Source organism: Anarhichas minor, unplaced genomic scaffold, assembly GCF_050575085.1.
Source record: "Anarhichas minor isolate MPS153535 unplaced genomic scaffold, ASM5057508v1 ptg000003l, whole genome shotgun sequence".
NCBI classification, from domain to species: Eukaryota; Metazoa; Chordata; class Actinopteri; order Perciformes; family Anarhichadidae; genus Anarhichas; species Anarhichas minor.
The window spans coordinates 27,088-171,266 of NW_027466449.1; the positions used below are offsets into that span (position 1 = coordinate 27,088).

Below are 144,179 nucleotides of genomic sequence, written 5' to 3' on the forward strand. Positions count from 1 at the left end.
CGCACATTTGCTGTCAAAAACTAAAAGAAAGGACTTTTGACAGTGGTGTGACATACCTTTTAAACATTTGCATCACATAAGCATGTTTTTGAGTGGCATCATATCTGCCAAAGTCCTTGTCCTTTTCTGTCCTACACACAGACACACACACACACAGTCTGTCAACGCTGTCTGTCAAGGCAGAGAGATGAGTGATCGGCTGATCAGAATGTGATTTGTGAGACGGTCAAAGAGACTGACAGCGATAGAAACAGAGAGATGTCTTAATGTGGTAGAAAGGAACAGCGTGACCTGGGTTTGAACAAGGACATGGACTAAAACTCATTTGTAAAAGAACTAAACTTAGTGACTGAGTGTGTGTGTGTGTGTGTGTGTGTTAAAGGAATACTTAATTCCCCAAATCATCTTGTACATTAATTACTCACCGTGTGGTACCTTGAATTCTTGAAGAAAACCTGCATGCCTCCACGATTAACGAAGAATTAGAAAACAAAGAAATGTCTTGATGAGTTAAAGTAATTATGGGCTGTGTTTAACAAAAGAAAAACATCCGTTTACGACCTCTCACACAACTCCTGCATATTTGCTAAAACCTTACTATTTAAAGTCGAGATGAAATGAAAAATGCCTTTTAGATCACATCTATCATCATGCTATTGTGAAAAAGTTGCACAAGAGGATCAGATGATGAAGAGAAACGTGTTAAAGGGGATCACTGTTTAGGTTTTGCTGATTATATACCCTGTCAAAGACTGTCGGGTTTCCGTCATAGACTGTATATACGAAGTGGACATAGCCATTGTGACATTGTGATGTCACCCATTGGTTTGTGGACTGCTGTTTTGAAGCCCCGAGTTTCGCATTTTGGCCGTCACCATCTTGGTTTCTGGCCATCGCCATCTGGGTTATTTGCAACCAGATGGGACATGAGGGGTTAAGTTCTACCAAACGTTGAATAAGACATTGCAGTCAACCTAACTACTTACAATTAACTTTCATTAACTCAACTAGTGACCTGTCAATCACAAGGTAGCCACGCCCTAAAGCATAGCCTTCTCTGTCGTCTGTTTGACTCTAAATGGATCATCATTTACTAAATGAACATCATGCTGTCTTGAAGAAGACTTGAAACTAGAGATTGAGACCATAAACTCGTGTTTACAATGTTTACTGAGGTAATAAATCAAGTGAGAAGTAGTCATTTTCTCATAGACTTCTATACAATCAGACTTCTTTCAGCAACCAGAGGAGTCGCCCCCTGCTGGTCATTAGAAAGAATGCAAGTTTAAGGCACCTGGTTGCCTCACAGTGTCTGGATATGACACTTTCTCATTGTGCATTTATTGTTAGGATATGGCTAATACCTGCAGGTGATTAGCAAGCTCATGAAAACAAGAATGCACTTTTAAAGGATAAGGATGCAGAGCTCCTCTCTATGTTTTTCATCCGTATCTCGTCTCTCCGTCTCCTCCTTGTGTATGTCTCTGTCTACTCGTGATCTATGGCCTCATTCGCTGTGTTTTTCAGTGTCCAGCCAAATTCATGACAGATGAGAGCGTAACAGAAAGACAGAGCCAGAGAGAGCAGGAGAAAGGAAGGAAATTGGACGGGAAAAATAAATAAATAATGAAAATGAACAAAAGAGAAAAGTTGTGTATTTTATATCCTGGAAACACCTGTGTGTATGTAAGTTCATACTGTAGCTCTTCTATCCACAGAGTGCGTAGCTGCATGTTGTGCACGTGGCAAGTAGCCTTGTTTTCATTGAATTCATATCCACATGTTGAAGTTCTTCTATTAATTCCCACGTGTAGACCATCTTTGTCACGCCAGAACGTGCATACCACAGATTGCATGACTATGTTGCTGGTTGTGTGTGCGTTTGTGCGGCCTGTATGTCTTAAAACTCAGCTGGCTGGCAGAATAAGCCATCCGTCAGCCTATTGTGTAGTAATAGCGCCTCGTATTCTCCCCCATATTACACCGAATGGACAATTACGGCCGGGCCTATAGCCGCGACTAGCTGGCACTGCACGGGCCCCATATGTGGAATGAAACATCAGTCGCAATTACATTTGTGTGTCTTTCTCATCCATCCTCCCCCTGCCTCCCTCACCCCCCACCCACTTCCTCCCACCCCCCTCCCCCTTCTCATCTGCCACGAGGCGAATTAAGAGCCTCTCTATCGTGACCCAAATGAGAGAGCTCTTATTTATTTGCAATAAACTCTCCCCCATTATCTCCCCTGCTTCCCCTCTTCGCTCCACTCTGGAAACATGGCGACAAAAAAAAAATGTAAAAGAGCATCTGAATCCCTCTGGAAGATTATTTTGTCTACAAACGCCGTCCGTTGTTATTAGTTTGAAGACTAAAATTAATGGTTTAAACGGACATTTTTCCACCGTGGTCCCGGTCCTTCTATCTTCTTCCACCACATCCCCGAATTCCCCTCCCTCTCTCCTCCCCGCCTCCCTCCACCGTCCACAGATGGATGTGTTTCCCTCTGCAGCAGCAAATAGGCCAGGAATGAAAATGCCATATTTAATATAAAAAGGTGGTCCTCTCTTACTTACTGTCTCACACACACACACCTGCTCCCTAGCCACCCCAGTAAGACAAAGAGTCTTTGGCTGAGCCTCTCCCATTTCCCGTCCCATTATCTGTTTTCTAAAACTCAATAATTGAACTCTTCCATTGGAATACATCATCCGCCCTACTACCACAAAGCCCCATTGAATAAACTTCTCTCCCTGGCTATTGTGCTTGAGCGTGACATGTATTTTCCTTTTTTTTTCTACTCCCCTCCCTCCCCCATCAGATATGCTGTATTACTAGCATGGTATTTGTCCAGGCAGCAAATGACTGCAATTTGCTGCTATTCAGTGTCCCGTAAGAGGCCTGTGCCTGGTAATGGTAGCATTATAATAGTTATCAGACACAGGCTACTATCATCATGCTATGAATCTGCCATAGGCCATTGTGTCCTACTGTACGTCGGTGTGACACAGAAGGAGGTGTACAATGTGAGGATGAAATGGGCGGATAACTGGCATCTAGTTCAGTGATGTGCTGTTATGAAAGCTGTCTATGGGTAAACCTTTATAAGTAATGTCACATGAGGAACATATACATCTCTACCAGTGGTGTATAGTAACGAAGTAGAAATACTTCGTTGTTTAGACACCGCGGTGTTTAGATTCCCAGTGATGCCCAGGATGCTATATGCTATAGCTAGCGAGCGACTACATTAGTATAATTCCACTCTACGATGACTGATTTCATGATGGAAGCAGAAATGGAAGCACCTGCTACTCCCGCAACAAACTACGGTGGTGACGAAGACCAACACCCGTGGATCGCTAGCGAGTTAGTGAGCTGAGGAAGTGTTGACAGTTGTGCAGCACTAGTTGGCTAACGTTAGCTATAGCTAGCCACCACACCATAGGATTCACAGGAGCCGCGAGAGCGCAGCATCAGGGTTAGCATTAGGGTTAGCATTAGGGGAAATCCTTCCCAGCTGTGCGCAAGCTGTCTGTGAAGCTGAACACACCTCTACCTGCCTCAGCGGCCTGTGAAAGGCTATTTAGCGTCGCAGGACTAGTCTTCAGCCCAAGAAGAGCGAGACTGAATTCTCGCAATTTTGAAAACCAAATTCTTTTGAAGATGAACAGGACATTTTTCAGTTTCAAGTCATGACTGGGTTGTTACTTTCGGTGCTGCTTTAGTATTGATCATGTTTTGATATTTGAGTCATTTTGTGGATGATGGTAGCAGTCGCCCAATTGCAGATTCAGCTTGAGCAAAACCTTTGCCTATTGTGTTCAAATCAGGCCCATAGGAGTTTACAAGGCAGGCGTCCTTTCTCACAACACTGACCTGATGCATCAAGTGGATATTTTTTGCTGAACACAATATTATGCATTTGCCCTCTACATCCTCTAGTCGGAATGAGCATACTTATAAACGCACTGTTACAACTCCTTCATAGGGTCATATTGCTTTTCAGAGAATTATGATGATAAGTTCATAGTTGATGCAAAAGTATACTTATGTACAATATATTATGTTGAACATTGTTGCTCCTGGATGGATCACAGCCAACCCAATTATTTTCAACACAGCTCCATGTCCTTGGTCATGGTGCCACAGCACTTAAAAGAATAAACTTCATAATTCTCAAAATTCTGACGCTTTACTTTTTTATTAACAGCATTTACTTGTACTTTTACTTTCAATACTTAAGTACATTTAATATCAGAAAATTACTTTTGATACTTAAGTACAATAAATATCAGATACTTTAAGACTTTTACTCAAGTAGTATTCTAATAGGTGACTTTTTACTTTTACTGGAGTAGTTTTCCAGTAAGGTATCTTTACTTTTACTCAAGTATGGCTTTTGAGTACTTTATACACCACTGATCTCTACAACAAAAGGCAAAAAGAGGAATTGCAAAGCCAGAAAATCCTCCAGAGAGTTTTCAACCCGTGTCATTTTCCTGTATTGCACGTGCGTTCTGATAAAAATGCTTGCTGCACACGTAGACGACGCCGGTTCTAGGCACGGGCAAGGACGGGCCAATGCCGAGCTTCCTCGGAGAGAGTATTTAGGTGTGGAGTATATCAAACAGAACAAAAGGGCGAGGAAAGATGCCTCCCAAAATGTTCTGCTAGCTATCTACAGACTGCGTAGGCTAAAGGGCGCAAGACTTATTGTCCGATACAATAATTCACTACATGTTAACTGTCCTAAAGAACACTCATATTAACACGAGTCATTTGTGACTACCAACATCTCTTACTGCCCCTCCCCCACCCCATTCAAAGCAGTTCTAGAGCCCACGTGTCAGGATCCCCCAGTTTTCTCATTCTTCCTGCTGATACCTCACTTTTGTCTTTTAAGAAGCTCAGTTTTTAGTTTCGGCGGCTTATAAAAACGTAGCTCTGGGTTCTTTACCCTGTTGGTGGTGCCCCCCCCCTCCCCACACAGCAGCTTTTAGGCATGTTGTTTGCTAGCAGTGACAAAGTGACTTCACACAATACAAAGTCAATGGAGAGGGATGAATTGTTTTCCCCTCCGGTGTGGGCGGGACTTAAATGCGCTCCGTCTCTATAGTTGTAGAGATGTTTCAGCCTTAGAAGACTTGAGCTGCACTAGTATACTAATGTGGCTGTGCAGAAGGACTGTAGGAGTCACCTGATGGAAGCGCATATCTGAAGTACACAGTGACGTGGAAACCAACATACACATTAGTGTCTGATTAATCATGCAGCAGCCATTAAAAGAGCCTGATTTGCTGTTTGAAGGTTGAGAAGTTTAAAAAATAGGGGAAGAGTTTCCACTTTGAAGGTTTCTACACTGCTGCGCCTGCAGCTGCCATTAGAATTCACCCTCACCACCTCCCTGCTCACCCGGTGTGCCCCCTGCCTCTGCAGTGTTATTGATGTCGTACTTCACCTGACTGAGGCAGCTGGTGGTGCGTGCGTGCGTGCGTGCGTGTGCATGTCTTGGGTGGTCAGCGATGTATTTAAGTATTTAACAACTGCCCCAGAAAAACTTGTCTCAGACTCTCAATTTGGTCCAAAATTGTGACTTTATCGCTGCTGTGTGTGTGTGTGTGTGTGTGTGTGTGTGTGTGTGTGTGTGTGTGTGTGTGTGTGTTTGCCTGAGGCAGTTTTATGTCTGCCAATCCGTCTGTCACCAGCAAAACCGCTTCTGGCAAGTTGAGATAAAACACATGGATGCTGATAGACTGGTGATTTTTGAGATTTAAGAGAGTATGCCCGAGTGTGCACAGGTATGATTAAAGCGTTTCAATATTGCCCGCTTTATGGATAATTCCCCGGCGAGTGTTCTACAACCTGGGTGAAATTCGGGGTAACTCTTCCTGTTAATCGTGCAGACAGATGGCGGATGGTGAAAGTGCATGCAGCGGCAGAACACGTGTCTGTTTAATGACCAGTGCAAAGACAACTATCTGTGGAAATGAATTTGTGAAACGATGATTCCTCTCAGCCTCCCCTCTCTTATGTTCCTGTTCTTCTGCACTTGGAAGTTTAAGAGGCAGGTACATTTGGACAGCACTGTTTGATGTCCTTGTTAATACCCAACTTCTCCGATTTCCCCGAAGACATCATTAAAGTTTCATCTTATCTTCGTCATGCAGACACACAGATGGCAGCCGGTAGAGATTTAGACAAAAGGAGTAACCCTCGATGCTTATCTCGATGCTGTTATGGACAATAGAATATTCTTTGCAAGGGAGTCACCGATATTAAGCAAACTTAGTCCTTTTATGTTCTGATATGATTCTTATGTTCTAGTGCAGAAATGTGTCTACCATCTGTAAGTGTCAGTGTGAAAAACTACAAAAAATGTTATTGTAGATTAAGTATTACCTTTGCTCAATTTTTGACAGCTGGAAGAACATATTGTTATTATTCATTTACAAAGTTTCAAGGGATATCCTAGGTAGAAATTTGTGATCGTGAATTCTAAGCAAGACGAAATAGGTTCATAGCTTCATTAAAAGGCCTTAAAGGGACACTTTCATGTTATCATCCATACATTTGGGGGACTTTCAAGAGACAGGAACGGTCAAAAAAGAGGCAGAGATTCCATGACTTTCGGTCCTGAGTATGTGTCACCAAAAAACGCTGGGTCATACACTTTTTTCTGCAACTTTATCTTTAATATATGTAACCTCCCTGCATGGTTAATGCTTTCAAACGCCGTGCCCCTCATTCGTAACACAGGCTTTTAATTAACATGACTAATACTTTACAGCCATGCTAGCAGCTCTGTGAGGCTTTGAGCTAAATGCTAACATCAACATGCTAATATGCTCACAGTGATGGTGCTAACATATGTATGATGATCGGCTTTTAAAGATGTTTACTCTGTCCTTATTTCAACATGTTAGCATGCTAACATTAGCACTAAACACTAAGTACAGCTGAATATGAATGGAATGCCATTAGTTTCGCAAGTATTTGTTTATTTATTCCTCATGACTAGTAAACAGAGCGTAATGTGTAACATTCATAGTGCCTCTTCAATTAGTGGCTCTCAGACCAGCTTTCTTTCCATTTTAATCTGTTACGATTCAGTTCAATTCATTTGTACGCAAGAAAGAAAAATAGGTGATTGAGGAAAAAATTCTTCAACATGCGACAACGGAAAATGATCAATACAGCAGGAGGCCCAGTCTGTTTTCCAGATATTTCAGATTAATTTCAGCGAACAGTTGTGAGCTATTTACTTTTTCTAGATTATGTTTAGTATCTCTTGAATTAAACTGCTTGGTGGCATCAGTGTTCCCTGGTCCACTGGAGAACTGTGGGCAGTACTCAGTGTATCACAAAGAGATGTTTGTCACAGGGTGTAATCTGAACCCATGCGTGTGTGTGTTTACATGTGTTTGAACCTCTGCTTCTCCCCCTCTAGCTAGCCTCGTATGCGACAGCGTGGAGCTATAAGCAGCACGTCCAGAGCTGTTTAACTCTGATAGTCACAGTGGGCTTGTTCCCTTTAATCTCATATTCCAGGCGCAGGACACCTCCGGTAGATCCCGCGTTCACCAGACCTATACGGTTTAAGCTGTTTTGAAGGCGGTGTGCACAGCGGCGCTGGTGTGCAATATTAACCAGACAGGTGTGTGTATGTGTGTTTTATTTCCAGGTCACCCGTGTACCGGTGGAGAGCTGTGAGCAGTACAGCTCCTGTGGAGCCTGCCTGGGATCAGGGGACCCTCACTGTGGCTGGTGTGTGCTCCATAATGTGTAAGTACATGCATACTGTTCACTATGTTGTACTCTTGCAGTAATTTCCATGGTTACATTAAGTACGTGCTTTGCAGTTTATGATAATCAGTTACGGTGACGGACAGAATTATGGAGATTCTATCAATTCCGGCAACGGCCGCTGTCTGTCCGCCTGTCTGTCCGCCTGTCTGTCCGCCTGTCTGTCCATTCACTTGACCGCGATGTCTCAGGAACACCTGGAGAAAAATGTCATTGAATTGGGCACAGACCTCCACTTGGACGATCTGATTATACGTATTAAAAATGATGGAAGAAGAACATAAAAGGAGAGCTTGAGAGGGAAGTTCAAACCTTGCCGATATCTTCACCCTCACTGCTCGAAGTGGTCGTGCTCGTTGTGTTTCTGACATCAGAAGGTTGTGGTGGGAGGGGCTTCAAATGTTGTTTGATAATCTGACAAGCACAAGGTTCGAGTCGTACTGACCCCTTTACACTCCAAGCAGCGTCGATGGATTCTTTCTTTCTTTCTTGGATTCTTGTTCTGGTTCCATTAACCTGTTCTGCTAATTCTGTCTGAGACACTTGTGTCAATGAAATTACCATTTTTAGCAAATTACAGTTATATAACACGTTTAGATTTAGTGGGAAAGGTTCTGCTCCATCAGGGACGTCTCAGAGAATCAGAGATGCAACGAGGATTCTGTTGAGAAACCAAACAGAAACACACTGTACAATGCGGCCCGTTCTCATTTTCAACTCGCCACACATGGTCAGGACTCCTTGGCGCCACTTTTTAACTCACTGACTACACTTTGACATAACTTAGGCTTTAGCAAGATAACTACTTGGTTAGGTTTAAATAAACAGTTGTGTTTTGGGTTATAATGAGTGGTTATTACGTAGGCTACTTAATTTGACGTGACTCAAGTTCAGTACCTTACATAACGAACTTACTTGGGCTCAGTATCATTTAAATTATTACGAGTACCAATTCCAAAAAAGCTATCTGTCAGAGAAAAGGCGATCTCCTGTGTTTCTTGACCCAACTTCCCCCCCCCCGTCCTCCCCTCTACACAGACTTTGTTCTGAATGAGACCTAGCTGGTAAACACACACATAGAATCTTGGTAAAGTCATCGACGCCATAGGGTTGGCATGGACATGTCATCAGGGTAATAGTGAGAAGTGTCAGGTCTTAAAGGCCACCATGTACACCTGAGTTTAAACAATTGGATGCTAGCAGTCAGCTGATGAATGAGCCACCGATGGGGGCGCATGAATGAACAGCCGGTGCCAATCAGCTAATGCAAGCTTGACTTCAGTGCTCTACCTGAGCTAACGCAATGCCCCCTTTGTTTCTCACTCTGCTTTGACTGTTTCTATCTGCCATAATGACAGACAGCCTTTGAATTATTTATAACTCTGCATGAAACCCAGCATCCTGGAGCTGTTCAATAGATACTTCGGTTCAAACAACCTTGAATGTTAACTTTGTGAGTAAGGATTTTTGTTTTAAGTGAGAAGCGGCTGATGCCACCTTTTGTCCAGATAACTTTGCCCATGATACAAAGCAAGATGTTTCTAACCTAAACAATTAGTAAATAGGATCAATGTGGATTTGATAAACTAAAGAAATCAGAATTGAATCTTACCTATGAGGTTTGTGATTGGAGATGTGACCGCGGTATGTCGTCCTCCTCCAGATGTTCGAGGAAGGATCGCTGCGAACGAGCAGAGGAGCCTCAGCGTTTCACCATCAGAGCGGAGCAGTGCGTACGACTCTCCGTCCAACCCGACACCGTCTCCGTCACCATGTCGGAAGTGCAGGTACAGTGTGTTGGCGTATCGGCGAATGTGTGTGTGTGTGTGTGTGTGTGTGTCGTTTGTGTGACGGGGGGTAAGTGGAGGAGAGAAAGATGGACGGGACAAAGTGAGCAAGATAAATGTGAAATTAGATCCAATATAGCTTGTTCTTGAGTCATTCCTGGCAATCTGTCCATCAGTTTGAGTTTGAGCTGAAAAGCCACATCTGAGCCGACGTTTCTGTCTTGCTTACTGCATCACTAATAAAGTAGATTGATTTAAATGTCATGTTGTCCCTCACCTTTCTCCTTTCCTTCCTTCTCCTAGCTGTCACTTCAGACGCAGAATGTTCCCAGTCTGGCTGCCGGAGTGAACTGCTCCTTCGAGGACTATGTAGAGACAGAAGGACGCATCTATGGTGGAAGGATCTTCTGCCTGTCCCCTTCTACAAAAGCCGTGTCCCCCATCACACGAGACCAAGGTAAAAATAAAAATACCCCAAGAAAACCAAAATACAGAGTGTGAGTAATCTGTGGAAATGTAAAATTATGGAGTGAAGTTTCAAGATCTCTAACTTGAACTTTCTCAACTTTGTTCTTTCAAAATATTTTATTACATATTGGTATTTTTCCCAAAGACATTTTTATTTCTTGTCAAGTTTTATTTCATAATGACACTTTTCATAATGTTACAGAGAGTTGTGTTGTTAGCAGTCACCAGCCCCTTGCTTTTCAGCTAATCATGTAAACCCTGTCTCTTTAAAGCTAGCACACGCTAGCCAGTTAGCTCCTGTTAGCTAAACCAACAACAATGTCAAAGTTATTCTGAATGAACCAATTTGAAGGCCACAGCTGTAATTAATCACAGCACAGACACAGTAACTAAACCTTTTTAAACTTTGTTGAGCCTTTTCTAGCCAGTTAGCTTGTTAGCCAGCTAGGTAGGTAGCCTCTGTGGCCATGTTAAGCTAGATAAATGAAAATGACAGCTTTGAGAAGTTCAGTCTGTGTGTTAACTTAAAGCTAATTTACAATAGAACTACTATTATGTTGTTGTTGCTACAGATAACATGTGCTAACTAGCTAACTCTGTTTGTAAATGTGGAGCTTGTTTGTTAAAGAGGCATGTGATTGGCTGAAAGGTGAGAAGGACAGTGACAACACCACTGTCACAAAACAATTTATTTATAAGACTATTTACAATTATCAATCTATTTATCTAATATTGAACATGTTTGGGCTTCAAATATCTATCACAGTAAATAAGTCCTGCTAACAATTGCACTTTCTCGTAAAAAAAAAATACAAAAAACTTAACTGACATTTCAGACGCTTAACAAACTTTTGTTTTGGAGAGAAGATGACTTTAATTCATTGTGGGCTTCTCGGTTGAGCGGTTCTGTTTGATGCTGCACAAATATGAATTGTTTGCTTCATTCAGCCTGTTCGTTGTGTGAAACACGAGTCACTCTGCTCTTTAACAGCATCCATTTCTTTGTGATTCCCATAATAAGAAACTGCTGATTCATAGAACTTACTGCACAAAACCCATAAATGTAGATGGGCAGCTGAACCGCTTCCCCCACCGAGTAACATCTCTACCAAATTCCATTGATTCAGCTCCAGGCTTAACATGTCAGAATCAATGCCTGGGCATGATCCTGGGTTCATGAAACCATATACTTATTGTATATGATAATATTAATTGTATACTACAGAGATATTGGAAGGCTGTTGAAAGAAAAAAAACAATGACTGATAATATGGTGTTTTGTGGCTCTACGTAGGTGACCAACGTGTTATAAAGTTGTATCTGAAGTCGAAGGAGACGGGGAAGAAGTTTGCCAGCGTGGACTTTGTCTTCTACAACTGCAGCGTCCACCAATCGTAAGTGTTTTCTTTCAAATTAAAAAAATGAAGAGTTTGCTGCTGTGTGTGAGTGGAGGGGAATTAGAAGTGGATGAAAGGAGTGAGAAAGATTTTCTCAGCATATGTGCGACACCCAGGAAACAGACTGCAGGCTGGTGGAAAGCATTGATCAATAGAAGGGTGACTGTGGTTCTCTCCCAAAAGCAATAATGCTAAAATATTGGCCTGCAAATAACTCCTATAATGGAGAACCGAGAGAATGGCATGCAACCTTTGCTAATTCATTATTCAATGTATTCAAGCTTTTTACAAATCAATTAGTTAATTAAATCTCAAGCAATAAAGGGACTACCGGTGAGTGAAATAATAAATCGATTCCTAACCATGCAAGACCCAGAAGGGCAGCCAAGCTTGGGAGGCTAAAACATGTCAGTCGTGTTTCTTGGAAATTAATTGTCCCTAATTTTAGTATAGGAATACCGATTGGCTTTTCAGCACTGGTTTGAGAGCAGATTTAGTTTAGTGTTTTGTTTTTGTATATGCATGGCTGAACTTGTTGCTTAAGGAAGAAGAGCAGGGAAGGAGAGACACTGGAGAGACGACGTACACGTTTTTTGAAGAGACTGTTCTAATTTGGTGTAGAAATTTGTCATTAATCAAAGTCGATATTATTTTTTACTTGAGTTGATGCAATATTATTTGCAGTTGTTAGAGCTGAACAATTAATTGTTTTCTATCAAAACTGCAATTTTTAAGATTGCAATGTTCACAGTATGAGACCTTGAAGAGCTGTAGAGGTGATCGTTGTTTTAGTCGTTGGCTGCAAGGACAACACACAGCTGTAGCTAATGGCTAATTAACGTTAATTAGGTGAAGGGAACCGGCTGTTGTCAGTATAATGTAATCTGCTCTCTGCGTGCTGGTGCTGTACAGTTAATACTCCTCAGTAGATGCTTTTTTTCTCTTTTTAAGAAACTTTATTGTGTTTGTGAGTCTATAAGAGAAACGTTAGCTGCAGTGTTGGAGTGCAAGTGAGCAACAGCTGGCAGATGACAGACAGTGGTCCGAATCTTAGCTTTTTAGTCATACTAGTGTTTTAGCATTTCACCTTTAATAAACTTTGAGATAAGAGCTTGAGGAGTCAGGGCTTTAAAGCTGTCTTTCCTTCAAGGCATCTTTTCTGTCACACTAACGTTAGCTTCAGCTCAGCTAGATGTTGCTAAATGCTATCATATGCTAATTTACAAACAAATTACATACAGTATTCAACGTTTACATTTTTTTTTAAATGCACAAAATGAAATTCAAAACATAACTGACTATACTATTAGCTATAATTACTTTTCAAGTCACTATTTACTCAATATGCATCCAAAGCTAGGCTACCTGTAATACACAAACTTCATAGAACGCATAGTAAACCCTCGTGAATATTATATACTCGTGAACAGTTAATCAAGTGATAATAGTTACACATTTATTGAGACATTTTGGCAAATATGTTTAAGAGAAAGGGGCTGATATGCCCAAAAAGTCACTAATTTGTGGCTAGATGCCTAAAAAGTAAGAAAAAAAAGTACTTCAAAGCGTATCTTGTTTAATGATGTAGACAACAAAATGCAGGCCTGGAGTTTAAATGGCAACAAAAGTCATAGAAACATTTTTTTTTTCTAAAATGATTCAACAGTGGTTTAACGATTTTCAGTTGAAGTTACACAAAGAGGGAAGGGGCAGAGAAGAGCGAGAAGTGGAGCAGCAGGGAGATGGGCCTGATAATGAATGAAGAATGTGTTCTTAATTGACCTGCCTTGTTAAATAAAGGTTAAATGAAAATAAATACAATGTCATTTCCTAAATGACTCTTGGCTGCTGCTCTGAAGTCGCTGAGATTCACTGTTACACACACTCTCACTCTCTCCAGTCTCCTCCACCTGGCACGCACTCTCATCTCTCATTTAGGTATCTGCACTTTGTGTCGATACACCTGAAATGAAAATGCATCCGCGGCATACTCGAAAGTGGATTTATCTTACTCTTGCCAAGCGTAGATTGATGACTGCATTACTTCCTCCCCTAATGTTTACATCATTTATAATATCCTAAAATGAGAAAACAATCCATTTTTGCCCCCCCCCCCCCCCCCCCTCCCCTTCTTTCTTTCCTTCTTTCTTTGGAGACCAGATGAACATATCTTCTCTTAAAGAAAATAATTGAAAAAAGGGAAAGTGGAGTCAACATATTTGGACAGAAAAACAGCCAAACAGTACTAGTCTCCAAAAATGTCTTGTGTTCGTATGGTTTCCTGTGTGCATTTTTTTCAATGCATCTGTAACACCCGTCCCATGTAGCTATATAGTATTATGTGAATCTGCTAGGTGTAGTAGTACTATGGGCGGGGTCCTGGGTACAGTTTTAATCGTAATGGCGCGATTACCTGTTCTTATACATGAATATATTTATTCTTACAACTCTTTTTCCTTTATTATGAACACTAAAATAACTGGCGGTGCCTCCAATAGAATTAAGTAAATAAAAGGTCTGTGCCTCCTATTAAGTCCTTTTATCTTGTGTTTTAAGTGTATTTTACCCCTTTTAACCAGCTCTTATCAAAACATGAATGTGATTGACTTTAGCACATCAAATATACTTCCAATGCATTAGAAAAACAGTTTGGCATTTATTACATGCAGTCATCAATATACTGTGCACTCACAGTCCCACACACAATCAGAATAACCCTCGTTGCAGGCCTGAGTCGTGGATTGGGAGCGTAGAGGCCTAAAAACTGTGATGGCCGCTTCACTTGTTCACACAAGCAATAAACAAAAAAAAGACACGTGCACGTTTGTCAGTACTCACGAATCCAAGGCATATTCAGAGGGGAAAGTGAGGGGAAGCTGGGCAATGGACGGCAGGCAGGGTGCAGAAGAAACAGCAGCAACAGTCTACAGCAGCATACGCATACGCGGGAAACAGTTCTCCATAGTGGTCCCAAGGAGCTCTCCCGATCCTCACTTACAGTCGCAAACGTCCATCTCCTCTTATAGATCACAACAGTTCAAACCATCGGATAACTGGTCGTCAGCCATTAAGTTATGAACATTGATCTCTTACAATACTCACTGTTCAGTTATAATTCGCTTCTGCCTCTCTAACACACTGAGCGTGGCCACACACGACTAAGCCCCACCCCTCTACCTGAGAATGGGCTTGGATTGGCTGTTAGTTTCAGGACAAGCCAATTAAACAAAGAAAACAAAGATTGACATATAATACTGCTATACAAGTTAGGTTGTTAGGGGGAACCAAAAATGCTGAATCATGTACATGTATAGATCAATCAAACTATGCTCATTTGCATGAACTGTAACCTTTGAATAAAATAGATTATGAGTCTCTTATGGATATAAAGTTTATCCACCCATATCTATTTGTATCCATACTTTTAACTTTGTTTTTAGAAAACTATTTACATCCTGATGTCTAAATGAATTTTTTAGCCAGGGCTACACATCTAATGAACCATGAATAATAAGAAAGTAGCCCAGCAATGCATTAAATCAACTATATGGACAAGGAACTGAATTTAGACTCTGGTTCCTCTGTGAAGAACACTTCCCGGGCCAAAACACAGTTTATAACTCAAAACCACAGATTATGTCCATGACCTTCAATTCCTGAATCACCAGCGTTACAAGCGACTTGTGATAAGGAGTGTGAAGTGCACTTGTCCTGCTTTGGTTCCCTTTCATGCCACCATCCTTCCCTCTAGACCCCCCGGCCCTCTTTTCCTCTTCTGCCTTCCCACCTTCCTCTTGTCTGCCTATTACTTTCTCCTCTTCCATCCCTCTCTTTGCCCGTCTCTCCCTCCCCCCCCGACCCCGACCCCTCTTTCCCCCTCTCCATCCCCCTCCACCTCCCTTTTCTTGCCCCTCTCTTGTTCATCAAGCCCATTTATTGCCTGCTCTCCGCTCCTGGCCTTGAATATATCTGCATAGTAATAGGCCGTTAATTAGCTCTAGCCGGGGTGCCTGTGTGGAGATCGTCATAATGGAGTGGGCTTGGAGAGAGAGAGCTCACCTGGGCCACTTGTCAGGGCCTCCAGGCCTTGTGCAGTGGCTTTGATTCATTTTGTGAACGTGTGTGTGTGTGTGTGTGTAGTATTCTGTTTGTTCCCTGTGAGCTAGAGAGCGCACAGGATGTGTCAAAGTAAATGCACCGTAGTGGATATTTATGCATATTTTTGTGGATGCACAAAGTGCATTTCTCATTTCTGTGCGTACGTGCGAGCGTGTGTGTGTGTGTGTGTGTGTGTGTGTGTGTGTGTGTGTGTGCGTGTGTGTGCGTATGCTCTGCTCCCCTGATTAACCAGCCCACCTAGCCCTCCTCTCACTCCTGCATAAACAGGCGGGCTGCTGTTTAAGCCTTTGATGTTGGCTCCGCTGGCCCTCACAGGACTCTGCAGGACTGTAAGACTACAGTGCAGTTATCACCGCAGCAGCTGTAACGTAAACCCATATTTTATACACCCCCCCCCCCCCTCCCCGCGCTGTCACCTTTCGCCTCTGAATCTTTGACTCCGCCCTGCAGGAAGCCGTGCGCAGTGGGCCAGCGGTGTTCAGTGGCAGATAATGGAGTTCTCTTCGTGGGCGGGTGAAAGTGCAGCACGGTATCGACACTGATACACAAGCAGAGTAGCCCGCAGGCAAGCGCCGGCGGGTGGGGGGGTGGGGGCTCTTGCGCAATTTCACACAGCCCCTGCTCAAAGGCGGATGCAGCACCTGCATCACCAGCCTCACACGCTCTCACGCAAACAGGTGCACGCACAGTCAGAAGGAGCACACACAGACGGCACAGCAAATACAGCTGCAAGCTAGTTACATACTGTTTTAGAAATTTGCATTTTAAAAAAAACAATTTGAGGTTTGGAATAGTTTAATTGAGCATGCAGGAGGAGGAATAATGCATCTTTAAAGAGAGACAAATGGGAGCTGGAGGGGAAGAGCGGATCAAGGAAGAAAACTCCCGAGCTGGTGAAAAGACGGCCGAGAAGGAGGCATGAGGAGGGAAAGAGAGACGTAAAGCGGAGCATTGTGTTCATTGTGTCAGGAATAATGCGTCCCACTCAGCTAAAAGGTTAGCGCCGCAGCCTCGGGCCACCATGACCATTACAATATGAAAGGGCTCCGAAATCTATGCGGTGACGAGAGGCACTTATGGGAGGGGACCAGCCCACGCTCAGGCCCCCCAGGCAGGGCTCTCACTTCCAGGCAGACCGTCCAGAGACCCATAACTACGTTATATATATATGCATGCTGGCAGCTTTTGGGCTTATCTTGTTGGAACCAGTTCAAGGGTCAACGTTTCTGTGTTCACATGACAATTGGTTTGATTTTTGTGGCAAATGTTGTGTTGGTTTCAATTGTTCAATACGTGTGACCGGCTTTAATTAAACTGGGGGGTTGAGACTTACTGCTGTTGGACGGCGTAACAAGATGCAATCATAATGTATAATGTCTCTAAGTCCCCGGTTGAGTGTCTTAACTTCTCATTTGGTTCCTGTTCTGTATAACTTAACGACGTATGCCTCATTTTATGGCCGCTCACTGTGGAGCTTTATTGGACAAAACACAAAGAGGGCTATTTATAGATCACGCAGCACAGCCGGTCTCATAACACCAAGAACAACTTTATTTATGTAGCACTTTTAAAAAACAGAGTTTACAAAGTGCCAGCTCAGTAGATAACTACTGGATACTTCATTTGGATCGGCACTTCGGCCAGCGTTTAGATCCTTCCTCATTAGGAACATAACTGCAGCTCTACCCGTGACTCCCTCCACATTGACCAGAACGAAACGAGCGCCGTCACGCACGTTTGCGCGGGGCCATTGCTCGCGTATCAGCAGCTTTGTTCCATCGATCCGGCCGCGCCAGGAACAAAAGCTCGGAGAAGAGGAAAAGGCGTTTGACCCGGCTCTGTTGCAAAGGCCTTGTTAAATAGCAGGGCCGGGTGGGGGGGGGGGGGGGGTTATTGACTACATTGCAGCAACGCAGCCACTTACCCGAGCCAGCCGTCCAGGCATTGACAGCTCAACCGTGGGACAGGTCTCCACTGCCCAGGTGACCCAGAGGAACGCTACCATGTCAACACTGGCGACGGCTTGCTTGCATGCGTGTGTGTGTGTGTGTGTGTGTGTGTGTGTGTGTGTGTACAGGTGCGTCTCAGTCTATGTGTGTGATACTGCTGCACACACACACACACATACACACGGCTGTGAATGTGTGGGCACACGTCCCTGCAACAAGAAATTGATGAACCCCGGGGTTAATAGTGAGGAGGAACTGGCTCACCAGCTCTACTAACAAACAGCAGACTGTTAGCATAACCTCAGTCCGCCTTGCTCCCCACGGAAATCCACCGGCATTGATTATAAACCTCCCACTGCAGTTCAGTGGAGTCTCAGCAGCTTATCGCTCAGCTATATGAAGCCCCTGTCACCCTGCCTCTCCAACACAGGCCATTGAGGAGTTAACCCTCTGAAATCTGAATAAACCCGGGGACAGAGGGACAAAGACACAACGCGGATTAGACTGAAATCCAATTTAAAGTGTTTCTGGAGGCAGGGCGGCATTGTGGGCTGAGCATTGTCCTTCAGTTTAGAGGACCCCCCGACCCCCCCGTGATGGCTCATTAATGTGGTGCTTTTGCTCTAGACTTGTCGGAGAACACTTGTCAGTCAAACAGTGAAGGCAATTTCTTTTTCTTTTGCTGTTAAAAAGTTTGAAATTTGTGTTTCCAAGTTAACCCCGTTTAGCAGCTGATTAGAACAGGACAGTATTTGTTAACTGGACACTGGATCACTGGTGTGTTGTGTCTGTCACTAGCTAGAGTTTACCTTGAACCCGAATGCAAACCTAACGTTAAAAAGAGACTTCTTGTAGCTTTAAAACTGAGTCCGGTCTCCTGCGTGAAAGTCTGGTGATTTAAAGGTCCTCCCATCGAACCCCGCCCTCCTCACTGCCTGACTTTATCGCTCCTTAGACTGTGACACTTGTCCCGGCTCACCAGTACGTGGATTACATTCAATCTGATCACGTGGGTTATGTACGATTTATAATGGATTACTTTTCGTTGGTGTTCTGACGAACAGTGTACGAGAACAGCATGTTCAGTTAAATGCACCGTAAAACCATAGCAAACAAAAGAAATGACAAAAACACACACACTGTAGAGTCCCAAATGTTCTGCAGGTTTTTCACTGTTGGCAGCTTCTTCCTTTTACATTACATGCTATTTTAAAGAGTGTAGTTTCTCAAAATTCTCAATTCATGGCTTTAACATTAATAATAAAGAAATACTTCAACATTTTGGGAAATATGCTTGCTGATAACAAATGGATCTTTTGAGCTTTAGGTGCATTTTGTTTTAGCTTTTAACAGAGTCCGGCTGGCTGTTTTTTCTTTATGCTAAGCTAAGCTAACACCCTGCTGGCTGTATAGCTTCATCTTCCGCTTACAGCCATGAGAGTTGTATCGACCTCATCTAACTCTCGGAGAGAAAGAGAAGATTTTCCAAAATGACACAGCAAAGACCTTAAGTATAGAATTGAGCATTAGCTGCGCTGCGATATTAACATAGAGCGCAGTCAGCAGTGCAAAGCAACATTTGCACATAAATGTGTGGAGCGATAGCCGGACGGCGGATAAAGGAGCGTGTGTGGGTTGAGTTGTGGGAGGCCTGCTTGAGCACAGACAGTGACAGCACACAGAGGACTGACGTAACATGTAATTAGAGCTCGCTGTTCTGGAGCCAGTGAAGTGAAATTTGGTTGTTTTTTTTAAGAGCTACTGAAAAAAGACTTCTGTCAGTCTCTGCAATTATTGTTTATTTCACTTTTAACTTGTCGTCACCATTTTTGCAAAAAAACACGTTTTGTGAAAACGTTCACCGCCCGACATCAAGTTGTTTTCTCTGCTGGCTAAGACTTTGAACAAAATGAATTAAGTCACGCTCCCACAGAACATGTTGGCGGGCAAATTCAGAAAAGAATGCGTGTGTACGATTGCTACAATTAATTAATTTCATCACGAAAACGAAGCTTTTCTAAATTGAATCACTCTTGAGTAACTGTTGATTTAACTTCCAATAGTAATTGTTGAGCAAAATCCTAAACTAACCTTTGTGTTTTTGTACAAACATCCCTCGCATTCCTGTTTTTTTCTTGTTTTTTTCTCCGGTAGCCATGATAGCCTTGTTTTTGTGTGATAATCCATGTTGCATATATTCCTTTTGCTCGACTCTGAAGACTCTGAAGACGAAAAAAAACAAGTGTTATATAAAAACGGGCTTATCTTGGTCTGCCAGCTTAGTTCCCTGTAAGCCTCCAAGCATGGAGAATAAGAAGAGAGAAGTGGATCGCTGAGGATTCTCTCCTGGTCTCTCTCTCGTGGCCTCGCTGACAGCTGGAATAAAGTCTTAAAGCCACGGCGACACTCGTCGTTCCAACGCGATTCCTGCAGATTTAGCCGCAACCATTTGATGTCGTGCGAACGCGTCGATGCATGTCCACGCCACGTCTGTCAGTGTGTGATATGAGCTCAGCTCGTAGTAGCAGGCTTCTATCGCTGCGTTTTTTATTTTCCAATTTGCTTCCAAGTGTTCACAAAAAATATTCCTGATAATGTCTTTCTTTGTGTCCTAAATGTTTACATTGACTTTTGTTTTAATTTGTTCTCAGGCATTCAATATGGTTGACATTAAAGAATAATAATGTCCAATACATTTTTTATTCCAGAGAGTAGCTACCCGTTAATCCGACTAGCTAAACTGAATTTAAAAATTAAACTGAATTGAAAAATGAACTTGTCAGTGTCTCTTGTGGGCGAACTTGGTGACGCCGTTTCATCTCTAGCAGCAACACGCTTAAGCCAACATGTCTTACCGAACAAAGAAAAAAGGAAGTGGAAAGTGGAGGAATGGAAATACGATTTAAGCAGATTTAACAAGAATCATTAACCCTCATTGCTTTCTCTCACGTTCTCACTCACTCCAGGTGCCTGTCCTGCGTCAACGGGAACTTCCCCTGCCACTGGTGCAAATATCGCCACATGTGCACACAGGACGCCAGCGACTGCTCCTTCCAGGAGGGACGAGTCAACACCTCGGAGGTGAGGGTGCACACAAACACACACGAGCACCGACGTGCTCGCGCAAACACTCCACACCCAGAGACTAAGAAGCGCTGACATACGAAGCAACACACGATTACCTTTTCGAGTGATCATGGAACAGTGCCAAGGGTGCAGCTGGGACCTGCGCACCATCTGAGTGTGTGTGTGTGTGTGTGTGTGTGTGTGTGTGTGTGTGTGTGTGTGAATGAGTGCTGCTGTGAGTGGCCCAGCGGCAGCTGTTGTACTCCAAGCAGCTCTGGATTTATTCGCTTATAAACAGGTCGGGGTGAATGAGTATGCAAATGGAGGCGCACTCCACCGTCCCCAATGTTTCATCTGCACGAAAAAAACCCTCATCTGTCCAGGAGCCGAGTCACTTCCGATTCTCACCGTCTCTCACGCAAACGCAGAAACTCCCGCCGACAATCACAAGTGAACTTCTGTGTCGTCAGGAAGTCACACTTAAACACCTGAATACCTTCCCCTCAGCTTTGCCTCTATTCCAGGCAGAATAAACTTGAACTCAAGCTATCACAAGTTCTCCCTCTCTCTCTCCTTCTGGGTAGGGAGGCGTGCATATGCATATGTTTATATGTAGATGTATGTGTCCCTGTGGCTGTATGGCTATTTGGATGGATAATTTGGCATATAAAAAGACATAGATATTATTCAATATAGTAACATATGACCATTGCCTTTAAGGGTCCATTCACCACCTTTTTATGTGGATGTCCAATCAGTGTTAGTAAACGTAGTCACCCAATACTTTCCTCAGATTGTGCAATATTGACAGAGACAGCTGAGTTCTGTTGGTCGCAGTGTCTAAAAAATGCCTACATTTAAAATGCCTACATTTCTAGGCAGGGCCTACATGTTCCAGGGTGCATTGCGCCCGAGCTTCCGACACCCTGAGGGTCCCCTTCAGCCATATCCTCTTGCGCGGCCAATGCAGCCTCGGCCTCTCTCCTCTACATTGCTTCGGCCGTATACTCTGCCTCAAATAAAAATACGAATGTATCCTCGTCCATAACATCCTCTGCGCTCATATTGTGGGACGCCATTTTCATTGTCAGAAACGAACCTATTTGCAATGCAAGCAGAGAGCCAGTAGTTCTTCCCCGCATCCGACTCCGTCACTGTCACCTCAAAGACATCGCTTGTATGATGGGTATCTATCAAATATGACAAGGGAGTGAGGTAAATGTATTGTGATGTCTGTGAAAGTGTGCTAATCGGGCAGCAATCTCAGGGCATTGTGTATGTGTGTGTGTGTGTGTGTGTGAGAGGCTAACATCTATCCTCATCTTGTTTGGAGAAACACACCAATTCAGCCTTTTTTGTTATTTCCTATTTTGCCTTCTGATGTACTCTGTCTTTTTTGGTGCAGGCGTCGCCATGGTTACCAAGACATTATAAATGTCAGGGGGGGGGGGTGTTTTGCTGAATTTTGATCGACACACTCACACTCACACATATACCAGTGCCATCACCGCATCCTTACACAGACTATTGTGCAGAGGCTCTCGTGACGGATGCTCGTGTGTGTGATGTTTCTCTCCGTCATGGCACAGGTAGAACATTGTGAAGCAATGCATATGCGCTCTTGAGCCAACAGCGGTAGTTTTGTCATCACACATTTATCTCCTCATAGCCTCGGTTTTGTTCCAATTTGCCAGTTCGTAGCCCCTGCCGAAAGCAATATCGCCCATCTCCGCCGCCTGAAAAAGTTCCCCCCTGTGTCATTAGCAGTAGGTTGCCACAGTGATTGAATTCACACTAGACTGGTTATCTTCCCAGAGGCATTTGTCATATTTCTTCACTTCATATCTGATACAAACCCGTAGCATCTGTGAATCCGTGCCACATCACAAAAAAATACACTTTTTTTTCTTCTTCATCCTGTGTGTAAACTAAAAAAGAAAAAAGGCTAATGCACGTTTTTTTTTTTTTCCCCCTCTTGAAGTGAATTGAATCCTTTGATGTCACTTCCTGGATATGTAAATATGTATATAAATCAGCTGTGTTGTGACAGCGGATAAACAGAGAGGCACATTAGGGGCGACCAGGCAGAAAATTGCCAGACTTGGAGAAACACTTGAGAAGGCCATGAACGGAAATGTGTATGAACTCGAACAAAAGACAGAAACAAACACCGGGACAAACAAACACGGAGACAAACAAATTTGCTCCGCTCTGACGAATCCCAGCGTTGGGCTGGTGGAGCCGACTTGGCCGACACACGGCCCGCGGGTTGGTTCAAATGACTTCATCCAGATTCAGGGAAATGGGAAAAATAAGACAATAATAAAAAAGCAACAGAAATAGTCATAGAAAAAGAAAAGAGGTTTGTTTGCATTTAATTTTCTGTCTACAAGCCTGCATGCTCATTCATTCGCTGATTGCCGTTCGCGCGCTTGTTAATTAAGTCGTTCATTCATCGTGCGTGGTGGCGCTTCTCACTCACAAATGAGTTATTGCCGTACGTGACTGACAGCAGAGACCCAAAATGGCTGCCAAGTAACAACCCCAGATGGGGGCTTTGACCGGAAGTGACTGCTACAACTTCATTAGTCCTCACCTGAGCTGCTGGTTATTGCCTTCACATATTGTTGACATAACTACGAGAAGCGCACACACTTGAAGTCAATTGAACCGCAGGTCTATTTAGTTGTAAACTAATAATTTCAAAAGTTGAATTGCTTGCAGGTAACTCAGCCATCTGAAGCTCAGTCTTAAAGTCAATATTGCATGTGTTTTAAGAACGAGGTAGTCACGGCATGAAGCTGGATGACCCCCCCCCCCCCCCCCCCCCTCACTCACTCATTTCACTGAGACTACTGAGTGAGCACAGTGGTCCTGATGCTGAGGAGCTCAGGAACACACCACAGCGTCGTCTGGCACAATTTGTTTTGCCCACAACACAATGCAATTTCATCCGGCGAAACCCGCCCGCGTGTCAGATTCGTGCAAGCGCACGCGACTGGTAGATTACTTTGCGACGTGAATGATGTATTCATCGAGACTTGAGTGAAGTCACCCGAGTCCGTCAGAAGAAGTGCACATTACGAGCCCGCGCTTGTTCCGCATCTGCCGTTCTGAAGCAGTTTATTTAACCATCGAGGCACTGACCTTTTCAATATGTGAAGCTGCAACTCATCAGCTCTGCGATCTTCTTTTTTTTCCTCTGCTCCCTTACCTAATTTCCTTCTTTCCTTACCTCCCTTCCTCCTCTTCTCAGTCCTCCTCCCTTTCCTTCCCCCTTTCCCCCCATTCATCCCTTATCTCGTGTTCCTCCCCTTCCTCCTCTTTTCCACACTCCCCCCCCTCTTCCCAGAAGCCTGACCTCCTTACGCTCTGTGCAGTACAGTAGGTCCATGATGCATTGCTGCTGCACAGGGGATTGAACCGGCGGCTTTGCAGCCTAGCCTCATTGATAATCATTAGCAGGCTACGTTGGGCTCCGGATGAACAGAAGGTGAATGTAGATATGGGGCATCAGTGTTAGCCTTTCGCGCCGCTAATTAGCGGCTGAATCACCGTGATGGGTGAGTTGCTTAGATAGCCGTATCTTTCTGTCAAGTCACCGCGCTGCTGCAAGAATGCACTTGTGCTCCCGAGGTATCGCCGCTCACAGCGCACCTTCGCCAGCCAGCCGTCTCCTGTCTGATCCCTAACCCAGTGAGCTCTCTCCTCTTGTTCGCCCACTCCCTCATTCCTTCAACAAGTCAATTAGCCGGAGCCTGACAACCCTCTCTCTTTGTCTCTCAGCTAAGGGTGTCACAGTTACATCTGTCTTTCCGTTGCCGCCGGATCACAGGCTGCTACGCGGATCCGAGTTGCCCGGCTCCGAGGCTCCGGGGCCGGGGCTGGCACGGAGCAAGCTTCCCTTCTCCCTCCGGGTCTCTCTGGCTGAGGGGAGGGGGGGGGGGGGGGGCAAGGCTGCCTGCCACTGATCGACACAGCTGTGTATGTGAGTTGGTGTGTGTTTGTGCGCACACGTGTGTGTGTGTGTGTGTGTTAATTATTCAAAGTGTATTAAAGCTTAAAGATGCATCTCCAGATGCCTCTCTGATTGCTGGCGTGTTTAATGGAGAGAGACAGATGAGATGAGAAGGGAGAGGTGGGAGCATCCCCAGTAAAACACAAGGGGAGGAGTGTGGCAGTGGCCTAGTTGTTAAGAGGAAAAGCAAGCTCGCTAATACAACCAGGGGCCTCATTTATGAAACTACAGCATGTGCACACTGCACTTAAAAGAAAAGATAAAATGCCGTCTGCGTTCAACAGTCCACTTTCTATTATGCGGGTTTCGCTTTAACACATTTTTTAGCCAGACTGTAATTTTGCACATCTGACCCTTTCAGATCCACAGTTGCCTCTGAAAGATGCTTCAGAATAACCCGAAAGCTTAAGTTTAATAAACAGAATGTAAATGAAGAGATCCCTGGCTTGATGTGTTATTAACTGTTCTCTCGCTCCGGAGCAAGGCCAGAGGTCACCATACAATGCCTCTAATTAAGCTTGCGTCTGGGAGCTCATTTTTAATTGTCTCATTATTCTAGAAAGGCGGCAGATCGGACTGCGCATTTGTCCAAATGGCCAATTTGTCAACCAGGTTCATATGGATTGAACGTGCTTCTTTTTCTTTCAGTTGGCGTACTTAAATGAGATATTTTTTTAAAGTGTGACAGTAGAGATGATGGGGGATAGAGGAGGACTGAGGAAGACGACTGATGAAGGAAAGGGGAGGAAGATGAAGGCCGATAAGGATAAGAGAAAGACATCAGAGTTGGATGGAGCGACATTACCAGAAGGAGAGCGAGAGAGAGCGAGTGAGTGGATGAAAGGAGGAGTGGGAGGAGGACGCGGGAGATGCTTAACCATTCAGGAGATGAAAGGATACTTGAGGGGTCGTGACACTGCCCGTGCCTCGTGTCTACTCAGCGATTCCATGTCATTTGGTTCGCGCTATCTGCCCTACTTTCCGTCTTCGCTGGAAGCTCGGCAGCTGTTTCATTGCGCGGTGTGTTTGTCTTTGTGTTGCAGAACTTTTGTCTGCCGAGCATGAAAAGGAAATATTCAAATGTCACCGATGGTTAAAGTCACAGAGGATGCTGAGCCCCGTTTCATTCATACATCCTCGTTCATCGCCTTATTCCTGCTTCACATACACACAGCAGGGTAGATTTCACGTCTTTGTGCAACACGCCGCTTCAAGCATCAAGTGAGAACTCTCCACCACGACTTGCATCTCTGGCGTGTTTCTCAGTCCTAACGACGCGTTGTTCCTCGCCCGACCCCACTTCTCCCTCACGCTGCAGGCTTAATAACCCCCCCCCCCCCCCGAAGGCACATGAGTAATCATATGTGGGAAATTAGTTTTGAAAGAGTTTTGATGGTGCTCTCTGTCTCAGTGGATACATTAAATGGCCATCAGACTGTTGAACGGTGCACTGAGGCAGAGGGACGGGGGAATTAACTCGGGTATCACTGCTCTTCACTGCATTGTGCTACGCTAACAGGCTGGAATAACCCTTATTTTAACCCTAAATGCATTCATTAAAGACCGAATGTGTCGGAAAAAGGTTCTTTTTAAAGGGGCATTCCACCAATATTACTCCATAGATATGTCACACGCACTGCTCAGCCTGATCTTTTTTAGAATCCATCAATACTAAATTGTTGAAACACCCTTTTAATATTAATTATGTTGTAGTCCTGCTGGTACCAGTTGATTCTACCTGTATAGAAGCACATTAATGCAGTTCTGACCTTGATACTGAAGGTTCAAAGACATGCTTCTCGGTAGATGATGCGTTCCACGATGTAAAGGCTGTTGAAACATTGCAGCGTTGTACATCATTCTGTGTCATTTTAACCGTGCTTATATAACACTGGGTCTTGTTTGGATCCTGGTTTCAATATGATGACACTTGACTTCTGGCGTTTCGGATAAAAAGATTTTGCCAAGAACTTTGCCAAAACACAATTGTAAAGAAATGGCAAAGTAGTCTGAAAATGTTTGATTAAAGAATGTGTAAAGACCCGACAAAGCATTTGGGTTTGATAACACAATATATAACCACGGACTGATTCCAATCTAAATAAAACATATTCAGGTTCGATACCTGGCCGGAAAGATCAAACATGTCTAAAAGGAAAACCTTTTGAACACAGTCTTGGTTTTTGGAGAGGTAATCACACCCGAGGGCACTCCAGTTCAACCAGTCCAAAGCATAGTAACTGTGACTGCATCATTCAGGCAACATTTGATCGGATAGGTCGAAGGATAGATGGTGTTGTGTGCTGCGCAGATTGCAAAGCTTTGAAGGAGATTCGTGATTCCGGGCTATGTGAATCAAAACGACTGACTTGTCCAGGTTGAGTCAGTTTTGAGTCCACCATCCATACGATACAGGTGAAGACGGGGAATACGACCGTTGTCCCCGCTCTTCACGGAAGCCTGTTTTGCTCCCTGAATCTTTGTTCGAGTGCAGAGAGTGAAAGGTACCAGCAGCCGTTTCTTAGATTCCCCGTGTACGTCGCCATAGTTCCATTTTCTACCGTGTTCTCAGTTTGTCTTTGTGGTTTTGTAAAGACGAGCAGCAGTGTGAATTCCTTTGAGTTCCTGACAGTATCGCGCCCCATGAGACGCAAAGACTAAAGAACGATAAGCCGCTTTGATTTAAAATGATGAGGATAAAACAATCGAGTTTCGCTCAAGTTTTCAAAAGTAGCTAAAATTGTTGTGTGACTTCCGATCGAGCTGTAATGAAGTCAAGGCGTTGTTTATGCCTCATGCATTTATTTAAGTGTCAGAATCTCAAGTTCACAACAGCGTGAACTCTCCTTGTGCGTTTTATCTTTACCGCATATTCCGCCTCGCTCCGTATCCCCCGTAGTAACCGGCTGAGAGGAGTGGGTGGACAAAGGCTTCTAACACAGTTCAAAGTGTCTTTTATTGAACAGAAGAGCTCCTAGTGTGCTGCGATGGGGGTGTTTGCCTGCCTGCCCTCCTTCCACCTGAGACTACGACGGAGGAACTCGGGTCATTTGTGCAAAATAGATGAAACGACGTTCTCCTGTTGCAATGGAGCACAGGGGGGGATGAGTCACGAATCCAGAATAAAACATGAAACGGGTCTCGCAGAGAGAAGCGATCGCTTTCAAAAGTTTTCTCGGCCCCGGTGAATTTGCATGCTAGATATTGCGACGTCTTTTGTTGTGAAGTCGGCTGCGTTGTGTGTTGCTTGAACTTTTCCGACCTAGGACCTTTGGGACCAGGAAGCTCATTATTTTGTCCTTAGATTAATGGAGGAAATAAGCCCAAATACACGGAGGCAGATAACGGGTAAGTCGGTGCATTTATCATGGGCTTTTTTTCTACTGACCTTGAAAGGTTGGCTGATTCTGAGGTGGGTCACAGAGAGCTCTTATTATTCACTGGGTCATGGCTTAAACTGGGTTGCGAGCCTGTTTTTGGGTTCCCACATGACAAGGAGCACTGTGTAATTTTCCCGCCTCGCAAGATGAAACTAAATTCATCAAGTTTTGATCCTGCGGGCTTCAAAAAAAAAAGAGAAGAAATAAAAAGAGAACACGGGACTGAAGTCATCCCGAAGAGCTTCTCGTTATCTGTACCTGTGTCACCCTCGGAAATACACACACTCACAAACGGACGTGTGTAGCTTTAGAGGCTCCTATCGATCCACCAGCTGATGCTTATCGGCTACATCCTCCTCTTTGACCATCCAGACCAGATAGCATCCAGATAGACACACAATCACACTTGGTCATCAGAGATACCGCACGGGGCAATGCTATTCTAATGGAGACATGTGGGATGAAGAGCTCCAGAGAGGCACAGCAGTGGAGGTCCTTTCCCATTAGGCACGCTATCTTTTCCGTTGTTTGATCGCATTCTAGGCGCACATGGCTTGAATTTATGAAATGTATTGATATCTGCATTTTGGTGGCAGGTGATTGGGCTTTGTCAAAGCTCTGATATTGGTCCCGGACCATTGTGCAGTTTTCGGACACATCTGGCGACCCACTGACACAGACGGACACAGTTAGCGACTGGCTGGTGAACAAAGTGAAGTATTCAGCAGCTAAAGAGACAGATGTGTCCCTCAGGAGTCGACACGGACCACAAAAACTCGACAGTTGGCCATCAATTCAACAGTGTGATGATATGTCCTTCTTCACAACTTGTTTTCATTGTCCCCATGTGGCCAACGGAATGAGCTATCGCAGGTTCAAAGACGACACAAACCCTTTCACGGAGCTGCTCGGCGGCAACGTGCTCAGCGCTATTCTACCCTCCTGGCACTTTGACAGTAAAGCCAAGTTCACGGCACGCGACTTACAAAGCCATCAGAGCGCTGTTCTGTTCACGCTACACAACTTGCTGACTCCTAATCTTGAGTCTCGAAGTCACCCGGAGAAATCCAGATGAAGTCTCCAAACTACGTTTTTTTTCACGGTGAACGACATAATTCCCTCCTCGTTTTCATGCAAAACTAAATGTCTGAAGCGTTTAATTGATAAAAATCACAAAAATCGGATTCCGGATCCCCCGATGTTTAATCAATATCTGTACAAGAGAGCCTTTAACTCAATTAGCCTTCGTCATAGGGCTGAAGAGGGCCGATAGGGCTAAAGAGGGCCGATAGCTCCTACAGCGCCACTCATGTTCCTACTAAACCAGTCTGTGAGCCGTACACAATCCACATATCAGACATTATCATTCTGCAGCAGCGAGGCCCACAAGACTATCGTAGCACAACCCGGCTTGCCGTGCTGATGGATATCAGTTTTGTGTCTGGCCTTCTTTTGGCATCTCCTCTTTAGGCTTTTTTTATTTATTTATTTCCCACAAAGAGCTCTGCAGCATTCAGTGCATATATGCACAGCCACGAGGGAGGGTGTCTTATTGTACAGCGTGTGCTCCGGGTATTGCAGAAATAGCTGGAGTTCATGATGCATTGGTTGATAAAGCTCCCTCCGCTCTGACCCGCCTTGTTGTTGTTTCTTATACGGGGTTATACGAGACAGACAGGGAGAGATAAAGAAAAGAGTCGTTAATGCTGAGGGAGATAAATACTCTCAGATGGAAAGACGTGTGTGAATGGGCGGAAAATGTTTGAGGAGATCCATATAGATACAGCCTTATGGCCTGTCTGTGTGTTGATTGATGGAGGGATCTACTGGGATTACCTGCATGACCCACTGCCCGTTATTGTGGTATTCTCTGCTGTGTGTGCGTCTGTGTTACTCTCTGTTAGATTTATTCTCTGAGGGCATAACTATATTAGTGTCTAGAACCGAGACATTGCTCAACAGATGACTCTTCCTCTGTCTCTCCTGGGAGATGTGGTCATCATATCAGGTCCTTTTCTTTCTTCCTCTGTGTGTGTGTGTGTGTGCGTGTAACAGCGCTGGTCGATGGGGGTCTTTCCCCCTCCGTTCTGAAATGGTTCATTGGACTGTAACGCTAATCCGCGGGGACCCTCTACACTGCTCTCACATAGACAAACACACACGGGCTCCCTCATCCATCATACTTGGAGTCTGTCAGCGCCTCAGCGAGTTGGCCTCATGGGTGACGGCCGGCAGCCAATCGGGGCCCCTCGCCTCGTCTCTGACATCACCGTAGTTGTGATTTCTCCATCCTGATAGAAAGTAATTAGAAGCGAGGGGAGAGGATAGTAAACGGATAATACGGTGATATGACGTTTTCATCTCTAACATACATGGCCGTTTTTTGTTGCCAAAGCACCAGGACAATTCAAGTTCCTGAGCATTACACTCCCAACTCCACATATCATCTCGCCAGCCTGCCGTGAATATGAAAAGGCAGTAGAGCGTCCTATAGCCGCGGGCATCATCCCAGCTAAATAAACAGCAGAGCAGGTAGAAGGGCAGAGGGTGGGAGGGAGGATCAGATGAAAGAGGTGAGGGAGAGAGCGTTGAAGAACGGACGAGAGGTATCTGTGGTTGAGTTGTAGGAAATGAACACGACCTCGGATACAACGGTTCCATCTAAAACCTTGTGCTTTTCATTGTTCAGCAGCTTATAGATTGACATCAGCCGAAGGTAACAAGATCCAACATCCGTGAGTCTCCATATCCCCAACCCTGCACGTCCGTAAAGTAATGAAAAACGACATGTCGCACTTGCTTTAGACCGAATGGTTATTAGAGGGGAAAACTCACTTTACTGATTTGAATCAAAAGCTAAGCATCGCTGTTCAAATGTCTGTGTCAGAAATCAGCCCCTATTCACTGTACAGGTCGCTACATTGACTGTCCGAACGAGTGTGTAAATGCATGCGTCGACTGTCTTGCAGCTATATGAAATGAATGACGCGTAATTGGTATATTATTCCAAAGGCTATTGTACTCTTCACAGTGGTTTAAGTAAACAATTTGATAGTATTTCGCAGTTTTGTGCCAAAGGAATTAAAGGCATGTACCATGTATACGCCGGTTGAGTTCAGTGATTGAAAAGCCCGGGCTACTAAATTTAGTTTTCCGGTACATAGTGAACCCTGGCACCGTCGTACCACCTTCTACCACCGTTCTTCCATTGAGAATCTCCAATATTTCCTCTGTGTATGACATGCTGTACGCCTTTATTCACAGCAGGCCGTTTTGAAGAGAGCAGGTGAAGTGCATGCTGGAAACAATAGCTCCGTCCCATTGAACCGTTCCAATAAGCCATGCTCGCGAGCCTGCATGTCCAATAACTGGACCCTGGAGCCGATGCATCATTGTTGTTATCGATCACAGCTGTGCCTCTCCTGCTACAGGGTAACCTGTGAAAAGAGATGCACTCGAGATCTCATTGTGCATATTGGCATTTCCATTCCTCCAATGTGATCAAACTATAGTCACAAATCATAGCAACATGCATATAGTGTACATTTTGTTTCCAGTTTTCTTCTTCAAAATGGCCACCATATAAATAAAAACATTGGGAATATTTCAATCAGCTCCAAAAAAAATAGTATCCCAGAGGCTCCGACACTGACCTGGAGATTTTACGATGGTAGTACGGCAGACGGACTCCTTACCTTCCCTCCTTTGATCACAGTGTCTGTGTGTCTGGCCCCAAGGCTACTGTAAAACATTCCACAGGCTCAGTCTGCACTAGCTCACCGCACACAGCCAGAGGGCAAGATTTAGCTCCGGCTCGGTGTGTGCGTAGCAGTCGGTGTGTGAGGATAGCCGCGCATGTGTTTGGTTTGTGTGTGTGCATATGATGTGCATTTCAGAGCTAGATGTAACATAGTTTGTGTGTGTGTGTGTGTGTCTGTATTGCTCGTCTGGGAAATATTTAGTATATATATATATATATATATATGTGTAATGTCTCCCATGTTGCAGAGCTCCGTCCCCGCCTCGCTCTGTTCGGAACTTGACCTCCTCGACTCTCATCCCCCACTTTAATAAACACGTGTATGGCTCCCAAGACCTCGCCTCATCTCCTCCCCTCCTTCCCTCTCGCTTCGCCTCTCCTCACCCTTCTTTCTTTTATCCGTGTTTATCTCTGCTCGTCCCCGACTTGCGCCGCAGTAAATTTATATCTCAACGAGGCATTTGTGTAGATGGTGTCTGCCGGCAGCAGCAGCTGCTGGGGAAACTCCCAGCGGTCAGAACTGGTTAACGCTCATCCCCGGATAAAATAAAGGTAAAAAAAAACAATGAGAGAGGACGAGATAAAGAGAATGTTAAAAAAAGATCAAGTGAGAGCAAGAAAGAAAGAGGAGAGGAGCGAAAGCGAAGGGATTAGAGGAATCCCCCAGGTAAAAGAGATTGTTGTGTCTCATTGTGTAGAACTGCGCCGCTATCTGATGCAGACTCGGCTCTGACACCTGTCACCACTCCTAATGAAACAGCTCCCACAATCCTCTGCTCCCGTATCTTTTGTCTATACTCACTCCCTCCCTCTGCGTACATGCGTGTGTCCCACTCGTTTCCCTTTATGTGTTTGCGCAAGTCTTTGTACTGTATGTGTGTATATATATATATGTATATATACATATACATATAGGCCCGATGTAAGGAATGCCTTTGTATGTGTTGTGTGTTATCGCGTTCCTCAGAGGAATGTGACGCCATGCTTTTTATCCCGACACTGATGCATCAGTAATAAGGAACAGACCTTAGGGGAGAGAGAGGGTGTGTGTGTGTGTGTGTGTGTGTGTGTGTGTGTGTGTGTGTGTGTGTGTGTGTGTGTGTGTGTGTGTGTGTGTGTGTGTGTGTGTGTGTGTGTGTGTGTGTGTGTGTGTGTGTGTGTGTGTGTGTGTGTGTGTGTGTGAGTTAGCCAGACAGGATTGCCATACCACAGTTGGAGCAGAGGATTGAACCCAGTCTCTCCGACATTAACAACGATGAGCTACTACTTCATCGAGTATCTCTTCGCACACGCACACACACGCTTTCCCTTTTCCTTCCTGGGCTTCTTTAGTCCTGTTTTCCATTTTATTAGAGGCTAGAAGCAGTTCATTAGCAGCCTGTCGCCATCTGTGAATACTTTAAACTTTAACAGTCAGCCTCACTAATTGACAATCTGCTTCACTGGGCTTCACTGGCATTGATTTGATCTCTTCTCTGTCTCTCTTCTCCTCAGTTATTTCCTCCTCCTCCTCCTCCTCTTCCTCCTCTTACACAGCCACATTCACATCATGTAAAAATATGAGCTGCCAACGGGGGGAAAACCTGCTCATCCCGGCCTCCTGCTGATCGTTACAAGTAGCAGTGTTCACATTACACAACAGTGGTCATAAAGTGGACCGAGACAGTTGGCAGACATCTACTTCAAAAAGAAAAGAAAAGAGCCAATCAATATTTGTTGTATTTAGTTTATGGATAGTTTTAAAGGTGTATTAATTAATATTTTCCACACTTTCTGGCCACTTGGGGGCAGCAGAAGAAATCAAAAACGTTGACATGTCACCTAATTGTCGCCTCTCCTCATTTGGGGACCGGCCAGCATATCGAGGTTTTGCCACCGCTTTTTGCTAAACGCATCAAACTGCTGCAGCTATAGAGACGAGGTTGACGAGGTGGAAACCACAACCATGAGCTAAAAGATATCAAAACCTCTGTACAGCCTTGCATTAATTGGCTCATTTGACCCATTGTTAATCAGTATTAATATAGCAGCAAACACCTACCTGCTATGTAAAGATATAGTGGAGTGACGTCTACCTCCCTCTATGTGTGTTGTATGAGCTTCACTGTGCTTTGTTTACACAACCGGACAGGCTGTGTGTGCATTTTAGTACATGTGAGTCTACTGTGCCCAACTGGCCAGCTAATGGCCGCCGCTCTGCATTGCGCTCATACGGCGGTTAGTGCTGATAAAGCCCTCAGGTACCTTAGTTAGCTGCTAGCCACTGGCTCAGCCGTCTACGTGTTGAGAGCCATGTGGATTCAATTGCTATGCTCTGAGTTCTGTTGTCATTATTAATGACATAACAGGACTTATTCGTAAATGACTTCCCCACTTTATCATGTTTTTCCGTGTTACATGCCACCTTAGTGCGCGCTGCAAATATATAGGATTACAGAGGAAAACCACTGTTTAAAATCCCAGTGTGTTTGATTTGTCCACCTTTCACCTCCCCATGTGGCGTCAATGCTACCTGTCTGTGTCGGTGTGCTCTGCGCTGCAGTCATGACGGGAGCAGAGGTGTGTCTCCTGGTGCCATTGTGTCCAAACCTCTCTCTCTCTCTCTCTCTCTCCCTCTCTCTCTCTCTCTCTCTCCCTCTCTCTCTCTCTCTCTCTCTCTCTCTCTCTCTCTCTCTCTCTCCCCTCCACGTCTCCTCTGCCGTTCCCAGGCCCAATCTTTCAAGTCATTACCGATGCTCCATTAGACAGCACCTCTGCACAGAGCAAACTCATATTGAGATCACCCTGCAGATCATGAGGGCTGCTGCTGCGGCTTGACTTTTAGGTATTCACTCCTGATTAAATAGAATGCAGTTCCCACTGATTTATCATTGCAGATATAAACGTTTGCTATCCTAATAGGAAAATTATAGTCCGCTTAATGGCGCTTAAAGTGGAAGACGTCTTCATTTATATATTCTAGTTGGGTATGTGTATGGCCTGTATGATTGTTTAGAGCATCTCCAGAGGAATACCAAACACACATTAGTGGATATGACTTGTTAAGTGGTAATTACAGCCTTTATGATATTGCAAAGGCTTTTTGATCCACTTTCACTGTAGAAAATGTCTTAACTAGTCACCGCCTTTTAGTCAGACTTAATATAAATTAACAAATAATAAGTTTTGTAACTTGGAACAATGAATAATAGGCAAATTACTGACTTAAATCTCTTGAAACAAGTATTTGTTCTTTCTTTTGGAAAGTTAATAAGGGTGGATAGTTGTGATACATTTTATCAATGTAAATGTAACATCTGGAGGTAGCTATTGTAGTATCAATGCCACACACAAATATGTTACAATTAAATCTAGTTTATTGAGCCAGTTGAAATGCATATTAATCCGAGAGCACGAGCAGCGACGTAGCACGGATTCCATCTGACAACTTCCATCTTTTGTTTTACTTCGGGCTGGGAAAAACCCTCAGAGATTTTCAATTACGTCCCTTCAATTAATATGGTGCGAAGCTGCCGTTTCTCGCCAACGTTTTATTGATTGAAGAGCAGCAGGAAGCCGCTGAATGGAAGCGCTGACCCCTCACTCATCTCCCTCTCTAATCCGTTAGACTGTAGCTGTTTCACAGTGCGGCGTGGTAAGAATTAACACCGTCCGTGTTCCTCAGAGACGCCGCCTCAGGCTCTGATTTTTGTCCACGCAGAAAGAATTACAATGTCCTTTAGTGCATTCATTTAGGCAGCAACAAAAAAAAACATATTTAATATCCATAACAGCCTCAATAATGCTGGGAAGGGTTTTTTATTCCAAAATATTGTGTACTCGTTTTTGACAAGTAACTACCACATTCAATATTCAGCGGTTCATAAATAGGACAAGAGTTGATCCTCAAGAGTGTTGATAATTTGGAAGTTTTAGGCTGCCTCCATCATCAAACACGCTCCACCACGAGAACAAAGGGACGCTGGAATGCATCTAGAAGTACGTGGTTAGAAAGAAAAGGATTCAAAGGTGATTGTGCACATAAGGAGTTCTGCAATGCCATTTCTAATACGCAACAAATTGTCAATTAGAATAAATAGACATTCTCTCCACTCAGATCTCCACCCCACTTCGGTTTTCTCTTTTCCCAGACACGTCTCAATTCCTTTATTCATATTTGTCTCATCTCCAGGAGTGTCCTCAGATCCTGCCCTCCACCCAGATCTACATGCCCGCCGGAGTCCTGAGGCCGATCACGCTGCTGGCCCAGAACCTGCCCCAGCCGCAGTCCGGACAGAGGAACTACGAGTGCATCTTCCACATCCAGGGCAGCACGCACAGCGTCCCGGCTCTGAGGTTCAACAGCACCAGCATACAGTGTCAGAAGACAACGGTAAGGCTTGAAAAGAAAAGCACTTGATATATGCGAGTTTAGGTGCTGGCTAAAACACAGCAAAGTTTAATCTGTCAGCAGAAGCTCCATTCGGGACAGCCGCACCGCTCCACCCATTTGTAGGTTAGCCGCAGCGCGAGACAGAGAGACAAGCCGTGATGGACAAAGGCTTGAAACTGAGGCGCACGGCCACGGGGAGCGATTGTCGCCAAGCCACTCTCTTTTCACCCCTGCCTCTTAGCTCTCCGTCAAGCTGTCACCGCTAATAGGGAGCGACCATTTCAGCAATGTTAATTTCCTCAGCTCCAATCAGGGCGTGAGGCAGAGGGAAAGGCAATTTAACGACGCCAATTATGACTTACTTAACGAGACGTATGATTAAAAGGCGAGCCGCAGCGCTCTCGCTCACGGTGATGAGTCCGACGGCAAGTCCTCGGGACTCAGCGATGATTCGCTGGTTGTGAACTCTACCCAGTCAAAGGGAAAGAATGAGTCGGTCTTATGTCGGATTGTGACACGTAAAGTAGTTCTGGGGCACATTATCAAAGTTGATTTTCCAGATCGTAATGATGGCTCCAACAGCTCTTTTGTGTTTTTGGAAAGGTAATTTGTGCATATTCAGTCAGTTGTGATTCTGTAATTGCTCCATGTAGCGAATGTTCTTTTGAGATTTCTGACTTTTTGGGTTGCTATCAGGTTTTTATCAGATTTGTCCTCAGTGACCTGACTACTTGAAAGCGTATTGAATACACGGGGAGCTGCTAAAACAAACAACAACAAAATAACACAATTGCTGCACAGCGAGTTTAACTAATTGCGCACACAATTCTTTTGGAGTTCTAGCTTCATTGACTTTCTCCATTTACCTTCAGCACGGTGAGGTCCTGTCTCAGACGTCCATCACTGACATTAAAACACCAGTGCTTCTAAAAAATATGTATTGTAGATAAACCACACATCGCTTAAATACCACAGCTGTATGTCAGCTGTTTAGTTCAACCTCCGTTGCATTTTTAAGTTATGAAAGCCTCCCGACAACTGTATCGATACACACACACACACACACACACACACACACACACACACACACACACACGTTCATTTCTTCATTCCCCTGTGGACTTGAATGTTTTGTAAAACCCCAGTGTTCTCTCTGCAGGAAGCAGGAAAAACAGTAAACGGGCCTCGACAACAACTTTGCAGCAGCTTATGAAGCTAGACATGGGGGGGGGGGGGGGGGACGTTTGTGCGCGCGAGTAGATCCATGCGGCGCTGTGAACGAGTGAGCCCCCGTCTCTCCACCCTCCCCCCCCCCCATCAGGTGGGACTGTGATAGGATCCAATTAAGGGAGCTGTAGATAAAATGATGATGAATTGCAGCGCCGTGGTAGACTGACAGAAACACACACACACACACACACACACACACACATGCCTGGCAAACCACTAAAACGGAAAAGAAGGAAGCAAAAAGACAAAGAAAGAGAAAGAGCCAAAGAGAGGGGGTGAGGGAATTAGGAGTAGACAATGCAACAAAGGGTGTGATGGAGGAAGTAGAAAGAGGGGAGAGAGAATGGGAAGAATGAAGAGAGGCAGAGGGGAGGAAGGAAAGGATAAGCTCAGCAGGCAGACTTGGGGGAAACAAACAAACGAGGGAGGAAACGGAGGGAGGGAGAACGCAGACTGTAAAAGATGTGCATGTTTGAGAAAGTGACGCTGAAAGAAAAGAAAATCATGATCCGTGCAAAAGTGAAACTGCTGAGATTAACTAGAACCGCAGAGGGCGAGAGGACAGTTGGGACAATGGGGCCATTATTTTCAGATATACCTATTTGGTTGCACAATGCACAAGTTACCAACGAGGCACCCACGTTTCCACCCAACAACTGCTGCTCAAGATGCCCCTGAGCAAGGCACTTGAAAACACATAAATGATGTAAATGATGAAGCCCATGTGTGACAACACAGCTAAAAAGAGAGCTTGAATTCTGCCAGTGTGACATTATTGTCGCATGGAAATGTGGTTTGAGTGCAAATCGATCAGAGAAATCTACGTTGCGTGACCTACTCAGCTTCGACAAAAGATGAAGGCTGACTTGAAATTCAGTGTGACGGATTACACGAATCGAGCAAGTTGTCAAGATGGCTGTGTGAATGTTACACCAGACAGAAAAGATGCACCCCACCAGTTTTACTCATTAAAGGTGCAATGGGGAAGAATTTCATTTAAAACATTCAAACAATGAACCAACGTCATCAACAGAATGTGAAGAGGTTTGCAGCGTTGACGTTATATCAAAGACGTCATGCATTCGGTTTCCAGAGATATCTACTGAAATGAGCATGCTAGCCAGCTAGCCCCTGCCTGTCCTGCATGGTAATACCACTTATTCCGCAAGAGGGGATGGTGAGTCACTGTAGCTTAGAGAACCCCCTCAGTCCAACCAACATGAGAGGACGAAGAAGTAGAGCTGCCCCCGAAGGCTCGTCAATCCAAAGTGGCAGAAAGGAGGAAAATGTTGTATTTTGGTTTCATCCTTGACCCCACCAGGATTTATTTTGTTAGCGGTTAGCTTTAGCAATGAGTATTCAGCCAGCGCATTTGCGGAAGTAAACACTGATGAAAGCAGAGATGCTCTTTTTTCACCAAAATTAGCACGTATATATGCAGTTTCTTTCAAACACAACAAAACCTGCTAAAATAGGCTATCGACTATATCCTCATACAACGGTTCTTACGATGTCCTACGATAAGTTACTTCTCATATTGTGTGCGTTTCCCTACGAAAGCCTGCATCACGTGTCAATTTCTGCTCGTTACATGCATACGGTTTTTTCAAAAGAAACTTCACAGGAAAGTTACACAAGTTGCGTGACAAAAACATCAACATCAACCACTCGTTTCAGACGGGGAACTGGTGGTGACTGCTTTTATACATCTCTTACTTATTTAGTCTCCCTTCAAACGGACAAAACTTGTGGCTGAGATGACAAAAAGCCAAGAAAGGGGCAAAAATGTGCGTGTCCTCCCAGACATCTTGTTTCCAGCACTGCCGATCGGAATTGGTGTCGATAAATTTGTCCCAGGGAGTGAATGTTGATGGTAACCTTTCCCACTAAGGGCAAAAAACTGATGTTAATGGGTGTTAGTGGGGTTTTGGTCAAATGGGATAGGCGCTCCGAGTGAAGCAAAATGGTAAAACCCAGAACAATAAGCTGAAAGATGATAAAACGCTAGCTAGCCCAGATGCAAATGTTTTCATAGCCTTCCCTTTACGAGTAACTAGGTTCTTATCAATAATAATAAGTATGTTTACAGCTAAATGAAAGAGTTAACACACAGGATAAACACACAGGAGATCCTTCTATGATTGAGAGCTTGTGTACTTGCTACCATTGTATTGAGTATTCTCAGTAGGGATCTGTGTGTATATGTATCACAGCTGGCTGTGACTGGGACAGTAGAGTGTAATAAATCACAGATAAAATTAGCCGGCAGTAGATGTACACTCATCCATTCCATCTTACTGTCTCTTTGTGCATTATTTAGCCCCTCGACAAACACTCAAACATTGAACCTGTACACTGAAATACACCAGGGACCCACAGTATGCATGGGCGCACACTGGGGACGTTCACAGGAGAACACACGCTGGCACGCGCGCACACGCCGATAGGATGCCTGCAAGCTGAGTGGCTACCCACTAGTTTGTACACACACACACACACACACACACACACACACACACACATTCTCCCCAGAGGTTTGGAAGCACAACGTGAAGCAGACATATGGAGATTCTCCACATGATCTTCTTCCTAATCGTGTGGAGCAGACGGAGACTGTAGCATCAGCAACAACCAGCAACCTGCTTTACATGATTTATTACACTGACACACGTAGGCTATCAAGCACTGTGTGTGTGTGTTTGTGTGTGTGTGTGCGTGTGTGTGTGCGTGTGTGTCTGCGGGTATGAACTTCCCACTGTAAGTCCGTGCTTCTGGCACCGGTTTTGAGCAGCACAGTACACTGTGGGAGGACGACACGGTGTGTGTTTGCGTGTTCACAGTCCACAAATTGGTCAAGTCGAGACTTTTCCCAAACTTCTCAAATATTATGCATATTGCAGTAATACAGTGTAACACAGGTACAGTACACATGTGCTCTTCTCCTACAAACTACGTTTATATACCATGAATGTCTCTATGACGCCCATTTCTATAATGCATTACATAAAATACGTTATAATCTGCTTATAGCACTGAATAATTATATTTATCAGCACTCCGAACTATCCATAATACTTTATAGCAATAATCTGAACACATTAAGTATTTCAAAGTGACTTATGGGTCAAGTAACATAATGATTGCTCACTGCTATTCAGCAAGGATCACAGTCGATTATAATTCCTATTGTTGTAAAACAATATCATCTTTATATAATGAATTATAATACATATGAAAAAAGCAAAACAATTTCAGTGAGTGATGAGTAATTACAAAGTGTTATTATAATTGACCTTAGAAGTCAATATAAATTGCTTCATAAAGTGTTATGGTTCTTTTTATGAAGCATGATTGGATACTTATGAGTGCTCATAACTATAATTACACAGTGCTATAAGCAGATTGTTTTAAGTATGTTTTTAACACTATACTATAGGCTACTACACCATACACTTAGTTAAGGTGTGGGAAAGATCCTTTTGATTCATTCTTGAACATTAAAATGAGATAACAGGCTTTCTCTAACTTTACCCAAGCACTCTGAGTTACCAAACATAATAATTAAACAAATACAATATGTCTGCGGTGAACACTTTGCAGATATGCTCAATATAAAGGTCTCCTGGCGACATCAGTAAAAAAAATGCAATCAGGGCAGAAAACGTTTCCTACAAACTGCATTTGCTAATGCTAATCAGTGGCACGCACAGTGCACCAAGTATTGATTTCTCCAAATTTGGCACAAACGTCCACCTGGACTCAAGGATGTAAACTGCAACATGGCTGTGAGCTGAGGAAATAAACAGCAGGGCAGCAACTCTAGTTTAATTACCTGAACATTGTTGTTTTTTCATTTAGTGCGAACTAAAATTGTCATTAAACACATGCAAAATAGTTTGAACTGAATGGAATTGAACTGAACTTGTGCGTGTGTGTGTGAGCAGTGCATTTTTAACACACTCAGGTATCCTTCAACATGACTAATTACATGCGGGTGACCTGCACACACATATGTGCACTGTTTTTTCTTACCTTCTCCCCCTCCTCACCAGCCAGCTGCTCTGTTTTGTTAACATCGGCAGTTTTCAGTCCGTGAGACGCTCTCACACACACACACACACACACACACACACGCACACACAGGGGCCATATCTATTCATACAATCCATGGGGACACGCGATCCATGGAGACGATTCATGTTGCGAGAGAATAAACGAGTGCGGGAGCAGATAACGAATGAACCCGAGCCAGGCTGGTGTGTTACTGTAATGAGGCCAGGGACGGCTTTGTGCTCACCTTGTAGTTTTTTTCACACCTCCTCCCCTCCCTCTCCTTTTTTTTTCTGTCTCCCCCTGTCACCTCGCCTTCCTCTCTCCCTTTGTCCCCCCCCCCCCCCCCCTTGTCCCTGTACCTCTCTCCTCCCTCATCGCCTCCTTGTTTATTCTCTTCTTCCTCCCCCTATGCTCTACTCCTTTCTCTCCCTCTTTCTGTCTCCCCTCTTTTCCTCCCATTGCCTCTCCTCTCTTTCCCCTCCTCCAGTCTCCTCTCCCTCTTTCCCAAAACTTCCACTCCTCTCACTTCCCACTTATCTGCTCTCTAGCTGTCCTCCACTTGCATCCACCCAACTTTTATCTACCGTATCCTCCCCTTTTTCCTCCTACCCTTTCCTCTACCTAACTTCCTCTTTTCCTGTCCTCTCCTCTCTCTTCCCTGGGGGGGTGGGGGGGTGGGGGGGGCTTCACTATGAGTTGGCGCAGGTAGATTAATTACATGCAGCGACATGGAGGAGCTGGCCAGAGGCTTCAGTAATGAGTCTGATTACTCATCTCCAGCAGCTCTGGGCGCTCAGGGGAGGGAAGTCAGGACGGCAGGCCAGCAGAGAGGCCGCTCAGGGGGGGGGGAGCAACTTTTACCCACAGGGTTCCACCAATACAGAGTTTTTAACAGCAATGGTGCCACTGCTTTTAGATCAGAGCTCTGCCAAGAGTCAGTGACATGCCGATAGTAGCTGTTCAATGAGAAAAAACGTTTACCCAAGAGAGAGTGTTTGCACCAGAAGCTGTGTGTGTCTTCAATACCTGATCACATGTATGTTCATAGCTGTAATCGATCAAGGTGCAGCAGGCCTAACATCCAAACATCTTCACCAGTACCCCGGGAGGAACGCCTACGGAAGACAGTCCCACGGTGGCTAAAGAGATATACCCAGGGACAAAAGAAAACATAATTAGATGCAGGACATGTGGGGAAACATGAGCACGGATAATAAATCACACAAACAAAAGACAGCAACAGTTTCTCATTAAGCCGAAAAAAGATGATTTAAGGTGCAAAGTGTCCGGATGCTTTCAGCCCGTGAGTCAAAGCAACAGTGAGCTGAAACTGCAAAGGATTTGTAGAATGAAGTAAATATTTTTTTTGGGGGTCAGACATTAGACATAATCTTCGCAAATAAATGCTGATTAGTTACAGTTAGATACCATGTCAGTGTGTTGGTTGAACCCTCTGGAGCTCCAGAGATACAGGAAGAACTGCACTTTCACACACATGGCCAGAGACTTTCTAGAAGTAAACATGTTAAGAAAAGTTTTAAAACAAGCTTTTTAATGTGTATGTCTTGTGTATGTTTACTGTATTGAATGCATTTAAATGCTTTTGTTTCAGCATACCCACTTCTCAATTCAAAGTGTCTCAGTCTGAGTTAGTCCTCACTTGATATTCAAACACAGATCCTTCAAAATGTTGCCATTTGGTAAAGACAGCTTCAAGTAGAGGTGATGGCTTCAGCCCTGTCCCATAATTAGATGTACTTTCATGCCACACTTCATGTTTTCAAAAGGTGACTGTCTAACCGAGACTTCCTTCCATCAAAAAGACTGCAAGCATACTTCCATTGAGAAGACGCATTGTCCGTGTTAACTGAACCCCGAAGTCGTGGCAAAGCGACGTCGGGTGCCACCCGCACTTCTAAATCTCATCAGAGAAGAATTTTCAAATTTCAGAGGTCAGAGTAGAGTATATAACCGGTGCCCGACGAGACCGGTGTGATGCATTATTTAAGTGTCGGCTTAAAGAGACGCTCCCCCGATGTGGCTTTAATACTCTTTAGATGAGGTTCCAGCCAGCGACATGGCTGTAGATGTCAGGCAGGGTGGGGCCACGTTGTAATATCCCAATGTTTGAGGGATCCGTCGAAATGCATGGAATTTCCTACGGACATTCCTGACCCCCAAACGATGAAGCCAATGGACTCTGGTGATCTCTTGACTTTTCCTCTAGCGCCACCATGAGGTTGACATTTTTGGTTTCGAGGGAACTTGTCTCGACTACTATTGGATTGATTGCCTTAAAAGTTTGTGTACTTTCCCCGTTAGGATAAATTGTCATAACTTTTTTGATAATGCAGACTTTACATCAAGCACCGTCATCAGGTTAAAATGTCAGTCTCTCCTGCAAAGCGAATGTCATTCCCATCAGCCTCAGCTGTAGCTTTTTTTGCGGTTGCGTGCTAATTGGTAAATGTTAGCATGCTACCACGCAGAACTAAGACACTGGAAATGTTGTCATTGTGAGAACGTTAGTTTGACTCTTTGTCGTATTAACTTATGTCTCCTTTTTTATAACGACTAAAACAAGATCAAACTGGGATCTTATAAAAAGTTTTACACATCGCTAGTTCAATGTCACACCTCAGTGTAGCGTTGTCTTGTGTGCTCTCCTGAAGTTCTTTCTCCTTCTGCTGCCTCTTCTCTCCTCTCCTCTCCTGACTCCCTTTCCGTGTGTCCTCCTTATTTTTCAGTATAAAACCGGCCCTAAAACCCGTCTTTTAACTCCAAAGTGTCCCCCGGGCGAAGCGAGTCAGTGGGCGATTGCTCAGCGTGACCGGGCAGCGCGGTGTCACAGTGTGGTTTTGGGTCGGCGCTTCAAACTATGTGACAGCATGAATAAAGCATGATGTGGCGAGCAGCAGGGTGGGGGGACTGACGAGAGAACAAGCTCACCCAGTGTCTTGGTGACGGCAAACAAGTCAGAACCCTTAAAGTTTAATGGGAGACACGCCGCAGAGAGGAGTGTGTGTGTGTGTGTGTGTGTGTGTGGAGAGCCTGTGGTTTCACTGGGCCTGGGAGCTGCCGTACACAGGCCTTTAAACAGTGGGGCGTAATGGTGATGCTAATAAAGTCAGCGGCCTACCTCATGTGTGATGGATCAGGGTCACGCTGAACTAGTGGGTAGGGAATAAGCCCGTTCAGCTTTTCCTTTGTGGCAAAAGAGTGTTTTGGTTGAATCCCCGTGCTGCTGACCTCCCAGAATCCTGTGGTTCCAATGGTCTGTGCTCCTGTCAGCTTCTGAACGGTCTCAATAGAGATCCAGACTTCCCACATTCCTTCCTCTGTGGCCGCTTACAATGTCTCCTATTTTTCTTTTGCCCCACTTGTTTGTGCTCTTTTCTTTCTTCTGTTCGCCCCTTTATTTCATGGCCTTCTCCCCGAGGCCTCCTCGAGGCTTGAACTGAACCCATTACTGATCTGAAATAACAGCGCGTCTTTGCTTTGACAGCGGTTAACGTCCATATCAGTAGCATATCTGCTTTGCTGGTATACAGGCAACCCGTTTTAACAGGGCCCACCCTTTTAGACCATCAGCAGCGGCTTTACAGAATCCATGTCTGCAAATCTGTGTTACAGCCTTGCAAAAGAAGCGATAAAGGTTATTGCTGCTGCCATAAAGGTTTTGGTGGTTTCACGCTTTTTTTTTTTGTTACCTGAAAGCCACCGTAGTTCTCCCAGGAGGGCGGAGCAGAACTTTTGGCTTCAATCTGCAACGTCTGTGCTATTTGCCACCGTTAAATCCGACACATTGCGTCTATAACTTGTGTGTGGGAAGACAACAACAGCCCGACTTTATCTACACACATAACAACATCCTCAGGTATGAATATGGGATTCACACGCCGTGATATTTGAGTCATGGTAATAAATCAGAGAAGAGTGGAGGAAAGTTTTGACTGCATTATAAGTGTGTGTCTGTGTGCGTGTGTGTGTGTGTGTGTGTGTGTGTGTGTGTGTGTGTGTGTGTGTGTGTGTGTGTGTGTGTGTGTGTGTGTGTGTGTGTGTGTGTGTGTGTGTGTGTGTGTGTGTGTGTGTGTGTGCGTGCGTGTCTCAGGCCCCATTGCCCATATGGGATGGTCGAGTCCCGTCTATCAAATCCAGTGTGTCAGGGAGCAAATTGGAAATGCCAATTTCACTTTACGCTGCTCCGCATCTTATCTCTCGCTCGCCCTCATCCCACCACTTACCTCATGCGTAAATGAATAAGGTCCTCTCTCACGTCTACCACTGTCTGATTCCCGTCCGCTTTCACCTCTCTGACCGCTTCTCCTCCTCCTCCTCCTCCTGCTTCTTCCTCCTATCTCATCTTCTCTCCCTCCACCCCGCCTCACCTCCTCTCCTCCCTTCCCCCGTCCCTGTCTCCCTTTGCCCATGCCTGTTCAGCTGTAACCCATCTGTTATTTCTCTGTGTGTATTTCTGGGAAAGAAAATGTCTGTTGTGGCGAATAAGGATTTGTGCATGCTCGTCTGCGATGAGCAAGCCGGTGGCGAGTCACTTTGCAAAAGATACGATACCTCATGCAATTCCCATGTGCATCGGATCCATTATCAATTAACGTCTCCTCACACCGACTCTCTGTTTCTCTGTGTGTCTCAGTACGACTACGAGGGCGGTGACATCAGTGACCTACCGGTCGACCTCTCCGTGGTGTGGAATGGAAACTTCGTGATCGACAACCCGTTCAACATTCAAGGTAGAGCTTTTTCTCTCTGTCTCTCTGTCTCTCTCTCTCTCTCTGTCTCTCTGTCTCTGTCTCTCTCTCTCTCTCTGTCTCTCTCTCTCTCTGTCTCTCTGTCTCTGTCTCTCTCTCTCTCTCTGTCTCTCTCTCTCTTTGTCTCTCTCTGTCTCTCTGTCTCTCTCTGTCTCTCTGTCTCTCTCTCTCTTTGTCTCTCTCTGTCTCTCTGTCTCTCTCTGTCTCTCTGTCTCTCATTTCGGTGGAGAAAAAAAAGATAATAATTTGAATCGACCCCGCTTGTTTATCTGTATGTAATGATTTTCTGTGAGGCAACAACGGTTGTGCAGTCCCCCCCCCCCCCTTCATCAGAAATTTGTAATTTCATTTTTGACAGCCATCAGGGAGAGAGGTGAAAGTGTACCATCCGTTTGAAAAACAAAAAACACAATTCTTCTTGTCTCGTGGGATAAAAGAGAGGCAGGAGGGAGTGATTGATGGACGGCAATGATAACAAACAAACATCCAACGAGGAAATTAATAGGGATGGATGTTAGAGGGGAAGATAAACAAATGGCGAAACCAATTGGCAGAAGAAGGGAAGAACGCTGGATGACAGGTTGATAAATGCAGCATGTAATGGGGAGGGGGGGGGGGGGGGGTTTGAATACAGGGATTGATAAAGAAGAACAGAAAGCGACACGGAAGGATGGCATTTATTATTTTTAATCGCTATTTGTGCATGAAGTGGAAAACAATTACCAATTCTAAATTCTTTATCAAGTGTAATACATTGGGTGGTGGAGGCTAATGACTTTAGACGTCCCATTGCACCAGATAATGTGAGTCTTGCTCTCGAGTGTGTCGTACAGTGTTTTGCAAGTCTGGAGTCTGATTAACTAAAACCCTTCCTACTGTATTCTCTCCTGCTTTTCTTCCTGTTCCGTTCACCGTTCGTTTCAGTGCATGTTTTAATCTCTCTTTGTGTTCCATGTGACCTCGTTTTGATGAATGTCAGACGTGCACTTCTCTTTTTATTTTATTTTTTTTTGCAGATTGCTTGGAAATTTGTCGCTTATCGGTCACGGCCCAATTCTCCTCCCTGTGTTGTTTTGTTTGAAATGTGCTCCTTTTTTTGATGTTTTCAGTCTGTCCGTGCTGAAAGATCCCGTCTGAGGATTAAAGTCCTGAGTTTAGCTCGCGCTGAGAAACATTGTAGCGGCCACAACAAAACAAATAATCACATTTATGTGCAATCAAGTAGATGAACTGCACGGTTAATGACTGTTCCCTAATCAGAAAAGCACTCAACTGATCAATACAGCCCTGTATTTATATGGATCAGTACTATATTAGCATCTGTTTTGTGAGTCAAGTAATTCTGTACATTACGGTTTAGACAGAAACATTTATCAAATAAATACATATTATATACTACTGTTAATACTTTGAAAAAGTGTTCCGCTCAATATGTCGTTCCTCCAAACTAAGTAGCACTTTGTCTTTTGAGGAGCCTTTTATAATAAAGTGTCACGACTTCATGAGGTTAAGTTACTGAGGGCGCCTTCATTCTCCATGTGCTCTGTTTGGTTTGGTTCCTTAACGCTGATGTAACGTCAAACAACCGGACAGAGATTGTTTGGGTTCCCAGTCCGCTCCCAAGTAAACTGTAGCAACTACTTGTTGCTGTCAACTTGTCTTCTTCCTGCTCACCATGCGGCGCTGACGATGCATGATGACAATCACGCACACTGTCCAATAAAGTAGTTACCTGTCAGTCCGTACGACTTCATGATCGCTCCTCTTCTGAGCACATAATACCTACAGACATTCATGTTCCCCAGAGGATGAATCCTAATGACTTTGATGACTTTCCCCTGACTTGTAGCGCCATCATCATTTTCTATTAGTCCAACACTTTTGCTCATCTCCAAAATCCTGCATTACCATCAGGCTCAGCTGTACTCGACTGCAAGACATCAGCACTGTTAAGCCCCTGACAATTTTCCAGCAAGGACGGCGGCGCGGACAAGCCAATTTTCTTGTTTTCACTTTTCTCCGCCCAGCCACGTCTAAGTGGTTAGAAAATGTTGGATATGCATGGACAGGCGCAAACCTACCGCAAGGAACCCTCCAGAGAAAAAGTGCACATTATTGTTTCTCCAAATCCTCAAATTTCCTCCCAGCTCACTGTTGATACTTTGGAAATAAACACAGTTCACAGTTAAGGTAAAAACCCCTGAGCTGGTGAGGAATTTAGGGGATTTTGCTCCCTAAATATGGAGAGCTTTTTTTTTTTTGTACATCTCAAAGATCATAGTGTGAAACGTGGCTTAAGGATGCATCTTGGCAGTGCAGATGCTTGTATCTGGATATATCAGGATTAAACTGAACTAAGGGCGTTTGAGTTGTTGTTGTTTTACTGCAGAGTTAGCCAGCAAACTCCTGAAACGAGTGAGTGCTTTGTATGTGACAGCAGTGGTGTTGAGAGTTTGGGAGTGTGAAATCCAATGATCTTAGAGGCGCCGTGTGTGAACTTGACAAGTATGCTCCTGTTGTTCAGACTATGAGCAAGCTATGCTCGCTGTTCCACTTTTCTAGGTAGCAGAGAATTTGTGCGGGCAGCACCCAAAGCCAAAGACCGATTTAGACTGAAGTTTGAATCAACAACCCTATCAAACCCCCCTTAGATGAGTTTTGTGCTAAAGCCTCACAGAATACCTATTAGGATTGACTTCAATACGATGCTTAGTGTTGAAAAAAGCACACATTATAAAACCATCCTCACTCATACAAATCTCATAAAGACTGTCTCCTCCTTTCTTCCCTCTCCATCCCCTATTAATCCCTCTCGCCTCCATCCCCGTCTTTCTCTCTCTGAGTCGGAGCCGTATTATCCGTCTGAGGCACAGCCGCCCGGCGCTGGCCCGGCTTTGCCCCGGTGTAAAGTGGAGATGTTAATGTTAATTAAATCATTCATTTGGTTCAGATTAATTAGCGCCGCAGCTACTTTTAAGCTGAGCCGTGGCTAATCAGATTAGGCCCGAGCGGAGGGCCGTGGTGGGCAGATGGATACGTGAGAAGCTGGCTTTGAAGTCCGGCCGCCTTCTGTCTGCCGATGAGGAGGAGGAGGAGATTCCTCCATGCTCTGTAGCTTTTATTTTTTCATTTTTTTTTTTCACCTCAGTTCGTTTCAAATCTGTTTAACAGGTGTGACAGCAAATAAACCTGCCTGCAGGCTTTGGCATTATAGTATCAACTGAGATTAGAATGATAGAGTTTAACAGATGTACAAATGGTACCAAAAAGAAGAGAAAAAGACACCTGTCCCTTTACCTGCACCTCTCTCTCTCTCTTTGCATGTGACTTTCTCTCCTCTCTCTTGTTTTTACTTGTCATGCAGATTCTTTTGGTCTCGTTTCTCTCAACCTCTCTCCCTCTCTCTCTGGCTCTAATCTGTTTCTCTGATTCTCTCGGCCTCGCGGGGCCTCACCATCAACAATTCATGTTGCTGTTTTGTTAACAAGCGCAGCTAAAATGTACCCTCCACCTCCTCCCCCCTGCCTTTCATCTCCCCCTCGTCTCTCTTCTCAGGTGTTTGAGTTTTGAATATTTATTTATCTAGTAATGTATTCATTTTTTTTTTTTTTACTTTTAATGACTTTTTCCACTCCATAGAGTTGAGAGAATTTTTCTTTTTTTCACACAACAAATTATCAATTCCCTATTGGCGTTAGAAGACATTACCTGTTGAATTAATTTCTATAATATCCCTCTAGGTTGCTTGTTCATTTTTTTCCCCTCTGTTTATCTGTGGAAACAGTTATTTTCTCACTGTCACAGCCTCGTAGTGGTAATAATCACCTACTGTAGGTTTTAGGCGTTTGACATTCATTTATTCTCTCTCTCTCTCTCCCTCTCTCTCTCTCTCTCTCTCTCTCTCAAGCTCACAGACACAAACTCCTGATTACTTTTTTTACTTTTTTTCCCTTGCCACCTTTGCTTTCTTTTAAATTAACAGTTTACAGAACTTTCTGTTCATCAAACAAATATTTCTCAAGCAGTATGCGAAAGGCAGAGTTTCCAAAATAATGCGACTAGTTCCTGCATTTACGTCATATGACTTAATAAACATGTAGCCTACTCCAGCCTGCTGTAGAAAAATGGAAGAAAAATCTGTTTTGAAACATGATACAGGTTTTCTGTGCAGTTAGATGAATAATATGTTCAACATTTTGGGAAATATTGTTATGCACTCTTTTCTGAGGGTCAAGTGAGGAGATCTCTGTCTTATCTATATGCTTAATATGATGATACAACCAGTTATTTCTCTGTAGCTTAGCATAACGATTGGAAATAGGAAAAACAGCTAACCTGACACTGTGCAAAGGTAAAAAAAAATAAAGACGTAAATAAATGTCAACCAGCACCTCTAGAGCTCACAAGCTCACAAGCTCCCACGGCACTTGAGTTGGCCTCCGCTACGCTAGCTTTCAAATTACATGTATTTTCTTATCGAGGGATTCTTTCATAGCTCTTTCTGAAAAGCTAAAACATGAAATAATGATAAAATAAACTCTCTTTGAGCAGAACAAGGGTGTGACTTTCCTTTTCCTCTGGAATATACCTCTGTGTCCTAATGCAGGCTTGCTGCTAACTGAAAAAGCTTTACTAAATTAGCTGGGTTAGCTAGCTAGTTAGCCATCTTCACCAGCTGTTTTTCAGAAGTCGGTAAGCTAGCAGGCTAATTTTCTAACACCATACATGCCATGGCCATATAAAAATGAATGTCACAGCCTTTGTGTGCATTCATGTATTGATCCGAGTCGCAAATGAACATCTTAGTTTGCAAGTTAGATAAAGTGAGCTATGACAAACTGCTGTTCAGTGAAATGTTTGTACGATTACAACTCCAGTCACATAACACGTGTCTCTCTCCCACTCTCTCCGTCTCTCCGGCCAGCCCACCTGTACAAGTGCAGAGCGTTGCGGGACAGCTGTGGCATGTGCCTGAAGGCCGACCCCAGGTTTGAATGCGGTTGGTGCGTCCAGGACAGGAAGTGCTCCCTCAGGCAGGAGTGCAACGGTGGAGGACATTTCCACCTCCCGCTGCAGCTGGCGGAAGGCGGAGGATGGATGCACGCCACCTCTGGAAACAGCCGCTGCACCCACCCCAAGATCACTAAGGTAGGTGGTGCGTCTGTGTTTCTTTGTGCGACTACATAGAGAGATTCCACAAAAACACCACGGATTGAACAGGCTGTGAGTTTGTGTCTTTGAGAGGATGCTAATGTGCTTTCAGGCTACTTGTAAGTGCTTTTTCTACTGCTTAATGAGGAACACTGGCCAGGTGGACAAAGAGAGACTGCTGGCTTCTTTTCAGACAGAGAACGTGCTCCAAATCACAGAAGAGTTCAACTTTGTAAAGGAGATCACGTGATACGGACAGCATTTTATTCATTTTTTTATGAGCCAGTGCTGAAAACATGGAGTTTTGATGCTACATCGGCAGAAACCAGAATGGGCTGTGGCCTGTTTTTTGACCATATAAACTAAAGGCACAATTACAATGTAATGGAACCAACAAATACAATAACTTCTTGTCACTGCTTTAGTTGTTGTTTAGTGTCAAATCTATCTATCAGTTTGGTAGTGATAGCAAGTTCTAGTGGTCTGTCATTTGGTTCGTGATTTTTACTTTTATGTGGAAAACCAATTGATGATGCCAAATTTAGGAAATATCAAACGCAGTTCATTTTGAGGTCTCGGTAGCTTGGTAATTGTTCAGAATTTGAATGACTTGTAATCTTAAAATGTAATCTATGAGACATTTTTTTAAATATAACCATTTCAAATAACACACACTCAAAATTCAGTTTGTATGGCGTCCGTGCACCTTTAATCGAGACAGTGGTAGGAAAGAAAGAAAAGAACATCTGACAGCCACAGTCGGCAACAACCAAAAGAAACTCCCCTCATCAAAACTCCCCACAAATGTTACATTTCTAAAATCCCCTGCAAAGAAAAGCAACACGGCTTCTCTGAGCACCACTTCATAATCTGGTCAACCCGTTGATGGATGCTAAGTCACCTGCGGAGATCCAAAGCTGGTAGACCTTGATAGGCCGTTGCGTCAGCTCTCTTTGTCGAAGTCCCCGTGGTCACGAAAGCCCTACGTGTCCTGAACCGGGAACGAGTAGCTCCATGTTAATGTGCCGCTATTAAGACACACACTTGTTGGGACCTTGTGCCTGCCCTTGGCACAGACATGGTATTATTACTCACTGTTACATCACACTGGTACTCCGCAGAGAGAGAGAAGCACGTAGAGGTTTGTTTGGTTTGATTCGCTCTTGAACCGTCTTTTCGGTTGCTTCATCTCTGTATGTCACTGTCTCTCTGTGCATCGATGTGTTTGGAAGGCTCAAAGGGTCGAAATCCAGCATTGGTCAGATGCGTTTTACAATCATTCATATCTGTATCGTTTCTTTCCTTTTTTTGTTTCTGGATCTTTTTCCTACCCGCCTTTCTTTCTGTCGTGACTTTCAGTGGGTATTAGTCACAGACGTAATAAACAACAGCCCTTCTCAGAAGCGTTATTGTCTAACAAAAGGCAATGGAAACTAATTAATTTCATATCCGTAGCAGCTACAAAAGCTGTGAATAGGATGAGATATTTAGGCTTGATTTCAGCTCAAATGAGCATTTAATGAATGAGATGATTATCTTGATACCAGTGGTGTAATCTGTGTCACTTAAGGACATTCCCCACTTGGTTTTATCTGTTCTCATTTGTTTTAAGAGCAATTAGTCTCATTAAAGACTGTCTACTTGTACACACATCAGCTGAATATCTTAAGAAAGTAGACTTTTTCATCTAAATCTTTTGACCATATCTCAATATATTGTGTTTTTTTCTCTCTTGATATAAGTCAAATCATTAATGTAAGGTCACTTCATTGGTTTAGACCAAATTTGTGTTGATTTGATTCTGAGTATCTCACTCTTCATCATGCAGGGCTGGTAATGTCACGCACGTTAAATCCTTTACAACTGCTAGTACAGGGCCTGTTCGGAGCGAGCCGGCTGCCTGACCCCTATAAGTTCTGCTTGCAGCGCTCATTGCTCGTTCACTCCAGAAGAAAAGAAGAGTCCGGTTGTAACGTGAGTGAACGACAGTCAATGAGCCGTGTCCGTTGAAGCCCCGCCCCCGCTGCTGCACAGAGCGCTATCGCTTGTTTGTTCAAAGTTTATAGATATTGAATGTGTCCAGTGTTCAAACTGCACATACGTACCTTTGACACTGCAGGTCGTTGGGTCCCCAGCGATACATCCACAGTGTGAAGTAGATCGAATGAACAGTTCTTGAGGCATGCGAAGGACGCACACACATACATACAGAGAGAGGTGCGTTGCTTTATACCGAGATCACTTGGTCTAGATAAAAGAGTTACATAAATGTGTGAGAAATGAGAGAATTATGTAAATGTGAAGGGAAGATGCAGGTTTCTGCAGTTCTTCTGGTTTTATTCCGACACAACTTGTTAGTGGTGCTGCTTACTGCTGTTTGGTGTCTAACAGTGGTTGTGCACAGCGACATACTCACCGTCCATGTGAATATCTGTGTTTGTGAATGCATGCAATAAACATGCATTCACAAAATGAAATAAGAAAAATAGTATCTACATTCATGAGCAAAGGCGAGGGCTGTGCATGAATCTGCGTGCGTGTTTTTGTGCGCACACAAGGGCACGAGAAGGGAGAGTAAGAGGGATGTGTTTTTATATTGTGATAATAGTACAAGTAGAGTGAGGCTGGGAGTAATGAATGACTGAAGAGTTATGGTGGAAAGACACCTTGATATCAATAGAAGATGTCTATATTCTCTTGATTCATGGATTCATGTTTGCCCTGTTTAGTTTATATTACCTTCCAGGACAGTTTTATTTGTAATTTTCATAGCAGATCAGCCGTTATGAGTACGGATACAGCACATGAGCTTTTCATTTAACAGGCATTCTGTTGACTTGAATGGGCTTGTGAAGAATCGGTTATTTTAAACCACCCGATGCTGGTTATGTGATAATCTGATGCTTACATTTCATTATGTGAACACACCATAAAATGGGCACACAACTGGTTGCTTGTTCATCCGTTCTCTCCCTTTTAATGTTTGGTAGTCTGGACCTTTGTGCTGATACTCACCACATATCCATTGACCCTTCAGCGTTGAAGTCTTGGATTCTGGATCCCTCAAGTGACACATCAGCTCATCCACCATCCCTAACCTACAGATATGACCTCCAGTCCGTCTTGATTCTGCTTATACGGCTGAATCCTCTGCAGCTGAGGAGACTGGGTGCATGTTTTTGCCGTTTGCTGTCCCTATTTTTTAATGGTTAAAAAGTCTTTGAAGGCCAAGAATTGTTTGCTAATTTCTCACAATGGTTGACGATAGCAATTGTCGAGTCCTGTGGATCCCATTGAAAGCAAGAACCTTTTAATAACGTCATATTCTCCGAACACCTCAAATCTAATTTTGAGAAAATGTAGTTGCTAATTTAACATTCCTACATTTTACAAATATTGAAACATCACAACTATAGATTATTCATTTGTTTGAGGCAGTGTTTCAAGAAAGAAAAAAAGGCCCACACATTTCCCGCACTCCCCGTTTGATGGAACCATTCCCACAGAATTCCCAAACTGTTTTCTGACCACATGGACAACTTTCCCAGTTTTTAACAGCTGTTACCTTTCCATGGCTCACGTGCTATTGGTTACCGCTCAGACCACAGCAAGGTTACCATGTTTCAGCACACACACACACACACACACACACACACACACACACACACACACACACACACACACACACACACACACACACAAATGTGTGTACAGGCTAGATGACAGACTACTAGGAAACCACTGCTCTAATGTTGATGATCTGATGTGGCAACCCTGTGGTTAGGGCTGCAATATTATGTCTACACCACCACATAGCGACGCCACACTACTTTACCTCCAGTGGATTCCTGGTCAGTGGTATCCATTTTAAATTTATTGATACCTCCAAAGCACAGCTCCCCATAGACTACACTGATATAAAGCCAAACTTCTTCTCCAGGTCTGAGTTGTCTCAAAATTGGAAAACGGGTGAAGGGAAATCCTTTTTTTCATTCATCCTTTTTTCATAGACAACACGCTTTCTCAATTTGAACTGCGGTTCTCTCCAAAATTGCTTAGCTTACCCCAACTGTGCTGGCTAATGTAGCCTTAACACTGAATGAAAATGACGCCAGAGCAGCCGGATGTGTACACTAAGTCCAAATCTTTTCACCAACAAAACAGCTAAGCAGGAATGTAACGTGAGGCGGAGTGGTGATGCATTGGCCATTCAGTCTGACCATCGGTCTTTTAGCTGACCTGCTCCAGGTTGCGGTGGTTAGCGGCTAGTAGCTGGCAGCGCTAGCAAGCATTTGTGGTCCGTGTGTCAGTTCAGTCCTAGATCAGTTCGGCTGCTCGCGAGGAACAACTCAAACTGCTTTCCTTTTGAGTTACATCCGGAGTCTTGTCAGTTAGGGTTTGAACGTGGTGGCGTCGTATCAGATCGCCATCCTGCCAAAACTGCCTGAGGTCTGTTTCCAGCTTTCAGGGCATCTGTACTTTACATTCCTCAGAGACTGGTGGTTATGGGCTCGAATGTGGTGGTGCTGTGTCAAATCACTCCAACATGAGTCTAGAGTTGCTTTGAGGTCCCAATTCCACACTGTGGCGTCTGCCTGCATGCCCACAGGCTCAGTGAGCACTGGTTGTCTTGTTATGTGTTGCCATACTTTGATACTTCCAAGAGTTTCTGAGGTTCCATATGAAATGTAAATGGCACACAACCAATAACTAGGAGGTGTGGTGGTCTGGCTCCACGCTCTGTACCACAGCGATCATGTTTCAGGTACATAGCTAGAGATCAAAATGTGGCTTATTAGAGGCGATGTTATTGCTGTTTGTTCTAAACAACGTTGGCGGCTCCTAAAAAGGTTCGCCTAAATGCAGTTCTATCTTCATTGAAAGAAGAGCAAAGGCTGTTCTCAGTGGAAAGGATTATTTCACTCTTTTCCCGGCTGGCTTCGCCAAAGACTTTGACTGACAGATGTTTTTTCCAATAACCAGCTCTTAAGTCGTTTTTGGAAGGGCCTGCCCTGTCACAAACATTTTCCAACGACGTCTTCTCTGGAAGAAACCATCTGACGCGTCAGGTTACCAGTTAAATGAAATGTGCGCCCTTCAAAACTGTTCTCATATAAAGTATGGATGTACCCCCCCCTTCAGATGATGGTAGTAATCCTTTTTAACAGCTCTCCTCTTCCTCTGTTGCCTGTCCGTCTCTGGCTCTGCCAGTGTTTATGTCCCAGGGCTTGGTGGCTAGCTGATATTGTGTTTTGTGGTATCATAGCTTCATTCTTCCAAAACCATCTGAAAGCCCCATTTCCCCACCCTGACATCTGTTGTCCATATCGTACCCTAGAGCTTGATGGCTACTTCGCTCTGGTCAGTGTTTACCAGCTATTGTGTTTGTGGAACCGATGGCTGAGGCTCTGCTGGCGCCTGAGGTACCAACGTGAGTCAGCTTCCAAATAGTGGGCAGCATTATCACAGGCCAGACTGTTCTTGTACAGTCTCCCTCTTGGTTTCTCAGTTCAGTTCACTACAGTCACGATGTTGCTTTACAGATTATTTGGAAGGTATTAGTTTTCAAACCCCAGCTCTTCATATATTCAGACATTACCAGGATTATTATATTCCAGTTCAACCTCTTTCTCTTAAACACATTTCGACTGATGTCGCTGACTGTCGTTGTGTATTTAAAGTAATGCCGGAGGTATTATGTTTTTGCTGAGAGCTTCCAAAATGTGCTTTGTCTGGCAGTTTGTCATACTATTAAAGGTTTAGCTCATTTAAAAGAATCATTTGGTATTCGATCTGTGAGATTTGAAGAGATGAAGTATCCATGTGTAGTTGCTTATGTGATCATGGCAGATTAGATTATTCTGATGGCATACGTTTTTTTGTAGAAATACGAGACGGTTAAAGCCTCTTTTCATGCTTCTATGGGGAGTGGGAGATAATCAATTTTTAAAAGATATTTAATGTCGTTCACTGAGTTTGTTACAACTGGCTTTCAGGCAAAGCTTTTAATTTGTACATTTATGTTTAAGCTTTTCAATTTTCATTACTTTCCACTTTTGTTACTTATGTTTTCCTGTATCATTCCCCATTGTCATTTTCACACTAATCGCTCACGTTTAAGCTTTCTATTTGATCATTTGCACTACGATTTTTCTATTTCCCACTTTTCCATTACATTTAACTGCTTTCATTTTTTAAATTTTCGCTTATAATTGTATTTCTGTGGAAAATGATACTCCATATGTTCTGGTTACCTTTTATGTGGAGAGAGTCAAGGCATGTTGTTCTTCCATTTATGAGTGACTACGGATGAAGAGCCCTTGAGCAAGGCATTTAACCTCCAGCTGCTCCAGTGGTGCTGTACATTGGGCAACAGTATGGCTGTTGGTACCCGAAGCAGGGTGCCTGGAAAGGGTTTGAATCTCAGCTGACTTTCTCTGCATACAAGTTTTGAGTTAAATCATGTGTGTGTGTGTGTCTCTGGCAAGACAAATTGTTCATTCCCCAAACTCGTCCACACTCTAGAAATCCCCATTTGTTAAGGTCTGTTGTTTGGTGCCGTCTGTGGTGTCATAATAACTCTATGCCTCCATACTGTCGGCGCCTTAGTTTGCATTTCCACCCTGCACCGTCTGCTCAGCCAAGCACTGCAGGAGAACGGGGCAATGGACAGATTACACATAATTACCTCGTGATGCTTGTTAGGGATTAGGTTTGTGTGTGCGCGGCCGCGCCATAGTGTGTGTGTGTGTGTGTGTGTGCGTGTCCGTGACAGCCGCCGTCCATCAGTCACCACATTTATTTTGTCACACCACACCTGTCCGCGTTACGCGCCATAATCTGGCTAGATAAATCACATTATGGTTCGGCGGCCCGACTGAGTGTTACACTGCCGCAGCCGAGCCGGCGTAATAAGTTTCAATTAAATCGCCAAGATGATGCCTTCGGTTGGTGCCTGTTTTGGGTCCGGGTTATTTTTGTGTTTCGCCCTCTCTTTATCTCATTTTCAGTGTTTTTCAAAGCCAAGGGGGTGATTTTTCTTCATTAAAACTTAAATAACCCGATATGGGCATCTATGCATGGCCTGTGTGTGAGTGTGTTGTATTTTTTATTTTTTTTTATCCTTCTGTGTTTGTTTGTTTGTTTGTGAATATATCGTCTCTTTTTCGTTTTTTAACTTGGGAACTAAATCTCCTTCCTCCGTCTTCTTGTCGGTCCAGTTGTTCCCGGAGACGGGGCCTCGCCAAGGGGGAACCAGGGTGACCATCCTGGGGGAGAACCTGGGTCTGCAGTTCAGCGACATCCAGATGGGGGTCAGGCTGGGCAAGGTACCCTGCGTGCCTATTGAGGAGGAGTACGTGAGCGCAGAGAGGTAAGTTGAGGAACAGAGGACAAGTCTCACGAGCGTTCAAGCACACACACCCCAATGCTGCGTCTTTTCCGTTAGTTCACGTTAATGTGCAGTGGAAGTTCACACTACATACTTACTTGAATGGTGGGTGAATTTCGACGGGGTAGTGTAGTGGCATATGGAACATGGCTGCTGTGCACACATCTGAAATTTCGATTGCCACAGTCGCAATCATAATTTTTAGCTAGCTAGCTAACCAAGACAGATTTATCCATTTAAATTCACCCAATAAACAATACTGACGGCTTCTTTCCGCCAACAGTATACTAGTTCTTAACACATTTACAGTGTAGTGCTGTGTTCACAGGAGCAACAGCAACCGCTGCTGGAATCTCCCGTACCGCTACACAGCCAATATGGCTGCCGTTGGGGGTGACAAGTGTCCAGCGGTCCACACTCAAACTTTTTGACAGTTACGAGTACACCATCCGGGTAATCATAGCGCACTGCATTGTGCTATACTTGTCGCTGTGAACACACTTATGCACTCAAACATAACACTCGAACATGCACAAAAAAACACAAAATGTGAAAATGGCAGAGAAACACAGATGAACGCATTGACACACACACACAAACACGCATGCTCACTGATCTGAGGACACACACACACACACACCCATAGCAGCAGCAACCAGCACCTCTCATCCTGACCAATCGAGCGACAGAAAAAATGTCGACCAGAGCACGTTTGTGTGTCGCTGCACATGCAGCCTCATGCGGCAGCTGAAATGATAGTGATATTAGTGTTTTTTGTGTGTGAGAATTACATCTGTTGTTCCCCTCCATTACTCCCTACATATGCTCTTTCCTTTATTTTTCTCATCCTGACATTTACTCCTCTGTAGGGTCCTACATGGCTGAGGAATTGAGTTCATGCAGATCAAACAATCTCTGTACTGCAGTTAGTTGGGAAGCGATGCATGTTGAGATAGAGGGCATCTCTAGTCAAATATTACACACCCATCAGTTATTCTACACATTATTCCTGTCATCCATGCACCACTTCAAACATGGATGTTTATAACTTCCCCTCCTTCCTAGTCATCATCTTCCTGTTTTTTTTCTTCTCTATCAGTCACCCCTCCTAAAACACAGATATTTGTGTCAGATATTTTATTGTTGTACAAAGAGTAACGTGGTCATGTGATTGGCCGTTTATTCCATCTGGCTGAGCCTGAAGCACATAATGACTGCAGGTGAAAACTGCACTTATCTACAGTTTGTTGCAAACCTCTTGGTTAACACATACTGTGAGGTGTGTTGAAAGAAATGTAAAAATGTATGGACTGAAGCAGCATTTGATGAGATGTCAGAGATGTTGTGGTTAACTTCCTCTTACCTGTAGTGCTATTTATCAGTCTGTAATGTTTTGCCGTCTGCCTTCTCTCCAATGTAATGGACGGAAATCAGCTTGTGGCGCCTGAAAAATGCATTTGAAAAACTCAACAGCAATGTCTCTTGTCAGAAAATCATGACCCAGTCTCAAGATAATCCACAGACCTCGTTGTGAGCAGTTTCACGCAGGAACTATTTACTTTCTACCAAACTACAACCGGCAACCGTATCACCGCACAGAAGCAGAAGGGTACATCTACTCATGGACAAGAGGCCCGCGCTCGTGACAGCAGGAGATGTAAACAGTTATGGCGTCCTCTTCGGACGAGCTGTAACTTTAGCTAGCTCAGGTGAGCCAGCGGTCACGAGCACGAGCCCCTCGTCCTTGAGTACATGCGTACTTCCTTCTGTGCTGGCCTGCGGTTCGGTAGAAAGAAAAGGCAGACTGATTGATCAATAGCACTACAGGTAACATGTGTATTTTTGATTTTGTGTACTGTCCCTTTAAATCCTTTGATTGACCCTAACCCCTCTCCTTTTCTCCGCCCCTTCTACTCTCCATCCACAGAATAGTGTGTCTGCTGAACGACGCCACCAGCTACAGGGTCCAAGAAGCTCAGGTTGAGGTGTGTGTGAGGGACTGCGTCAACGAATACAGAGCCCTGTCTCCCAGGCCATTCACCTTTGTGGTAAGCAGCATGCAAAGGGTCTATAAGCTATTATATATGGACGATGCTTCTGTGAAACGTCTCCAGTAAATGTAAGGCTTCAATTTTTAAATTGGCTTTGAGAAGATTGCTCTAAAAAGCTCATTTCTAGTATTTAGTTTTAAAGTTACCACAGATTAATCAAGTTTTTCCTTTGGTCAGCCACAATATCAGCTTTTAATATATGCTTTTAATATATGTTGGGCACACAAAGGCAAAGTCGGTACGTCTGTGGCAGCAGTCAGTGCTTAGTATCGCCTTAGTGGATTTTACCTATAACAATACCGTGTTATTATATCATAGACTTGTTGTTGTCATTATTTTATTTTTTTGCAGAAATGTCAATTGTGTACCATGTGATTGCATTATTTTATACAAGGCATCCCATCACAGCTTTCTGTCCTTTTTTAAAAATTTGAATTATTTGCTGGAGAAAAACAAACGTCCTCCTCTCTCCTCCAGACTCCGTTCTTCAGCCGCATCCAGCCATCTCAGGGGCCCATTTCCGGGGGCACCCGGGTCACCATCGAGGGAAGCTACCTGAACGCGGGCAGCTACGTGTCTGTCAGCATAGGACCGCAGCCCTGCTACTTCAAAAAGTAAGGCACCATTGGGTTTTCTTTTTAGAATCTGAATTAAATTTTAATTATCCTCGTGGGGAAATTGGAAACATCCCAACAGAGTGGAATATAATTTAGATAAGAATAAGACAAAAACACTACTTAAGATAGTAAAAGATAGTAAAACAAATTCATAATTATGACTCAAGCTATTGTAGAGAATACGGGAAATTAATGGATCAAGGAAATACGTGCGTACATAAACACGCTCTGTTTAAAGATATTACGTGCACATGTGAGCATGTTGAAGTGTGTGTGCATGCTTGTTGCTTGCAGACACACAACATGTCTTTGTCTTCCCTCACACAGGCTCTCTCTAATCTAGTGCATGAAAAACATCCAAAGTATCACCACAGCTGCATGCTTGTCAAACGCACGGATTAGCCTCTCAAAGCTAATCTCTATCGTAGCAACTACATGCTAGCTTTGATGTCGCAGCGCTCGCTCCTGTGCTGCAGCCTCCTCAACAGATTCCACTTCACCAAAACTGTCCACTCAACGCAACCCCGTCTTAATCCGTCCCACCCTCACCAACACTGTTTGTGGCGTCTTGTGAAGGTCGCTGCGGGCCTGTGTTCTTTGTGAATGGGGTTGCTATGGTTACAGGCCAAGGGACTTTGAGAGGATGGATATTGTAGGTTTCTCTCTCTCTCTCTCTCTCTTCTCCCTCTCTTCTCCCTCACTGTGTGACTGCCATGGCACATAGAGGCACAAAAGCATGTGCGCCAATACATTAAAGTGTGCACACGCACATACACATCACACACACTCGCACACACACACGCATCGCTTCTGAGAAGTCATGGCCCAGAAAAGCAGCCACCACTCAACTGTGCTAAATACATATTAGATAGTGCAGCTACTGGGGACTGCAATTGAAAATGTTATTTTGCCTATGGGACATGCGCACACACACACACACACACACACACACACACACACACACACACACACACTCTCTTTCCATCCCTCCCACAGTGAGCGGTGTCGTTGATCCATGTCATGTATTAACTTCACATGACTTGTTTCTACATCCTTCTCTTCCAACACTAAATGCATCACATTTGTTTTAATAAGAAAGACATATTGAAGAGGAAGGGTGATACCACTCATAATATAGGTTTATTATTATGTCACGTCCTTTGCAAATTTGGACACAAACTAAACTAAAAATGTCGTCGCACAAGTGAAATAATTATATTATAATAAAACTTAACTTTTAACTTCATTGCAGGTAGTTCTTTTTTCTGTTTTTATTAAAGAAAAAACTAATTTGCACTGGATATATATATATATATATATATATCAAATACAGCCTTACTCTGTACATACATCATTTGCAAATGATACATACATATACTATTTAGATCAGGAAAAATGCATGTTAATCCAAGGTGTAAATGCAGGTTACAATCAGATCATCCAGACCACCTCCAAATGTGGAGGTTCTGAATCTCCGCCAGGTGTGAATGTGATCCTTACAGAGTGAACACATCCTTGAGAAAACAATCCGCTCAGCAAGTTGAAAGAGATCTTAGCTCAGCCTCTTCCTGCTATTTTAAGCAAGCCCAGCAAAAGCTAGCACGCCCTAAAAATACATGACGCCCATCCATGACAGTGCTTGCCTTCACCCGGGAACCGCCATATTTTATGTCCCACGCCTAGCCTAATTCATTTGCATATTGAGATCTGATCACAATGCAGAGCGAAACGTCATTTTCGCCTGTCCTTGATGGAGGACAGTGTAGAAAAACAGGGGGGAAGAGAGAGAGAGAGGTCCCAAGGCTGGAGACAGACACAGAGTTCACACACCGCTGCAATTAAACGCTCCAACTGCGATTAGACAACTGTGATTGCCGTGATCCAGCAGGTCAGAAGAGTGCGGCCATCTTGCAGGGCTTGCTCGGACTGAAGTGCATTGGTCACAAGTGGGATTATCTAATGAAATTAGCAGGTTACATTATGATTTTAAGAGAATGAGACTAATTGGCTTCCCAGGCTGTGAGCCTGGTAATTACAAAAACATTCAGCAAGTCATTAAATATGTCAGCGCTTCAGCCTGGACCTCAGTATTTAGGGAACGTCCTGGCACGAGAAAGTAATCACTGCCTCTTTATTATTATAATTCTCTTTTTAAAGTGACAGCTTCTTTGTTGAGGGCTTCTCTCTGTTGTTCTCTCGGTTGATTTGTGAATTGTTTCTTTCTCCAAAATAAAATCACTTCACTGTTACTCTCTCCACAATCTTGTATGTATTTGTATCCCGGATCTCACTATTTGTTCAAAACTTCCCGTGAGACAGCAGGACCTCAATATTTTTCATATATCATCTCACACCAGTTTCTGTGCAACAAGGCTTTGCGCAGATATAGCATTTCGCTGAGTTGACACTGATTTTGTCTGCTGTCTGTCAAATGCACATTGATTATTGGATCGCCTTCCTCCAACTTGTCCTTTTGTTCTGTCCATCCAGGAGGAACACCCGTGAGATAGTGTGCGTTACACCAGCCGGATTAGCAGCGGGCAGTGCATCCGTCTTTGTGGACATCGACGACGCTGAGCTGCGAAACCCTGAGGTCAAGTTTAACTACACCGACGACCCCACGGTGCTGAGGATCGAGCCTGACTGGAGCATTGCCAGGTAGGCGGTTGTGTTGTGTTATCGTTTACTTCACTGGATGACGTAGTTTTATTCGTTTGTTGTATTCAGTCCATTTATGTTCACAATGCACGTTTGTAGCCCAACTAAGGCTTCCAGACAAACCGACACTCGGTATCTTTTTTTGGCAACATTACCGTCTCACTAAACAACAGGGTATTTGAAACATTCGAGCAACACATGGCTGTTGTTACTGAAATACATCCAAGCAGCTTTGTCCCTGAAGGGAGCTCAATAAATGCCTCAAACCAAAAATGTTTTTTGGAGGTGGATGCTCTGAAAGCCTAGTGGCTTGAGGAAATCCAAGCCTGGACCTTGACTTTTTTATGCCACTGCTTGGGATGCAGCAGCATTAGCAGGACAAAATGTACGGAGGCGTTCTCGACGTAGTCTGAGCAGACTGAAATGCTGGATGAGTTTGGAGACGGTGCCTCTGGATATTTTTCATCTGGCTCAAGCGAGACATTTTCAGTGGAGTAAATCATCAGCGGTAGCTTGCCTGATCCCAAAAAAAATTGGAAATGCTAACTTGTCAGATCATACAGCGGGTTGACTGTTTGAATGTGATCGGTGATTGAAGAGGCAGCTAATACTGATGAGCTGCGTGAGACTTCAGTTCTCTGCCTGAACTAGTGCATGTCTCAGTTTGATACTCAGCACAAACTGTCATGCAGTACTGTACTGTATAACTCAAGCTGAATAAATAAAAACCCTCCATCGCTCAGCATTGAACATGAGGAGGACACACACACACACACACACACACACACACACACACACACACACACACACACACACACACACACACACACAAGACTTTCTCTTCTGGTCTGCCAGTTAAGTAAATTTACTGGCAGACCAACACGTGCACACACATGTTGGTCTTTATGATGCAGACTTGGGTTACTTGTGACCTTAGCCCTTACTGTAGTGGCTTTTCTGAAGCCCCATTCGGACTGGGTTTTATTTCATTAGTTGTTTAGTGTGGTTGATTTTAATCTTGCTTAATTTGGACAATGATTTTGATCCCTCTGGGGCTCATATGTGTTTGATTTTCCTCCCACTACCCCGGTATTTTTACAATCCCAAATACCCACTGATCTTTGGTACCTAGCCTTCATTTTTGTCCTGTCCATAGACAGCATATAAGAAGTAGAGGTAGTGACTGTGAAGTCACCCATTAGTTTGAGGACCAATCAGTTTGGCATTTTGGCCGTCGGCATTTTGGCCGTCGCCATCTTGGTTTTTGGCCGTCACCAGCTTGTTTATTTTGCAACCAGACGTGTGACACAAGAGGGTTGATTACAACTGAACACTGAATAAGATATTTTTAGGCGACAAAAATGTTACAAATACCATTCATGAACTGAAAACATGTTAACAACCTGTCAATCACAAGGTAGCCACGTCCTAAAGCGTACCCTGCTTTATCTTCTATTTTACTTTCAATGGGACCATCATTTACTGAATGAACATCAAGATGTATTAAAGAAGACTTAATACTAGAGATTGAGACCATAAACTCATGTTTACAATGTTTACTGAGGTAATAAATCAAGTGAGAAGTAGAGTCATTTTCTCATAGACTTCTATACAATCTGACTTATTTTTGCAACGAGAGGAGTCGCCCCCTGCTGGCCATTAGAAAGAATGCAAATTGAAGGCACTTCTGCATTGGCTTCACCATTAAAAAGAGGTTGTCGCCTGGTCCTGTCTGGATTTTGGATCTTAAAGTGAATCTCTAGGAGCTGGACGCCTGCTGGTGACGAAGGTCAAGAGATTCCTGGAGAATGTTTTCATCTATTAAACCCACCTCCTGTGATTTGGCAGTGCCTAACATGCTGCCCAGATTAATGAGTTCACAGTATTATGTTACCCACCTGTTTGAATAGGCCTATTCCGTCTAACATATGTCAGAACACCTGCTGTATGCTTTTCCGTTCTGTATTCTCGCTGATATCCTGCATCTTTCTAATTTATAGCAAGATATTAAAACAGGCAGCTATCTTGCTCTGTTTCCCCTCAGTTACCTTCTTTCCTCCTGTTTTTTTCCTTCCTTCTGTGTTGCTTTCTGTCTGCGTTCTTCCCCATGGTGACTCATCACTAGATGGTGGCAGATAGATGCAGAGCTTGTTAGAGAAGAGGGTTGATGAATCCAGCTTTGCTCCTTTTGCCCAGTAGGACCAGCAGAGAAGCAGCTGAGGCCCAATCACTGCACCGCACACCCACCGCGAGGGTGTTTTCGTGTGTGTGTGTTTGTGTGTGTTGTGGCGCTCAAAACTGGGGCTGTACTCCAGGAAGCTCACTCAGGGGTGATGACCCCAGATAAAAAAAAACGACACCTGCACGCACACACCCCACTGATTCCCAGAGTCCCTGATGTTTGGCCCCTGATCCCTGCTCCATCTGGCTGAGAACGCCACAAAACAACACAACACACACACACGCACCTCACAAACAGCGACAACCCTGTGTGTGCCGCTTCCAGCTCGTGGAAGCTTTAATTTAGCTGACTCGTTTCAGCCATTGCCCTCTGTCACGGTGTCACATGTTGGCTCATGTAGAAAGTACAACGAACCAGTGAGATGTGGTATCAAATTCGTTCATATCTGCCTCATTGTCTGCCTTTGTCCCAATACGTGCACGCCTACATAGCATTATCACTGTGCTCGGTTGATGATAGCAAGAGTGGATGAAAGACAGTGAGAAGCAGGGGGTAGAGTGCATTATCATTATGCTTGGCTGATGATATTCCATTTAGGGAGAAGACTGAGCACTTCAAAAATAAATCAATGAGGAGCGCTCATCTGGGACACCAGGGAAAGATATTTGGGCAGCAGCAGAGGTTAGAGAAGCAATTTTAGACCTATATTTTCAAATCTCCTCCCAAACCGGCTGGATGAATAATGCAGATAGTATTTGGTTTGCCTCTCCTTCAGTAAGTAAATCAACTTTATTTGTCACACATATTGAAATTTAGCCTCTACATTTAACCCATCCTGGTATTAAGAGCCATGGGCAGCTACTACATGGTGGGGGGTCTGGCGCCTTGCTCAAGGGCACCTTGGCAGTGCACAAGAGGTGAAAAATCACCTCTTCAGATACCAGTCCACACGTGACCCACCACCCTCCGGTTCCCGAGCCAAGTTCCCACAGACCGAGCTATTACAGTCCCCAAATAGCCCTACCACTCCGGTGCAGTTGCTTAATGGTAACCATTCAACTGGTTGCACTGCGTAGTCGTATTAGCAGGGATAGTTGGTGAATTAATGTAGTTGGAAGACTCTTGACTAACATGCTAGCAAGCTGGGAACATGTTAACACTATAGTCAGTCACAATACTTCTCTATTTTCTCTGTACTGTGCCGTTTACTGCCTCCTGGTATTTTGTTTCCAGGTTTCCAAGTCATCCACTAAAGAGTTATTGAAGTGGGTAAAAAACTCTTCATGCTAGCTAGCTTTCTAACTGTCAATTAACTAGCTTCAGTTAGCAAGCTTCAGTTAGCATGCTTGTTAGCGTGGTCGCCAATGGGTCGTTTAGTTCACGCTGTTAATTCAAAACATGAAGTGGGTGCATTATCGTTGATGATTTTCCATTTAGAAAGAAGACTGAGCACTTAAAACATAAATCAATGCAGAGTGCTCATCTGGGGCACAAAGGAAAGATATTTTGGCAGCAGCAGAGGTTAGAGAAGCAATTTTGCACCTATATTTTAAAATCTCTGAAAGCAGCTTGATGAATAAAGCAGATAAGTATTGAGTAATCAAAATATAGGTGTTCGGGCAACAAGCAGGCATCTCTCACAATATTCTGAAAGTGCAGATTTACTTAAACATAGTATTTAGTTGATTACAAGCATAAAGGCCAAACCAGAAAGTCACAAAAAATCATCCACACGTCCTCGTAGTGTGAAATAGCACAATGTAGTTGGAGAGCTAACTACTGACATGCTAGCAAGCCAGGAACGTGCTAGCACTAGTCAGTAACAATAGTTCTGTAAACTTTTCTCTGTAATGTGCCATTTAATTCCCCCTGGTATTTTGTTTGCAGGATTTTACATCATACCATTCAATAAAGAGTTATTGAAGTGGGGGAAGAACTATTTATGCTACCTAGCCTGCTAACTGTTAATTACTGCCATCAGTTAGGAAGCTTGTTAGCTTGGTCGCTAATGGGTCGTTTAGTTCACACTGTTTATTCAAATCATACACCGTTTGTAATCCATTTTGGATCCTCCGACCGTCCACCAGCATTAGTAGGACGGTTTGTTATTTGTTAACAGTGCAAATACATTTTTCATTTATGTTAGCCACTACTACGTTTTTTATTCTTTATTCTTTTTTATTTATTCTGTTGAATGTCCAGCTAATCTTCTTCCTTTTGATGAAATCACAACTGGTGTTTCCAGTGTTACGGGACGTTTTTAAACATCCTCTGCTGTTAAATGTAATAAACTTAATACACTTTTTTTTTTTATATGACATGGTTATGATACAGTCAGTGGGTAAAGGATAAGACCGAAGAGAGGGTGAGAAAAAGGAAAGCAGAGAGAGCAGTAAAACAGAAAGAGAGGACAGGGATGGCCAGAGAAGGTAGGGTGGCAGACTGAGAGAAATCCTAACAACATTGGTTGGATTTCCCCAGCTATCCCTGAGAGTTCATCCTGATTGTCTTGTTGTCGGTTCCCTGAAGCATGTACCTGAGCTAAAGAGACTCACTTAGACAAAGAGAGGAGCAACGGGGACAGAGGGACTCAGCACAAATATACATCAAGCGGAGGAGGACAGGGGAGGAGGAGAAAGGAGGCAGAGGACAGGCAGCATTATACAGTAAGTGCAGTCTGCCCAGTCCCATGATGCATTTGCAGCACAAACATTATTAAAAATCAGTTCATTTGAATGTGGCCTCAGCTCCATTGCTCCTTTGTTAATCTGCCGCCTTCATCTCTCTTATAAACAGCACAGTGATATAATGCTAATGTATGAGCAACCGCAGTTTACAGTATTAAACATACAGCTATTGAAGCATATTGTTGCATATGCAACAATATGGGCCTGATTAAAAATAAGTGTATATATATATATATATGAGAAAGGTCCAGGTGTACATTCCCTTGTTGTGATACATCAGAAATCTAATTTGCTTTCAAAGTGTAACATAAAAAAAGTAATTTTGTTGTTGAAGTTGTACAATATTACAACTTATACTTTAATTAGACTCTACTTAACAGAATGGACTTTGTAGTAAGTTAATTTCAGCACATCATGGCAGTGCTGCATGGCACTTAGCCATAGTGAATTGAAGTGTCTCATTTCCAGTTGCTTCATCTGAATTTGGCTCTTGAAGATAACAGCGCTATAGTAGAAGTGACAAGAATACAGTTTCACAAAAAGGGAATTTGAATAGTAAGTAGAAGCAGAGAAATACTGCAACACCTACGTCAGCTGTCAAAATCCCCGTCAAAGACTTGATATCCCCAGTAACAGCTACCGTCACATCTTACACATGATGCTGTTATCCAAAGAAATCTCAGATAAATGGCACCCAATCGCATATGCCAGTATTGGGGAACCTGCCAAAAGAAAAAAGACAAAGTCTTGCTTAGAAGAATAGCCAGACTTGAATCCTTTTGTCTGCTACCAACAATGCCAGAGATGGTACGTCTATCTTTGTTATTTTCCCCCTGTCCCTCCCTATCGTTACCATTTGCTGTTATTGTAAATCTTCCTGGATTAGAGTGAGAGATGATTGTCTCTCGTTAGCCAGCCAGACTCTCCATCCAAGATATTAAGAGGCTTTGTCTCTGCTTCATATCACCATATCACTTACTCTGCTGTCGCTGCTTTTACACAAAGTCCTTCTGGATAAGTGTCGGATTAATGTCAACAATGAAAAGACACCTGCGTTTTGCAGAGATCAATGGTAACACATGCTAACTCACTAGGAGGAATGTGCGTTGTTATCCTTCTGCGGTGGAGGGTTGGAGAGGGTACTCTCTTATCTGCAAGCCGAGCCGGGGACGAAGGCTTCGTCCAATGTCTCACTGAGTGGCACGTTGCTATAACATAACTTATTCGTCACTGTGTCTGCATGTGTGACCTTTATAATAGCTTGTAGACATGTCACCTGGATCAGTTACCTGATCCTCCAGGGAGACCTAGAGCTTCCCTTGAATTAGTAATGACTCTGACTACCACAGGGAAGTCCTGCCTTTCTTTTCAGGGAGGTAGTACGATGTCCCATCTTAAGCTTGACTGGTGTAGGGATAGAAATAGTTGTCAGCTCCAGCCATCACCTCATAATCCTACCATTTAGAAGCAGTGGGTCACTGGTGGAGTCACCACTCATCACGTAGAAGTGGTGAAAATACTCCCGACTCTTGTGTCAAATGGAAGAAAGGCCAAGAGACACTTCATGGGGGAGGTCCATCGCTTACACATGGAGGCAATGCAGGCAGACTTGCAGGATTTACTCAAAGCCATCCAAGTGGTCATGACTACTGAAAGAATGGGGATAAAGAACAGGGAGAGCATTTTATAGGGCTGGCTCCCATAGATATTATTGGGACTCCACTGTTTATAGGTCTGCAGAGATGATTAGTCAGGACATAGCCAGATGTCTGTTTTTTCAGATGTTTGAAATACACTTTGGGGTTCAGCTCCACAATACTCACAATACAATAGGACAACACAGCAAAAGGCAAAAGGCGAATCAGTCCACAGAATAGTTAATTGTCATGGCAGTGACAACGGACCATTCCCTACCTCGGCAGCACCCCATGCACAGAGCGGACATCGCTGAAAACACCCAAGAAACAGAGGAAGTAGATCTTTAAAACACTTGTCTTTAAGATCTCTGAGCAGAGAATTAGATGCGTTTTACTCCACATCCACATCCAGCCTGCTAGATGCCTACGGAGATATCAGAACCGTGGGTGTCGGCCGTGGGTGTTTGAACTTCGAACTTCACCAAGGCGCAAAATACCCGCTCAGTGCCCACTGTATGTTTTCAAAAAATGCTTAAGTGTCAAATTGGCCTTCGGGGAGCTGCATATTGTGTATGACTTTTTTTATTTTTATTTCATCCTTATTATTTGAGACAACAGTGTGAGAGACTACAGTATATCCTTCTTCGGGCAGTGAGACACCTGCAGAGGCTCACGATAGTTCAGTTCAGTCACTTTATTGGCCCCAGATGGGAAACCTGAATTGCACTGAGGTGCACAAGATCAAAAATGTTACCTCTACATACAATATGCAGAATACAATACTGCAACATAATAATCTCTAAAATCATACATTGCATGTGCAAATTCAGCAGAGTTTTTGCACCGATAACTAAGGAGTTTTTCCTCCTACCGTTCTTAAACCGGGTTACTGTGAATCTACAGCCTCAGGAAATAGGGAATCTTACAAATGACATTTCTCAGAGGGCACCGATAGTCGAGGTAGCAGTGAACGTCTCCTTGCATAAAACAGAGTAGGGTACTCAGAGGTTGTAGCTGCCACTGTAAAACAAGGTAAGACATCTTTCATGAAAACCCCATAAATCCAATTTAAGTGTTGCAGTAAAAAAGGAAAGACTAACTCCATTGTCTTTACAAGAGTCCTCCTATCGTAAAGACTCTATTTTTTCCCCTGAACTTCGTGATCCTTTTTTCAGCACTAGTAATCTTGCATTGTGTGTGTGTGGGGGGGGGGTGTCATCAAATGAAACCGGCCCACCAATAATTTTGTTTCAGACCAACATGGCATCCCACTGAAGGGTACCTAAACTATTCCCAGAACTCTAAAAAAGACTTGCATGTTTGACTAGTAGAATTTGCAAAACCAATCAGCCGTTGATTCAAATCAACAAGTGTAAAAAAGTTTCAGTCAATGAGAAAAATGTTCTTCAACGAATCGATCCAACCATATAGACATTGTTACACCAGGAGGGTGTGAGTCTGCCCTCACACGCTGCTCACCAACAAAATAAAACCCGGGGGCTTCAGCCCAGTTCTAGCGTTGTTATTTGCTGGATTCAGTCCGTTGACCTTCACCGGCTCACGGCAAGCACATCCTTCCTGTGGATGGAGTTGTGATTAAAGTATGTAGAGTGTCTCTGCGGATTTTTCCCCTTCACTCAGTTCCTCACTCCTCACTCACTGCCTCTTCCTCTTTCTCTTTCTCTCACACCTTTGCTCCAGCATGTCCTCATTCTCTCCTTGTTTTCTCTGTAAACTCCATTATACAGTGTAGTGTTAATCCCTGAGCCCTACCCGATGCCCAGAGCTCTCCACTATACACTTGGAGTCCAACTTTTTATTATTAGCCGCACACATGGAGTTCTGAACTACACAGTTTCATACAACGGCAAATGCCAGTGTTAACTCTTCTTCTTATCGTCATTTCTAACTAATTTGCAAATGAAAATAAGTTTTGGGTGAAATGAAATGCCGCCTGGGTTCATTATTATTTTCACATGAGAAAATCTGGTAATTTAACCAAGCAAGTAGCAAAATACTGTCTTGATAATGACGGCATCAGTGAACTATTCACTGACAATATATTGCATTAGTTGGTTTGCCAAAATATGCGATCTTGCAATACGTTCTGCTCGTAGCACCTACAGCAATATGCAACTTTTTTTAGTGGTTCAATTGAGGCATTCACCACACTTGGTCTTGGTTTACTGTAATACAGAAAAAGTCAGCAGTCAAGCACGATACCTTACTTGATAACATTTAACCCAACACCACTGGTCTCAACCAAAGTGCTGTTGTTGCCTAAACCTAACCACAGGCTACCACAGTCCTAACCACAGTCCCTTTCTGCCACACTGCTGCTTTGGCAAAGCAAAAAGAAAAAGGAAAGTACTTCAGGGGCTGTTCTTTGGGAACATTTGTCACATCCCTTCCTGCAGATGCACACAACAGTAATGTCCATTCTACAGGTAGATTTGGCTGCTACCAATCACCGATGTGTTTCTTCTTCTCCCCCTCCCTTCTTCCCCCGCAGCGGTGGGACTCTGCTGACGGTGAGCGGGACCAACCTCGCAACCATCCGAGAACCAAAGATCAGGGCCAAGTATGGGCAGGCGGAATCCTTTCATGTGAGTATTGATGCGAATGACACACACACACACACACACACACACACACACACACACACAGAGACTAAACAACATAGTAATGTTCAACGGCAGCAAAGGCAGGAACACACACTGGCAAATATGAATTCACAAACACACCCTGGCAGTATACACAGTATACATTATTCATCTTTACACGTACAGTACATACATCAACTGGCCAATTTATTCAGACATATTCCTCTGCATGCAGGAGAATATCTGCAGACAACTACTTCTACAGCGCCCGTGAAGGCGGCAGACAGTTTGTCTCTGTGTGTTGCTCACGTCTGCTCTCTCTGCAGCTACTGCCTCAGACATCTAACGCTACCTCAGGCCACATAGCTTTTCAAATGTCACCGCACCACATGAGTGTTTGTGTCACACAAAAAAAAACACATGAGAGACTGAGAGAGAGAGAGACAGGAGAGTGTTTAGGGGAATGACGATGAGAGGGGGAGAAAAATCCATGCAAAACCCCAGGTCTTATTTTGAAAAGTTGAAATGTTTCATCAGTTCTATAGATTCACAAAGCTCTTTGGTGATTGTCACTGTGAGTTGAAGCTCTTCAGTTGTCAAGGTTAAGAACTGAACTTCAAACAATGCCGGGGCAATTCAACTTGCAGATGAAGCTGCCGCTTATTGAGGCAAACAGCCTACACGATGCATCCCACACAGCCCTGACTCAAAGTGCTACTTTGCACTTAAAGGACCGGGCTGATGTTTTTTTAATGTTGTCGCCCATTTACTACAAAACAAGAATACTGACATTTTTCCAAAGCATACCATGGTCTCCAGAAAGCCTTTCTCATTCATTCGATGAGTGCGTGATCTTTGCTTCAGATAGACAATCCATCACAATTAACATCAAGTCTGCTTTTTCTTTTTCTTCTTTGTTGTCAAAGTGGCATCATTACTGTTGTGAAATGCAGTTGAATGCTTGACTATGTCTTTACTTAGGAAATAGTTTTTTGCTGCTATATTAATGCTATGAATCCCGTATCAATAAAGCAGTTATTCATAAGCTTATCTTCTGTATGCAAAAACACATGGCGGCTATGTAAAATACATTTGTCGTAAAAGATCTAAAATGTGCTAAAAAGAAAGTCCTGTAAATTGTAGCAAAGATGACATCACGCAAATATATATATTCTCCAAAGTAATGATGTAAAACAGTCTCACGTACAAGTAAAGGAACAGAGCACATTGCCCATTAATAACAGTTGATCATAAATTTGCAACTAATTTACATTTCCAATAGGTATAATAGCATCACTGTTTGACAGCGCATTGACTTAAATAAAGGAAGGGTTATTATAGCCGACAGATCTATTTTTAAATAGAATTATAGCCTGCAGGAACTTACGCTCAGTATTCAAATGGTGGCCGAGCTATCTGTTGTATGCAAGGCATTCTCTTGTAAAATAGATATTAACTAGATTATAATAAAAATAAATACGTAGTTCAGTGCACATATAGTTGCATGCAAACTCGGAGTTGTCTTTTTCCCTCCTCATCTATAGATTTGACAACAAACCTCCTTTCTCTGGCTTTCAGAACTGTACGGTGTACAACAACTCCGTCATGGTGTGCCTGGCTCCGTCGGTGGCCGACTCGGAGCTGGGTTTTTCCGAGACCGGCACGGGGCCGGATGAGATCGGGTTCTACATGGACAACGTGAATGCTCTGGTGGTGGTCAACGAGACCTTCAGCTACTATCCCGACCCCGTGTTTGAGCCGCTCAGTGCCTCTGGGATACTGGAGCTCAAGCCCACGTCGCCGCTCATTCTCAAGGTGAGAAAGGCAGAAGTGTTTGCTTGTACATTTCAATTCCTAAGACACTGAAAAGACCACAGTGCAGTCCCTTTAGAAAGCCCATGCTGTGAAGAAGGACACTTACACAAAATGGTCACATTTAGTTGGTGTTGTGAAATTATTTTTACTAATGATAATAAGTTTTTCAGTATGTTCACAGGGAGACAGCCCATAACTCATCTTACAATGTCAAGAAAGAAATATCATTTTTGAACTAGAATAGTATCTTTGTGTTTTGTTCTATTATGTTATTAGCTGTTATTATCTGCCAAATTAATATCACACTACAGCATATCAGTTGGCTGAGATGTACTGTAATGATGGCTAATTCTTTACAGCATTACAACTTAACCATGCGTCAGATTTAACGGCAAGTTTTGGCAAACGTAACACAATCTTGAGTAACGTTGGCTGTGCGAACTTCCCCAAATCCAATAAAGAGCAGCACAGAGGCGCTAACGTTACCCTTCACTCCGATGGATGTGCTAGTCGTGAACTGGTTTTGTAACCTCACTAAGCTAATGTAGTTTCTTGGACCTGTAGTTTAGTAAGCTAGTTAGCTATACAGACCATAGGTGATATGAGGTGGGAAGCCATCCCCCTTGTTAATGCATGCCCCCCCTGGTTAACCTGCAATCCCCTCCCTCCAAAAACACGCCCTTAGTATAAAAGATCCAAAAGTGTTCTCCTCATGCTGCTCATGTCCGTGCAGCCGCCGTCTCTGAAAGTATGACTGTGCTGTGAATTGATGAATCTATTTCGCTGTCCATGGTGCTGAAGTAGCAGACAGATTCGTAATGGTGACTTTGTAACGTGTGGGGGAGTTTCAAGGGGCGGTTCTCTTGTTGTGGGAGAACGAAACGAACCAGGTCCGCCCCAGGGATATATATACGTATCTCACATTAGAGTAAACGTTCTGCTGAATCCATTCCTTACACTTATGGCTTTCTACTTTAGCTTTCCGATTGCTCTTTATACTACCTGGCTCACGGTTACTTGGATTACATACCAGATTTATTTTGTGGGTTATACACAAATTATAGTGCTTTACTTTTCCGTAGTTATAGCTCCCAACAGTGTATGAGAACAACCCGAGCACCTAAGCAACCAAACAGAAAAGTGTGTTTACACGCAGGATGTGTGCGCACATTCCTAATATTTTATTTAAACCCAGGTCTCAGGGAGTGGTGCTAGATGTTTTTTCTCCCAAGGTCTTTCTACTTGCAGCTTGACTAGAAGAGTCTCAAAGATATCGAACTTATCTTGTATTAATAACGGCACAGCCCGCATACACCGACGCGTGCAAACACGCGCTCACTGGCATTTTTATTCTAACACGAAGGAAGAAAATCTCAAATGTGTTCACTCTCGCAGGGAGGTGGGGGATCTCGCAAATATATAATTGAAAGCAAACGTCCGCGCCTTCCAAGGCCAATTTCTTTCCTTCAGTAACCAACAGCACCTTCTTTGACTGACGTCCTCCTCTGCAGCCTCGAGCCCTCCTAAATAACCAAATAACCATTTCAATCTGTGTAATTCATTGCTAGTGCTGGAGAAGAAGAAGTGCAGAAGCACACAGGCCCACGGTCCACCACATTTGGATTACATTTGTTTTTCATTTTCATTAACAGGCATCGGACATAAGTGCGTAGAATTAATTGGCGATCCCTTAGTCGTGCGCATGCGTCGTTGTGTTATCTCTCGCCCGAAATATTTAGCCAGAGAGTTCTTGGGGAGGAGTTAGAGCGGCTTGTTTGGGGAGGGAATACACTGTACACGCACTATCACTGAGGCAAAATTATAGAAATAACCGGCGGATCGGTGTCTGCAAATAACTTAAGTGGGCGAAGAATGCTGTGTCCTAACTGCTGACAATGTGCACTCTCAAACACATTCACCTCGTCTTTCACGAGGCCACACTTTGTACAATAAAGGGACGACATAACAATCCATTTCTTTCAGATCAGTGTGGCATCGATTTGCATTGAATTCCAGCGCTGCAGTGCTTTTTATCTCCTGCTAGAAAATCGCCTTGACTATCTCTCATGTTATCACAGGGAGAGTGTGTGTGTGTGTGTGTGTGTGTGTGTGTGTGTGTGTGTGTGTGTGTGTGTGTGTGTGTGTGTGTGTGTGTGTGTGTGTTACGCCATTCATTTGTGCGTCGAGATTGAAAGCAGCATAACCGTCGTAATTTATTCCTTAAATGATAATTTATTAGCAAAGAGCCTCTCGGTAATTGCCAAATCTCCTGCTTGGCTTGTTGGTGGAACTGCCTACCCATTGGAAGCGCTGATGAGATGGACTAAAATGCAATTTCGCGGGGGGTGTGTGTGTGTGTGGGGGGGGGGGGGTGCGTTTCTCAGAGATTTGTGCGCTGCGCTCGACACGCAATTAATTTCTCATCTGAAGTGTTGGGTGTGTTTCTCCCGAGGTGTGTTAGCGAGAGAGAGAGAGAGAGAAAACATTTATCTGGTCTTGGTGTTTGGTGAGTGCCTTCCTGTGTGTGTTTGTGTTTTTGAGAGCCTGTCCCCCGCATGACGCTTCTTGCCTGTAGTGTGTGTGCGTGTGTGTGTGTGTGTGTGTGTGAGGCAACAGCTCTCTGTGTGGCTTCAACTTGAGTGCCTGTGTTGCTTGAAATCTATGTGTGTGTAAGTGTTAGTGGCTAGGATGCTGTGTGTGTGTGTGTGTGTGTGTGTGTGTGTGTGTGTGTGTGTGTGTGTGTGTGTGTGTGTGTGTGTGTGTTTGAGAGACGGAATGGGATGCATGTTTACAGGGTTGCAGAGCGGGGCTGGGTGGCGGCCTGCAGAGACGATGGGATTGGAAAACGAAGTCTGTCTCTGCGTCCCACTGCTTAGCCAGCGGGAGACGCGGCAGCTATCTCCTCTCTCTCTCTCTCTCTCCGTCTATCTCGCCCGCTCCGCCAGCTCTGTTCTCCGCTCAATCCCATTTTCTTTCTCACTTCAGAGCGCGTTCCTTTCATCTTTTTCTAACCTCTCCCATAATCTTTTCTCTGCTCTCTCCACCCCTCCCGCCTCTGCATCTCCTGATGTTTTCTTGCCACGTTTTCCTATCTGTCTTGTTTTCTTTGTATTCATCTTTCCCCCTGTTGCTTTTTTGTTGTTGTTTTTCTTGCTGTTGCTTGAGTCCCCTCTTTTCCCCCCTCTAACTGCCTCCCCTCCATCACAGACAAAAGTGTGTGTCAAATTGGAACTAGGGAACTTGATATTGAAATGAAAAACAGGAACAGAAATTGACAAATGTTAGAATTTACACACCTCGGGGTTCAGACTCTACGCGTGGAATTCACTTCAGTGGACAGAAGACAAAACCGTATGACAGTTTGTGTGCCTCCAAACTGCCTCTATATGCATTTAGTGCTCTTCATCTTGCTGTTTTATTTTTCTTCACCAGTTTTTGGCTCCAGATTCATCAGAATTGCTTTAAAATTGTATACAAAATGGGAACATTTGCTCCTAAAACACCTTAACTCACTCATTAAACAACATAAATCAGATGCAAGCATTGGTTCCTATAAACAAGTAACATGTGCGTGTGTGTGTGTGTGTGTGTGTGTGTGTATCCAAAGCCAGATATTCCTCTGTACCATAGAGCTCCATTGTTTTGCACACAGCCTGTAGTTTGCATGAAAACGTCCTCACCACATCTCTCCCCCTCTGTCTGTGTTTAGGGCCGTAACCTGATCCCAGCGGCTCCAGGTAACAGTCGCCTCAACTACACGGTGCTGATTGGCGAGACTCCCTGCGTCCTCACCCTATCGGAGAGCCAGCTGCTGTGCGAATGGCCCAACCTCACCGGACAGCACAAAGTCACGGTCAGATCACGACTCTGCGTCCTCTGTCTCTTCTTCTCTCTCTCTCTCTCTCTCTCTCTCTCTCTCTCTTTGACTTTTCTAAAGAAATCATGCACTTTTTCTGTCCCATTTTTGGATGCATTGGATGGATTATCTTGTTGGGTGTTATCGACTGAGACCTTCATGGTAGACTTCTTTCTTTTCTTTTTTTTTAATCTTTCTTAGTCATTAAATAACTGGGTCAGGATTCAGTTTGCACGATTTCTTCAAAAAGCAGTTTAAAAAGGACCAAAAAAAGACCACCTGTTCTCCGCGGTCCATCCACACTGACCCAGTAATTCATGTCTATGAATATGAAAACACTCTCGCCTGACAGTATAAGCCCGTAACGTCACTCTAACCTTGTTGCTGAGTTATGTGAATAACCTGGGCGCGCTCCAATGAGCACGCACACCAAGGCTGCCGCTAAATATTTAACGCTTAATTAACATGTTGATCTTCATTGGCCTTCAGTCGGCCCGCTGCTGAAAATAAGGCCGTGGAAGTTTTCCAGGAGGCGGGGCCTCCAGTCAAATATTTGACTGCACAGTACGAAGAACAGATCTGCAGACTTTGCACCACTTCAGTGCAGTTAATGTCGAGTTCAATCCATTGAGAAACACACAGGGAAATGAAACACTTACTCACATAATGGGTTCAACATGACCACAGCGAACCTCAAGAAGTGTCTGCAGATTGAAGGCCACGTTTCTTCCCATCCACTGAAGCGTATCCACAGCGTCAGCAGTTCTTCGCCGCAGGTGCTGCTGGTTTTTTGGGCCGTCTCCATATTTTTCATTGTTCATTAGCTTCCCTTTACTTTGATGGTGTAGCCATTTAAAAGTGCACAAAATATAAAGCACCTTAACCCCTCATTGAATCGACAGGCCAATCCACCGCCCACGCTCAACTCCAATCGCAACAGTCCCCAAATCCAAAGGCGTTTAGTTTGTGATGAATTGATGATCAGAATTGTTGTCTATTGACTAGTCGCTTAAACGTCTCGGCACTAAAAATGATACCGTTGAACATAATGCTGTTACACTGGCTTCAATCGTCTATGTCTGCGCAGTGGGTTGGCAGGGACTGTGACACTGTCTAGATTATTTTAGAAACCCTTTACAAGATACCCACAGCAGAAACATATTTATTTCTTCATCTCAGAGAGCACCACCAAGCTTCTTCTACATGTTTAATTTGCCCTCTAGCATCCCCCTTTTTCCTACTGATAGCTGCACACTGTGTCAATTAAAGGCAAATATACTGTAGCACCTCCTTTTTTTGCATACTGGCCATTTTGGCTGTTGTGAGTTATATATTATAAAGATACCTACTTCTCAAGACTCATCAACAGGCTAACAATACCTGATCCACAAAGGAATGACGTTCATAAGACTGGGAAATAAACGACAGCAGGATGTGGGCAAACAGAGTTAAATTATGATAAGAAGTTTCCACTTTGTCTGCCGTTTGTGTCCACGACTCTGTCCAAGACTGATGCGGAAACATAAAAGGCGGTATTAAGAATAGAATTGTTTCTCCAGGATGCCACTGATATGCAGACGCTAAGCTTGTCTCTGAGCTCTAATCCAGGAACCTCGTTCGCTGCATAAACCTTTGTGTGTCATGGTAGTGCGGGGCTGGACCCAAAAGCAAGGACTCGGAGTTGGAGTTAAACACAATTTTCTTTATTTGCCAGAGAGAGGTGTGGGAGCTGTCGTTCACGGAGAGAGAACAAACGATCTGGCGAGGAGTTGAGGGAGAGCTGAGTAGATATACTGTGGGAGCTTGATGAGGGAATGAGTTCCATGTGTGTGAGTTGATTGGCAGCAGGAGGGGGAAAGGAAGGCCACGCCCAGGCAGACACACCTGGGACCATGACATTGTGATGTGCAAATTTTGTCCAACTCTCAGCAAAGCCCGGCTAAAGTTGCACCTTCCGAAAGCCGTCGCCACATCGTCACCGAGTTCTACTTCCTGTTTTCTGTGCGAAGCTGCAGCTTTTCTGAAGTGTTTTTTTTTATTACCACCATCAAGCTGTTGATGTCACTTTCATTTTTCTAGAGTTTCGTATTGTTGAAGTTACGACACGGCGCCGAATAGTGCTGGAGAAAGTCAAAGAACGAGCTTACGAGTGGTGTCTCGGGGGGCAACCGTTCAGCTTTGCGTGTCCAGAGCTGTCAGCTGTCTGCAGACTGATGCACTCCGACTGGAACAGACTTTCAAAATCACCGCGCGGCTCCTGGAGCATCTGTATTGAGGAAGGTCAAACCTCGACGCACGCAGCGCTCGCTCTGAATATACGTATGTGTCTGAATAGCCCGCCACTACCCACGACCACCCCACCCCCTGCCCCTTTTAAACTTATCACCAATGTCCTTTCACAGTCATTTCACTATATCTTTATGACATTTACTCCCCGCTAGCTACAGCCAATATACCTAGAAAGCCACTGACAGCGCATCCATGTAATTCAATATGATAGCTCTCAACGCAACCAGCCAGTTCCAAGGAGGAACTGGAATTTATATATATATACTGTATATTTATTTATTTATTTTTTACGCCCCTTTTCTTTTCTTTCTTTCTTTTTTTTGAACAAAATGTCATGTTGAATATCGGAGCGATGTGTTGGCGGGGGTGGTGGAGTTAGTCCTTCGTCTGACAATAGCCAAAGAAAAAAATGGAGCTGTCTGTTCAGATCTCTTCTGGTGTGTGTGTGTGTGTGTGTGTGTGTGTGTGTGAGTGTGTGTATGAGTGTGAGAGAGAGAGCGAGCGCTCATATGTTTGTGTTTACGTGCACATCTTTGTCTGTGCGGAATGCTGCAGAGAAGGCCACAGCTGTAGCACAATAATATTCCCCGTGTAGAATGACCTACATACAGGGGACCCCAATGGGTGTCCAGACGTACCGGGCGTGTGTGTGTTTGTGTGTGTGTGTTTGTGTGTGTGTGTCCCTTCAGTTGCTCAGCTGTGTGTTGGCAGCTGTGCGCCTCCCTTGAGTTTTTCGAAGAAACTTATTTGTTGTTTTGGCCTTCAGCTTTTTAAGTTCCTCCGTCAGTCCTTCAGTCTGTCAGGAGAGTAAAAATAGACAAAATGCCTTGAAAATGTGTCACCAACTTAATATCGCTTATACTCGCGCTGCATTCAAGTCATCCGAGGATACGTATCCCCCGGATATTGGCACCAGATATAGCAGCGACCTCTTATTCGATGATGCAGACTAATTTGCATTTGTTTTATTGATAGATTTCATATTAAGGGCCTTCTATACATCCAGTATGTGAGCAGAGATTTTCTGGTGACCCAGGTCCTGTGTCATAGAAGTCCTTAATCTAACTCGTGCTTGGAGTGGCACCATACAGTTTCCATTTCACTTAAATAAACATTTGAAATACTATTAATAAATAGCTTTTTAGCACTTTTTGCAAAGGACAAAAAGAAAAAGGCATTTTTTGGTGAACTAGAAATGTATGTTTTCTTCACCCTCTTATTGAGCCAATAGTCCTGTTTCCCTGCAGACATTCGGACGCGCCAGAGTACGAAAATAACCGGTGTTCTAGTAATAACGTCACACGTTCATTACATTCACAACGGCTCCATTTTATTCAAGTGCAGCAGTAAGCCGTGACAGTGAGCCAGCATGGATAACACCTGAAACTGAAGCAGTGGAGCTTCAGCCAGTGTATTTACACCGGTGCTCTTCCTACTGACATCATGACATGTTTGTCCTCAGAATCCCCAAATGTCCTCTACCCTGTTTTTGGTATCCTTATCGCCACAGATTTCTATCCAATACTGACACAAGCAACGTATAATAACGTGCTCAAGTTGCTGCATTTTCCTTGTGAGGGACACAGAGGGAACATTCGCCACCTTTTACGAGGATGGCCAATCAGTGTTTGAAGTACAATACATTCCTCAGCGCGTGCTATAATGGCTGCCAAATCTGTTCTTCCTGCATCCAGCACTGTTATTCAACGTGACAGCCATAGTTGCATTCAGGGAAGAACTGCAGGTTCAGTTTGGATGTCTAGTCTCCGCCTCTGGGTAGCCAAGGAGGCGTGGTCTAATGCCTCTCAAAAGCAGAACTTCTTTGCTCTCTCCGTTTGTATTGCAAACCAGCTACGTTTCCAACAAGGAAAATGGCGTCCCAAAATACGAGTGTAAAGGATGTAATGGACGAGGATACACTTCACAGTGTTCCGGCTGATTCGGCTATTCAGCCGTATAAATGCAGCGGAGAGAGGCCGAGGCTGCATTAGCCGCGTAGGAGGATATAGCCGACGGGGACCCTCAACACAATGCATCCTGGTACATGTAGGCACCGTCAACACGTTTCCGCCAGAAGGAGAGCTCAGCTTTCTCCGTCATCAAAGCACCATCTGGAGAATCTATCGCTTCAATTGACCACATTTACATCAACACTGATTCGGCAAATGCAGATAAAAGGTTTTTCCCTTTTTAAACTGTCTGTGAGAACAAGAACACGCCTGTACCAACCATTAAGTGCTTATTGAGGATGATCAACAACAGGTCTAGATGAATCTTAAACCTTTAAACCTTTAAACCTGTTCTTATCGTCTCCTGAGAGAATTATCTGGCTCTTTAGCTGCTAAATTCTCCAGTTAATGAGCTGAAAGACGCTAAAAGGCTCAGTTGAGCCGAGGGGAGCGATAGAGGTTCATCACTACGAGCGTCCCTAAAATGATTAGAGCAGCTTTAAGAAAGGTTCAACTGTTTGCGAATCACCAGTCCACACGTTGAGCCTGTCCAATATGTCGACAGCTGCACCATTATAACTTGAATGAACTATGGTAACTACATGAAGCTCCATCAGCTTGTGCAGACTTCATTGATGTCTTCAGATAGACTGTCGCTCTGCCACCTACTCAATCCAAACATCTTGCGTACGAGTGAATTCAGTTTAATCTCCGTCTTTGCAGCCCGATCGTGTCCACGCAGCTAATTGGCTGCTTAATCTAATACAAGCCCATCTAATTGGCTGTACTGTTGCAAATTCAATTTGTAGACGCTGCCTACATCGATATTGATATAACAGCTTCTCTATTTTACTTCTTTAAATCAGACTTTGATAATGTTAACATGCAAGTGCACTTAGGAGAGCTTCAAAGTGCATAATCACACCTCATTTTGATCGGTTATCAACCCCCCTTGTGGATAGCTTGATTTGATGGATTCCAGCGCCATGAGTCTTTTTTCTTCTCTCTCTCTCTCTCTCTCTCTCTCTCTCTCTCTCTCTGAGACGCAAAGCCCTTATGTAAATGTATTTAGTCAGAAAAAAAGAAAAAACATTACATGTGTTTGACTTCCCATAATTACCAGGACTCCTTGGGGAGAGATTTAAATGCTGCTGATTACTTTGTTTGATTACCTATACATGTGTGCGAGTGTGTGTTCCGGGTGTCTGCCGTGTGCATACTCTGTCTGCGTCCACCTCCACCGCACAGCTTTGACCTTGGTCGGCGTTCCCTTCTCTGACCTGAATCAGTTTGTTAAAAGTCGACAGTGATAAATGAGGACATTAGCGGCAAAATGTCTTATCTTAAAAAAAACAACAAATAGATATCTGCGGAGAATGCAGAAGGAGTGGAGCTGACTGTGCAAGTTAACTTGTGAGGTCCTCATTATCAAAAGCATCTGAAGCTGCTCTCCTAAAAGGCCAGACGTGAAAACCTTTCCCACAGGCAACGTGTTCACAGCAGTCGAGGCGATGTGAGGCTGTCAGAGATCGGGCCTGTTTAGTGTGAGTACAGACCAGATGAAAGTTTAATGATCCTTGTGGTAGAAATCGGGTCAACAGACTTCTCTTTCATCAGACCACTTCCTTTTGATCTCTTCAGACCACCTGATCTGTTCTCAAACCACCTGCTGCTGGAGAAGTGACCGCTGCCTGTTTTTTTTTTTTATGTCTCTCTGAGAGGCGTTCAAATCCTCAGACTGGCCCAGGAGAATCCGGTATAGCAATTTCCTCTCCCTCATCGACTGTGGTGGAGCTGCCTTGGGGAAATGCGCTGAACCTGCAGCCTTTTTAACCCTCAAGCAGCTTCGGGGCTTCTTCTTTTTTTAGCTCCTGTCACATTGTTCTCTCTGTGGCCTTGTTTTTACACTGCAATATATACGTCCTACACCTTTATCAAGCAAAAACTCATTCAATTCTTGAGATGAGAAAAAGTTGAAATTCTTTGATAATTTATTTTAAATAAACTGGAAATCAATAGAAGTGCCCACAAGTGTTACCAATATACTTTTTAAATGAGGCCCCACATGCTCTATGTGTTGAACTATTTAACTTTTACAACCTGTTATTACAACTTTCCTCTCTAGTCTCAGCCGCTTGCAGTTCAGTCAAAGTTTCATTGTTTTTGTTGGTCAATCATGGCTTCCCAGTTACACTGAAAAGTGCACAGTTAAATGTTTTTATATGAGACATGTAGTTTCAAGTGTTTTTGATGAAATATCACAATTTTAAGATTCGATTTGGCTACCTTTTTTTGGAAGGAAGCGTAAATTACACATGATGCGTTCAAGGGCCATTGGAGAGTTGAAAAGCCAACGATAATGTCTGTTTTTAAAGCGTCTGGCTATTATAAACGCTTTTTGCCGTTTGTTTCTGAAGAAAACGTGATTTTCAGACCTGCTGGTGGGTTTTGGGCTTTCAGATTAAAGTTGTTTTAAGAAAAAACTACTTTCCCGGAGTAACAAATGTGTGTATTTTCTCCCTTGATCATTGAAAACCAGTTGTGTGTGTGTGTGTTTCCAGATCCGTGCTGGTGGGTTCGAGTACTCCCCCGGGACTCTTCACATCTACTCGGACAGCCTGCTGACGCTTCCTGCCATTATCGGCATCGGCGGGGGTGGCGGCCTGCTTCTGTTGGTCATCATCGCCGTCCTGATCGCCTACAAGAGGAAGTCAAGGGACGCTGACCGCACTTTGAAACGTCTGCAGCTCCAGATGGACAACCTGGAGTCCAGAGTGGCCCTGGAGTGTAAAGAAGGTAGGGAACAGTGTGTGTGAACTTTTAATGCGCGAGCGTGCAACTATACAAGACGAGAAAGCCGGTTGAGGATAATGGTATGAATGTGCCAGCTGAAAAATGTTACAGGACGTTTCTATAGACTCGATCAATCAAGCAGTCGGATGCTGCCGTCATCGCTGACAGCAGGGTTTCTGCAGGGTATGTTTACTGAGGCACATGCATAACTGTGTAATGGCTGAGTCATAGCAAATACAAAAGTGTTTTGTATACAAAACTACAGGGCTGATATAAGATCACGCTGTTACAGTTATATTACCTTCATCAGACTGGAGGCAAAGGAGATGATATATGATCAGTGTGATGTGTCCGCCCAGCGAGTCTGACAAATACAGCGTACATTGTAGGATTACAGAGCCGGGGGAGGCGGTCATTCATTTTACTTTTTATTTAAATTGAATAACGATTAAAAAGTGTTAATATTCTCAGAGATTAATGTGGTGAATTTATTAGAAAAAGCCTCACAAATTCACAAGACAAAAAGACTTGAAAGTTTTCTGAGGTTATAAAGTCATAAATTGGAGAGAAAACACCAAAATAGTATAAACCCGTAGCCGCCGTCGGCGTTGTTGTGGTGTTTTTATGGTGAGATGCATATACTCGATTTCTATCATGTTCTTTATGTGTTCTTTTTATGAACATAATCGACTTTATCCGTATGTTAGACCTGTTTCATTTTGCCAATGGGTTTTCTGAAATCCTAAAGATTGCTGACGAACGGCTTTTGCAGAGATATATATTTATTTTTATATATAAATATTACCCCCTTGTATTTCCATTTTTTTATTCATAACACACTGTCTTTTTTAAGTGTGTGGAACTCTACTCGATGGATACAAACCATTCTGAGATTTTCGGTGACGGAGAACACTGTCTGACGAGTCGGGTCATCTGTCCGTACCTCCGAGTGAAAACACACCACAGCAGCAGAAGAGCGTCAGAAAAAGACATGCTAAGCGTTTGAAGGGGGATAGAGAGAGAGAGAGAGAGGGGCGATGACAGGTCAACGTAACGAGGGGATTGTTCGCAGAGACATTAAAGGTATAATGAGTGAGCGGTAAAAGGGAGAAACATGGATAATAGACAGACCAGGCTGACAGGGAGCTGATGAGGTCGACGTTTTAGCAGCAGAGTGTAGATAACTGATGTGAGGACAGCCCAGGTGTTTACACTCGATGTAATGAAACAGGCACACACGGCCACGATACAAGGTTATAATATGATTACACTACAGCCACGACATAGAGTCAGAGCCCTTTCAGAGGATCCCTTGTCGGACAAAATGCTGCAACAGTTGTTGAATTAAAGTGCTCCAGTTTCAGGGTGATCGGTGCATGATTTCTGACCTTTTCAGAAAGAAAATGTGTTTTTACCTTGTATCGTTTTAAACGTTTGTCTAGAACTAGAAAAACCCTGTTCTTTCTTCAAAGATACTCCAGACGTTATTGGAGTCAAATAATAGCACTCCGTTTTCCAGGAAATGAAGCATGGCCTTATTCCCACCCCGCCCCGCCTGCTGTACTCCCAGCTGGCCTATAGATACGAGACAGTGTGTGTGGGCGGAGGAACAGATGAAGTGGGTGGTCCGCCGTGTGTGCGTGTTCGCAAAAGTAAGTGCATGTGTGTGAGACGGGGGATGTTTGGTTCAGTCATCCGTGAGGAGCAGACGTCACACTGAACACTGGGATCCAAACTAGCATATTAGCAGTCATGGATGATTAGTTTCACATTAGAAATGACAACTGATGACTGGAAAGTGTCACTTTTTGGTTATGGGGAGGTAATATAGTTGTTTTTTGAGACGCTTTATAGGAGCAAACAAAGCTGCTTAGGGGTTTCTGAACAAATTCATGGGCAGAGTGTTGTTTCCACGCTAACGTAAGCACACTTCTCTTCCCAGACTTTGTGTAATCTGAGGTCCTTTCTTTGTGTACTCGAATAAGAAATACATGAGGATTTTCCCAGGAAAGTCCTACCAGGCAGAGCAGCCCAAAAATCAATATTAACTGGCTATAAATGAATTAGTTTATGAAAATAACTTTATGAAACTCTCCACTTGAGCACAGGGAGCAACTGTCAATGCTAGTTGCAGACCAACGCAGTTGTCATTTTCATGGCCACGTTGTGGAAGTACGGTTTGGTGTGGTCAGGCACATTGTTGATGCATTGTTGTCTTGGAGCAGCAGAAAGCGATTGCACCATTGACCAACAAAAAGCTGGACTAAAAGCCAATGGCGCAGTATATTACTATTTAAGTATGTTTGGTTGTAATTGTCTGTAGATAAATAAACCTTGTGCACTGATTTCAAATTGTGGTGGAACTCTTGACTTTAAGAAGGACTATGTACATTTTTTGAGAAAAATTACATAAACTCACTGTTACGAATGAAAAGTTGAAATCATAAGAAATAACAGGCAACTTTTCTCAATGTAATACACTCTGTACTTTAGCTGCTACTGCCTTACATGGTCTGGTTTAAACAGGAGCTTGTGGTGGCTAATGCTGGCTTATTTTTAGCAAACTTTAGATTGATATCGCTGTAACCGACACGTCTGTGGGTTTTGTTTTTGCTTTTTGTTCTAAGTTATGCAGTCAGATCTTCTATGTGATGATGTCTTTGCTGCTCACTCAAAATAATCTTGAGAAAAATGTAGGGAATTCAATTAAATATCTTTGAACTGCTTATGGCCACATTGGCTCTGTTCAGTGAAAGCCCTAGACTAGCTATGTTGAGCTGTAAATGAGAGATTGATTAATGACAGAGGAGGAGTTTTGATGATGATGAAGTGGAAGGAGTGGGGGGCCTTTATCTCTTATTCTGCTCCTTCTGTTCTACCTATTTCGTTTTTTGTGTCCTCGTCTTCACCTCTCTACTCTACTCGCTACTTCTCTCCAGGTCTTACCTTTACGCGCTGATCTTTCTTTCTTCTCCCCTCTCTTTTTTCCCCTCTTCCTTCCCTTTATCTTCTGTGCTTCCTCTCCTCTCCATCTCTCTCGTGGACCAAACAGTCCAATAACAGCTGGGAGAAATTATGCATGAAAACTCATCTGTCGCTCTCTTAATAATTATCCACTCATGCAATTAATTGACTTTCCTTTCCAGGAACTTTGTTTTCTGTCTCCTGGTTCTCTCTCTCTCTCTCTCTCTCTCTCTCTCTCTCTCTCTCTCTCTCTCTCTCTCTCTCTCTCTCTCTCTCTCCCCGAGCTAGCTTTCCCTTTTTATTTCATTAAGTTTGGGTCTTCTTTTTTCTTTTTTTTTCGGACGAGCAAAGATTGAATTTGTCGGGGCTCAGACACCAAAGAACAAATTCAGTTAACTACATTTTTTCGCCCATTCATTTTTCTTATAAGTGTTATCAAAAAATTCTTAGTTAGACAGGAAATTACATTGCCGCCTTTTACGTTACATGTCCTTCACTGAAAATAACTGAATTAACTCGGGATCAGTTATTATTTTGAATATCTACTTATCCTTGCTTCATTCTTTCCTTTTAAGTTTTAGTTCTTATTTGTTGCCTTTGTGGGCTTCTTGCCTCATCAGAGCTTATGATTACTAAATTTCCCTCCAATCTCTGCTTTTCATCAGATAATGAAATTGAAGATTCCCATGTTACAGATTGATAGCATCAAGCTGGTAGAACGTGGCGCTTTGTAATTCAATAAAGGAAGTCATTGCTTTTTATGTCACAGGGAGTATCCTGCAGAGCTGAGGGAACTAGTCATTCCAAATTTGGGCTTGCTAGGACTACCCCACATGCGGGGCAAGTTGCTGAAGTCCTGTAGCTGACAAGCTAAGGGCCAACGCGCTAGCAAGCTGGAATGCTACCTAGCGCTGGACACAATAGCTCTCCATGCAAGCTTCTTTCTAATTTCTCTGTTCTGTGCCGGCATGTTGTTCTCAGGATTGTATCTAACTAGCTAACTTGCTAACTAACACTTAGCAAGCACATAAGCTCAGTTGCTAACAGGACAATAAGCCATAATTGTTTGTTCAATAGACACATTTGTATCATCTACTCCTAGCTGTTGAAAAAACATGCCTCTTTTGTGTAGCAGTTGACACTCTGGCATAGGCAAGTTACATAAAACTAGATGACGCAACATAGCTAATAAGCTACGTTAGCTCTTAACTCTCCAGCTTGCCGTTCCGTCAAAGGTCAGCCCTTGCAAGATAATTCCCTGTCAGGAAACAGCGTGAATTCCTGCGTCAAAGTTCACCAAAGTCCCATTTACTCATCCCCAAAGGTGTGTCCGAGCTTTTAGAACTAGACATGATTGGTTTATTGGACCATGTGGTCCAAGTTGCAGCTTTTTTGATAAAATTACGTAATCGATGAATTCTCACATTATTAATATCACGGGGCAATACTCCTTGATTATTGTCATTTCACAACCCAATATGATGTTCAACAGTAGTGCTGTTAGTAGTTTCTCCGTACAAAACTGCACAAGTTCACCATTCCTCATCCTGTCACCTCTCTATTTGTCCATTTTTTCGAAACAGCTTTTGCCGAGCTTCAGACGGACATCCACGAGCTGACCCAGGAGCTGGACGGAGCTGGGATTCCCTTCCTGGACTATCGGACGTACGCAATGAGGGTCCTGTTCCCCGGCATTGAGGACCACCCTGTGCTCAAGGAGATGGAGGTACGGGTCAGTACCCCACCAACCAAGCTTGAAACTGACAAACAAACTCACCATAAGTGATCAATTCCAGTAGAGCCGAGAACTAAGCCTTTGCACTGATAAAGTAACATCAGAGGTAGAGAAAGCAGAGTGAAGTTGCAGGTGGTACTACCCCAACTTTCATCACTTCACATTGATCTCCTCACTTCCCCAGTTTCATGCATCCCTGAACACAAGCATTCAATCTTTTATTGCTCTGTGGTGTAGAAAGAAATGAGAAACTCTTGACATTGTGTATAGCAAATTATTTATTTAATAACCATTTGATTTGTTTTAAATTAGCAGAAAATTACAACTTAATTCATCGACAACAGTTGAACAGTTCACTCGCACTGCGTGTTTAGGAATTAACCGAAAGTTTGTGATGCCGTATTCAGCTTGTCTCAATGAATGCAAATGGCTTTAGAAAAGTCTCATCATCATTAGTTTGAACTCATGGGACAGACGCTCACCATATTCTCTGGATGTGGAGAAGTAAAGTTTTAAACTGAGGAATGCTTGACTAAAATGAAATGTTATGTAAGAAATGCAAGAAGATAAAGAGATGAAAAAAGAGCGCATTGCAAAAATGAAGCAAAATATGATGGGAAAGGGTATTAGAGCAGAGAGGGAGAAATGAGATGCAGGGTTACCAGGATTCTTACTCGCATTATCCATCACTGTTAAGTTAGTAATTAAGTCAGTACATGCAACCACCTTGCCAGCACAGCCGAATGGAGAGAGTGCACACGATTTATAAGGACATTTTACCGCTGAGACCAAGGCAAGTACAATTAATAGTGTGTCAACATAAACTACTCCCCTCCAAAGCTAGCAACCAGAGAGCCAACTTTGTAATCAGCAAGTATCATTAAGATGTAGAATCTGGTGCTGCTCCATTGACTTTGATTGGAGCGCTGACTTTTTGGAGTCAAGGAATAATTTGTTTGACCTTTCACAGCTTCATTTAATCGTTCTAATCCAGAAAGTGGATTTATATTCCTAGAAGAAGAAGAAGAAGAAGAGAAAAAAAGCCCTCTGGGCGGTCTCATCTGATTCATCCTATCTTATTTTTGGCTAGACGAAACAGTACTTAAATACAGTCGAATCATCGTTTGATATAGAAACTAGCCCATAGTGGCTCCAGCAGAGACTATAGAACGTATAGCTGATATACTGAAAACTACTGACAGTTAGAAAGTCTACAGAGTAGTTAGAAAGTTTTGAACAACAGCAATTTAGGAAAGAATCCACTCAGGCTCCATATTGTCCCTCCTTTGCATTTTATTTTACCACTTTCGCAGGCTTGCATAAAGTCATGTGGCATAATTCACTCGAGTATCAAATCTAAATCCTTCTGAGGCCCTTATTGAATCTAATTAGGTGAGGCTTTCAACATTTACAAAGCTATAAATAACAAAAATTCAACATTTAATTAAGTTTTGCGGTGACATTTAATTGTGTGAGACACCAGAAACCCTTCACCTAATGAATGTTCACAACCTGCAGACACAACCTGAAATTCAGATAACAAGCAGCTTAGAATATGAAATGTAGATTAATTGTGTGAAGCAGGTATAGCCTACTTTTTACATCTTGTTTTTCTGCTGCTTGTTCCGAATATTAAACGTGATGTAAATATTGATATCATGTGGAAGTTTAACGGGGAACATTCCTGCATATGTTTTAGGACCCATGAGCAGTACAGACGTACATCTTACCATTTGTTAGAGAGAGTTAGCTTCAAGTTAATTTTCATCTACAATGAAACAACACATTACAACAAACTTGAAAAAGAAGATGGAACACATGATACGAAATGTGACATAGCAGTGCACCATGTCAGCAACCGATGTGTGTTAGACAAATGAATGGTGGAATGGATCAAACAAACTCAGGACCTTAACCCTGGTGGTTATTTATTCCCGCTAGTTACAGTGTTACTATTATTACACTTTTATTTGAACACATGCCATGATCTCTTTCTCTAACCTAAACCGAGCCGTTTTCTTGCCCAAACCTAAGCATTTGTTTTACACCGTTAACCGCGTGACATTGTGCGTTTCTGCAAGCGTTACGCGATGCTGATATGAAACGTGTTCATGAAACAAGTTTTTGATTCAGAAACTTTGATTCAAAGCATCCAGATGTTTGCAGAAACGTACAATGCCAAAAAATGTTTGGCTCGACTGAGTTGAGAGTACTGTTTGTTTTCAAAAAAAACAACTAGCTTTGGGCTTGTACAGACACCAGCTAGCAGAGAACACGTTAACCAGACATCAGCCAGAAGTTTCCTTGCAGCTGTTAAGGAAATAACGTTAGAATAATCTCCCGCCGGGTACATTCATCATTTTAGTCGGATGACCCCAAACTATTATTATATAAAGCTTTACATATTGTCCCCCCACAAATCAGCTCAAGTTTTTGCTCACTTCTTTGTGAAAGCAAGTCACGCCTAGTGTCTCGCATGAATATGTTCAGCTGGTTTTATCGGCCTATGAGGTCCTAAAATATCTATTTCTCTCACTTTTTTACTTTTTTTTACTTTGGCAAATCAAAATAAACACTAGAAAATATGACAGCGAGAGTATGATGTCCCCTGATACAAATACAGTCCACCTTTAATTGAAGGTGTCAGGCAGGCAGAGAGGTAAAGGGATCTTACCTATTTTATAGTTATGTCTAGACTTCCTTCCCCATCCCTCTGTATTTCCCCCAGGGGTTGGCGGTGTAATCCAATGGCCTGTGTAAACTAACACTCCTAGCTTTATTGCTCTGTGTGACTGCTCTCTTCCCTAAGCTAGACAGCCACACTGCACACCAGTTATGCTCTCACACACACACACACACACACGCACACACACACACACACACACACACACATGCTTCACGCAGTACAGGTATACACATACACCAGTCGTGCAGATACCTGAATGTACCCCTTCATAACGCTCTCTTTGACATTCGGTAAAAACTGTCTGAGCCGTACATACATGCATCTGCATCCATCTCTCTTTCTTCTTCTTCTCTCTTGCTTTCACTCTCTCTTTTCAAACAAACACACACACATCACAATCCGTATCCGCCCTGGAGGCCCGAGAATCTCATTTAGCACTTTAAAGAGAGGCACCGGCACTTTATTATGGCGCATCGGAGGAAGAAGTATAGATGTTACAGTCGTACGAAAGGATGACAATATAGAGAGAGAGAGAGAGAGGTGGAAATTATGTGTGTGTGTGTGTGTGTGAGTATGTGAGTGTGTGTGTACGTGTTAGAGAGACACAAAGACAAAGAGCAGGAGAAATTAAAATAGGAGGAAGGGCAATGATGCGAAACAGTCGACAGCGAGCACGCGGGAGAGAATCAGAGTGGTGAGGAAGATGGAGCGAGTGAGCGACAGAGAGTCGTCTTCAGGGGGTTTAGTGTGTTGTTGATGAGAAGTGACAGGTGCCAGCCAGTGGAACAAGCAGGGCGCACCTCTGTCACCAAGCCTGACACACACACACACAAACCCTTCCATCTCTTCCTCCCTCCTCCGTTTGACACAGGAATCTCTCTCACGCCGGGTCGGTCCGGGCCAGCCGGAAAGCGTTATTAAAAGATTCAGTTTGAGGGGCTTTCACGTAATATGACCGATTCAGCAAAATGGTGAAAGTGACAGGAAATGTCGGAACTTTCTTTAAGAACTGAGCGATCAATATAGGACATACATACTAGTCTGATAACAAATAGCTCAAAGATAAAATCCTCGAGTCAGAACAAAGACAATGTATGAGCACACAGGGAGATCAGACTGCTTGTTACGAATAAAGTTCTTGTCTCATTGACATTCAACTGGAGGATGCTTTGACCCATCCACCCCCTGATGTCGAGATGACAATTATGTCAAATGCCTGCGAAAAATAGTTTGGAGAGCGACGGCTGGGAAACACTTAGAACACGGCACACAGAGAGAGAGAGTCGCCAATCAGTCCTACCTGGCTGTTTACAAGGCAATCTCAGCCCATCACACGGGGAAAAATAACAACAAAGGTCTGCTCGTGGACGGGTTCACAATCTCTCTTCGCTCAGAATGAATCATAGTTTTATTTTATAGTTTATATCCTGTATGCTATTTATTGCAATCGATTATGCTCACACACGTTCCTCAGAGATGCAGTAGCAAAATGTTTTTTTAGCCACCTAAAAGGAAAGTCCCGCCTAAAATAATCAATATTTAGAATATTTCCACCAAGGAGTCTGGTTGATTTAAAGAACGGTTTCAGTCACCCGTCACAAAGAGCAGTCTGAGGGCAAGGTTAACCGGTGAAAATGGTCTTAATATAGTGTACATTTGTACACTTGGGCTTTTGTTTTAGGTGGCTTCAAGTTTCAAGCATGTTGCATACTGGACTGTGATTGGCTTCCAAACTATTGTGATATCACAAATATATTTTAACTTACACATCTTGAACTCAGATTTACCGTGAGTTCTTTGCAAAATATTTCTTTTCCACAACACAAAGAAAACATTCTCATTAATTAAGAACAGAAATAGAGCTCTCCATTGCTCTTAGCCTCTGATGTGACTTGTCTGTCTCTGTGTCTTTCTTCAGGTCCAGGCCAATGTGGAGAAGGCTCTGACGCTGTTTGGACAGCTGCTGACGAAGAAGCACTTCCTGTTGACGTTCATACGAACCCTGGAGGCACAGAGGTGTCTGCATTCCTTCATGTCTTTATTTATTGTTCAGATACAGGCTACATTGTTTGTTTTTAGTAAAAACAAAAAGGGATTTCTACTATTGAATAGCTTTAAACGCTTTTGAAAAATAACTTAAGGCTAAATTCAAGCTTGCAATATCATTTCAGAGCTTTTACCCAGATGATATTTCCAACCATGGGAGTAAGATCATGTAAATACAGTATACTGTGTGCTTTATGCGTGATTTCAATGTTTTTTTTTCTCCTTAGAAATAAGCATTGTAGTACATTTTCAAAGACTGAGTAATAGATTTCAGACAAAAACTGTCGTAATGGGGAAAAAAGGAATATTTATCACCTGTTAAATTTGACTAATTTGACATGAAAGGCTGTGCTGTCTGTCCCTTTGATTAGGACAGGGAAGAATAATTGATAAACAGAGTAAAAACATTTTAGCAGCTGAAATTACCCTAAAGCACTTAGCCAAATGGTCTTTGGCAAAACAGAGCTTGCAACCTTTTGATTTAGATTAAATGTGCACTAATATTTAAATGAACTGCTATAATGTCACACGTGTTTTTTGAGGCACAGCTTCAGAATTGATGGCACAAAATCCGGGGGAAACATTTGTGAAATATTTAATTTTATTATTGCGTTTCTGTGTATTTCCAGGTCATTTTCAATGCGGGACCGAGGCAATGTGGCGTCTCTCATCATGACAGCCCTGCAGGGGGAGATGGAGTACGCCACCGGAGTCCTGAAACAGCTGCTGTCCGACCTGATAGACAGAAACCTGGAGAGCAAAAACCATCCCAAGCTGCTGCTCAGGAGGTGAGGACGATGTGGAGAGACATGGGACGAATATAGACTACACTGATAAACACCATACAGGGATTTAGTGGCACCAACTCATTTTGATGAACCTAATGTACCGTAAACACATATTTGAGTCTAAGTTTTGTTGAACTCAAGTTCATTTATCTTAAGACCCGTTTCAGAACTTATAAACGTCAGTTGTTCTATCTTGAAATCTTTTGACTTGAAACTGACTGAAGTGTTTTCTGAACTCATCAAATTAAGTTTCCAAGGACAGAGGATCAGCATGACAGCACACTTCCCAGCATGCATTGTTCGAGGGTGAAAACTCTTTTGCTCTGCGACCCTTCTGCCTTGTGGTTTGAAGACCACGTGTCTTTAATATGTGTTAAAGTTGATAACATGTGACAGCTGACAGCGCTAACAGTGCAAACTACAGCAGCAGTGCCATATAGTACCATCATATTGGAGAGAAGGCAGATATCTTCTCTGGCCGACCTCCAAAACCAGGCTCCTCACACCAAAACAGTCTAGATTGATAACATGTCTTTTTGATTTTGGTGTAAACTGTCCCTTTGAGTTATAGTCGTTTCCTCAGATAATAATGAAAACAGTGTGAACCACAATGAATGTTAGCACATCTAAAGTGCACAGCAAGTCCACATAAATGTTCCAATAATAAATTCATTATGAATGAATATCAAATCTGGAGTTGGGAAGATAAATCTGAGGGCCCTCGCAATTAGTTAAGGTGACTAGAAATATGTACGCTCTGTGTACGTTTTGATAGTTTGCTTGTTGGATAACAGCAACGAGATATCGTATCGTATCAGAAGACCACTTTACCAGGAGTTAGAGGACCTGTAGCCACTCTGAATTTAATCCAATCAACAAACTATCAAAACGTACCCCGACCCTGTGCCTTCAACGTGATTGGCCAGCCCTCAGGGCAGCTGAACTTCTTCGTCCTCTCATGTTTGACTGAAGGCAGACCGGACGTTACAGTGACTCACTGTCCCCTTTTGAGGAACAAGTGGTACAACAAGACAGGACGGGTCGCGGCTAGTCAGTTAGCGTGCTCATTTCAGTACATATCTCTGCAATTCAATACATAGACTCTTTGACATGATGTCAGCACTGCAACCTCTTCATATTCTGTTAATATTGTTCTTCTTTTTATAAATCATGGCTGGATCTTACACATTGCCACTTTAAGGAAATTCTTCTGGAAACCAACAACTGCTTCTCAACTCAACACAGCAGACTTTAAATAGATTTCCCCTGTAATCAGTACAAAACCATGTGGATATTTCCCAAACACTTTCCTTATGGCCTCTCGATGCTTGTTTGTTTTCATAATTATGTCGCTCTGCAATTTCTTCCATGCTTTCTCTTCTTAATGTCGTGTTTTTCCCCCCTGTGTGTCAGAACGGAGTCTGTTGCAGAGAAGATGCTGACCAACTGGTTTACGTTCCTCTTGTATAAGTTCCTCAAGGTAAGCCCAACAAGGCATGATCCCATAACATCCTTATTAAATCTGCTTCTTTTAAACGCGGATTAAAACTCATTATCTTAAGCAGATTTATATCGTGTAATGTTTTTAATGTCTGTGTGTTAGAGGGTTTTATTATAACCTTGTTTTTTCTCTCCCCGTTGCAGTTATTAAAAGGCTTTTTCTTCTTCAGCCGTATATATTCTTGCCCTACCAGTGCAGTATACAAACAGTAGCTCATCCAAGCTCCCCAGCAGCATGCGTCTCTTCTCTTCTCTGCTGTTTTAATGTTTTTTTAAGTCCACAGATCCTCTCCGCTCTCATAATTTCGGTCTTGTAGCCGATCAGTCCCTCCTCACTGATCTCTATGTCGTTCTTTTAGCTCACATCTTCTCCCTCTGATCTCTCTTTCATCTGCGTGGTTTCTGTTGTCATTATTCCGCCGTCAGACTCCTTTTCTGCCTTAAGGTCATTGGCCTCAGCAGGGGGGTGCGATGCCGCTCACGCTGTCCTCACACGCCCCCGCTCCTTTCCCTCGCCTTCGTTGTCCTCCTCCTGTCTCGCTTTTACAGAGCCTGCTTAAAGGGAGATCTGGTGTTTTCTCTCTCTCTCTCTTTTTGGTGGTTTGCTTCTGATTGCAAATTGTGAAGTACAAACCTAATCGCATCATGAGTGCATATTGTGTGCATAGCATGATTATAGTGCGCGCATGTATTTTGTACTCAAAAAGCATCCAAACTGTTACTTCAAACATCACATTTTCTATGTCTCACATTTCTTGAATTACAAAATAATAAATACACAACATCCCTGTGCAGATTTCCATTGATTGTTAGCGATGCAGGAATCTGAGCCCATTCCTCTTTCACAACAGCAGGACACAGCAGTATGTCCCTGAAGTGTAAATGTCAGCACACAATTAGGGAGCCTTAATGAAGCCACTATACGGCGCAAAGGCAAATTCCGAAGACAGGCGCGAGCACGGAAGGCGAAAGCATAGCAGCCGTGATGTATGCTCGCGCCGTCTCGTTAGCAGCTGCCCACCTAATTGGCCCAGATGCTAACGAGGTTCTCGTTAGGCGGTGGGATGAGGAAGGCAAGGCAAAAGGGGAGGTGAAGGGGAGGGGGTTAAAGGTGTCAGAGGTGATGGGGGAGAGAGAAGACGAACAGAGGAGGGCATGACAATTAAGAGGAGGGGAAGAGAGAAAGGGGAGATGAGGCAAGAAAGGGGTAAGGAAGTAGGAGATTAGCGGGAAAAAGAGAGAGAAAGAAGGAAGTGAAGAGGGAGGAGGAAATAATGACGAGGTGAACTGAATAAAGAACGATAGATTCAAATGTGTGATCGAAAGTAGAGAAAGTCTTTTCAATAATACAACCCCGGCATCAGTTTAGCTTTTGTGTTGTGGATGTTGTTTTTTTGTCATCATGTCCAGAACATTGGGAACATTAGTTTGTAAGTAGCTGGACTTGTTGTTGCTCAGTGCTGCTCATGGTGATATAAGTGGAAGAGATGGAGGGGGGGGGGGGGATAAACAAAGTGGATAGATAGGAAAAAAAGACAAATACTCGCTAGTTATGACAGCATTCCTCAATTAACGTTATTTTGAATTCTAGAGACTGAGAACCCAAAGTTTGGATGGATACTTTTGTCGTAGTTTACAAATGTCACTGATCATTTCCCCTCCTACTCTGATTGTTTAATTGCAATCATGTTAGGGACTTCAGGATGTTATAAAAAAAAACAATCCTTGAGTCTCGCGTTTCTGCTTTCCTTGTTTTATTCAAACACACATTGACTGATGTGTTTTTTGGTGGTCATCAAACATCTGAAACCCTCTTACAGCAGCGAGATGACACTTTAATACAGATTTCTTTTACATATATTTGTCATCAAACTAGAGATAAATAAACAATCAACACAGGCACACAAGATTGCAACTGGGAAAATGTATTTTAAAGCTACATAAGAAGAAGTAGAAGGAAAAGAAAATGCCGACGGCAACAATCATCTGGCATCATATTTATTCCAAATCACAGGCCACACCTTGATTAAAGATCATTAGATATTGTGATGGTGAGCACTGTCTTACATATACAGCACACATTGCATGTGCGAATGTAAAAGAGAAAGATGAAAGAAAGAAAACAGAGGAGGAAGCTGAAATAGCAGTAAGCGCTGAAGGTTGGTGCATTACAGAGAGGAAGAGGGGGAAAAAGAATGTGTGTGTGTTAGAAAGAAAAAGCGATTTGTAGAGTGTGCTTGAAGGTGAGACAGATGAATTAGTACTTTCCCCTGTTCTCATCTGGACCTCATGCATCTCCGACACACACACACACACACACACACACAGTCTGAAGTATCTCCCTGAGCACTGCACAGTCGATCATTAAGCTCTCGTCAGGATGAGTATTGGCCCCGATGTGTCCTCTCTCTCCCCTCTAAACTGCCGCTACTTCAGTCGGGAGTGTTTTCCTTGGGCCCAAGTGACGACCACTGACACTATTGATTGGCAAGTGTCTTTGATGGAGCGGAGAGTGGGGAAACATATTTATAACATCTGTGTCTGTGTCGAGGACGGGAGAGAGCTGAAGGCATTTAAATAACGCTGCTTTAAGACGGACAGAGAGAGGCCTCTTAAGGTGGATTCGCCCGATGTTTGTACTAAAATTCCCATCGCTGTGAGAAAAGTCTTTTTGGCTGTATGTAGGCAGTAGTTTAAGATGTACGTTTCAAAGGACTTCGATAATCCAACCGATCTTTTCACCGATTCATTTTACTCATTAGTCTCCCTTTTGAGTGGAATACAGTAGAAACCTGCTTCCCTCAAAAACAACAAACGATGACAGTATTTAAATGACATTAAAGTTAGTTTACAACATATTTAAAAAAGGAAGACATAAGGGAAAGAAGAGAAAAAAACGTAAATCAATGAAGATAGTTATAAAATAACTTGACTGACTATATGAATACAGAATAAATGGCGGTTAAAGTTGTGGGTAATATAGACTCATTATAACATGGCTATGTAAGTCTAACTTTAAGGATTCTTACATGATACAGTGGAGGGGGTTTAAAGAGCAGAGATGTAGAAATCATCGCTCTTGTTGGATAAATGCGAAACTTTTTCTTTTCAAAAACAACTTTCCAAGTTCGGCGGCAGAAAACACATTTCCTCTCCGCTCTGCGTGACTTCAACAGATGTCAAAACAGCCCGTTATTAGACCCTTTTCAACCACACAGTCTTTGCAAATCAGATGAGCCTCGACAGGGCTTCTAGTATTTACATCCGTAGTCTCAGTAACTTCCACACTAAATTGAAAGATCTTGCGCCCCTGTCACTAATTTGCGACAGCCTGTCAGAATAGCAGATATAAATGCTTTCATGAACTGGCTCTGAGTTGAATCACTGTGTTATGAAGTGGGTAGACACACTGTATTTTAACCCCTCTTAGAGTATGTGTGATGATTCATGGGATGGGAAATAAGAGAGAGAGACGGGGGGGGGGGGGGGGGGGGGGGGGTAAATATTTGTTTTCCCCCAGGTTGTTGCTTTTTGCAGTGAAGTTTCTGGACCTCAGGCCTTCAAACGAAAAGAATCTGAGTAAAGAGAATCACTCTTTGTTCGAATTGCTGGCGACTCTAACATCTCTCTCTGTCTGCTCCCTCACCAGGAATGTGCCGGGGAGCCTCTGTTCATGCTCTACTGTGCCATCAAGCAGCAGATGGAGAAGGGGCCCATAGACGCCATCACGGGAGAAGCCCGCTACTCCCTCAGCGAGGACAAGCTCATCAGGCAACAGATTGACTACAAAACACTGGTCAGTAGACCCGTCGTGTCTGCAGGCCTGTCGGCTTCGGTCTGAAATCACTTGACGGGTTTGCAGAGCCTCAGTCACGTTTGACGATGACAGTTTCTAAAGCAAGCTCTAACTAGTCAGCGGCTGCAATGTGGCGGCCACCGCCGGCTTAATTGGTCTGCTGTAGGGGAAGGCTTCCTCCCAGTGTAAACACGGCGCCGCAGCATCAGCTGTGTTTTAGAGGGAGAGAGCGCGATCTGGCCGTGAACCCGCCCAACTGCTGCCCAGCGTTAATCACGCGTTCTCTCCAAACAAAGCACTCCAGGTTTGGATTGGAGAGACGGACCTACTTGTCAGCAGGATCTGCTTCAGTGGGTTTTGGATCTGCACCCACATGCGAATGCTGTGTTATTGTGTCCCCAAACAAACTGAGCGGACTAGAAAATGTCCAGTTTTTTTTTTAAATATCCGCTGCAAACAAACCAGATTTGAAAAGGCATGTCATGTACATTCAAATGCACCGTAACAATCATCCAAACATCTCACTAGGTCTTCTCTCTTAAGCGTAAAATGATTGTATCCGTCTCCTTTTTCCTTTGTTTCCACCTTTTCTTTTCCACCAGACGTTGCACTGCGTGAACCCAGAGAACGAGAACGCCCAAGAGGTGACGGTCAAGTGTCTGAACTGTGACACCATCACTCAGGTCAAAGAGAAGCTGCTCGATGCTGTGTATAAGGGCAGCCCCTATTCACAACGGCCCAAGGCCTCCGACATGGACCTGGGTAAGGCACACAACACTGCATGTTACATATTCATAGAACCGTAAGAGACATGTGCGCAGGTGTAATGACTGGACACAAGGAGGGGTATTTATATGACCTGCTACATGCTGTAGATTTCTCTTAAATACTCAGTTCAACACTGGACACTACGACGACTCTTAGGGGCAAATTCACAAAAGGCGGCTTTCTCGACCGCTAAACCTCCACGAAGAAACCGTGTAATTCTCAAAGCTCCCTCAAAGGGTTAAAGGGCACCCCTGACTGCGCTGCCAAGCAAATTGTGTCTCGGTGCTCCTGTGCTATTGGCACGCGTTTAATTTAGGTAATACGCAGACATTTGGCGGTGGTGTGACACCCAAACCTCCCAGTGATCATGCCAGCAGGGATCTTAGCCAGGCGAAGGCTTCGTCATGCTCCACTCAAACTCGTTCATGATGGGATGCGCTTACAGGAGGCAACAACAGTCGTGTGATGCAAATGAAATGAATAAAGCTCCACTACATGTCAATTTGAAAATACATGAGAAAAAAAACGAGGGAAAATTGCACATATTGAAGGTGTTTTTGCTGTAATATAATTAGCACAACATCTTTTGTGTGTTGGACCTTGCGACGGGCCAGATAGTGTAATTCATGGGCTGCATTCCATTCTTTATGAATTCGACGTTGAATGTCAAATAACAACTCAAAACTCTTCACACCGCCAAGAGTTGATTTCTGTTTGTGTGTGTTTTGACAGAGGGGCATTGCCTGTTGAAGTGGCAGGGCGATTGTTTTTGGTTAATTAATTTGTTTTGATTTCGAGAATTTGATTCATTTGGAAGAGGACAAACAACTGAAGCTGCAACAAACATGATAGACTGGGACCAGAATCACTTAATAGTTTCAATACACTTGTATTCATATTTTTTTGGGGGGCTGCTTGGAGGCAGCACAGCAACCTGTAACCATAACACTGACATACTATCACCCTTTGCTCATTTACATATCCTGCAGACATGATGCAATATATGACTTCGTACCACCTGGTGGATGTACATCCAATGTTTACTCTCCTTTTTGTCAACTCCCACAGGAAATATCCTAATATTAAATGTATAATATATAAGTCACTAACTTACAGCCGCCTGTTGGGCCGTGAAACTATACAATGAACTAAAAGATGTTCAAACGCTGCGTAGAGCTGAGTTTGGTGTCAATTTGTGAACCTTTCACATTATACGTAGTCATTCGATCTATGATTAATTTAAAACATATAATTAACTTGGACTAAATTGAGGAACACAGTTCATAAAAAATGAAAAAAGATGATTAGCATTTAGAAGCAGCTGAATCTGACCACACTGCAAGGCCAAATGAAACACACACACACACACGTTGTGTTCTTTGCTCTGAACGTCTGCTCACTCTTCCCTGAAGAATGGCGTCAAGGTCGCATGGCCAGAATCATTCTGCAGGATGAAGACGTCACAACTAAGATCGACAATGACTGGAAACGACTCAACACGCTGGCTCACTATCAGGTACGCGAGCAGGTGACGCAGAGTCGACGGCGCGGTTGGATTCATGCAGTGAATATTTTGTTTGTTTGTTTGTTTTGGCGTGCAGGTGACAGACGGCTCCGTGATCGCCCTGGTGCCGAAGCAGAACTCTGCCTATAACATCTCCAACTCCTCCACCTTCACCAAGAGCCTCAGTAGATACGGTAGGACTCCCATTCTCCTCTTGACTTCGCCCTATTTAAATCATCCCGTCAATGACTCCCATCCCTCCGCCTGCCTTTGTCTTTGTTGATCGCGGCCATGATTGAGCTCCATTCTTTGTGAATGGCAATCCTTTTTATCCGTCGCTATCAGCCCAGGCCAAGGCTATTCCACGGCTGTTTCCAAGCAGCCCGTAAATGACAGGCATTAAAGTAGACACCTCGATTCCCAGCTGAGTGAAAGAGAGAGAGAGAGACAGAGCGCACCTGGCAGCCAGCGACAGACAGATGCCTGGCATCAATATGGTGTACTTCACTGGAAAATTAAACAATTTAGAAGATAAATTACTCTGTAGTAAAAAAAAAAAAAAAGAATGGAGGCTTGTCTGATACAAAACAGGCAGTGCCCCATAGGCATGTACAGCTGTTATCATCGCTACTGATCTAGACTCACAACCAACCTGGATTCTCTCTAAAAGTACCCATTAAACCTTTAGGTTCGAATGTTAATCTTCTTTTTTGCATGTGTAATAGACATAACGCTTTCTGGGGAAGCATTTCTGCCTCTATTCAACACTGTAGATACGTACGGGTAGAGAGAGGAGGATATGACATGCAACTAAAGGTGCTTGACGGTATACAATTCATTTGAAATCATGTTGCGGTTATGCATGACGCACATTAACCACTAGGCTGCCGGGCTCCCTCGAAGTACACATGGCTCTATCAGGGCTGTTTGCTATTGAGCGCAGATTCTGATGACAACCGTGGGACCTCAAAATAGCAGGAGAGTGAGACCTCTGCTTTTTTAGAGATTAGCCCAAATGTTTTCTGGACCTAAAACACCTACAAAAAGTCCATTCCTGCCCCTCAAGGTACTGACCAGACTGTAAACAATGACATGCACAAGGAAGAGGAAGTCGTGGCCCTGATAGCAGCTGGCTACAGAAAAAAAACCAGAAACCTTGGCCCATCCCCCTAGAAGCTAAATTGTCAGCAGACCGATCGGATATTTCAATTTGAAAGTCTATTTGACTCACCAAGGAGGTCAGAACAATGACATGTTTGAATGTGGCTATTTTGACCACTCCCCCCAATATATCAATTATTTAAACCTGCAATAACGCCAGTCATGCTTGGGGGCAGCGGAAAGAAGCCGTAAACACAACACTGGCAAAATCATCATAAGGATAATATGTTACAGTAGCAAACAGTTCGGCTGCAGATATGGAGCAACATTACGTTTATTTGGAGTTGTATAATACATATTCTATATTTTTATCTATGTTTGGCTCTCCGCCAATTCCTGAGAAAACAAATCTGTCACTTCAGATGCTTAATGTTCCACCACTTTCACCAGCTAGTCGCTGTGTTTGCCTGTCTGCTGTTTGGTGCTGTGCAGGTAACATACAACGGGTTATAAGAGCTTTTTCGCTGCAAACAGCTGCTGCCTAAATCAGCTTTGATGAGAGCTGTGAGCAGTGGAAGCAATTCAGGAAAAGTGCGGAGTCAAGTGATAATTCTCTGTGGGTTCATCGCTACGAGCGACCACAAGTCGGCATGTGATTCGGTGTCAGCATAGAAATATGTAAGGCCTAAAAACAAATACCTCAGATTCTGTGGCACGAAGCTGAGCTCCATCTATGTGGAGGCGCCTCGACTTGAACAAAAGTGGAAACATCTGAGGAAAAGCAATCACACAACACCTACACTGTTTGAGTGCCGGATTAGTGGAGAGAAATGTCGTTGGAGAAAATGAAATTTATGAAAATCAAAGGTTTGCTTTTCATGAATCATCTGCAAAAGTACACAGCTGCTGCTATTTTGCTTCAAAGCAAATAAATGGAAAAAAAAGAAGTGTTTACTTTCGTGGGAGTTTTTTTGCGTGTGTGCAGGAGGGTGTGTTTATGAGCGCGGGGTGAATGTTGTCCACCACTGGCCGTGATGGGTTTGGAATCAAAGCCACTCAGCACCCCGCCGGCAAGAGCAACAACAGCACTGGACACTCAGCCTCTTTTATTTTTCTATCTCCCATTACTCTCCATTTCACCCCTCTCTCTCTCTCTCCACACCTTATTTGTGTCTCTGTCCATTTACTCCACCCACCCGCTTTTCCTGTCATCTCCTTTCTCCTTTCACCGGACATAAAGGGATTGCAACATGCATCAGCAACTCTCTCTTTTATCTCTCCACCTCTTCTATCCATCCCGTGCACCCTCTTCCCCAGGAGCAACAGCCAGTCCTCTCCCCCCGCCTCCCTGGTTGCTTTTCTCCTCTCCATCCTAAATGGAACAGTCGTAGATATGCATCTCCTTGCTTCGCTCTAATCAACTTTGACACTCGCGTCGTGAATAATGAAACAGCCACCAATGATGGAGAAAAGGGGAGTGGTCGTGTGAGTCAGTCTGTAAACGAGAGAGAAAAATTCAAGAAATACGCAGAGTGTTGGGTGATTATATATTTGTTAACTCAGGTAATGAGAATCTACATGTTTATAGTTCTACTTCATTGGCCATTCCACTGAATTGGTGCCTTTTCCCTCCCCAGGACATTATATGCATGAATATGCATGAAAAGTATCTTTATAATATTATCAAGCAAAGTGTCCAGCACATTGTACCTAAAAACTACCTCGATCACTGAAAAAATAGGAAATTCAGCCTGTTCCCACTCTATAACACTACAAGTTACCATAGAATGTAATGGTCAGAATCATTCAGAAATGATTCTCTTTTGTATTATTATTTATTATTATTTCTTAGACATTATTATGTTGTTGCAGGTTTTCATGCTATTAGCAACATGCCATGTGGCCACATTTCATGTATTTGCTAATGCAATGCTAAAAACCCAGACTTGTTACTCATATGAGACATCTTCTATTTCAAAATATTTATATAATTGCATGTGTTACATGTGTGTTTTTAGATTTAGAAAGATTTAAAAGAATTTACAAAAGTTACAAAATGCAAATGTAACCGATTTGTCAGAAGGAGAAGACGAATAGGTTGCAATATTTTCCCTAAAAAGGGGAAATCTGCCTTTTCTTTAAATCACTGAATCACAAGGTTTCTGAAAGGAGCTGACGTAGTCCCAAACAACTCTGTTTTGTGTTTCTGGCTGTAGAGAGTATGCTGAGGACGGCCAGTAGTCCAGACAGCCTACGATCACGAACCCCCATGATAACCCCTGACCTGGAGAGTGGAACTAAATTGTGGCATCTTGTGAAGAACCACGACCATTCGGACCAGAGGGAGGGCGACCGAGGCAGCAAGATGGTCTCTGAGATCTACCTGACACGGCTGCTCGCTACAAAAGTAAGACAGAGGAGTGACACACCAGTGTTCAAAAAGTTTATGTCAAGTCGGGGTGAAAGAAAAAATACTCTCAAACTGCACTTACAACCACTGGGGAACTGTAAAACCTGCCACTGAAACTCAGACTGATGGGATATTTTCAGCATTATCAGCTCTTTAAAGCAAAGGGATCCACCTCACCTATTTCATAGAGGAAACTACTAGTACGGAGAGTCTGCAGGTCATTGAGGAGTCTTAAAATATATCAAATCACGTCATCACAATTCAAGGCATTCCTCTATCAGGTAGAGGTGTATGCATTTTACATTTGCATTTGGTTGGTAGATATACAAATGAGGTACAATCCCAGGCATAGTAGATCAAAGAGAAGCCAAGTGTCACAACGTTCAGTTCCGAGTGCTACAAGGTTGCAGGTGCATTACGTCACACATTAGTGTGTAGCAGAAATGAGAGGTTTTTCTTCTAAAGAGAGATATAGAAAGAGGGAGAGAGGGAGAGACAGCATGTTAAGTGAGTGGGTACACTTGGAAGACTACCCTTGGATTGAGTCGAGTAACTCGTTCCATCACCAAGGGAGAGTTTGGATTGACATTTAATAAATTGAATTTTAATTAAATTTAAATGAATCGTTATCGAGTCATTTTTCATGCTTTTCTCTGTTTTACATCATATCAAACTGAATATCTTTGAGTGTTGGACTGACAAAACAAGACATCAGGGAGCCAGGCTGAGATTGACGCCAACACAGTGGGGTTGTCTGACAGCAAGGACAGTCAGAGCTGGGTATTAGCAGTATAGCAATTATAAGGAAAAAAAACACGTGAGCGAATAATCCGACCAAGAGATGCGATATATATATATATATATAGAAAGGCAGAGGACCAAGCACTGATCCTTGTGGTACCCCAATGGAAGACTTGATCAAGACCTGCCACACTGTACAACTTTAGGATTAGGAGAAGTGGAAGCGAGACCCGCCTATCAATCGGTATATTTCAGATGGCTTTAGAGTCGGCTGTTTCAGCAGTGGGGTAACTTTTGTTGGTGACTGTGTGTGAGATGACTTGAAAAAGTATATTGTATTTTAACATATACTGGATTGATAATGAAGCTTGATCATGTTTAAGATGTACCGAAACAAAGGTTACCAATGTAAGAAAGGGCCCTTTGTAAAGAAACACACAGGGACCAACACACCCATAACAATTCCTTCCATCTTGGATCCTTGCAGCATCCAGCCGCCTTCCTTTTCCTCCCTCGGTGTCTCTCAGTTCATTGTCTCTCTCCTAATTGTAGCAGGGGGAGGGAAATATAGCAATGGGCAGCAGTTACAAGAGAGCCGGCTTTTCAATTTCCACTGGTAATAAGAAAAAAACAGATTAATAAAAGGTGGGCTTGTGGTGCAGAGTGCAGGGAGGCAGATACAGGAGGTGTCAGGAGACAGGTAATTTGTCGAGGGATTGAAGATTTGGCCATGCATGATGACAAAACAGAGAGGCAAATACAATTGAGAAACTCATCTTGTCCTTGTCTCTCAATAGCTGTCTTTCTTGTCCCGTCTATGCAGATCTCAGTACTTTGATCCGCGGCCCGGGACAGGAATTCATTCCTCTTCCATTCCGCAATGGCTGACTAAATACGATTCCCAAACGTTTCCTCGGTAATAGATTCTGCCAGACGGAGAAATCTGGGAAACAAATCGTGTTGTTAGGGAAATTCATTTAGCTACATTTGATGCAATTATGTTGAGGCATTGTCATTGGAGGAATGCGCCATCCAAATCCGAGAGCCGGGGTTCTGTGTTTGTGATTCTGCAGAGCTCAGTGGGCAGAGCGAGGCGGTCACGGAGCCCGAGTTATCGCTGCGATTCCCACTGGGGCCGTTCATATTAGAAACGCACACACTTATGGCCCATTCAGGTGCTGTGGATACAAGTGGCTGGAAATGGTACGCTACCTTCTGTCACGCGACACAGTGAAATTATGTTTATTTCCGTTCTCCGCCATTCTCTCTGAGATTTCATAAGGCGGTCGTCTTCTCTTCTGATTAACAGTTAGAATTTAAACCTCGGTATATAGGATTCTAGGAGGTGTTTGTGAGGGTGGATAGGTTCATTCATAAGTACCAGCGCAAAACTGCTCAACACATGAATGACCAAAATCAATATAAGTAATAAAACAAAACAGTAAAAGCTCTAAAAACAAAAGGTCAGAGTGAGTTCCCATAATAAGGCGATATAAGCTGTATTAAAATGTCGAAAGGAATCCGAGACAAACTACCGACTTGTCAGACATGAAATCCCAGCTCCTGCTTCTATATTACAGTTTTAAACTTTAATGTCTAAGACCACCTAGCAAGAGATTTCAACTTTATTTAAAGTCCTCTTGTTGTCTCTCCGTCCTCGTCCTTCCACTCAGGGTACGCTACAGAAGTTTGTGGACGACCTGTTTGAGACCATCTTCAGCACGGCCCACAGAGGCAGCGCCCTGCCGCTCGCCATCAAGTACATGTTCGACTTCCTGGACGAGCAGGCCGACAAGCACTCCATCACAGACTACGACGTACGGCACACCTGGAAGAGCAACTGGTAAGCGAGAGAGTCATTTAGTGAGCATCAGAGTCTCTCCCTAGCTTAGCCGTCTGACTGACCCAGTCAGGCCAAGTACATTTAAGTCATTTTTCAAACATTGCCTGGTTCCAGCTTTTTAAATGAGACAATCTGTTGCTTTTCTTTGTCTTATGTGACGGTTAAATGATTATTTTTGAGTGTTGGAGTTGTGGTCGGCCAAAACCAGCAATTTAATGGCATCACCTTGGACGTTTTGATAACCATTTTCCATTTTTTTACGTTTTATAATGGTTAAAAATGTGATCATTCAAAGAGTACATTTTGAATGTTTATGATAGTTTTACATTTGTTTCTTTTGTAATGTCATTGGCAACAAGTTTTTCGTGAGCCAGATGGACATCATGCGACCTGCAGTTCCAGCTGTTGTTACTGCCCCAAAATCACTGTGTTCCTGGGTGCACTGTAATGTTATACACCTTATCTGCAAATGTCTGGAAAGTAAATATGTTTGTGAACAACACTGCGTATTATATTAAATCAATAAATCCAGGTCTGCAAATTGCAGAACAAATTAAAATAGTTGCTGTGTCGGATGCTTGTTCATAATTTACTGGAGGATTTAATAACATCTTCAGACCGGTATTGCAGTATTTGTTTGTGTTTATTTCATTAACAGGTTTTGCTGTATTTGCACAGAATTTAGGTCACCCTTTTTCTTTTTTTCAAGTTATGACCAATTCGATTTTTTTAGCAGTTAGCTGCTACGCTGCCTGAGGGCCACGGCACCTACTGTGCAACATTATTACAAACACAATACAAACCAAAGAAAAACAAGCTTTAATGCACATACGTTATGGAAAATAATAAAATAAGCAGCCGAAGCAAAGCACTTCAAATTTCCAGGTTGCATTTAATTACGTGTTGTTAAATGTTTTTTCCAAATGGTCTTTTCTGTGTTCCCTCTCCAGTCTTCCTCTGCGGTTCTGGGTGAACGTCATCAAGAACCCCCAGTTTGTATTTGACATCCACAAGAACAGCATCACGGACGCCTGTCTGTCCGTGGTGGCCCAGACCTTCATGGACTCCTGTTCAACTTCAGAGCACAAACTGGGGAAAGACTCACCTTCAAATAAGCTTCTCTACGCTAAAGACATCCCCAACTACAAGAACTGGGTGGAGAGGTAAGTCAAAGCGGAACGCAGACAAAGTCACATTCAAATGGCAAGATTAAAAGAATACTTCGCCCACAAAATGACCATTTGTATACCAATTACTCACGAATTTGAGGTAACACAGGGCGAATAATTGATATACAGATGTTCATTTGCTGGGTGAACAATTCCTTTAAACTAGCAAAAAGAAAAAAAATCCACAGTTTTTAATGCTAAGTGGAAAAAATCCATATGAGTTGTTGAAGCTGGAAAGGTTGACTAATCTGTAAACTTGTCTTCAAAGAAAAGTGAGGTGGAGTGGTGAGATAAATGACTCATTTAACCTACGAAGCTAAAAACTGCTGTAAGATTAGGAGAACATAACAGGTTGGACTTTATCCGCTACCAGCACTTGAAGCATTTCCCTGGTCTCAGAGTACACGCTTCTATTAAATTTGCGCAAAAGAAGTCATGTACTTTAATTACAGCTTGCTCCAGGCCCATGAATATGAAATGCAGTGCACACAGAGTGTAGAAAATATCCGTAATGCCAGTTCTGTCTGTGACATTTTAAAAGACGCCATTTGAATTCAGGTCCAAGACAAAAAAATGTTAAATTCACATCACCTGTAAAGGAGCACGCGATGTAAAAACACACAAATGAGAGACGGAGTTGTTGCAGCTGCTTGCCCTCCATCACTGAATAAAACTCTCCCTTCATCTCTGATTCAGCTCCAGAATGTTAAACTAACCATGATGATTGTTTGAAAATTCTCTGGTTAATGTAATTTACTGGTTTATTTTAAGTCTATCTCTCTTTATGATCGTTGTTTTGTTGTCTTAGTGTTTTGATTTATCTGTGTTTCTGTGGCGCTCGTGTTACATTTTTACGTCGCCATCTTGGTCATCGTACCCGTTGTAAAAGAGATTCAGAATCTCAGTGGGATTAACCTGGATAGATAAAGGTTAAATAAATCAAATAAATGACATGTCCATTGAGCATGGTCCCATTCCCTTCGGCAGCAACAGTGGAGCAGACAATTATCCCGGTACCAGGATAATTGTCTGCATTTCTTTATTTCGAGCGACACACTTGAACGTGCTACGGCGGGTCCTAAGGCTTTCACTGGGTATACGAAGGCAGTATGAGATACGGATTTATAGCTGATGGTTAATTGGGAGCAGTTAAACCTTGTTTCTATTATGCCTCCGAATGCAAGCTCAACCCCAGTCTGCCCCGCTGCAGTAAACCTGGAGATGGTTGATGGTGGATTGTGCAAACAGGTCTGCGTACAGCTCAATATTGGAATATATTCTTATTGTACTCCTGCTGTACTTTCTATGGACTTTCTGCTCCTCGGTTGTAGCCATCAGCACTGAGCCGATAATGCAACGGTTGTTGTTGCTCTGACCAGATGGGCCTCAATAAGTAAATGCATAATAATAAGGGACTGTATGAAAATGATTGGGATGGGGAGGAGGGATTAACGCCCCACTCTAAATTCCAAATAGTTAAACATCTATTATTAATTACACTAGATGGTCCGATAGCCCAATATGTATGAGGTTGGCGGTTCAATCCTCGGCTCCTCCTGTCCGAGACACTGAACTCCAAGTTGCTTCACAGCTCACAGGGGAATATTCAAATACGATATAAGTCTGGAGTGAAACAAAGTAAAAGGACCTTCCCTGCTCTCCCTAAAAGTTTAATCTACCCACCTCTCAGCAAAAAGACTAAAAACACCCCCCTCTTCCCCTCTAATAGTAAGAACTTCAACCTTTATATGCTCCTGAACTCTACACAGTCCACTCTTCCTCCGCTGTGTCCTGCTATCATGTCCCTCCCGTGTCCATTGGTCCCGTCAATGTGTCCACGAGCGAGATACTGAAAAATCAGCTAAATATTAAAAATGGAATTGTGAACCGCATCAACCCCCAGCGAGAAGACCGGCAGCCAGCTGCCACCGTTTGCACTCAGAATATTTAATAACGACCCGTAAGCCGAGTTTTGGGTGGAATGCGAACGGTGCAGTGCATAAATCTCTGTCTGACCTCTCCCCCAGGTATTACTCCGACATCTCCCGAATGCCAGCCATCAGCGATCAGGACATGAGTGCCTACCTTGCGGAGCAGTCCCGCCTGCACCTCAGCCAGTTCAACAGCATGTCGGCGCTGCACGAGATCTACTCCTACATTGTCAAATACAAAGACGAGGTGAGCTCCCTCCGGACGTGGAACAGAGTGTTGAAAGGACTTGGGAGCAGCGCGTGTGCTGTGTCACTTCACTTGTTGTGACTGATACCGAGAGGTCATTTTAATTCAATTACACTGATACTCAGTCCACGTTGGCCTGGAAGGTATCACCGCCATTAGGATGCACAATTAAGGCGTGAGCTTAACACATTATGGAGGTAATGGCGCTTCATTAGGAGAGACCTGCTTGCACAGTATCCTACAGCTGCTGCTGCTTGATTAAAGCGTACATTTCTGTTACAGGAGTGTGTGTGTGTGTGTGTGTGTGTGTGCAGGTTTCATCTTTTAAAGGAACACTTCGACATTTTGAGAAAGGCGCTTACTGACCTTCTTGTTGTAAGTTGGATGCAGAGATCGATACCACTCCCCTTTCTGAAGGCTAGAAATGAAGCTACAGCCAGCGGAGACACTGTGTGGTCGCCAGGCAACCAGCGTAGTCTCTAGGTAGTTAACAAGCGCATAACAGAGAAGCTATGTGTTATGAAGGACATTAAGAACTTGCTGTTTGAAGGATTTGAACCATCGGATCCCGTGAACATTTCAAACACATCGCCCTTGAGTCATTCATGTGTGCGACCCGTTCGCTTCCTTCATTCATTCAGTCATCTGCTGGACTGCGTGGCCCTCCCATCTATTCCCCACGGCCTGTGTGAAAAGGCACAAGCTGTAAGTGCTCCTGCATGTGGGGTACGTGGGAATAATGCAAATCAGTGGCGGTGCCTGAAAGGTCATCCAGGTGATGTTCCAGGAACTACGTGTGAAAGAGGCTCAAGAGTTAGAAGAGAAGATTGATGCCACTTACACATCTGTCCTGTTAAACTACCAAAGAGGAAAAACATCAATTTGGGGGGTCTTCATTTTCTTGGCCGGGCGCCAGGACAAGTCTCGTGAAAAAGTCGCTGCACTGGTTCATACATATGATTAGAATGTTGTTTAGTGCATTCGTGACTCTCGGTGCTGGTTGTCCATCCCTTTTCATTCTGCAACCATAACGGGTTCATATCCCGCCCTCCACTCGTACCTCTTACTCTGGTTCCTTATAGACATGCACATGTCTCCTTCAACCTCTGCTTTCCCCCAACTTCATCGGGCTTTTATGCAGTGAAAGATAAGCCGCCTCAGCCTCTTCCCCTCCCCTGCCCTGCTCCCCCCCCCCCCATCCCTCAATAGCAACAGCATTACAGTAGTCATGCTGGCTGGTTGCAGCTGGCTCCATTCAAACCCACTGCTCCCCTTCATTACAGCCTATTATCCAGATGTAGGCAGCTGCAGGGTCCCCGTCGCCTCTAACACATGCCCTGACCTCACGCGCACACAGGCATAAATATATATATACGCTCACACACAATGCTAATGCACATACTCACAGTAAACGGAATGACGCACCACAAAGACAAATGCACACATAAATACAGTCTTTTTGGGTTTTTTTCTCCTCCCTCCCATGTCCATGTCGCGCTTAACGAGACCCCAGCACACGCACTCCTGCACACACTCTTTATAGACGTTGCGTTTGCCCCTCACACCTCCCCCGCCAACCCCGTCCATGTTGTCTGCATCGGTTTGAAATGTGATCACTAACAGGGGAGCTGAAATGCCAAAGAGCTGGTGTATCTGAGCACCAGCACATTAAGGGTTAAAAAGCGTAATACAACGCACCTATAGGAATGAAATAAGCGATTAAGGTGTGAAGATGTAGTTTAATCTGCCTCTGCATCCGTTTCCAGATCCTGTCGGCGTTACAGAAGGACGATCAGTCGCGCAGACAGCGGCTACGCGGCAAGCTGGAGCAGGTCATCGACACCATGGCGCTGGCCAGCTGAGGACCGGCCAATCGCGCTCCTCGGCTAGGGGAGAACCGGCCAACCAACACGCCTTCCCACGACAACCTTCGACACCCGTGACATTTTTGACCCTTCGACGTTTGAAGTCTTGTCCGTCATCACCCTCACGAAAGACTGCAAGGACACGAGCGCCCAGCAGCAGCAGCAGCAGCAGCACAGGAGAGATGGCAGAGTTTGGAACTAAGGCCACACCGGGCTGGCTTTTGTTTTTTCTTTTTCTCTCTCTCTCTGAGCCACCAACCCAGCCCCCAACAACCAAATGCAAGCGCAGCCTCAGCCTCAGCCGATATGGACCTCAGCTCAGGAGAGCGTTTATTTTCATCAAGGCCCTTATCACATCTAGACTCCTACGGGTGCAGCAGTTGGGTACTTTGGCCACGATCAGGACCGGCACATGCACACCGGTGACCAAAAGGCTCCTCTCGCTGGATACAGAGCTGAAATGTTACTGGACAGCTGGTAGCTCTCCACAGCGACAGTTTAAACTGTGAGCCAACAACAATCCAGGATCTTTTATTGCGGTACTTGATCCCTGTGAGGGCTTTCTGTTTCCGTCCTCCACAGGGAGGTCAGAGGTCGGGGCTCAGCTACAGTGCAGCAGCCTTGGAGCTGGTTAGGATTCAGCGTGTTGCTCAAAGACACTACAGCAGGTTGAATGCTTGGCAACACGGAGGCCGCGGCCACTGCAGGGCGACCAAGAGGAAGGACTTTGCAGGGAAACTCTTCCTCCAGAACCGACTCTGCAACCCTCTATCAACATTTCAGGACATTTTTAGTTTCATAACTCTGCTTATGATTTGTAAACGCATTGTTTTTTCTTTCCTCCCTTATTAACTGCCTACTCTCCCCCCGTGCTGTGCCACTTGTGTTACTGCTGAATTTGCACAACAAAAGCTAAATCAAAAGAGAGAAGAGGATATATGAATATATATATATATATATAGATATATAAATACAAACCTTTTGTTTTTAAAAACAAATTTAAAGTTGAAAAAAAATAATGTTTTCCATAGTAATGTACAAAAAAAAGTTTGAGGAGAGGGTTTGATATTTCCAAGATGAAAAATTATGAAAACACGAGGAAAAAGTCGTCCTGTGCCATGTTTTACTTTGAATGTTGTTTAGTGCAAAGAGACTTCTTTTCGTTAGATGAGATGTGCTATGATGAAAATATTGACATGCTTAGTGACTAAAAGTGAGAGTTTAATTATATACATTTACACACACACACATATATATATATATATATATATATATATATATATATGTGTGTGTGTGTGTGTGTGTGTGTGTGTGTGTGTATTACACCGACCTACAGTGCTTTTGTGTTTGTTTTAGAGAAACCAAATACACCGAGGCCTGGTCAGCTGATTTAGATGACACAAAAGACATTCCTGTGGAAGCCAGCCTCGCGCTGTGGTAGCAGACAACGAAAGAGGCACGAGCCGCTCATTTGGACATTTGGCACACACCGCGCTCTACGGCTTCTTGATCTAGTTTTTTAGATTCCTCCTCTTGCCTGGACAAAAAAAAAAAAAAAGGTACGAGTCGTGCGCTCCAAGATGAAGGCCAGCTTTGGTGTGCAGAAGACGGGTGAAACAGCATTGTCTCGTGTTTTAGCTTGTTTTCTCGTCTGCAGTGAAAGACGCTCAAGCTAAAGGTTCCCACTTCTGAAATGTGAATGTGGTTTATGAAAAGAAAATGAAATGTAGCTTGATCTATGTAAGTGATTTCGTACCAGTTGAAGGCCTTTCTCTTTTTTTCGTTTTGTGGTTTTATAGAGTTCAAAAAAAAAAAAGAAAGAAAAACACGTTAAATGTTTCCTTTCCAGTACGCCCTGCTGCGCATTATCGGGCAGTGCTTTAACAAAAAACATGCATTCATAAACGACACAGTCCTTTCTCCTATGAGTGTAAAAAAAAATGGTAGAAGGTTAATAACAAAGGCTAGAAAATACAGGAAAAAACAGATTGAAAGATGTTAAACAGAACCAGGGTAATATATACTGTGTGTGGTCATCCATCCTGTAAGAGCTTGTTATGAAATGTAGAGAACTAGACCGGGCATATCAATATCAGTAGGTTCAAATGCATCAAATGCACCTTTTAGAACAATACGTCTTCAAAGGAAATAGTTACAGATGCCTCTTTTTCTTCCTCTTCAACAGTGCTTCCCTCTCATTCTTTTCCCCCTGCGATAGAGTGGAACGGCCTTTAATCAGCTGACGCTATAGTCCTCCTCTTTAAATCCAGATCAGACAGCGCACAACTTTGCAGATGCATCTGGAACCTTGCAGGCCAGGGCTGCTGTGAAAGGCCTCTCGGCTTCTCTCAGATGAATAGTTAGCTGAGTAGTCCAAGAGCCCGGACTAAGACGGTCTGAGCTGCAGTTTGGGAAGAGGAAACTGAAAGGTGCCCGTCTCTTATGGGATGGTTGTGACTGTGGCTGCTCTCCAGTACAACCCAGTGGATCACAGGGGAAACTCCCAAAACACTTTCAAGCACAGGAAGAAGCCACCTGCGACACGACCCGCCCACATCGCGCTTTTTGTCACTACCCATGGACCTCAAAACGTGCCTGTACTGGAGTAGATGTTATTTTAAAGATAGATCGTTTTCAGGTTCTCTGATGGCACATTCACACGCTAGAGGATTTCTTATAACTTTAAGAAGCCAAACCGGGAAAAAAAACACATACATATACGTATATTTCATAATTGTAATTATAATAAGCAGCATTCTTTACATAACATGCCTTATGTTACAGTTGCAAAATTGTTAAGCTGTCGCTATAGTAAGTGTGTGAGCAAAGCACCAGATGGTATTTGTTCAGTCTCAGCTGTGACTTTTGAATTTCTCGGATCGTGAGTTTTAGTCACTTAACGTTTGTGGTACATTCAGGCCTCGGCCTCTCTGAGCAGCGATCCCTCCAATCTCAGCTTTAAAGAACTGGAAAATAATAATCAAGTTCTGATGAGGACGAGTTTGAAATAACCTGAATTATCATTTCACGTGACAATGTAACTACGAGGCACTGCTAGGTACTAGCCACATGCTAGCTGATGTTGGCTACTGCAGACGAGGCGGCTACCTAGCTAGCATGCTAGTCTAAAAATGAGTCCGACTGGTTAAACATCAAACATTTCCAAGGTTTATCGGCATGGAAATGTACAATATATACATAATATATTCCTTACTGTTACCGGACATCATCTCTCCATGGTTGCCCAAGAGTTGAGCAATGGCCGACAATGGGCGTGCCACTTTAAATTTAGCAAGCAAAGCTTTTTTTTTTAAAGTTACTTACCAGACCTGGACCAACCCTTAGTGCCACCTAACCACACACATATTGCTGCTGTCAAATGAAAACTATTTGCAATTAAAAGACATACATTACCCTTAGATACAGGATGATTATGAAACCCTTTAAAAATCCAGATCTGTAGATTGTTAGCTTGTAGCTGCCGTTAAGATGGCGGATTAATCTGCCAGCAGATACGCGTCTGGATAGAATGAAATGTACTGTAGGTGCTTCAACACTTGAACCACTGATCTACACAGGGTAAAACAACATGCAGGGCGGCTGACCAAAGCTTATCTTCTTCCACAGCAGGAGAAAAGCTCTGTGACAAGAGATTATCTCTGATCCATCTACGGTTCAGTTCTTCCACACGAGGAGTCAGCACTTGGTTACTGTCATTTAAATAATCCCTCATTGAAGGTGATCAGTGTTTGTATTTGCGCTTGATAAATGGTGAATTTGAGGTAATGTTACTTCCACATGCAGGCACTCATTAACGACTGACCTAGCCTGATGTATTTATGTCTGACTGCTATTCACCGGCTCAATTGTTCTTTTGATGGAGATTTGTGAAAGATACTTTTAGTGATGTGGAAATAGTAATGAGGTTTAGTTAGTGAAGTCAAAAGAAGAAGAAGAAAAATCCCCAGGATGGCGGGAGAAGGCCAACTTGGTCTCTGGTGCTTTTGTTTCTTCGTTTCGCTTCTTGTCTTCTGCTTCGCCACTTGTTGGGGTAAAAGATGAAAAGACTTGGGCAAGGCAGAGGAAGCGCTTTGAAGACCATGGTACCGCTTCATTCTCCATTCCGTTGCATCCGTGGCGCTCCACTTCCACATAGGAATATACAGTGATGAAGGAGGGAGGAGGAGGAGGGTGGAGAGAGAGATGGGAAGAGGCGGAGGGAGAGATTCTCTCGACAATTGCCCGACGCAGAGCTGTTCACCGTGCCTTGTCTGGCTCTGCCCATACTGAAAATAGTCAATTTTGTTCATGGACCTAAAGGGTCTGATTCCAGGTACATGTCCAAAAATGTAAATGTGCATTTTTACAACATCATTCAAGATGTATTTTGAAGTGCAATAGTTCTGCTTTCTTTCTTTCTGAGAGTGAGATGAGGAGCTTGATAGCCAACCAATCAAATGTCAGGATATGTTTAGCCTAGCTTAGCATAGAAAATGAAAGAGCTAGCCTGCCTCTATCCATAGTGAAAACAATATGCCTACCAACACCTTTAAAGCTGGCTAAGAGAACAAATCGGATCTCATTTATTTGATCTTAACATAATGAAAAACATGTTGTGCTTTCAGGGAGAATAACATAGACAGTGACATCGTATATTGTACTATTTTGTTCAACAAACAAATAGCTTTTTTGTTATGTTTTTTCACTATACTTCACCCTTGTTTTAGGTCTTTATGCTAAGCTGAGTTAAACTACTTCCTGAGTCCAGCTCTGCACTTAACATCTACACATAAGACTAATATTGCTGTCATGTCACGCTCGAAAGCAAAATGAATTATCCTATTTCTCAAAATAAACGTGCTTATTTGCTTTCTTGCAGAAGAGTTAGAGAGAAGATCAACACCCCTCTCATATTTGTCTGATATATGAAGATGGGGAGAGAATACGGTTAGCTTAGCTTAGCATTAACACATGAAGCAGGGAAAACTCAGAGGTTAAAGAAAGAGCACCGCTAAGCTAGCTAATTAACTAAACAGAGCCAGGTCAGCCACTTCCCCCGGCACCTAGTTCTCTGCTAAATTAAGCTAACCATAGCCTAGCTCTAGCTTGATATTTAGCATAGGCTTCAGATCTGACATTGGTATCCATTTCTTCATGTAACTCTCAGCAAAAAAAGTGAATAAAGGCATTTACCAAAATGTCAAATTATTGCTATTTTTCTACAACAATAAAACCTAATAATAATTCAGGAATCCACACCCTTTTCTCCAGAAAGCCATCTCTATATCTGTTCTGAAGTGTTTGTGAAATGTACTTATTTTCAGTATGGGCTGTACCCTCCAACATGGCTCCTACTGCAACGCACAACCGTAATACTTAATGTGCCATTTTTTTTGTCCCCTCCCTCTCCCCAACAGCGACACTCAAGTTTCGGCAAGTTTCTCATCCCTCCAGTTCTCTCCAGCTCCCACACCTGCTGAGTTCACTTTGATTAAAGTACATTTCAGAGAAGGGAGCATAGGATGTAAAAAAAAAAAAAACTTCACACAGATTAAAGAAGAGAGCTGTAGAAAGAAGAAAAAAAATATCTTAAAGAGTTTTAATACTTTATGAATTCTGATACCTTTTTAAAAGTTTCAGACTTGAAGCTGCTGTGACAGGTTTTGGCTGTTTCACACCCGTGTAAATATCCTGCTCTTTCCTATTTTGCAGATTTATTACGTGTAAATAGACACGCATCAAGGAGAGATTAAACATGTTTTTTGCTAAATCTGTCTCGTCTGATGTTTTCATTCCCCTTCCCCATATAGCCTACCCTCTAAGTTGTGGATTTGAAAGTTGTGAGAAGTTTTAGGTTTATCTCAAGTGCACGTCACCACAAAAGAACTCGAAAGATCAAAAGCAGCACAATATGAGACTAAAATATTATTGTACTCTATATGCATTCTGGTAGAGGAAAATCTACTGCTTCGGTTTGATTTCCCCACTTTTACCACAGTGATGGTGATGAGGACATTGTCAAAGATAAGAAAAAAAATAATAATGAGCTATTGCAGACTTGACTGTCAGAAACCTCCTGAAGCGAGCCAGGAAGATGCAAAGCACGGTTTCAAGAGAACAATCACCTGACCATATCCACTCACTTTCCCAGCCTTGTCAAACGACTGGAATCTTTCTAGTGAGTGCGAGACCAGTGAATCCTTAAGATGACACTGTCAGAGGTGTCGCCGTTGTGATGTGATGGATGGGCTTCAGGTGCTCCGTGTCCCATTTATCTTGCATGTACATCTTTCTAAGCAGATCATAAATAATATAAATGTTTAACACTGGGCTTCACTGGGTGGAGAGAATACAGGGGGTTGGGTGTGTAATATATATATATATATATTGATTGTGGCAACCCGGGGGACGTGGAGGCAAGATTCAGAGATAAAACAGGTGACTCAGACAGTAGCCATGTAACAAAAAGTGTCCTTTAATAAACAGGGTAGGGCAAAGGGGGATAGGGTCAAACTCAACAAAAGATTCCTCCCGGTCGGGGTCTCTGGCCTTCGGTCTACACCCAGTGTGAGACGATTCCTCCGTCCTGTTTGGGCAGAGCAGAGGAGAGAGGTGAGTCCGCTGAATTACCTCCTGTCTGCTGCAGCTCCTCTCAAGAGGTTCAGGAGATCCTCGTATTCTTCCACCTGCCGCTGCTGCTTCACAGCCCTGTGAACATATGCTCATTCTAATTAGCTGATGGGCTGCAGGTGTGACCACTGCCACGTGCCTAGTGGCTGCAGCACCTGCACTCGACTCTTCCCCCTGGTTTGCCACAATATACACAGTATATAGTCAGTCTGGTCTGTTAGTTAGTCCGCCGCGTTGGTCCAGGCTAAAATATCTTGACAGCTGCTGGATGGATTGCCATGAAATCTTATACAAACATTCAAAGGACTTGGATAATTCCCTGACATTTTATCTAGCGCCACCACAAAGATGACATTTGGTGACGTTTTCTTTTCATCAATTTCTTATTGAAGGGCATGCACTTTGGTACAGAAAGATCTGTACTCTCCAAAAACAACCGTTATTTACCATTTATCTAGCACCACCAGTGGGTCAAAGTGTTATTGAGTTATTGAGTGAAATATCTCAACATTTAATGGACGGATTGGCACAAAACTTTCTGCTAACATTCATGGTGCCCAGAGGATACATCCTAATTACGTTGGTGGTATTTTAGTATAATCTCTTGACAACTACTGAATGGATTGCCATGGAATTTGGTACAGACATTCATCCCCGCATTCATGAATAGTAAAGATTCTTCACGATCACGTCAAATTTGAGTTATCGTTCTCACGAGTTACTAACTTGTAGATGACTTTCACATCGATGTCACAACTATGGCTGGGAAACAATATGACCAAGTTGGGGCTCAATGATTGCGAAATTCCCTGAAAAGAAAGCAAATGGGGACGCCTCAGCCTTTCTGCTTAATGTAATTATTCGTGATTATTAATTATTGAGTGTGAAATTCTTGCACAAACAATGGGAAAGAAACATTATCTCCAGGGCATGTACACTGCTTTTGTGATGACAATCAGAGAAGATGAATAAATCAATCAATCACTGTCGCATTTGATAGATGCAGAAATGACTCTTGTGTGACTCTACATCCGTCAGCCATGACACAAGATGACAATGATTCTCTACGCTATACAGCCGACAACTGAGTGTCCATTTTGATTGCAGACGCTGCTTTGGTGCGTTATTTATGTCTGCTGCTCTCTCTCTCTCTCGTCACCCTTCCTTCCCGGAGCAAATGGTATCAAAACAGATCAAGTCCTGTTTCTCTCCTCACGTCTCTCCGACTCTCCATTACCAGTTGGAAAATGTAACATTTAAAATGTGTCGAGCCCGCCCCCTCGGGGACCAGGCGGTTTGATAGGCAACCCATCAATCAAATTAAAAAGCCCATTACGAAAACATAAAGAGGAAAGAGAAGACTCAGACCTCCGGAGGGAATCTGACCTGGATATCACAGACACCTCGTCTTTGTTCTCAATGGGATTGACCTCTCTTTATTACCCTAAGTGATTTTTTATTTTTTGTCTTCCCTCCACCTGTGGGGCCATCGCAGACTCTTATTTATTCCTCTGCATGGTGAGGTGTCAGGGTGAGGATGGACTGAAGGCAGATTGTAGCATGTGTAATTATTACTCTTTTCTTTTCCCTCTGTTCCCCCCTTTGCCTGTCTCTGATCTTTTTTTTCTTTTCTCTACCTACTCTCGCTCTTCAGAGAGGTAGAGTTTCCACAGGAGTTTTCCCTCCCACTCTTCATCCACTCCTTTTATTTGCCTCTTGCATGTTATTTGGATTGCCTGCTGTAGCACTTGTCACAGTGGGTAGAGAGCACAGCACAGCAGTGGGTAGAGAGCACAGCACAGCAGTGCGTAGATAAAGCTACGGGTTGCACGCACTCTCGCAGACAAGCAGACACCACCTCCCGTTGCCTGCAGCCCGCATGTCTTGCTATGTCTTCAAGTATCTCAGGGCATCAGATTCACATGTCTGAATTGTGCTTGTTGCGATAAAAAATCTCTCTCTTTTGTTTTCTTCTTCTCTCTCTCTCTCTCTCTCTCTCATTTTATTTGGGCCCAGAGGCTTCTCTGGCAATTCAATCACCCTGACCACTCTCACCACAAACACTCGGCCGTCCTCCGAGATGCCCCGATGCAGAATAAAACGACAAAGTGACATCGGCTTGGGCCACATGCCGGCCGACGACTCTCAGCTGGAGATTACACCGGAATAAGAGCCCTCTGTTTCTCCAGAGTGGAGAAAAGCATAACAGAGCAGAAGACAAAAAGATAGGCTAAGAGAAAAAGCAACAAGAGGTAAGAAGGACAGACCGGGGACAAGTGTAGACTTCGGAGGGAGGGTTGACTTTGGTTGCCTCGGAGGAGGCGTGAGGTTAATGCTGCCTCTCTCCTTCCGTCTCCATATGAAGCCGCAATAAATGACGACCAGCAGGGGAAATAACACGATGGCGCAGAATCAGGGCAGCAGACAGAGTCACGTCCGCCCCGCGCTGCTCCCTCATTGTTGAAGCTGAATTAAATGCACTGCTAAGTTGCGACTGTGTGGGCGCTTGTCTGGATGCGCTAACAGAGCGTACGTGAGCTTGCATGATTTAAACTAATCACAGATCTCTATGGCAGAAGACCTACACACTGTTCATGGAGCACGTGCTGTTCTGAGCTCTTGATGTCCAACAGGTCTGTCGGGTGAGAGGGAAGAAGTGGGCTTGTTGATTCTTGATGTGTTTGGGAGAAAGGGAAGAAAGACTGTGAGTAGGACCTCAGACTTTAATGTGACATTTAGAATTTTTTTGCTTGATTGACGGGTCTAAAAAATCGAAACTTTTCATGCCAAAATTGAAAAAAAAGTTTGATATCTACAACATCTGTAATATCAAAATATTTGTCAATTGTGAAGGTTACACAAATAAAACTGAAAAAGCCAACATTCATTTTAGGCCTGTGAAGGGGTTGTGAACTCTGCACCACCTCCTCATTCGTACTCGCCGCCTCCTTTGACAAAGGACACGTCACTCGTTGCCTTGGGACTCATTGGAATTGGATGTAAATCACGAATTGCAGGTTTGTCCACTTCAACAGAATTCCGCAATACTGGGCTGGTTCGGACCCTTTTTTAAATTCCCCCAATTTCACACACGTCTATTAAATCAACTGTGAATTACCGGCAAAAAAATCGAGTGGTGGAGACGCCCCATTAGAAAAACAGCAAAAAAAAGGTGTGATACTAGTTTTCTTTTTAGCCATGCTAGCACTGTGACTCTAGGGATAGCAATATGGGTCAGTCAGTCTGTCAGTCGTTTTCTGGTCCACAGACTTTGGTCCGCACAGAAACATTTCAACAACTTGGATGGATTGCCATGAAATCTTGTACAGATGTCCATGCTGCCCAGAGGACACATTCTAATGACTTTGGTGATCTAATGACTCTTCATGTAGCGCCACTATGAGGTCGACTCAACTCGAGTGACATCGAGTGAAATGTCTCAAAAACATTTTTGGATTGCCATGAAATTTGGTAGAGACATTTATAGTCCCCTCAGGAGGAATTGTAATAACTTCGGTGATCCCCAGACCTTTTCATCAAGTTGAAATTTCAACTCGTCCAACACTTTGTGTCATTCCCCTCAGCCTCAGCTGTACTTTGCGTTCAGTGCTAATTATTAGCACGTTAGCACGCTAACCTGCTGAAACTGAGACGGTGAAAATGTTAAACGTTAAACCTGCAAAATATCAGCATGTTAGCGTTTGTTGTTGTGAGCAGGACAGACCACTGGAGACAACGACAAAGCAAATGTGGCATTAGGAATTCAGCTTGTGGTTCAGCTCAGGCTATTTTCACCGACTCCAACACATCACTCGTTGCCTTGGGACAACGAGTGCCCCCCCCCCCCCTGCTTCACTCCTCGCCGTCCCCGCAGGAGCTCACTTCACCTTTCCTCTCACTAGCCGCCGAAGCTATCCACACACTTTCATCTCTCTCTGTCTCAGCAGGCATGGACGGATGCTCAAACGAACTAGTCATCTTAGACCCCCCCCCCCCCCCTGCTCTCTCGCCTCTCCATCCTCCTCTGTCACTCTTCCACTTCCCCAGTCATCCTTTTATCTCTTCCGACCTCTCATCTACCCCCTCCCTCTCACGCCGCCTCTCCTCTCCCCGCGCCCCTTGCTTTGCTCTCTCTGTATCACTTGGCTTGGCTGCAGGCGGTGCTGCGGTATTGGAAGCAGCATGGGGCTTGAGGAGTCATCTGGTACTAAGCAGAGCTAAGCCCGGCTTCCGAAAAGCATCTTAGCCCTTTGGTTTGGAGAGCTTTACAAAGAATATCAGATGACAGAGCGGTAAAGCTGAGCACTTGGCCTCGGACACTTTGAGATCGGGATGAGATGACTGGGCTAACAGAAATTTGGTCTAATTGGGAAAATTTGGCGTCAGATCGGTCACTATACGCAGCTCTCTAGAACCTAACGAGAGGCCGAGACGAGTGACTCCGCCCACAGCTTGAGAACTATACCTTTGCAAAGGTGCTCCGTATTCTGGGTTGTTTTTTTGAAGGTGATTACAGTTATATTCAGACAGACACTGTGAGAAAAATAATACATTTTTTGAACGTTAAAGCATTTAAACATGTTCTAGCGGCAAGCCAAAATACAAGTATGAATTGGAAAATGTACATTGTCCCCTTTAAGTGTTTATTATTGTAACCTTGACAGCATGGGTCTCCTAACCTTAAGGAAGTAGTTATTTTAATCCACAAAATGTTTACCTAAATCCTAACAAAGGTGTTCTAGTCGTTTTAGAGGGCACTCACAATTAGCTAATTTTGTCTTTCGACTTGGAGGACTTCTTCTCATTTTCAATAACAATTTGACATTTTAAATGTTTAAAACATTTTAAACTCATAAAAAAAAAAATATTTTGTTCCACAGGGCAATGACACACAACACATAGTCATTTAATTTCGGAGGACTCTGAAGGTGATCCTCACATTAATGAGTAAAAGTGCCAATTTCAATTGTTTAATTTTTGAGTTGACAAGAGGCACATAAGCACAGAGAATGTTAGCAGTTAAGCCACATGTGATAACCTATGCAGGCTTGTTATGTCTATGCTTCTGTGTTTGGTGTCTTTTGACCTCTTTTGCTTTCTTGTGTTTCATTCTGCCAGTTTATTAGGTACACCTAGCTAGAACTAAAGTGGTCTAATACAAAGCCCTGATAAATACTACTTTAATGACTAATATAATGTACAGTTTTTATGAAAAATATTTTGTGTTGAGTAAACTTTATGGCCATTTGGGAGGCCGGGTGCTGTTAGATTGCATCGCATTATACTGAAAGACCTTTCTATTATTTTGTGTATACTCATTGATATAAATGGGGTGAAAAACATTTTAAATGTATTGCAGGGCCGTTGTATTAGACTGCATTAGTTTAGCCAGGCTGACGTAATAAACTGGCAAGCGTTTATTAATTGGACCTGTGGTTTGACTGCAGAGCAGTTAGCTCTGTCAACACCCTTTCTATCAAACATTCATGGAGTTTTGACTTGGGATTGAACGAAAAATGTGGGGAGCAAAACCAGCAGACAGATCAAGTATGGTGCTCTCCCACGTTGTCTTGCGCTGTAATCCCAAACGCTCGCAATAACATGAAACGCTGGCGCTTTCATACAGTTTCTGATCTTACGGTAAAGAAGTTCTTTTGAATCTCGCTGTTTTCCTTCCAAGTTAGTCCTAATCAGTTCCCCGTGTGCACCGCACTCTTACAAGTTCCTGCCAGCCTCCTCTTGCCTCAGGATGGTACCTTCCCCTGATACACAAGGTCACACCAGCATCGTCTTTCACTTTACAGGCATTTTACCAAGAAGGTGTGTCGTGTGCTGCGGGTTTGCATCATCTCTGCCCACAGCGCAGGCTGCCGGGAGTCAAGGTCAAGGAAATGCAGGGCATTATGTGTCATTATAATTAGCATAATTCGATTTTTAGGTTAGGGACCCCCGAAACGCTCCAATATCATCAAGACCACTTTAACTGTTCTCTAATATTAAGAAGGACATTTTCAGACTGTAGTTAATACAGTTTTAAGAGGCACTTACATGAAGCTAAAGGGCAGCAGACGGCTGGTGAGAGCAACTTTCTCTGCATACAGAACTTATTTGGTTGCCTCATATTACTCCAAACCACTCAGACTGTTTGTGTCGATGTGATCACATTGCAAACGTTTCAACACCCCGTTTAACCAGACTCACCAGGTTCAGAGAGACAAGACGGTTTATCATTGTAGGGAGTGAAGAGGTCACTTCACTGATCAGATATCAACCCTGTACATACATTTGTATACTATCTTTGGGTGAGTTGGCTGAATCAGAAAGTATCAGGTGGTAACCGGGAACAAGGCCGCACCACATGTTGGCACCCGGTGCTCTCATAGTTGGTCTGCCGGTGGAATGCTTCCACACAGAGGAGGAGGTAAGACAGCCCGCTGTGTGAAAGCCTGTCTGTCGCTGGTTTAACGAGCACTGCTGCAGTGCTTTTATGCGTTGCTAATTGGTAAGCTAATGCTGGAGGCGCTGTGCAGCTAACGTTAGTGTGCAAGTCTTAACTCATTAGTTGGAGCGTTTTGTGAGGACTTCTCAGACAAAGTGACCAACAGGTGTGTGGCGTGTGAGTTGTTGCTGTGAGCCTTTTGCAGCTGATTTACTGTTGTTGATGTTACATGTATTGACGCATACATGTTGGAAGATTTCCCTTTTAATAATTAAGCAATGCAACCATCTAATGTGGTTTTTTTGTGCACTAAGCATGGGTATGCGTCTCTGTTTTATATGCTAGCCAAGCTTAGACAGTCAAAAGGCCTGCTGTGGAAAAGGCCCATCCATCCAGTTTATGTTTCATGGGACTGTTGATATATTAAAATATGTGGCCACACAAATGTATATTTAAAAAAAAATTCAGTGGAAAGCTTCGTGATTAAGTAGGCTTACATCTGTTAAGAGATGTAATGTTTTGTATTATTTTATACACCCGGAAGACTTAATTAAATCAGAGTGATGATCAAATATAATTTGATAACTATTGAAAAGTGCTGTCAACAGCAGCATGCTCTCTGAAAGATTGTGGCTCGGTTCCTCATTTTACTTACTGTGATTTTTAGCAGTGACTCAAGTGTACTCAAGTCATCTGCCAAATATAGGTTTTGCATGTATATTAGCTCAGTGTCACTTTCAATGTTATTTCTGCTTTATATTCTAGTTAAATTGTGCTGCTGATACTGTGCACGTTTCTTTCTGTTTTGCCGGCACTCTGAATTACCAACTAGGCCACGGTCGAGGCAGTCAGAAGAAGACTTGGGCTGCCACCGTAGTCTCCTGTCGTCTCTTCCTTTTCATCCTTCATTGCAGAGGTAGCACCCGTTTTATTAGCTTTCTGATGTTATGAATATAAAGAGCATTCCCGAGGACTTTGTTATTGCAAGGGACCCAAAACGCTTCTTTTAAGTCACTTCTGGCATAGATTACTGCAGATTTGAGTACATGTTAAATATGGGTTTCCGTTCATATCTCAGCAGGTGACCTTTTCTTGTGACACAAGGAACTCGTCCCTAATTCTATTACACAGTGTATAGTGCATCAAAGTTAGATTCTTGGTTCCTTACTCGTCTCTAGCTCACCAGTTCTAACCCGGTGTCAACCTCTGGTTCTGAAAAGTGAAGCCAATGGAGAAGTTCCTTTAACTTGCATTCTTTCAAAAGCCAGCAGGGGGCGACTCCTCTGGTTGCAAAAAGAAGTCTGATTGTATAGAAGTCTACGAGAAAATGCCTCTACTCCTCACTTGATTTATTACCTCAGTAAACATTGTAAACATGAGTTTTTGGTCTCAATCTCTAGTTTCAAGTCTTCGATACAGCATGATGTTCATTTAGTAAATTATGCTCCATTTAGAGTCAAACAGACATTAGAGTATGCTTTAGGGCGGAGCTACCTTGTGATTGACGGGTCACTACCACAGCGTTGTCTTGTCTGGGAGTTGTCCATGTTTTTGTGTTACAACTTTAACCCTTTCACTGTGTTTTCAGTTCATGAAAGTTTATTGTAACATTCTGGTTGCCCTAAAAATGTCTTATTCAGCGTTCAATTGTACTTAGCTCCACCCTCTTGTGTCACTTCTGGTTCCAAAAAAACAAATGGACAAAATGCCGAACTCGAGGCTTAAAACCTGTAGTAAATATACCAATAGGTGACGTCACGGTGACTACGGCTACTTCTTAAATACAATCGATGGTCTTCCAGCCTTGGTATAGTTCATCATATGACTTAATGCTAAGCTCTGTGTTTCCATATCAGGTTGCTTACTCTAATGAAAGACCTGTGTGCCTTTCAGACATAAATTGACAATAGATTTGAGATTAAATGCGACTGGGACACCAAATAATTGAATTACTCATTCAGCCTTATCTTTGTCGTCTCAAGTGTTAAACCTGCTCCTAGAAATCTGGGTGATATTAGATCACATGTGGTTGTGAACTCATTCTTCGAAACGTGTCCATGTTTGCTCTATTTTAGCCCGTCTGCATTTAGAAGTGAATTTGCAGGATAGCTCGGAGGCATGTGTCGGACTAGCACCAAATTACGTCTGCGAGCTCCCAGTTGCCCGACGGCAATCCTTGGGCAGCATTCTGTGCAGCGTGTGAAAAATCCTGCGGGGCCGTGAAACCTTCACAGTGCTGGGCCGTCTGCGACTTAAAAGGTCGCCTGAGGAGTGCCGCGGTAGCTGTCGCAGCCCTTTTTCTTTCGGACAGAAATGAATCTTGTTGTCTTTCCTACAACTTGCAACCATCGCCTCGCTGCGGTACTCGCAGCCTCTGACATCTGAAAAAGATAAGTGAATACACGTCGGCCACAGAAGTAAAGTCAGTGGTGGAGTGAAACTGATGCATCATTTTGGACGTATTACTTTATTTCCTCTTACACTCGGGCACAAAATACCTTTGGTTGTTGTAAACAACAAGATATATAGTCGTTATGCTAAGCTAAGCTAACCGACCTAACGAGTCCTTGATTCTTTCTCTTAGCTCCCTTATCTACAGAGACAAATAGCAGTACAGGACGAGGCAGGGACGAAGACAATGTTGTTGGGGATGACTTCACCGGACAAGGTCAACGCACCGAGGGTCCGCATGTGTCGCATTGATCATCAGACACGCGGTGCAAGCGGCATAGCCGACCAGCTTTACGGACTCGGAGACCGCAAACTACACAAATGGAGACGGACAGGAGAAAACACTGCTTAGTGCTTAGCAGACAGGTGTGGCTGTCAAGTAACATGGCAGTGATGTGCTAAGACAGTGAGTCTGGCAGACACAATGCAAGCCAGGCAAACTGAACATAGGACAGGTAGACAAGTCTTCCTCTCAATAGGCTGAAGAAAGTGCAGACGGAGAGGTAGGCACACAGGCGGGGAGAAAAGATGAAAAAAAGACCTGCTGACAGCTAGGTAGAGTACAGACATGTAGAGAGGGAATAATGAAACGGTGTTTGGAAATTGCCTCGGAGGGTTGAAGATAATAAGATGGGCTGGTCAGGCATAGAGAGAGAGAGAGATGTGGATTGAAGCACTTGCACACAGAAGCTATCACTGTCCTTGCAAATTGAATACACTTTATGCACGTCAAACAAAAAAAATATATATTTAGACTATTGGCAATATGTTTCGACATCCCAGCCTCCTTTCCACTGCCCTCCTCAGCGGTGAGGTCATAGGTCGAGCCCTTCATCTGATACGGATGAAGCTTGTTTCCTGATTCCACCTCCTGAGAGATTAAAGGTCACTTCTCACAACTAACTGGTTTGGTCCGTTTTTAGGATATGTGATTTTAGCATTATTTATTTAAAAAAAGTTAAACAACTAATTTTTCCATCTACTGATAGTGAATTCTGACTAAATAATTGCTTTTAAAAATGTATGTATATTTTTAAAAACAAATAAATGCAGAACAGGGTTAGAATTTATTTATAATCTAAATGCTATTCATAGAGCAGCAGCAAAGTCACTATATAAACTCATTAATACCTCACTGGAAAATGATGTCAATAAAATTAATAAAATTTGACAAGCTGTGAGTACAGACTGAAAACTAGATAACGTGGAGCCTAATTCACCCTCAAAGGTATTTTTGCTCAGTGTATATAATAAACTAAATATAGCTGCAGGCGATATCAAATGTAATTACACATTGAAGTAACAGTGGCTTTCTGACTTTGGCACACTTTATTAAAACTCCACATTCTAAAGCTCCACATTCTAAAGCTCATTATTCAGAGTTAAAAGATGATTTGCTTGATTAATTGATATGATTTTTATCTGCTATTTGTGAGTGATATGCTCGTTCTGTAGAGCCCTGTAGTGGCTCGGCCATTGGTCTAGTGCATGTGATGTACCAGTTAGCTATCATCGCATGAACCCAACTACCTGAATGGAAAATAGATAAAATGATAAGAAGCACCTGAACGCACCATTAAACATCTGATCAGGAAGTAATGAGTTCTGTGAAGAAGACCCCCAGCGTTTGCAGGTCCAGGTTGTAAAGTATACTTTAGACTTTTAGACGTCTTGGTCGGGCTGGAAGATGTGGAACTATCCTTATAAATATATATATTTATCGACCTACAGGATCATATTTAAGTTAATTCCCTTTCTGTTGAGTTTAAAGATTATGGTTGTCATCACCACAACCAGGTCCATTCCAGGTGTTTGAGAATTATAATACTGTGTTGCGTGAGGTAATAAGCTAGGTTTGTGCTATTTACCATCTGTGTTGGCACAAGTGTTCTGCAGCGTTAACAACAAGCTGCGTCACTAGTCTGTTTGAGACCGTCTCATTGCCTAAACTGGTCTATAAGTAGCTACAGTTTCGCCACTCTTTGCGTTTAATATTGCTCTCTGTGCTGACGGCAGATGTTCAGCTAACTCAACCAACCCTTCCGTGGCTAAGGAAGTGGGCCGTCTTCATCATCGCAATGTACTTCAAATAAAAGTTCCACATTTTCTTAACAAGAAAAATCTTCATGATGAAATGTTTCATCTGCCAGTGTTGGTATCGTTTCTATCAACCAGTCCGCCGAGGGTAAACACAACTGACGCACCCAACCAACAGCATTTTAATCACGCCATTTCCCCTCGCACTGAAATATCTAAATATATAATAACAAGTATAACCAAGCGAAAAGACACAGCTCTTGAATCAGGGTTCAAATCAGGGTTCATCCCCGAGATTGAAGTGACGGAATAACTAAAACATTTTCTAAAAGTAGGACAGGAACTGTACAGTCAACTCGACTCTGTTATGCATTCATTAGTCTTCTCAGCACATGCATAGGAAAAGCGAAACCCACGCCACAGTTTGAAGCAACATCTAAAAATAAAGACGTTTGGGCAGCAAACGCGCACACGGGATATGCATACAGTATGTATCGAGCATTAAAGCTCTCCCTGTGACATGTGCAGAGCGTGTGGAGAGGCACTGACTCAGAGCTCCTCTCTCGGCTGGAGACAAATACTGTACGCCGGCAACGCACAGTGGACGAACGGAGCGGAGCGGGAATCAAACGGCACCGCTGGTCTGCTGCCGAAAGGTCAGACAGATGAGGGCGAACTTAAAGACGATTCAAACCACGGCTGGGGAAAAGGAAAACACTAGCATTGGTTGTTGCCCGATCTCCATGGAAAAGACCGGGATTTCAGCTCTGGCTTTCAAGATGCACGGACTTCATCGTATGTGAAAATGGCTGAGTAAAATGAAAGGATGCGGCGTATTCAACAGCACTGCTAGTTAATTATTCATCGCGCAGCACCGTTCACTGATGTTTTTACACACAAAGTCCATTAAGCGTGGATGTCTCAACAAGAGTGTAAAAGCCATCTTAACATATACCGAGTCCACGAATGCAGAAACTGCTTGTTGTCTTTCTTGCTCTCCCGCTCATCATTCTGGAGAGCCGGGAGCAGGAGGCCAATGCAACCCTGGTTGATTGTATGCTTCAGTGTTTTGGAATTTGAAAATGAATAAGATTGCAGGCGGGAGGTAAAGTCCCGAAGAGTGTAATTTGCAGCGAAACAAGGTTAGGTTGTAGTGACATGGCAAATGAGGAGAAAGCATTTTCATTTCTCTTTTGTTTTCATTTTGTTACTGTTATCAGCAGGCGGATTAGGAGACGTCTGTATTTGTTTAGCCTCAGAGACTATCTGACAAGGCATTCTGGGACCTCTAGGGTTGGGGATCAAGAACCGGCTTTGAATCGGAATCAGTTCCAGAGTTATAAGAGGCAAACATTTGGTAAAGTCGCTGAGCTTGACTCCGGAAGGACCCAGCCAGACGTTTCTCCGTTATCGGATGAGATGGACGGCAGAGCGCTGCAACACTTCTAGTGGTTTAATTAAAGGCATTCACTTTTAAGTATTCTGTTATTCTATTGTTAGTTGTTTGTATTGCTGTTTGTTGTTGAACAAAAAGCAATTTACTTGAGCGGTTTGGTTGAACGAGGTCCAATCTGTGCACTTCATATGTCTCCGTACCAGCTACAGACTGCATCAGCATGGTGTCTTTTGATGGTGTTGGTGTCTCCTCTTCTCCTTGGCTTGCTGCAGGCTCTTCTTCCACCTTCCAAACGGTCTGTTGCTGGTGCAGATGTTTAGCCAGGCGCACCACCTTAAAATGAAGAAGCATTGTATGTGTCAAATTGGCTGTTGCGTCGCGCACAAGATAAAGTAGTGTGGCACAATGATGGTGAATCTAATTTCAATTCAACCTAATTGAATCATTTAAATATTAACTCTTACTAACCTCAAAGTACACATGGTCCTTTTTCTCTTTCTCGAGGATTTTCAGTTCCTTTACTCTCTGGTCCAGTGCAGAAGAAAAGAGGCGGATGCTGCTGGGCTCCGACCTTAACAGTTGCCATCTGCTGTCGATCTCCGCGACGTGGGTCTCCCTCATTTCTCCGATGGCTGGGCTGTCGCCCTCCTCCAGTGACAGGTTGAAGAGGATTGGTGCTGTTGCAGACAACGACGGTTCTGTGAGCGTGATTAGGAGCCCCAGCACTTCTGCTGTCTCCTGTGCCGGGTTCCACCGGTATGCTCTCGGGTCCAGGGTGCGGTCTCCTCTCCATTCGCGGTGCTTGAATCTGACAAAACAGCGGTCACTGGCCACTGTTGCTCTCCGCCTCTAGGTCCAGCATTTCACATGTAGTGTTCAGCAACGAGTTGCGATATATCATTTGAGTTTGTGCTCTACAGCATTCTGTTTTTGTTTCTCTTTCACTTTCAAGGCAGCTGTAGCCTTTTGCACTTGTAGCAAATTGTAGCGTCCTACGAGATTCCCGGTAGCCGAATCTGCGCGTCCTATTCTGTGCTGTGTTTCTGTCTTGAGCAGCAGACCCCCTGAACACTGTTCAGCTTCCCTGGTTCTGTCTTCTGTCTTCAGCGTCTCCCTGCACAGCTTCATACTGCTCCCACTGTCGAGAACAATGGATGCTTGCTCGTAATTTGGAATTGCAAAGACGTCCGCTGCTAGAGCTAGAACAAGAGTTTAAAGTTTTGTCTCACAGGTTACTTCAGAGACGGGGCAGGCGTATGAAATTCCGTTGCGTTCGGGGACAGTTTAGTCGGGCTCCATCTTCATTCATTTTCTAAATGACCTTTGCCTTCATCTCCATTAAAAGATCTCATACGATGAACTCTACTGTGGCATCTGTTATTTCTCTTTCTTTTCTCCTGTGTTGTCTGTGTTGTCTTTTTCTCCTGAACTGTGTTGGTCTGCTGTGTGGTTGGGGATGTACAGTAGATGGCTGTGGTGCCTGGGGATGTACATATGGACAAGTTATGAACAGGCTGGGCTACTCAATGTTTTTAATGCCAATGTTTGCCTTAGCCCCAGATGTTCCAACATTCCTCCTTATGTATTATTTGAACCATTCAGATCAGTTGCAACTAGTTTCCAAGCAGCGAAAAACAGCTTCATCATGTTCGACTGGTCAACAGACATTTGCTAAGCTAAGTTAGCAAGCTAGTATGTTCTGGCGTCAAACAATAGCCTACTACGTACAGCATTCAGGTGATTTTTCATGCCTTTTTTCTTCTTCTTTTTTTGCCACCGTGGTGGGCCAGATTTGAATTGCATAGTTGGCACCCTGCCTTTTGTCTTGTAAATCGCTCAGCATAATATGTTCCCACACAGATTCTGCATTTTGTCTTCCCTTCAACTGCCAAGGTGAAGCGAAGCATGACGTTCACTGCTGCGAGTGAGTGAGAGGGATATTAGGCGCGGAGATGAGATGGTATATATTTCCACATTTTAACAGTGCAATTAAAAAGAAGAAACAAGAATGTACTGACAACAATGTATTTTGCAGTTTGCCTTTACTGATGGCGTGCATTTGGCAAAAAACATGAGAGCCATCGGTAACACCTGCTTCTCTTACTATGACTGTTAACTGTGAGAAAGGCCTACTGCATTCAGTATTTTGGGCTTTCATCCCTCATTAGTGATTCTCCCTGCTCTCGATAACACACGGTATCCCTATCTCTTGAAGAAGCTGTATATTTTACTGAACAGGCGAAAACATTAACTTTTTTTTCCAAGAATGTCTCAGATAAAAATGGGACTAAACCTCTTAAGATGTGCATATGTTTGCAGTGCACATCGTTATCATCAGAAGGACCTTTGTTATGTATCCAAAGTTAATGTGATCATTACTGAGGGTGGCATTTCCCCACTGATGTCCTCAGCACAACAACTGTAGCCCTAGGAGAAAAACAATACGATAAACTATGTTCACTCTCAAGGTTAAAACCTCTCCTTGTGTACTATTTCTAGGTAGATTCTGGTGTAATTAGTGCAGGAACACAAAATCTGACTGTGAAATCAATGTGACTGAGATCAGACATAATCAAGATTTTCAGCTGGACAATACGGAGAGTGAATGCACGATCAAATACCACGAGATCACAGCCTCTTTCAGCTCATTTAGGCTACACAGGAACTACAACAATAACAACACGTGTCACTTGCCGCTGGATCTGTACCTTCTGCCCGAGCGGTACTGCACATGCGCATACTAGTACCACACAGCTGTTGTTAAACCCTAGTATGACCCCTTTTTCCCCTGATAATGCTACACAGGAATACATCAATTCCCTGTTTAAATCGGCAGGAGGTCAGCTACTTCCCTTTAGTGGGCAGCACATTGCTGCTTGGCTAAATAACGGAGCTAACAGCTGACGTAAACGGAGCTTGCTTTGAGTTGCATTGTGATGCGTTCAAGCTCTATCCAGTAAAAATGAGAAAACCACTATTGATTACAATAAAAAAGTTAAAGGATACGATTTAGAATTTTTGACACTGACTTGTGGATGGTTGATATTATTGTTTGGGACAGTTCCGATGGTGAAAAAACTTTTTTTTAAAATCACATATTGGAGTAGACTAACGATTAAACTATTGGCAGTGGCTTCCTGCATCCCTCACTGACCAAATGATCATGTTTTGTCTCTGTGTTACAGAGCATGTATGTAGGGGACCTTACCATAAAGATCTAATGTGGCAGAAATAGAATATTTGCAATCAGCGCTAACAGCGGAGTGACAACTAAAAGAAAGCAAATGTAGAGCACGGCGAGCGAGCGAGCAGGACTTCTGAAGTGAGGCAGCGCATGAAAGGCCACAGGCTGGCCGGGTGAGTGAGAGTGCAGACAGCGAGAGCTGCAGAGTTCAGGAAACCCTGTCTGTGCTCTTTTTCTCTGCAGCTTTCGCTCCAGCAAACTGACACCGACAACCTCCATGCATTTTTCATGACCCGTGTTGGCTCTCTCTCTCTCTCTCTCTCTCTCTCTCTCTCTCTCTCTCTCTCTCTCTCTCCTCTTCGCCTCTCACCTTTGCAGTAGCGCGCGTGCGCGCACACACACACACAGGTTCAAACATGCACCATCCCACGTTCTTTCACTCTCCACTAAACTCTCGAACCGAGATCCTCAAAAACCATCGGTTTCACCAATTCACTCCCTAATGCAGAATGGCATTTGATTCTGAGACGACAGCCCAGGCAGAGAGACACTGAGGTGGATGAAAGAAAGTAAAAAATGAGGGGGAATGAATCTAAAGAGAATCTCCTCAGAGCATGACATTCTGTTAAGCTTATCAATAATAGCTGCTACTCTACCATTGGGTGTAAGGGAGTAACACGGTACGTGTAACGGGATTACAGTCACAAAGTCAAAAGAATGGGATTGAAGATGCTTTAAATAATACTTTATTGAAAACTGTCTGTAATCTGTCTTTGTGGTTGAGTATTGGCCTGAATTAAACATGCAGAAAGGCGAAAAGAGGTTCATAATGGTTTATTGATGAACTGTTAGAATTACAGTCCTTAAATTGAAATAAATTATCCCTCCAACTTTGCACTCGATAGATTTCTGTGGCATAGTAATCGTGAACCCCCCCCCCCCCCCCCAAAAAAAAGAAATCAGACTTCAGCACGGAGTAGCGAGCCACTGAGTTACTGGTTGCCGCTGCATGCAGGTAATCAGTCATATTAATTGGATTAGCCCGCATTTGAAAACCCATCCCGAAAGCCTGATGCCGGCTGGTTATTGTCATCCACAGCATTGGTCACGGCAACACGGCGAGGACAAACCCAGTCCGTTCAATTAATCTGTTAACAAATGTCCAGCAGCGTATTAAGGTCTAATTCAGTCCCAGGATAATTAGTTTGTTACGAGGACCGTGTTTACCCTCTGCTTCTCAATGCACTGCTGCACCCACATTACCACGGGCATTATTGTTTACTTTCTATGATCAGTTGCCCGTTGAGGCCGGTTTGATTTATGTGCATCGTGCTATTATTTCGTTGCCTTCTCCGCTGGAAGTTGGCACTTTGTTTTCCAGGTCGACAATTTCCTAAATAACTTCCTAGGGGGGGGGAGTAGATTCATGACTGTTAATTTGTGAGGATGTTTTTTTTTTTCTTTCTTTTTGAAGGAGCAGTGAAAGTACATTGATATATATATAAAAATCAACGATTAACATTTTTCTGTTCATTCCATGCCACACAGCGGTGCTGTTGTGTTTGGCTTTACGACTCGACCTAAATCCATGTTGTCAAGAAAGATTGCAGCCGACCCCTCTCACCCTGGACACAAACAGTTGGTGCCGCTTCCATCTGGCAGGAGGCTGCGGTCCATCAGGACCAAGACCTCACGCCACACGAACAGTTTGTTCCCATCTTCAGTCGGGCTCATCAACAGAGCCCGGGTCCCCCACTGACTCTGTCATCCCCAGGACAATTTCCTACCGGTCACTCCCCTGCACATCCCTTAGGTATCTTATTTAAATAATAATTCTGATTCTGATGTTATTCATTTCAATAGATGCTCATGGAAATAGATGAGATCATTGGGAAAGGAGTGTCTTTTCATCTTCAAATTGTTCACCTCTCACTCTGCTGCGCACATTTATTTTAAAACTGTTTTCGTTACATTAGGTCGGTTTACATGTGGTTCAAGTCATTTAATTAGAAGGACACTTCATTTTATTTTCAAAAGTTGATATGCTGATAACGCCTGTGTTAACTTCCTGCTTCAGCTTCCAGAACGTGGTTTGGTGGTTTGGACTTTGTTTTCCCTCCACTACAGGGTTACTCTGTACATTTACGATGACTAGGCTACTTTACTGATTTCTTCTCTGCTCCGTCACTCTCTCAATTGCTCGACCACACACTCTCTCCGCTCACACTGAGCCGTTCCTTAAATGACCCACGCTACTCTTATAACAGCTTGTTTCCATCCAAACGTTTTTTATTTATATGTGACTTATCGAATTAGAAAAGCTGGATAGATGTGACAACTCAAGCATAACTTTCCCCAAAGCTGTCAAACACACTTCTTCACCTGTAGGAGAAACAAGAGACCTGTTATTGGCACCTCTCTGTACTCATCTAAGCTTCTGATAACAACACATACGCTCTCATATGACCTGAAACAGAAGAAGCTGTACAACAGCAGCAAGCTCCAGACAGCCAAGCTGTCCTATTGCATTATTCTTTTTTTTTTACCTACATTAAAGCCTTCTGCTCAGGTAAACACTTTATTTACCCAGCGGATGAATAACCACCAGATCCAATTTCCTTTTGATGACACATTTTTAACATTAGCTTTAAAATCCTTTGGTCGTAGAATCCAAAGAAGGCAATCCGCTCAAATAATCGCAATGGGACGAATATGTAATAATTGCGACAATGATTGAGATAGAATAATTTAGATTTCTACTGGTCTTTAAATGAAATGTGATGAATGGTTGCAGCTGGCACGTATTTTGCTGCGATTTTGTTTTGCGTATCTGAAAAAGCAGCCAAACTGTTTCTCATCTCTGTAAAAGACAAATCTTCTCAATATCTAACGGCATCTATACGTATTGCATTGCTGTTACAGCTGAGAAATTGGCAGTATGAAAGACATAAGTGATTACAAACCACAGAACAAGAAAGCAATGCCTTGAGGCAAGATGCGCGCTCCACACACACACACACACACACACACACACACACACTATCAAACTGAACTTGAGATGTGCTGCAAAGTGAGCAGCTGCTCCACTCAATCTGTAACGGAGCTGCGAGTGTTTGTGGGGATATCAAGGTTAATGTTTCTGATGGTATCATCGCTTTCTCCTATTGCCAATGAAAAGTCTGAGACTGCCAAACTCAGAGGCTCCTACTGTGCTGCTGGAGGTGTGCCATGCTCTCCAAGGATACACTTTGTCTTCAAAAATTCATTTAAAACATCTCGGAGAGACCTGCTGCCACTTCATGTTGTTTGAGTTTTATGTTTGGTTTTTATATTTGTACCTTTTGTTGCTCTAATGCACTCTACCGAATTGTACCAAATCATTCTATCTCGGGCTCGGCAACATATCAATATCTTTCTTTTCCCTCGTATTAAATGCTCCATTACAGTAAAGTGATTTGATTTCCTGAACTTACGAGACTGTTCTATTTGCCTTTTACCCTTGCAATCATTATACTTATGATTTCAACTTTGTTTCTTCAATTTTGAGAAAGAACCAATGGTCAAGCCGATGGTATCGTCACAGTAGCGATATTGAGATATTTAGTCAAAAATAAAGTGATATTTGATCTATTAATCACGTAACAATGGTGTGGGATGCCAGTCACATTACAGGTCTAATCTACAACATGGAGATGGACAGTAGCAGAGATGGGCATTGTGAAAATGGAAAACATAACAAATTGAAAATATGTATTTTAAGACAAGACGATCGCACAAACTATTCAATTATTTTGAATTGAATGACTCTTTGAAAAATGAAAAAATCATGACCTATCCCTAGAAAGTATGTGGGACAATGTCCTGTATCTACTAATGTGTATCTTTATTCTAATTAATTCAAACACAGGTCCAGTGTAGGAAGGTCGGAACAGTCTGACTCTGGAAGGGACGGTGGAATTTTGCCGCCGAGTTGAATCTGTGGAGAGCAGATGGAAAAATTGACAGAGCTTAGTTGGAAAATGAAAAAGTGGCTTCGGAGAAGCTGTGTGTCATGCAGTGTATAAACAGTGTGTCCCAGCTCTGTAACTGTCAACTCACAGTTCAGGGAAAACAACTTTTGCTTACTTTAAAACTTTTCAGGTCATTGTTGAAGATGGCGACTGGTGCTCCTGTGTGAGCTGGACAGGCGGAACTATATCGTCCACGAATAACAGAAAATACATAAATAATCTGGCACATAAGTAAACATAAACAAAGTTATTCTTTCATATCCCTTATAATTGATTGTTGCTAATTTGAAATATATTTTTGGATTTATCCAAAAGTTTGCATATTTTGAAATGTAATGACTCTTGCTGGTGGTTGTCATTTAATCTAGCTTCACTGAATGATCTATCTACCGTCTGTTAAAATATGTTCCATAGCGACCAAATATGATGCATTACTTTTTGCTGCACTCAGCACAAGTAGATACACTAGTACACACAGTATTTGAAAACAAAAGCATACCCAGCATACGCGACATAAGAATAGTACAATCTTTAGTCTGGTAGAAGGCAGGAGACGACGTAAAGGCAGTCTGATTCGGTACACAAACGGCTTGTGACCCAGTCAAAGGCATCGCTTCTGCCGCTGCCATCCAGTGTTATTACCACAAAGGTGAGGCGCTCTGTAGAGCGTTAGGATTTTATTACACAACTATTACCACGACGAACACTTTTTATTTCTTTGACGCCGGGCAAGTCAGAGATGATGATCAAAAGCACTCAAAGGCGTTGGATGATGTTGCTGGACTCCCACAACATCATTGTGTATGTTATCCACGTAATAATGAATTAGGGCGTATCAAGACCGCTGAAGTACACGAGGGAGGGCGGGTCCAGCTAAACTCGGCCTTTAAGCCAGTTCACCGCGTGACACTAGAAGTCAACGTTGTTTTTGTCACGAACTTTCGTAATTAGTTAAATCACTTTATATTTTATTTTAACCCAAACGACGATCTTTTCCTAAACCTAACTAAGTTTCCTGTAATAACGGAAGTTTATTTTGAAAAGACTATGCGTGTAACGAGCAAAAATGTACACGTGTCGCTGGCTTTCGCTGGAAAGGGCACGAAAAACAAGGAGTAACTTTTTGGAAGGTATCATAAAAACGAGGACATGTTGCTGGACTGCAGTCTAGCTGTGCAGAAATCATGAGTAGTATGATTTTATATCTCCAGAAAAAGAATAAAGAGTTAATCAGCATAATCATTCGACGAAAGAGGTGTGGAGAGGACGAAGCAACTGTTGGAACCAAACCGATGATCCAAACTATGGAGAGCGGTCAAATTCGTAATCTTATTTTGAAAATCAAAGTGTGGGTTGCAGATATGTCTCATTAAAATGCTGGTCCATTCACCTTATTGTTATTATTTTTTAACGTTGGAACCTTGCATGCCCCAAATGATGGAAGAAGGATTATTGAGTGTCTATTTAAAACTAGAAGTCTGTTTGTTATTCCCACCTAACACTGCTCTACTACTCTGTGCTACCTTCTCTCTCTCTGTGTGTTGCCTCTTCTTCTGTGCCACTGAATATAAGCTCCATTTGTCACTGCGGGGGGCTCTGACACACCCGGGATCCCTGTGCTGCACTCTCTTAAAAACACACTCAGGAACAACCGTCGTCTCGGCTCTTTCCTGATCTCAGCCTCAACAGTCACATTTAACATGTTACACACACACAAACACACCTTCCAACCCCACTTCTCAGCCTCAATCTGCTTCACCTCATTCAGCGCACGTCCTATCCCTCCGCTCCCCCCCTCCTCTTTTCTCCCTAGTCTCGACTGATCAGGGGTCAGCCTGCAGTGTCTCCATTAGTCACGTCTCATTTCTTTCCCGGCTCCCCGACTCTGATCCAGGGTCAGGTACTGCCCGGGAGCCATTTCCCCTCCCTACCGGAGCGCAGGTCTCCTAGCTGACCCTGCCTCTTATCTCTGTTAAGTCAGACATTCACTGGCGGTGGTCCTCTCATCGTCTCTCTCTCTCTCTCCAGCACACACACACACACACACACACTGCCGGCACACAGATGTAATAACATTACACCCACGTATAGGTGCACATGAAAAGAAGAGTAGCTCAATTGGACTTAAATTTAAGCTATCACTATGAAAGGAAAAAGACAATATACATACAATATATCTTTTGAGATAAGCCAATGTCTCTTCAGCAGAGTGGAAGCCTCAGTGGACGTTGAAGTCACATGACGCATTTTGTTGCTAAAAGGTAAATCCAGCCTTGTGTGCAGTTATGAGGGACAGGAGGCAACAAGCTCAGAGCAACATCTTTATAGTGAACATATAATTATAGGTGGTAACACTTAAAGACTGGATGAATAAAGAACTGGGAAAACCTGTCTCCTGTAATTTAAGGCAAAATAACAGTGCCCTGCAGATTTACATTTTAATAACTCAGCTTTCCATAATAAGAACGGAGGTGTTCGGTGTTTGTGGCACAAGCATTCGACAGCTCTCAATGGTTGTGCACCAGCAACTTCATGTACAACGGAACGTGGACAAGCCTTCTTTTTGTCCGACGTCATCAAACAATGAAACCCATGGCTTTGAAAATGAGTCTCTTCACATCTTCCAGAGTTGAAACACATTAAGCACCAATTAAAAGTACAGCTACAAAGACAGAGTTGAGCCAGCAAACTAAGCACTGCTGCTCCTAAATCCTGGATCGAGACCACAGTCGACCAGGGTCTCAGCTGTCAGGGCCTCTCAGCTCTGGAGCTCCCTGCTTGAAGATCTGAGGTTTGCTGAGTATTTTAAATCATTCCTCAAAACCTCTTAAATAAACCTGTTATTTACATTAACTGCATGTTTTATTGGTTTCCTGCTCTATAGTGTCTTATCCATTTTGTTTGTTGATTTCACTCTATTTTTGAGTAGTTTTTGTTCTATTACTTTTAATTTCCTGAACTTTTTTAAATATATAATTATGTTTTAATCATGATTATTATGTAAAGCTCTTTGCTTTGAATGATTTTTTTTGGGCCTTTTTTTGCGTTTATTTGACCGTACAGCTGAAACACTTTTAATCAGACCTAAA

The 144,179-nt window shown here is 43.4% G+C and overlaps 1 protein-coding gene across 1 annotated transcript; it reads left to right on the forward strand.

Moving 5' to 3' along the window:
- The first annotated feature begins 6,002 nt into the window (after positions 1 to 6,002).
- Positions 6,003 to 116,668, forward strand: LOC142960261 (plexin-A1-like). Its single transcript, XM_076102028.1, has 30 exons — positions 6,003 to 6,068; positions 7,682 to 7,782; positions 9,467 to 9,590; positions 9,894 to 10,047; positions 11,353 to 11,452; positions 20,490 to 20,604; positions 35,919 to 36,119; positions 46,057 to 46,153; positions 51,096 to 51,319; positions 58,543 to 58,694; positions 60,640 to 60,760; positions 61,241 to 61,377; positions 63,871 to 64,038; positions 73,057 to 73,150; positions 74,726 to 74,962; positions 78,672 to 78,815; positions 85,618 to 85,852; positions 90,397 to 90,539; positions 95,153 to 95,250; positions 95,910 to 96,068; positions 97,482 to 97,548; positions 101,218 to 101,364; positions 101,967 to 102,126; positions 103,545 to 103,648; positions 103,734 to 103,830; positions 106,954 to 107,144; positions 109,562 to 109,731; positions 110,682 to 110,894; positions 112,928 to 113,078; positions 114,845 to 116,668. Exons 1-30 carry the CDS (start codon positions 6,003 to 6,005, stop codon positions 114,938 to 114,940), a joined length of 4,266 nt encoding a protein of 1,421 aa, XP_075958143.1. The 3' UTR covers positions 114,941 to 116,668.
- The last annotated feature ends 27,511 nt before the right edge of the window (positions 116,669 to 144,179 follow it).

Coding starts and splice junctions, on each gene's coding strand:
- LOC142960261 (XM_076102028.1), top strand. CDS start 6,003: ATGATTCCTCTCAGCCTCCCCTCTCTTATGTTCCTGTTCTTCTGCACT. Junction 107,145..109,561: donor CACGGCTGCTCGCTACAAAA/GTAAGACAGAGG, acceptor CCTTCCACTCAG/GGTACGCTACAGAAGTTTGT. Junction 109,732..110,681: donor CACACCTGGAAGAGCAACTG/GTAAGCGAGAGA, acceptor TTCCCTCTCCAG/TCTTCCTCTGCGGTTCTGGG.